Below are 108,827 nucleotides of genomic sequence, written 5' to 3' on the forward strand. Positions count from 1 at the left end.
AGTAGACAGAGGAGTGGTCCCGTCCTTCCCTAGAACGGAGTTAACACCTACAAATCTGCCACAGTCCTCGTGGGCATGGGCTAAACTTCTTGTTTTTTTTTTTTCAATCGTCATTTTTTAATTATAATATCCTACGTTATATTGATCTAAAGGGGAGACCCAAATGAATCTGAGGGACTAGTAGAAATTGAACTACCATCAAATCAGACGAATGCATAACCTTTCTGAATTTCTTTAAGAAACCACTTAATGTGACAATTGATGGGAGACAAGACTCCCATCCCATCAAGTCTTAAATGGCTTAGTGGTGGCCACCAACCCAAAGGCTGGTGGTTAAACTTATAAACCAACCCAAAGGCAATTGGTTGGAGCATAGGCTAAACTTATACATCAGTTTTATTGTCCATATCTATAATCTTGCATTTTCTATGAATTCACTTACCTTCCTAGTCAGGACTTTATTTGACTAATGTTTCCTCTCGTGTTGTTGTTCTTTTTAGTGCAAGATATTCCCTTCCTCTTCTTGGCTCTTTTAAGAGATCAAACTCATCCTCGTGAATGGAAAATCCGTCCAATTAAAAAGTCATGGTTTGCAAATCCAAGAGGCAATCTCACTCTCCTTTAGGTTCGCTTGTGCTCCAACAAAACAAGAAGATTGCCTCACCTCTCATGGGAGTGGCATAAAATGTTTTTAATTTAATTCTTGATTAGTAGCTCAAGGAATAACCTTGTGCAAATGTCCATATAAGGTGGAGGAGGAGTCCACACCCAAGAAAAAAAGCCCAGCTCACTTAACACTGGAGTTAAATTTTTCTTAGACTTGAGTTTGGCTAACAGCCTAATGGGGGGCTTGCCTTTAATATAGCTAGCCAGAAGGCTCTTAACTAGAAAAGGGCAATTAAAATATCCCCATTGTTTTTGGGAATTTGGGCTAATGGTTTGAGAGACAGGCTCACCTTACACTAGATCAGAGGTTAGAATCAATAACAAGATGACATTGCCTTTCTGGGGGCAAACTCATTATTTTTCATTTGTATAAGTGACCTCAACCTCCATCGAGGTAAACTCCACTCAAGCAAATGGCAGGCCTCCTCTCTAACCTTTTGCACATAGTGTTTCGTTAGTTTCTCGCCTTGAAATGAAATACTTTAGTCCTTCACATATTTAAATTGTTTTCGTTTGGTTCCAGAATCCATTTTAGATATATATATGTATTTTGCTTGAGAAGCGACAAATGCATTACATGATAGACTGACATTTTAAGGTAAAAAGAGAACCACATATAATAGAGCTTTGTTTACTCTCTCTCAACCATGCAGAACCTCTTTCCGTCCCTCTTTTGTACTCTATTTTTGTACCAAAAATGCTAGCTGGTCACGTTAAGTTTTAGGTGAAAAATGGACTACAAGTGAAGTTTAAGCCCAAAATACAATAGCTGTGAATCTGGTATATAAAATGCTTCATTTACATTTTGATAGAGCAAAGAGTCTTGCCTAGGGTGTGAGTTTGCACTTGATGTTGATAGACACAATCCTAGCTGATGAGAAAGTACACCACCAAAGCATTAAAGCTTGGTAGGGTGGAAAATCAAGAGTTCAAACCTTGTCTCCCACCAATGGCCATATTAAGTGGCTCTGCTTAAAAAATTTAGACGGATGCGTAGTGCATCCGTCTGGTTCTCTCCCTTCCCTTAGTATAAGATAGAATAGGTTATGCAACAGTTATCGTCTATGTTGCACACATTTCTTGCAAAAAAAAGAGAGAGAGAGAAAGTAGGCTATCCAAGTTGATGTGAGCATCACATTTCTTGCAGGCAATTACAGTTAAGAGGAGGTGTTGCACATTTGAAATTTTTATATTAATCAAAACAATAAAACAACAAGGATCAAAAAGATCATCTATGTTTTCGTCTTTGTTGTAATCTACATATATTACATGCACAATTGTATCCATGTTTTTATTAACAGTCTCTATTTTTTAATCTCCTCTCACTTGTTGTTGATATTGATGCTTTTGGAATTGTTGTTTAAAAGACATGACTTGGAGTTTAAGATTGTAGCTCTTGAAAGATATCTTGTATGTAACATATATTTGGATTTATTCCTCCCATGACGACGTAATAGCGCAAGATGCACCTCGCTGCCACCATATCTCTTTAGAGAGTTTACAACCTCATAATATATCATTATCCACCACACAAAAGTATATTCTGAAAACACCATATGTAGCTAGAAAAGTGCGGTGAGAAAGATTGAAATCTATTCTCATTTTGAGAGGGTTGTTCAAATATCATATTCTTCAAGATGAGATGGAACTCCATGACATAAAAGGGATGAGTGCATTGCTAATGGTATAACCTGCATTTACTAGACAACACAAATCTACAATTTAAATGAAAAAGTTACTTTAATAAAAAATTCGTATTTCTTTTCTCAAAGATTAAGAAGTTTCATACTATACAAAGGAATCATTTGATAGATAGAGTATTCTGCCTCATAATAACTCTTGAATGCAAACCAATTCCAAAAAGACTGTGGATTAATCTTTTCATTTTCTAATCATGCCAATTTGTACTCTTTAAAATGGATTTCTTGAATGATTACTTTAGACTTAAAACTCCATTGCTTTCTTTAAGAATGTGAGATCCATTTCATTGTTAAATTTCAAGCCTAATTTTAGAACCTTTCCTGAGGTTTATAATAATATCACTTAGTATCTTCTAAATTTGAAAAATATCATTTTAACTCCTTTGCTTTCATTATTTGTCCATTAAAATGTTAAAAATAGCATAAGTTTTAAATGCAGATCCTAAACCATGCCCTTTCTCTTTTGGGTTTTTTTTTTTTTTTTGAAAAAGAAAAAACAAAGATAGACATATGCCATTTTTTTACTACTAAACCACCATTATTTCAAGTACCACTATCACAACCACAATGTTGCAATCTCTCCTTTCCCAAGCATTAGAAAACCTTACTTATAGAGAAATAAACTAGCATCAAGCCAAATCAATCTATACAAAACCAACTCCTTTTGAATTCTCCTTCTTCCAATCTTCTTTTCAATCCATGATCCAAGTCTTAAAGTTGAACAAAATCACTAAAGAAATCAAATCAAAATCACTTGAGCAATTGTAAATGAAGTTCACCACAATCACAAAAAGTAAATTAATACATAAATCTGCTACAACTATTAAAAATATTATATAATCATCTAAAAATGTATCGTGAGAGAACATTGGTGAAAGAGAATGACCCAAGAGAACATTTGGGGAAGGAACAAGAGAATATGGTGAATTATCTTTCTTTTCTCTTTAATTTTTCGAGATCCATTCATTTGATTCATGGGATAATTTCAAAAACCCCCCTTGAGGTTTTTGACAGTCTCACTCCCCTCCCCTGAAGTTTTCAAAATATCATAAACTTCCCCTAAAACTAGATAGGCAGTCCCAAATCCAACCCAATTCAAAATAAAAACAATAAAAAATTGGAAGCTGGAGAGAGAAAACAACTTGATACCATAAATGCCCTCATTGTCTTGCATTATTGAAGTTATAGGTAAATAAATGACAAATAATAACTTTCAAGAGCAAATTAGCATATTTGTAGCCTCTCACACATTTACAAAGCATACATAAATGAGCTAAACGTACTGATTTGGCATCTTACTATATGAAGCAGTCCAAGTCATACAAGAAACATAAAATCAACTAAGCATAATTTTGTAGAGGCTTAGCAAATAAAGTCATACGAGAAATAGAAAATTAGCTAAATATAGTCTACCATACACAAACAACAAGTATATCAATATAGCCTGTCAAGGAATATTGAAAAATTCCAAAATTCTTAAAGGCTAAACTGGTAGAGGTTTAAAGAACACTTCAACTTTTCAACAAATGTGAGAATCTAGAACTTTCTATGCCATGTATCAAGGTTTCTTTGCCATATATCAACAATGGTTTAAAGAGATTAATTGAAGTGACTTGTTATACTTGGAGCTTTCAAGGCCGTATATCAATCACCATGTGCTGCCTGATTTTGGTGCCAATTTTTTCATGACATTTTAGATATTAATTAAAGGAATCTAAATTATAACCGTATTTATAACTAACATAACTAAATTTGTCCATATAATTGATTTCGCAACTTGTCTGGGTATTTAAGTCTTTTCGCCCATGATGATGTAAGAAATGGGACCCAATATTTTGTCAGGGGAGATCTCTGATATTTTGGAAACCTCGAGGGAGGGGAGTGAGACTGTTAGAAACCTCAGGGGAGATTTCTAAAATTATTCCTTGATTCATTTGGTATGTGAAATTGTGAATTGATTTATCCTAAATTTAAAAAACCATTTTTTTTAAATCTTACTCTATTACAAGGAGAGGTTTCGTTAAAGGGGAAATCCTATTCCGTTGCAAAGGGATGCCTCCTACTGCTCCTGTACTACACCTGCTTGCTATTTATCAAGTTGTGATAAAATTTGCAATCCTACTACACTTGTCTGCTACTTATCAAGTTGCAATAAAACACTGTATGCTACTTATCTGGTTGCCACAAAATTTACAATCGTAACAAATAAAATATGTAACTAGTGATGAGGAGAGAATTTTTGTCATTGCTTAAGTGTTGGGATACACTTATGTAAAGCTGATTGAGCCGTTGCTCAAATGTTATACGGTTTTGAATATTAACTAAAAACTTCTATAGTTTCGAAAAAAAAAAGACAAACAAAATATGCAATCTTGGCAGAGGTAGGCATCCGTTCCCGAACCACTGGAAAAGAGCCACAGGTTCACTCGGTCCGCTATTTGTTCCTAAGAACCAATTTGTAAATCCGTTTGCCAAAATGGCATCCCAAAGTTAAAAAGTCAAAAACAAAAAAAAAGAAAGCATAAAGTAAAATAAAATTCTCAAAGTCAAACATCAACTGTATTATCACAGTCCACAGAGCTTTCAGTTGACAAGCAGTCCTCTCTTCCCCACGACCAAACAACCAAAACCCCCACCCGACACGTCAACACACACTCACACACTCATTTCAGTCTCTCCGTCCCTCTCGTCAAAGAGAGGAAGAAAGAGCAAGGTGACAACCAGATAACCACCATGGTAACCGCCACCACCACCTTCTCCAACCTCACCTACAGCTCTCTCCTCTCCCTCTCCTCATTCCACAGCCACCATAACCACCTAAATACTCACCTCACTTTCACCTCACTAACTCATAAAACCACCACAACCTCCTCCGCACCATTTTCCTCAATTAAACTAACTTCCTTCCGCACCCCACTAAAATCCCGTCCTTCCCTCTTCTTCTGCACCCTTAAAGATTACCAGAGCACAGACACCGGCAACAGCAGTGGTGACGCCGGTGACATTGGTGGAGCAGGTGCAGGTGGAGGTGGTGGTGGTGGAGGTAGTGGAGGAGGAGGAGGGGAAGACAGTGGAGATGCAGGAGCAAAGAACAAGGTCGAAGCCTTGATGGCGTTGGCTGAGGTTGGGAGATCATTGGATAGCATTCCTAGGGACTTGGCTGCTGCTATAGAAGCTGGGAGGATTCCGGGCTCTATTGTTTCGACGTATTTTGAGTTGGAGGAGTGGCAGCTACTGCGGTGGTTGCTTAAGTTTGGAGGGTTCAAGGAAAGGTTACTAGCTGATGATCTTTTCTTGACAAAAGTTGGCATTGAATGTGGTGTTGGGATATTCACCAAGGTTTAGCTTATTTCTGATTCAATCTTGTGTTTTACTTCTTTTTCTTGCTATCTTTACAATTGTTGTCAACAAAATTTGAGAGGTAAACTTCTTTGTGAAAAGGGCTCGATTGGATGTTTAGTTCATAAGGAACAAATTTAGTAGTATGTTTATCAACAAAAATCAGTACAATCCCCTCTCTGATCGATAGTCTAATAATTGTTCCCTCTATGTGAATCACCTATTCAAGCGGGCTTTTCATTAATTTTTCATTTCCTGAATGCCATCTTTACTGTCGAGCCAAGGTAATAGTTTGTGGTACCTTTTGTTGTAGTAGAATGGTTATATTGAACCGCTGAGGACAGAGCATGTGCTTGTTTATTACCTGTTTTTGGAGGAGAGGGAGATGTTGATTTAGAAATGCTTTTACCAGAATTTATATTTGATTAAGTTCAGTTTGGTGATTGTTTACATAAACTTAGAGGTTAATTTCTGGTATGTTTACGAGATTTTATGTCATCTAAATGGATTAACTGGTTTGGAAGATAATGCGTTGAAGTTCCATCGTAATTTTTTGAAATAGGCTGAGACATCTAACTGAAATGCAATAAGTAACCCGTAGAGCAGCCCAAGATTGTTATTGGTGGCATTCGGGTACTTTCGAAATTAGGTGGAGTTTTCTTCAGCAATGAAGGCTCTTATGCATGTCAACCACGTCAAAAGAATTATGCTTTTGGCCCCCATCCACCTTTAGTCTTTGCCATTTTGATCTCCTTTCATCAGTTTTGATAAATAAGAATGTGCTTTGTAACTCAAATGGCCAGTTAATTCTCATTTTGGATAAATCACTCATTCTATCTTTATTACGTGGCTTGTCACTACGTGAAATCTGAATTATGTATCTTTTTCTGCCTTTTTTCCCCTTATTGTTTCATTGATGCTTCGAAAAGCAGTTATTCTGCATATGTAGAGATTGATTTCTATAGTTTGCACTTCTAGACTGCTGCAGAGTTGAAAAAACGGAGAGAGAAGTTTAGCAAGGAGCTAGATTTTGTCTTTGCTGACGTGGTATGTTTATCTCTTCTAGATTCTCATCTCTAACCTATATGTTCACCAGCTCGGCATAATTAGTTTAGGGCATAACCTTATTGATATTCCTCCTGGATATGAATTCTACCACTTGGTTCAATTTTGAAGTGGTAAAGTAACATTAGAAATGGAAAAAGATACTCTATAAATTGAATTGGCATCTTATGATGAATTATTCCTCTCTTATTTCCTTTAGCAACGATGTGATTTGAGAATAGACAATTGATGCCTTGTAGTGCCTGTGTTGTAATCTGATAATTGGCTTACAGTTGAAAATCAGTGTTGTAGTGGAGCTTTACCATGGTACAATTTGAAAAAAAATACTCTATGAAAATTGACTGCACCAAGTGCGGAAATTCATTCTTTGCTTATTCATTTTAGAGTAATTTGATGCTATTCCAATGAGAAGGATTTTGAAAATGATATGAGAAAAGCAAAATGGTTTGGCATCATATGATTAAGAAAAAATAGAATATCGAGAATTATGAAAAGAAAGGCATGGGTATGCTAAGAACTGCTATAATTCTGTAGATACACTTTGAGTTGACTGACATCCATATTGAACTGTATACATAAGTATATGGAAGATTTTATTAGACTTGAACTATAAAAGCTTTTGGTTTCTTACTTAACATAACTTTCAGCATACAAATGCTTGAGACTTCACTTTCTGAGAACTGCAGAATATGTCTGAAAAGAGGAACAAAACATGCATATTACATGGCTAATGAACTTCAAAGTGGACTAGGGATCAATAACTGCATAAGGATTGCTAGGAACCTCTCTAAAGCTTTCTCTGCTTCTTTTCTATTAGGACTTTTATCATAGTAAAGATGGTTTCTAAAAAACTTTTTGGCTTGCTTTTACTATTGAAAGAAAACTTTTGTTGCACACTCCATTGTAAGTGAAATTTTGTCTGTTAACTTCTTCAAGTTGTTCTTTTAAATTAACCTTTGTCGAGGATCATAACTTTCCAAGAACTGGAAAATTAAGCTTGAAATATTTGTGTGAAGAGATTTTCAATCAGATGAGAGCAAAATATGAGAGTTAAATGTACATATCTTTAAATTGTTCTCAGTTCTAGAAAGTAATCTATTGGATGCATAAGCAAATAGTTAAGACCTGTCTTTTATTCTTCACTGATGCTTCACTAGAAGCCTAATTGGAATAAACATTTCATTGTAGTCATTTTGCAAAATAATCTTCACTGTCCTACTGTTAGGACACATATTATTGAGTTGCTGGGCTTATCCCAATCTTCCCTATGAGTTTGACGTTGTTGGCAATGGTGAGCAATTGAATAGGTTCAGCACGTGGTGAAGTTTCTGAATTGAAATGTTAAGAAAGCTGGATTAATCCAGATTGTCTTATTTGAAGGTTTGACAACCAACAAACATATAGAGGGTCAAAATGGTGATGTTCATGAATGTTGTTTGCTTATTGATTTAGATGGAATTTCATGTTTATGTGAAAGGTTTAGATTGTGGCCCTGGTAATTTAAATGTAGCAATATTCCTTTGTCTGAAACCCTTTTGTTACTTCCCTGCCTTGCTCTCTGTTGTCTGGCAGAAATAAGAACATTCTCTTCTTGAAATTCCTGACTTTGTTATGATGATTATTTAGGTTATGGCCCTTGTTGCAGATTTCATGCTAGTCTGGCTTCCTGCTCCTACTGTTTCTCTGCGACCACCTCTTGCAGTTAGTGCTGGACGTATCAAAAAGTTCTTCTACGGCTGTCCAGATAATGCTTTTCAGGTGATGAGTTCAATAAATGACACTTTTGCTGCTAAGCTTTCAAATTATGCATTTTAACTTCAATTATCATGTTTGTTTTCTCCCCTTGTAATTAATGTTACAAATATTATTATTATTAGTCTTATTAATGTTGATGCAATGTCATTGTTATAGTTACTATTGTTACATATGTCTTCTGTCTGCAGGTTGCCTTGGCTGGCACATCCTATACAATATTACAAAGATTTGGTGCCATAGTGGTATATTTTCTAATGCATAATACATGACTCTCTAGGCCTGGCTTCTAAGAAAATAATTCAAATCAAAGTAACTTTACTCATGACTACCCTGCAGAGAAATGGAGCCGAGCTTTTCGGTGTTGGGACCAGTGCATCTCTGGTAAGTTAAGTTGACATGTACCATAGTTGGAGTTAGATGTTTCTTCTGATGTTCCATTTGCTGGACTAGAAGAAAAGCCCAATGTTGAAAATTTGTTGGCGCCCTCGGGTTGATTTGATTGTTACTTCTCAAGTTGGGGAATATGTACAATATACATATTGGGAGACAACATTGAATGTCTCAGCAACACATCTGCTCATGTATAATTTGGAATTCTACAGTATCCAAGATGCTACTGTGGTATACTAAAATTGCAACTTCAACTACTGATCATGGGTTTAGTGCACCTCCTACATAGGCATGTTACGCACACTTGAATATTGGTGTCAATCAGTATGGACAAGCATACTTCTGCTTGGTGCCACTGTGTAATGCAAAGTATCTGGTGAGGGCTCAAATGAGCAACATAAAGGGCATTTGAGGTCCTAGCTTGCTGAATGTCAGTTTACTCATTCTGGTATAGCAAGAGGATTTGGAAAAGTTGCGGTTTGTACTTAGGAATATGCCTGCAGTTAAAGAATGGGAATAATAGCAAAATTATGTTCATCTGGACAAGATATCCCTACTTCAATTACTCAAGAGTATAATAGAGATGAAATATGGCCCAAGTCTTTGTTCTGTGACATTTTTGAGAGGGTTGATTAATTTTGCTGTTCATATATCTTTTAGGCTTACTCAATTAGGTATGATCAACAAGGTAAAATTAAAGAATTCTTTTTCCTGTACCTGCTGCATTATACTGCCATCATCCATCGTATAGTATAAAATCCATTTTGCTCTGCAGCTTCTGCTTTTAATTGCAATACTTCCATGTTATTGAGACTTTAGAAGAGAAACTAATTTTACTGGAGTTCTTTGATGAAGTGTCTCTTAATGTTTCTGTTCAGAATCACTGGCAACTGCTTATTTATTAGTGTTTGTGCTCAGTTTTACATGCATGTGTATGTATTCTTGTAGCATACCATGTTGGTCCCGTGTTTCTTTAGGCTTATGAAGGTTTCTTGTAGCAAATTGTCAATACCGTGTTTGTTGATTTCATCTTGTTCTCAGATTGGTACAGGCATCACAAACTTACTAATAAATGCACGAAAGGCTGTTGATAAAAACTTTGCTGCTGAAGCCGAGGACCTGCCAATTTTGTCAACCTGCACTGCGTATGGTGTCTATATGGCTGTTTCTAGCAACCTTAGGTACATCAGTTTACTGCTTCCAGCTAATACATGGTTCTAAACTTGCCTTTTAGCCATTAAAACTGAATTTACCCTGTCATGACTGGGGATCCTCTGCTTTTCACTTATCTTCAATACTTTGAGGTTGTGTTAAGCCCTCCCTGTTGTGTGATTGTCAGTCATGATTTCCAACAAGTTTAGTTACTAGGTATATTCTAAGGTGCTTCTCTCTACAAATGTCATCAAGTACATTCAGCGGTCAGACATGCATCTAAATATGCAGTGCTGGAACTTGGTATTGATGCTCCTCTTGGTTCCCTAACCCAACCCGGGAACGGATGGAGTTAGAGATAGTAATTAGCCAGACTACCTATCATTTCATTACAAGAGTCAACTGTTAAGATGCTGCAAGCTGCTTTAGTCTTGAAAATCCCCACATGAATAGGCTACTAGGTAGTTTTAGAATGTACGATTACAAGATATACACAGTGAACACCTTCAAAGTGCCATTTAATCATTCTAACGCTGGGGTGCCTCAGAATCTACTCAATCTGGTATGACCCTTAAGAGTTGATGCAATCTCATAACTTCCGCAAAGACTACATGCAATCTTGGTAATTGTCTTATCACTAGCTTTAAAATAGGCCCATCCATTTTCGCCGTCTCTCACTTTATATTCTCCACTACATAACTGCAAAAGGAAGCTTATTAGAAGAACAACAAAAAATAAGGCCATTTGTGGGTGAAGGCAACGTGACACATCCTCTGAAAGTCCAGGAGATGACTCTCCTAATCTGATAAAGCGTTCAATTCCTGAACAACTTTGTAGGATGTTGTAGCTCATCTGCCTTGTTGCTTATGATAATTTGTTAATATGATAGGTACCAAATACTTGCTGGGATTATCGAGCAACGAATGTTGGAACCTTTGCTACACAACCGCAAGCTTGCTCTTAGTGCAACATGCTTTGTTGTGCGAACTGGCAACACCTTTTTAGGCTCTTTGATGTGAGGATCCTTGTGTCATCTCAATTCAATAGATATAATTTCCTTATCTTTTCAAGTATTCATCTCTTTCTTGACAGGTGGGTCGATTATGCTCGTTGGGTTGGCGTCCAGAGATCAAGATGATAATAAAATAGATAAGCATGGTGTACCATTTTCACGGACTAAATATATCTGTATAGGTCATTTTCTCCTATTTTTTTTTTGTATGTTTCTCTTTTACCGGAAAGAATAGCTTTCACTTATTAATTCATTCTGCTATTCATGGCATTTCCTATTATTTCATTCAATAAAGCAGATAAAACAGATAAAATTGTACTGTGTTCTGTACTGTTTTCATTCAGCTGCAGAGACATGCTTACCAATTATTTCTTCATCATTGGTTTAATTGAGAAGAAGGGAGAAATTTCAGGAGGAGGTTATTGTGGTAGGGTAAGGAACGGCTATCAATTGAGGCAGCAGAATGGGAGTTGCGAATAGAGTCTAGTGACCAAGCATTGATGATATCTATCTATTATCTATTCATCTATTACTGCTGTATAATATAATCATGTTTGTTCCTTATTTCTTTTGTAATGCATAATATACCTAAACTCCTAATTGAACACAATATAAGTGAAGTCACATTCTAATTCGATCTAACCTGCTACTTTTAGAGTAACTGGCCACCAAAAGAGTCTTAAAGTTCTACTTGGGTGTAAATCAAGGGATTGAATCCCTTGGCTTGTATTTTAAAAATTCAGGACTTTCTAGAATGTTTCGTTAGCAGATTCGTAGGCACCTATCTGGATCAGTAGTGGTTCAGTCCCATCGAATTTCCTCTTTGACCTCGTTGGGTCACCCCCTCCCGATAGTATAGAGTAGGACTAGGTCCATCGTATCGACAACTAACTTCTTACATTAGTCCTAAATTGGCTCTAAACTAGAACACTAATACGGGACCAATCTACAAAACCAGCAACACATATACCACAAAAGGGCATTGTCCTCAGCTCCATTGGTGAAAAGATTTGTTAATTCATTATTATTGCACGAGTACAGGGTGTATTTTTTGTATATTTATTAAGGGGAACAATTTATTCCTTTTCTCATCCATATAGTTGATTTGTTTTGATACATGAATGTACCATCAAATTCTAATGGTTTGTTTATTCAAAGAATTTTTCTTAAAGGATTGATGCTTTATTTCTGAAATATGCTATTTTCATGATTTGACTTTTGTCAATTCCCATCTTGAATTCGAATCTCATTGAACTTGGATTTATTTAGAATTGGAAGCTTTGGTTGCGTTAGAAACTCTGAATTATATGGGTAATCTCCTAGATCAACTGGTGTGACAGGGTAGTGATGTCTCACTCCGACTTATTGGTAAATCCTTCCTAATACCCAAGAATATCTTGTGATTTTATTCTTATCTTTGTTGTTGCAGCATAGGAAAGATAATCGTTAAAAGGATTCTTCAACTTTTTCAGAATCTCGAGTATCTATATATATGATGGACAAAAATACGCTTTTCTGAATATTTTCTTTTTAGAATCACTGAATATATAATGTACTTACTATTCTTATCAATGTCAATTATGGTATCCCTTTATGTAAAGACCGTGAGTAAATGAGTAAAATTATCCTCTTTCTGTTGTGAATTTTTTTTTTTTTTTTTTTTTGCATTTACTGTAAATGCTATGTCATTAGAATTGATTGAATCAAATCCTTCACGGTAATTTCATGCAGCTCTTCATATTATACAGTAAATTTCTCAATCATAGATTTAACTTATTAAGAAAGAAAAAAAAAAGGGAAAAAGAAGTAATATCATATGATTTGATTTGCTTAACTATCTATATAATATATATTGCCAAGTCAATGAATCAGTGAGGATTTGATTGTACTTATTCTCTGCACTGATGTGGCTAACTATCTAATTGTAATTTTGAGTTCACTTTCCATTATAGTGGACAAACATTATAAATACTTAGTTATGAGAATTTGAAGCACAATATTTTTTTTATTTGATTTGTTTTATACAAGGGTTAAAAGTTTCCTAGGTTTGGATATCAGGATCAACATAGTTAATAACTAATGCAATGGTCAAAAAGTTCCTTCCTTACTTACACTACATAACTTCCTGAGTTGTGTTCTTGAATGTGAACTCATGCTTGATTGCTTTGCTTAGCTAAAGATCCCTTTTCCTTTGCTTGATTGCATTATCACATATCAAAATTTCAGGGTGATCCTTTTACATACAAAGCTTGACAATAGACAGTGTTAAAATTTTAAAATACACACTATGAATAGAATTGCATATACATTTGAAAGTATAGTATAATTCATGTAGTAGGACTTTGAAATTAAAGAAAGATAGGTTCATTTGAGCAAAATTTATATTTGCCTTAATTAGCTTTCATGACATTTCAAAATCAAAATATAGAATGGTGACACTAAACAAAGCATTTAAAAACCATAAAAAAAAAGTAAAAAACAGTCTGAGAACTAAAGTGATAAAGCAAACAGCAAAATCTGGAGCAAGAGCCTTAATATCTTATTCTATATGGTGATTGGGGCATGCAATGATGCTGTTTTTTTTTTTTTTGGTTGAATTCCAGTATTCTATCCATTCATTCAATCTCTCACTTATTTTGCTGGAGATAAATAATATCATGAGAAGGGATATGCTGCATCATCCTCACCTATTCAAGAAGATAGCTTTGGAATTTTGAATTTTTAGTATGCAGCAGACATGATAAAATTTTGAGGTATGATATACATGGAGAAGTCCTGGATTAACTTCATATACTTTCACTTTTTTTTTTTTTTTTGGATTCTACATTTTCTCTCAAATTCTAAGCTAATCTTTGGAAATGACCTTAATTGTCTTGGTTAACAACTGTTTAGCTCTGTGCATAATCTGTTGTGTATACAAAATTAGATTTCCTAATGTACCTTTTACGTATATGCTCGATTAATTTAAAGATTAATCAGTTTTCTTCACCAACTTTCAGTTTTTATGATTCTTAGTAGTATGACGAGTTGTTGCTTTCAGTTTTTATGATTCTTAATAGTATGATGAGGTCTCAAATTAATAATAATATAGTATGAAAGACGAAGTTTATTTGGTTCTCTTCTAAAATGGAACCTTCTTCAGTAGGTACTATATTAGTATATCTTACTTGGTGTTGGTAAATTGTTTTATATGGTTTACACTTGACAAAAAGCAAAAAAGAATTGGAGAAAATTCTCAATGAATAAAACTAAAAAGTGGAGAAAATCCTCAGAAAATTATAATATTAGTTTTCCAAGGCCTATTTCAGTTTGTGATGGAACTATATTGAACTTTACAAGAGAAATTGTTGCAGGCTTGTCAGAAGCAGCATTAGTGTTCAAAGATCAGAAAGAATATACTAGCAAGTTAGTCCAATCAGCAGAAAATTTATATAAGTTGGCTAGAAATCTAGGCCCTCTGAAAGAAACTATAGACATGTACATAAATTGAAGATTGTGATGGACAGACTAGAGAGTTTTATGAGACAAGTTACAGTAATGAATTAGTTTGTAGAGCAACTTGGTTATTCTTTGCCGGTGGTAATAGTGGTTATCTTGATAATGTTAAACATTACTAGGCGGGAATGTCTGCACATCCCGTAGGTGTTTGGCTCATGTGGTTAAAGAAGATTTTTTAGGTGCCTGTGGTGAGCAAATAAATGAAGATAAAAATAAGATAACAACGCATATTAAGTAATACTAAGGAAATATAGCTTCTGCTGAAAACCATTATGAAATACTGAGGTGGCGTTTGGTTCGCACATTGGAATCGGATTCGGATTCGGAATCGGATATTCTGGATTTGGAATGAAGTCATTCATTCCAATACATCTGTTTGGTTCAAGTACCTGGAATGTGTACCATTACTATAGTTGATGTTTGATTCGTCGGCTCTTTCGGAATGGAATATAATAAATATATTATAAATCACATCATAAATGATAGTCATTGGCTCTTTGTAAATGGGATATAAGAAATTTTCACTAATTAAATATATTGGTATAAATGTATTAGTAAATTTAGTATAACTAATTAATAATTTCTATTAGTAAACATGTATAATTATTAGTATAATTGATAATATCAATTATATTACATAAATTAATATACATTATATAATACATATAACTAATAATATTATTATTATAAGTTTGTAACTAATTAAATTAAATATTATATATATAATTAAATATAAATATACAAATGTTATAATATAAATATATAATTATAATTATATAATATATACAAATATTTTATATAACTATAATATATATTACATATTGAATATAGTTATTATTATATATTATTATATTTAAAATAATAATTATAATTATATAACTTATTAATATTATATACATGTATATATTATAATTATATGCACATATAATATACATTTATAAATATACATATATATTATAAATATATTATTATATAATATTAATAAAATTATAATATATATTATATAAATATAATTATATTTAACTAAATAATTATAATATACAATTATATAATATAAAAATATCATTATTATAAATTTGTAACTAATTAAATTAAATATTATATATATAATTAATTATAATTATGCAAATGTTATAATATAAATATATAATTATAAATATATAATATATAAATATTAATTGTACTAATATTTTATAAATATAATGCATATTAGTATTAAATATAGTTATTAATATATATTATTATATTTAAAATAATAAATATAATTATAATTTATGAATATTATATACTTGTATATATTATAATTATATGCACATATAATATACATTTATAAATATACATATATATTATAAATATATTATTATATAATATTAATAAATTTATAATATACATTATATAAATATATATATTTAACTAAATAATTATAATATATATTTATCTAATATAGTAATATTATAATAAAATATTATAATTATAATATGTTATATATATATGTATATATTATAATATAAATATATAATATATAATATATATAAATATTAATTATACTAAATATTGTGTAATTATAAGATTTTGGAATCATACTTGGGTTTTGGACAAAACCCACCAACTTACCAAGGAATGGAGGATTGCCAAATTTGTAGACATCATTCCAAAGATTCAATTCCCATAGTAGTGAACCAAACATCAATTATGGAGTTTATTCCATAATCTCATTCCGATACCCTTTTACCAAACGCTCCCGAGTGTAAAGGCTAAAAAAAATAACACAGTCTTAAAAGTAGAAAGGGGGAAAACCGAAGAATGTGAATGAGAAAAAATTGAAAGAGCCATAATTGATGCTCAGACAATAACTCAGTAGTATACCCACGCTATTGGCCATTTAATTGGGATTTAAATGGTGTTTTATTATTGATAGAGAAGCTGTTTCAAACGGCTGAGTTTTAGATATAGGAAAACAGGTGTTGATATAATTATGAGTGTTTTAGACAATTGAAATGCAGTTATACTGCAATTATTGATGTTATCAGCAACATGGCTCTATTTTAATTACATAATAACCCCATTTCAATAATTGCACAAAAACACACGCTTATATGAATTTAGCCAAATGCACAAATGATTGCCAAATAAGCTCACATTCCACAAATACCCAGATGTGTCTACAAATACAAGTTTTAAATGTATAAACATGGGAGCTTTAATGTAAAAACACCCAAACACATGTTGCAATTAGTTGCACCAAAATGTTGAAAAAACTAACATATTTTCCAAATTTCCAAAATGCCTCCACCCATGCGGTTGAAATTCAACTCTCTGTTTGACCAAAACTCAATCTTATAAAGTATAAGGATTATATACGGTCTTCTTTCTTCCTATATTCTAACCGTTATTATGTTTTTTTCCGGATTCTTTTTGTCATTAAGTTAAGGTCTTTTAGTGTAAAATTTAGCTCCAATACTCTGACTTATAGAGTTTAGGTCTATGAATGAAGATGGTCAACTTGAAAAAAAAAAGAAGAAGAAGAAGAGAAATGATTTTTCAGGTCAATCTTATTATGCTTTTGAAGTTTATTTTAGAAGAGAGTGAAGGAAACGATCTTAAAGCATGCCTCTTCTTCAACCTAATTTTGTTGTAAGTTGACAATAAAAATGGAAATCATAACACCAAATGAAGAAGCCTGACCTATGGAATGAACACTTCTTCACATATCCAATTGTTTGGCAATAGTCACATTCCACACCATATCATATTATTTGCTCTTTAAGGAAAAGACCAAAACATGAACAAAACATGAACAACATAGCAGAAGCAACAGGAGAGATGGGAACCACCAAAGCCAAGGGTGGTTAACATTAACACAGATGCAGCCATCTCAAATCAATCTGTAAGAACAGGAAAGGGAATCATAGCATGGAACTGGACTGGAAAGCTAATACAAGCAAGGGGTATAACAAGAAATTTCTAATTTTGTGATGAATTTAAAAAAAATTCTACAAAAGGGGTGATTTTGGCATACCATTCCATCCGGGGGTCTTCGCATTTCATGAATGCGAGGTTAGAGAAGAGCTCGCATTCCGCGAATGCGAGCTCCTCTTTATTTTTTTTTCTTTATTTTTTTTATTATTTTTTGAGAGCTAGGGATTTATTTCCAGAAAGCTCGTAAATGTTTTTTTTAAAATGTTGCAAATATTTAAAATTTTGCAAATAGCTCGCATTTGTTAAATGTGACCTCCAAAAATTGTATTTAACTTTTTTGTTAGATTTCGCATTTATAAGTATGACTTTCAGAAAATTAAATTCAAAAATGTTAGGAAAAAAATTTAAAATGATATTTAAGAGCTCCATAAAAAATATAAAAGTAAATGTAAATATTGTTTGTTTTGTAGAATTTGTCTTTACTAAAATGGTGTCGGTAGTAAAATCTTATTTTAAAATCTCTACTAAAATCTTATTTTTCGGAGAAAGGTTAGAGAAATTTTGTTTAAAAATCTGTAATTAGCAGAGGAATAATGTTTTTTTTTTATTTTAAAACTTGCACGTGGCTAAAGTCATCAAATATGTGCTAAAACAAAATCAGATTAACAATAATCTTTTTAATATAATTTACTATACATGCATAATTCTTTTATAATAAAAAAAATTGGTAATTGTACGGTTGAAAATACGTTATTTTATTATAATACATTTAAATGGTGAAAAAAATACACATGCATAGTTCTTTCTATTTCATAGATCAACGTTCTTTCTATTTTATACATCAATGTAAAAATAGAATGAAATTGTTAACATGTAAGGTGTTGACTATTTGTTGTGAATAAAATATTAAGTGTTTTTCCTTTTGTATCAAATAAATTTTTTTGATCAAATTCTAATTTTCCTTTGTTATTAATGAATCGTATTTATTTGTTGACACCGATGAATATTAGTTATAAGAATATAATAATTAATAGTCATTAATATATGTTACAATTTCAACTGTAATTTTAGAAATTTCATAACGCAATGTTATTTAAAAAAAATTATATAAGTTATTTTTATGAAGTGCATGTTATTTGTTTGGTAGTTGAAAAGGAAAAGGAAAAAAATTAAAGCAAAGATCTAGCGATTAAATCTTGCGTGTTTTACCTAACTTACAATTATTTGGGCTGGATTACTATTTTGATTAAAAATATAAAGCGATAATGAAGACAAAGTTATACTGCAGCAAAAATCCTAAAACCCTAAGTGCTAAAGCCGTAAAACACTAAATCGTAAATCTTAGAAACCAAATCCTTGTAAACCCTAAAACATTAAATCAAGGTTGTTGGGTTTATTAATATCCATTAAAAAATAATTTTGCGGCACGATAGGATTACTATTTTTATTACAAATCTAAAGTCCTAATCAAGGCACACTATTGTCAAACTAAAATCCTACGGCGGTCAAACCCGAAAGTACTATTCTCGTAAAACACTATTTCTTGATCTCTGAAACCGTAAAATCCTGAATCCTAAAAGCCTCAAACCCTGAGTGGTATCTCTAATGTAGTCAGTAGCAGAATCAAAGATATGATATTTTCTTTTGTCTACAACTCAATTGGTCTTCTGTTTTGTTGCAGAAGCATGTGCCACCGATTTCTGTCCCTCAAAATAGCTGGAAAAGTTGTGAGAAAGGTAAAGGAAAACAGGTGTGACACTTGCTGTAGAGAGAGACAGATCCGAGCCTCGGATCGGAAGGTTGAATATAAATCCAAGCTCGGATCATTAGGATCCGAGAACTTCCCATGATGGATCCGAGGTCGGATCTTCTGTCCTCGGATACACTCCTACAGAAGTACAGACGAGGGATCGGATCTGTCCTAGCTCTGACGGATCTGGGCTCGGATCGGTTCCATTAAATTTCCAGTTTTTTCGCTTCTTTCGTTTTTCCTTCATTTTTGCTCCTAATTTCTTGTGCACTTTATCCTCTGGACTATCTTGACATTGATTTCAGCTCGTGCATGAACTTCATATGGAATGTCCATCACAATCTCACAAAAATAATGCATTTATCCACTCATTTAAGCAATTCAAAAAAATGGGCAAAATTGAACATTTTGGCCATTAACTTGAAAGTTTTGACAATATTTTATACAATTTTTGACAGAATTTTCCCTAAAAAATGGACAAAACTCCCTGTCAACAACCTCAAATTCAAGAAAATTAACCTTATGACAATATTTCCAAATACAAAACCAATATTTTCAAGCCATAGACAACTAAAATTATGCATTTAAAAATACAATGAGAGCCACTCAAATAGGTGGTGATGCAATTTGAAGCCCTTAATCATCACAATCATCCAATTTCTGTCCAAAATGAGACAACAAGGGTACCAAACACCATAGGTAGCACAAGATGATTCAACTAAAAGAAAAATAAAATCTACAAAGTTTGTCTTAACAAAAGAAAAGAAAAATAAAGAAATAAAAGATCCAATCCGCTAAAGAGCATCATGGCTGCTGGGAACGAGGGTCTACTGCCTCCTCGGCTCCATGAGGACCCTGTGAGGTACCAATATGGCCCTCCTCCTGATGAGGTGTAGGAGTAGGGGACCGGCGGATATGGAAATGATCCTCAATCGCACGAAGACGGCGATCATGTCGGTCGAGTCGCTCGGTCATCATCCGCTCCGTCTGGTCAATGCACTCGACAACTCGCGTCTCCATACAACAAATGGCATTTAGGAGCTCTTGCCACTTGGAGCGCGGTTGAGGAGGTAGTCGCGGAATCGGAGGAGGAAGAGTCTGTTGTGCCTCCGTCCCTTGAGTTTCCGCTTGTGGTTCAGTGTGAGGCGGAGGCTGAGTGGAAGTCGATGCTTCTCCTGTGTCCCGGACCAAAGCAGCTCCAAAATCCGTAGAAATACCCAAGGATTTGAGTATTGTAGCATTCACTTCCTCGGCCGACCTAGTTACCACCGCTCTCTCGGTTCCAAGAGGAACCTTGAACTTCTCAAAAACAAGTGATAGCAGTCGAGGAAATCCGAAACAAGTGTCGCCGGCCCTCATGCGAGCTGTGGTCCGCATATAACTGATGATAATGCTGGGTAGAGGAATTCCGGTCAACTGCCTACCCACTCCATGTATCATCTTATCCAGAAAATAGAGATCGCTATTTCGGATCTCCCGTTTGCCACTCTTTTTCGGCACCACATTAAAGGCAAAAAGATAGAAGATCAGGTGGAACCGATGATCGAAGGAGTCGGCATATACCGTGAGTTTTTTCGAACTCCTCGCTCACGGTACTGCCCCTTTAGACGTCCCACAGCCTCTCCCACTTGCCAAGGATCTCTAGCTTTGAACTCCTTGGTCAATTTGACGTCGTCGCCTTCGTCTTTGAGTTGGACGAAGCGTCTCAGTGCATCTCGATTGAGAGCCACTCTCGTGCCTCTAACCCATGAGACAATGAGGTTGCCACTGTGGCTCTACTTGTTTTCTATATTAGCATAGAACTCCCGGACAAGGTTGGGATAGTAGTGCTTGGGCAACTGAAGAATGTTCTCCCATCCAAGTCTCTTGAATGCTGTAGAAATGTGATAGTGCGCGTCCACCTCCGGTGCCAAGTGTTTCTCAATGATGATCTCCTTGTCCAGTCCGGCTTCATACCACTCTTGGTTTTCGAGCGATGTGAATCGTGTGGTATCGTAGTCTGGCGGTGGCTCGTCACGGCTAGTAGATGCGGTCTTCCGGCGAGAACGCGGTGGCGGCTCAGGTGAGGAAGATTCTTCCTCAGGTGACTCCTCATGCAAAGAGGGTGTGTGTTCCTCACTTGAGAAAGGAGTAGGAGTACGAATGCGAGCCCTCCTTGTGCGAGCCATAATACCTATACCAAAACAAGATGAACGTACATTAGAAAACGTATAAACTTGCTCACACATGTTAAATAAGAATTTAAGAAAATTTCGGCAGAGTTTCCCCTTGTAAAAGGGCTAAACTCCCTGCCAACATGTACCAAAAAAAACACAACCAAAGATCCTATTTTACGCATTTCAAGCTCAATTGCATATTTTCAAGTAAAATCGTCCTCAAAGAAATGAATCATTTGAATCTTAACCATCATTTTAACAATGTATATGCCAATATAATCATAATTTTAACCAAGAATCACAGAACAATTGACTATAGCATTCTTAATAAAGTGCATACAAATGAGCCGTAAGTTTGCCAAAAGGTTTGAACGTACTTAACTAAATTATAAACACGCTCTTTTACCCAATGGAATGTGATCTAGTTGGCATATCATTTTCATTTGGTACAACAATAACTTATACTCCTAAGAACAAATTCATTCATTCAATGAAAACGAACATTCACAAGTCTAAATCACTAAAATGTTCATGCCCAAAAATTGAGAAAAAATCTTTAAAATATCACCAAATCCACAGTTTTCTCAAAAATAAGCATGAAAATAGCTGTAACAATCTCTTTAAGCACAATGTGGCACAATTATATCAAGAAATCCCAACAAATATGCATTTATCATAATATTCCCAAAAACTAGAAAAACCCGAATAAGAAATTATAAAATGTCAAAGAAATTCGCAAATTGTTACCTCAAATGTGTAGATTGATAATGGAGGATGAAAAAGATGTAAAATTTTACACAGAAACACGCCAAAATACCCCCCAAGTTGAGGAAATCAGGTGCGGCCTGAATTGAGGTTTTGCAGATCAAAACCCTTGTTTGATGTTGTTTCTTGGTAAAATAGATTGGGGTTACTGATCAGAAGAGGTTTGGGGAGGTTTTTATGAAGGAAGATTGGAGATTTGATGGTTAAAATGGAAGATTGGAAGAAAGGGGTGGGGTTTCGGTGAGAAGAGGGAAGAAAATTTTTGAAAAGTGCAGAAACGAAGCCTCGTTTCTGCTATATCCGCGAACCGATCCGAGCTCGGATCGGTTCATGAAGGCCTCGGATCAGTCTCAACAGAAACACAGGCGATCCCTCGGATCTATCTGGGTTGAAATGGATCCGGGCTCGGATTTATAGATCCGCGGTCGGATCTTTCTGGGCTTCCTAGGATCCGAGCTCGGATCCGTGTTTCTCTGCAATAATTGCAGAAACTGCAATTTTTCAAACTTTTTTCCCCTTTTTCGGCCAATTTCAATTCACACATTGGACAAACATTTTATCAATTCTAACCTCCTACGCACATGTAATATACCATAAACACAATATCCATCCTCTCAAAACACAACAAACACATTTACATTGGAAATCGAGGGGTGAGGTTCTTTGGTCATTTTTGCACTTTTACACTAAAATGGCATTTTTTGGCCTTAAATACATATCAAATGAGTCCATGAGATTTTATAACCATGATATCACCAAAAACTCACTTGAAATGCACAATGCATGTATATGCATGGGAATTTTAAGCACTTAAAACACAATTTGGTTAGAAAAACTCCCTTAAACCACGTGTTCTTGAATTGCACCTTCAAGATGGAAGTTCCGACATGTAACTAATTTACCGTGTATAAAATAGAGGTGTAGAGCTGTATAATGCATAAGAATACTCATATAACCTACATTTTTTTGTAGTGTTTAAAAGAGTACTCATATAAAGTGAGAACTAAGATACGCGCGATCGCGTTGTTCCACTCATATTCCTGAAATTTTAGAATATATACAAAATGTCACAAACAAAAGTATGTAATCCATAAGTTAGGTTATTTATATAATAACAATACAAGTAGCGTGCAATCAATGCTGCCCAAGTTTCCCATGAGTACCACATGTTGTTGGTTTGGGTATTCTTTGGCTTCGACGTGGTTGGTTTGGCACTACTGTATGGACTTGAGTAATATGTGTCAACAGTGTAGCATCTTGAATTTCAGTGCTTGTGCCTTCACCTCCTTCACATTGCTCAGAAACATCGCGATGTGAGTCCCTATCGGGCGTAAACTCTGTGTACGTCACAGGGGACCTGTGATAATGGCCAATCGATACACCTCCCTCATGCATGACTTCGATCTGAGGTGTGACAAAAGTAGATGCCCCAGCTTGGTCTTCAGTTGCCATCGAACCTCCATGGAATCCAGTTTGTATGGCGGGTTCTGGTGATCGGAGTCTACGACGTCGCCCACCGCCATGCTGACTTCCGTGGGTATTTCTAGGAGCTCGCTGAATACGACATGGATCAGGGTATAGTGGAATCTCATGTGGTACGTGTGGAGGACGAAATGCAAGTCGGCGGGACTCTCCTACATGATGCAAAGATATGGATGCAAAGTCCCTCAACTCTTGAAAATATCCACTGTGTTATTCATCACTAACTACAAGAGAGTCATGTGCCATGAAATACATGCGAGACATGGCATCGCTCTGGAAAAACAAATATAAGAATTAGAAGGACATACAGTGGTAAAAAATAGTTTAAAAGGTCAGCAAACTATTTATGATTATTAAAAGTGGGTTGGAAATAAACTATACAAGGTATTGTGCCCTAGCGCTATCACCCTGAAAGCCCTCAGGGAAAGCGGGAAATCGACTCGGATTTGAAATATAAATCACCGTGCGCTCCCGATACCACTGAACATACTCATCCGATGGATATGTAGTATCTTCAATTACTGTGCCATCTTGTACATGCACACGTCGATCAGTCCAAATATCAATATATTGTCTATGCGTGGTGCTCCAGTCTTGATTCGCCCTACCACGACGATCTAGAGAATGTAGAGCTGCCTGATTATCCGTCAACCTCATATCAGGCAGGGACTGATGAAACCCAAACTGCCGCATAACCCGATGAGGGAGGTGCGGCTCAACTACATCCCACCAAATAAAATACGTTACGGACCTCCAAATGTCCTGACCTGCAGTACAATACGCAGGAAGAGAAGCGAGAACGTCCTCCGAATATGGCTGCCATATGAACTGAAAAAAATATAAAATGAAAGTTGTTTCATTTTTTGTATTAAGAAATAATAAAACTTCCGAATGTTCAATTCTAACAAAGGGAACCGATCCGAGCTCGGATCGAAACTGAATGAGTGCCGATCCGGCAGGGTTCGGATGTAGGCCTGCGGAAGCACAAACGATCCCTCGGATATCTTAGAAGAATTTTTGGATCCGAGCTCGGATCAATGGATCCGCGGTCGGATCCGTCTGGGCACTTAGGATCCGAGCTCGGATCTGTAGTTGTCTGCACTAATTGCAGAAACTGCAATTTACCAAACTTTTTCGAATATTTTCCAAAAAATTCCAAAAAACGCGGGTGAAAACCGATTTATGAAATCTAACCTCCCACGCACATGTAATATACCAAAAATACAATACCCAATCTCTTAAAACACATCAAACACATCTACATTGCAAATCGAAGGGTGAGGTTCTTTGCTCATTTTTTCATTTTTACACAAAAAAGCCACTTTTGGCCATTACATGCACATCATACGCTAGTCAATACCTCTTCAACCCGCAGGCCTGTCAACTGATCTCGGAATGCGGGCACAACATGCCTAACAACTCTGTGTACGTCCAAGTCATTATTCCACCTAAAAATATAAAAAGTAGGAACCTGTTTAGAACAAATTAAAGTTGGTTCGATATCAAATGTCACGGAAACACCCGAAATAAGGGCGAAACGACGCACCTAGCTCAATATGGACCAGGGTAATGCTCCAACGGTGCGATTCGGTCCGGACGCATGGTTGGTATATATTCCCAAATCCAGAGCTGTTAGAAAATTAGAATTAATGTTAAAATTGCAAAATGATAAAATGCAAAAAATCGAAGATAAATGTCCCTATTGAGTGCAATGTACCTGTAGCAAAACTAATAGACCGGCAATAGCCGATTTGGCAGGATGCGTGACATCACAAAATGACCGATAGAGAGTTGCCAAACACGCACTACCCCAACTATATTGCCCAACAGTTTCCAAGTCCCGCAGTAATGGAAGATACAACAAAGGGACTTTGTTGCCGGACTTATCGGACAATAAATGTCCACCTAATATCAGTAAGAGGTAGATGCGCGCACGCTGCCTACATTCCGCATCTGAAGCATCGGGTGGCAACTCTGTATCCAAAACTCTTGCTAAACATCCCAACTTTAGCCTCTGTCCATCAAAGTATCCAACTGCAGGAGAAAATCCAAGGAGCTCCTCACAAATGGCTCCCCACTCCTGAATGCTGCGGTATGTGTCTACCCCTATAACCGGTGGACCATCGATGTGCAACCCCCACAACACCTCTACATCCTGTAATGTCACGGTAGCCTCTCCAACCGGTAAATGGAATGTATGCGTCTCGGGCCGCCATCTCTCGACTAAACTTGTGATCAAAGAATGATCAATCATCTGATATCCACTCTCAAGCACTCCCTCAAATCTAGCCAAGGCAATATAACGAAAAATCCGATCAGGAATAGGCGTATGCTCCCAAAATCCTCTGTCACACCGTCTGATATCTAACTGATTGCCCTCAATATGTCCGTGAAAAATGGAATGCGCCCGGTGTGCAGTTCCCTCGGATATAATGTCGTGCACGTATGGTCCTGGATGTAGGCCTGCAGGGATAGGAGTGTCGGCCATAATCCCAAGCAAATATCTACATCAATTAAAGACCATGAGTTATGCATAAGTAAAACCCTAAAAGTGGGCAGTATCCAATTTTGACCTATAAATCGCGGGCACGGCTTTTTTTTTTAGCAAATTTTGACCATAGAACTAAGATACATCGAGTGAGAACTCCATTTCTATCAGTTATTTTTTTTTTAGAAACATTTGTTATCACTCTATGTATTTATATACTGCAGCAATGTATTTGTAGTCATATTTTAAAACTTGGTTTGACAAAAAATTTGGCAGAGTCTCCCCTATAAAGCGGCTATAACTCCCTGCCAATAGCTCCTCAAAAATACTTTGGGGCTGCAGGTGTAAACTGGAAATTCAATACTTATCAAAGTACATAACGAGGGATGCATTTGACAAATGATCAATGAAAGTCACTAATGTAGTTATTTAAAATAAATTCAGAATCGAACACAAATGAACTAGCTCGAACCCCACGTTCAAAAAAATTGAACTGGCATGAAACTCAAATTTCTAGGGAGTCGATCAAATCAAGGCCTATAATTCAGACAATTTCTCCTATTGTGACCCGTCTGATGACAATTTCGACATCTTCTTGGTTCGTCTGGATCCCTTTCATCCATCTCATTCCGAATTCTGCTAGCTCGAACCCGCCCTGCCCGATGTGTAATAAATTTGCTCTTGTCTGCCTGCAGCTCCCACCCAGGATGGAGCCAAGTATCTTGATGCGGCAATGGGTTAAACATGCCTGAATACTGGACCGTCCACCTTTTTTTGGTAAACTGCTGGTCCACAAGCAATTCCGGATTGTCACCTCTATTCCTGCACATCGCCAAAGCATGTGAACAAGGAAACCTGTATATCTGCCACTTTCCACAAGAGCATGTCTTATCAAAAAACCTGATGGTTTGCGTATTGCCTCCTTTACCATCGACACGCCGCCCTGTGATAACCTTATATACGCCCGATGGGCCATCGAACTCAATGACTCTGTGGGCGCCTGCCTTCCGCTCAGCATTTTTAAAACGCCACCATATCTTTGGGGGAAAAGGATTGCGACAATGTGAAGCATCTTCCCTTCTCGTCTTAAATAACGCAACTGTCCGATGAAATGTTATGTCAATGCATGCACAAATTGGCAAATGCCGTGCCCCGTGCAAGACATTATTATAGCTTTCGGATATGTTGGTAGTTAGAATACCCCAACGACGGCCATCGTCGTGTGTTAGGCACCACTTTTCTGAACTAATGGCTGACAGATAATTCCAAGCATCTAGGAACATGCTCCGTAGTTCTCTTCTGAACATCCGCCACTTGCGTAATTGTCTTGCCCTTCCCATTGCCCAACACAACTTGCGAAGGTGTAAACCTTTGAAGTGTGTCATCAAATTGCTCCTAACATGTCGCAGACAAAATCTATGGTAGGCTAAAGATTCCTCCCAATAGTCAAAGTGTGTCATGGTATAGATGACACCAGTGTGGCGATCGGAAATGACACAGATAGGATGTCGATCAAGTGCCACATTATATCTTAATTGTTCCATAAACCACGACCAACTGGAAATCGTCTCCTCATCAACTATGGCATAAGCAATTGGCAGAATCTGGTTGTTCGCATCTTGCGTGACTGCAACAAGGAGTTTGCCCTTGTATTCGCCACGCAAATGAGTGCCATCAACGCATATAACCGGCCTGCATATGTGGAATGCTTCAATAGCCGGTCCAAATGCCCAAAATACATACTTAAAGGTCTTAACTCGATCCGAACTATCCGAATGATGCGACCACTCCACCACGGTGCCTGGATTGGATTGCACCAGGGCATCGAGATACTGTGATAGTTCGGCAAAATTCGCTTCCCAAGATCCAAACACAACCCAATTGCTTTACGTTTGGCATACCAGGCTTTTTTGTAAGACACATCAACCTTCAAGTTTTCTTTAACGGAACTTAGTATGTTCTTGACCTTTAATCCAGGGTCATCTTCAATGCTACGGAGGATGTGCCTTGAAATAAAGGAAGCCGTCAGGCTTGTATTATTATTTCTAATCATGTCGCCCAAGCAGTTATGGTCATTGACCCACTTTGTAATTTGCCACATTCCATGAGTCTTTTTCTTTACGGCTCTAACACACCAGTCGCATGGTGGATACGATGGGCGCGGTTGAAGTGGAAGGAGTTCTTTCAATTGATGACTTGCATTTAACAAACCACGTGTTACTCTTACTCTCAATAACTCTGAACTCCCTATTGTGATTGATGGACCACATCCTAACTGCTCGGCTGAGCTGCTGCTTACTCTCAAATCTCATATGAAGACGTATATTATTATTCTCCTCACTGAATATTACAATACGCTCCAATCCATCCTCCTCTTCTATATCATCATCATCTATGTTCCCAAGATCGGAGAAAAATGCGATTCCTCTTGGCACATATGCAGAGCTGCCAGCTGTGCTATTGCGTCTGTCCAAGTGGAACATATCGAGGTTTACTCTTAAACCCCCACCTTCATGCTCATCATCCGAGTCACTACCAGACACATCTTGCGACTCCGACTCTTCAACCTCTTCCGCATCAACTTCCGGGTCATCTTCTTCCAGATCATCTTCAAGAGAGCCAAGGAGCCTATCATGTATACTAGCATATACATCATCTTCAGCTGAACTGCGACAACCTTGCCCAGGGTTAGACTCGATCCCATTTGGAGAAATATGGCATGATGGACCTGGATCTCCAAAACTTGGAATCGAATCCAGGCCATGAAAATATTCCTGGGCACCCATGGACCCTGATGTGAGCCTTGGTTCTAATGAATCCATAGATCGATCATCATGCATATAGTGACATGCCGATGAAGTCTCTGGAACGACTGAACTAGAACCGAAGTTAAACTTTGTTGGATCCATGAATGCATGTACAAGCGACATCATTGGACCAACATTACCTATTGGTCCAGTGAATACGCTATTAACTACAGGCATTTGGACGATTTCTTCCTTCTCGATATAAATCTCCGCCATGTATGAAACTCTTTCGATCCAAAGATCGTACATTACATCAAGAGTTTCATCATCCACCACTGCGGAAACAGTATATTTGGAACTCTCCAACGGTTGACGAAGAAACAATTTCAGCTTGAACATCCCTTTATCGACCCCAATATAGTGGTAAATCCTGTCAACCAACTCCCCGTATCCAATTCTATACCTCAAAGTGAATGTCCGATTGGAAGTACGAGGCAAATAACAAACAAAGTCACCCTCGTAATGTATTTGTCCTCCCCAGTATAGGTTTACCCGCAGAGGTCTTTCTACAGACATGTTTGTAAAATGAATCCCTATTTTGGGGACAATATATTAGAATTAGTAGTCCAAGGGTCCAAACAAATGAAAGAGAATGGACTGTAGGTCGAAATTGAAACTATTATATAGACTAATTTCGATCCAGATGTTTATGAAAAAATTGAAAACAGGTATGAAATATGCTATAAATAACGATAGCAATAGCCTAAAACTCCGAACGCAATTTTTAGAAAATTTGGACAGAGTCTCCCCAAAAAATAGACGTCAACTCCCTGCCAACCAATCCGAAAAGGGAACCCGATGAAGTAGTAATCACATTTGCCACACTACATATTGTCAAGAGACCATATAATTTTCAAAGTACAAGCGTAAGAAATGTATTTAGAAGTTATATATATTTGGGCTCCACATTCACACCGCATAACAAGATCCACATTCACAATGATGTGATATTCTAGCTATGAATCTTACAAAATTAATGTTGTTTTTCCCTGTAGCAGATTTTGCCACTTTTGTAGCATTATAGATTTTGCCAACTACAAAAAATAAATCCGTCAATTGACTTTCAAGGTTGGTCATTGACTTTCAATCCATCAATTAGCCTTAAAATAAATCCGTATTTCATATTCTAACGCCCTTTTCTACAAAAACAAAATTTAACAAACTATACTATTTCAACTTGTCGGCAAACATCCAATAGTTGTAATATAACATAAATTAGCTAATGGCTTGTATCAAATCCGAATTAAGCCTTATGCATAAGAAACGGTAGTTGTAATATAAAATAAATAACCTAATAGTGAGTTACCCTCACAAAGAAAGATCTACAAAAATTTTGACATAGTCTCCCCTATAAATGGCCTCAAACTCCCTATCAAACAATCCAAATATCCATGAAATTCAAAAGCTCCAATCTATAAACTACATAATGCCAATAAAGTCTCAAAGCTCCAATTGCAAAACATACAATATCCAATGTACATAGTGTTTCGACCAAAAGTAATAGGGTCGATAAATAGATTTTAAAAAAAAAATCTGATGAATTTTAAAAGAATTCTACAAATGGGGCATTTTGAGCATGGGATTACATCCAAAGGGTCTTCGCATTCAGCAAATGCGAACTCACGGAGCTCGAATTTTCGCACGACGAAATCCACAAAAAATTTTAACAAAAAATAAAACCACACCTCGCATTTATTATTATGAAATGCGAGGATCCGAGCTCGGATTATTTATGGCATCCCTCAGATCCAACAGGGTTCGGATCCTTCTCAACAGATGATCAGACGAGCCCTCGGATCTGAGTTAACAACTATGGATCCGACCTCGTATCATAAGGATCCGAGGTCGGATCCTTCTGCCTTTAGTCGTATCCGAGCTCGGATCATGCTTTTTCTGCACTAATTGCAGAAACTGCAAATAAACTGCAACAAATTGGAAACAGAAGAATTGCCCGAATTCGAAAAATATAACGTATTTCCTCAAATCCACCACAAAAATTACAAAAATAAGCACAACCCACATCACATTTACACCCAAATTTCACAACAAATCTGAACCTGCTCTTGGATGAAAGTATTCAAGTATTCATTAAACTTAAAATGCTATACGTGAGGCATTGCAAGTGCAAAAGCCTAACCTTTATGCTGTTTGACAGTAGCAATGGGACGGCAATGCTGGCAAATTTTGGGAAGCGGCAAACGCGAAACCAGTCTTTGGATGCTCCGGTCTGCTCCGGTCTTTGGATGCTTCGATGTGCAGAAACCAGCTCTGCTTTCTTTGTTTTGCTATTCAACAATTCCGAATTCTTTGTTTGGCTGTTCGACAGCTATTCAACCAGCTCTTTCTTTGTTCTGCTTCTCCCACTCACTTTTGTCTTTTTTTTTTCGAAATGGGGTCTTGGCGCTGGATAGTGCGAGCTCGATGAGCTCGCATTATGAAAATGTGAGCTCACTGAGCTCGCATTCCCGGAATGCAAGCTCGCATTTTCAAAATGCGAAGACCCCCATTTGTAGAAACAACTCCAAAAACCGCCCTCGTTGTAAAATTCTTTTTTTTTTCCATCACAAACTAAGAATTCACCCGGGGTATAACGGAATGCAAGACTAGAACAGCTATTGAGGAAGAAGCTCTAGCAATAAGAGCTGCACTTATGATGGCCAAGGATGTAGGATGGACTAAGATAGAAGTCCAATCAGACTACAAATTGGTGGTCAACCAAATCAATGCAAGTCAAGACATTAGCATTGCAACAGTCCTAGAGGATATTGAGAAGATGAAGGAAGGTTTTGAACAGTGTAACTTCTCTTTTGTGTATAGAGTAGGGAATATGTGTAGCACTAGCTCAACATGCAATCAAACCGGTTCATGATATAAAATGGGACGATGAGTTCCCAGTATGGCTAATGGATATAGCAAGAAAAGATATGTGGGCAGTTGTCCCTTTTTGTAACCAACTCTTGTACTATCAAGTGTTAATATGTAAAAGTACTATTTCCATTTGTTGGAAAAAAAATATTATTTCTTTTTTAAGAAAGCTTATGTTTATCAATTTTGAATTGCGTTTCCAGCCAACATGTATAGAACAAATTTGAAAGTTTTATAATTGATAATAGGACTAGCTAGCAAGGTTAGAGTTTCTGCTAATATCGATAAAATGATACTTAAAAAAAAAAGAAAAAAGTTTACGTTTAAGTAAAAACTTATAACTTTCAAATTGAAAGAACAAAATACTCACATAGATATATCCTTGTATGTTTGTTACAGAATTTTCGTATAAGATCATATCATTTCTCACTACTTTTTTTTTTATAATAATGAACTTTTTGAGTTACTGAAATACAGAAAGGTGTGTGTGTGTATATATATATTATGGATATTAATATATATTTGAAAAAAAAAAGAATCTCAATTAGCAAGTCTTTGCTATCTTTTCTCCTTTTAAAGTACGTCACTAAATAGGCTTGCAACTTCTTGTTGTTGTTGTTGTTGTTGTTGTTGTTGTTGTTGTTATGTACTCCTTTCCATTTGTCCTTGCAGCAATTATGATTTATTGGACTTTAATTTACACCATTAGTTTTGGAGTTTCAGGCAGTGTCCCTAAAGGCCTATCCTATTAGTGCCATCATAGTGGTTGGTTTTGTATCAGTTGGCACGCTTTTAGTGTCAATTTTGCGAAAGAAAAGTAGCTTATAACTTAAAAGTTACACACACTTTTGGTTAACTAGCTCCCGATTGAGACAGACCTCACGTTTTAATTATTTGTGAAAGTGAGTTAATTTGGAAAAATATCTACATGTAGGGACAATATGTATGGGTATATATATTTATATAATAAATTAGATGTAATTTAGATACAATAAGTATTATCAAGTTTGTATGCACATCCATTAGAAAAATTCTATATATGACTGTGTCTATGGATGAGGTGAAAATAAACAAAAAAAAAAATTGAACTAAATTGGTTTGAGGGGAAATTTTGACTAATGGCCTTGGTAAACAAGAGAGGTGAGAATTGTTGATGGCAACTCTTGGTTTGAGGGGAAATCTTGACTAATCCACTTGATAAACAAAGAGAGGTAAGAAATATTAATGGCAACTTTTAGTCCATGGGGCACATGAAGACATAGGGTTTGAGATGGCACCAAAATATTAATCATGCAATAAATACCACTCTATGGAACTTAACTACTCTGATTACTCATAGCCATAAAGGTAAATTCTTGCTGGGCTAGGCTTCTTTATATATAGTTAAGTGGAAACTTATGTTTTGGAAATCAATATTGTTCATAAAATAGTTCATTGCTTATGTTAACTATACACCAATTTTTTTATCATTTGATTAATCATTCCAATTTTTTCTCTAATTTTGACCAATTTTTTACTATTAAAATGTAAATTGAATGTCACAATACTCTCAAATAAATGTCATTTTTTTTATTATGTTGCTCTATTCATTAAAATAATAACATAACCAAATGATTTTACAAAATTATACTATTTCATATATAAATAAATAGAGAGAAATTTAATCGAGAGGATTCTAGCCAGTTTTTTGCCCAGTCTTATAGGCTGCTAGTTAGGGCATATGGAACGCTAAGACTAAGGACAAGGAATTGATTTAGTTGGCTAGACTAGCTGCTGTATAGCCTTATAGTCCCATCAAAATGGCCTTGTCTGAAACAGCGTTTGTTAGTTGATTTTTTTTTTTTTTTGGTTCGAGTTTGTTATCGATGCATATACGGAACTTGCTTGTATGTATAACACAGACCGCAGGCAGGAACGGTTGCAGGTCCTAGTGATTTTGTGCATTTTACACACCGCGTAACTTTCTTTGCACATTGTGTAACTTTGTTTGCACAACATGTAACTTTTGAACAAATTTTTGTGGCTCCCACACACGTTGTGAAAATCGAGGTACACGAAGTGATCTGAGTTGTATAAATTTTTTGGGTCAAATCATAGCCGTGAACTTCCTGCCCCTCCTCCGTATAACTCTTCCAATAACCTGACAAAACACTGACTTTCACAAGTATCCGGTTAAGTAAGGTTTAGTTTCTTATCTCTAGGATCTAGGCAAATTTGATCATTTATGTATTATTATTTACCAATTTAGTCCGTTATCTATATGAAACAAATCCAATATAGGATTTGTAACGGAAAATTAGAAAATCGTATCAAAATTTAAAAAAAAAATTGTTCCCTTTATCTTTGTGGTCGTATCCAATTTAGTTTTTTATGTTTCACTATGTACCAATTTAAACCCTTATATTTACAAAATAAAGTCAATGTAGGACCTTTAATAGAAAATTGGTGAACACTAATGAGTTAAAAAAAAAAGGAGCAGAATACACAAAAAAAAAAAAAAAATCCTTGGGATAGAAATTGATGGAATTGCGAATGGGGTTTGTATAATTTTCTTTATAACATGCTCAATTTTGTTTCAATGGTACATGTACTGTGCAAAGCAACACCACCATTAGGGTTGCCTAATTTTTCATTGAAATTCTTTTATTGGTTTTGCTTTAAGGAAATAATGGTTTAATTTGTTAGATGGTGACGTGTAATCGACCAAATTAGTAGGCGGTTTAATTTGGTAAGGGACCATAATGGTCACTTTCAATGGTGCACATGACGTGCACACTACCAAATCCCTTAACGTTTTTTCAATTTTCTATTACATTGCTGTCATTTTGTAAAGTATTGGCAGATAGTTATACATAAAGAACCAAATTGGTCAAAACTTGCAAAATAAGAGACCAAAATAATTATTTTTCCCTACGAGATTGGTTCAAAAATTAGAGTTTTTGGGTTCAAATCTCACTAAATATAAATGCAGTTCTTATTAATCCCACCATTATGGTAACTTTTAAGGCTTAGTCATGTATAGCCCATTGTAATTAGCATCAAGCAGTAAATTAGCCCATGTATTAAAAAAAAAACTTACAAATTGCCCCCTACTAAGTACTAATCAAATGTATGTGTCTAGCAAAAAGACAATGATGCCTTTATTATTAGCCATTGTTAGATGAGTAAATGGCAAGAATGTCCATTGAACTATCTAAAATGGCATGGTCTGGTTACCGAATTTTTTTCACTAAAAAAGTCACACAACTCCTTTAAATGGACCATTTGGGTTACTCTCCGCTAAATCAATTGGAAATGACCTACAATTTAAGACATTTTTGCCACTGAAAACCTTCAATAGGAAGTCAAGTTTGCTTCTTTCTAGTTGGTTTACCAACTAAATTGGACATATGATCCAAAAGATTTGTTTTAAGGAATTGAGTGATCTTTTTGCCAAAAAAAAAAAAGTTCGGTAACCAAAATGTACCATTTTAAATAGTATAGTGACCAAATTCACTATTTACTCTTGTTAAATCTCTTTTCCCTTCTCTTTCATTTTTATCTTTTTTTTCTATTACGTATAGTTCTCTTTTTACTCCTCTGTATCAACTGTGATGTACAAATTTTGAGAATAATGTACTAAAGAAATTTTTTTCGTGGTTTAACATATACTATTTTTTTAAATAAATTTTTTGATACATAAATATATCTATCATTATTTAGTTATGTAAAGCATTTAAATATCGTAAATTATTATAGAAAATAAGAAATCATGCATTTTGTAAAAATAATTTAAGTTGTTTCTATTGTTGTTTAACAATTTTTTGTCGTGCATTAATTGCTGATAAAATGTTAATAATGCCCTAGTATGCATTAATTGTTAATAAGATGTTTATGATGCACTATTCATTAAAAAAATTAGAAACTACATAAAATAATATTAATAAATTTACACTTTTTAGTTTCTTATAATAATTTAAAATAGTTAAATATTCTAAAGAAGAATAACTATAGTTGAAGTGTCAAATAAATTGTTAATAAGCATAAAGAAGAAAAGAAAATGAAGAAAGAGAGAAAATATAAATAAAATATTTATACTAAATATTTAATTTTTATTTCTAGTAATAATTAATGTATAACAAGAATTTGTTAAGATCCATCCTTTAAAAGAGATTTTGTTGTTATGAGATTTTGAGATAACTCACTTACTTTTGAAAGACACGGGACTTAAGCTGACTTTTAAACAATTTGTACGTTGAACTTAAACTGCTTCTTCTCCAACCTGTCCTACCATCAAAGGCAAATGGCCTTCCTGTTACAATTGGAGGTACAACTTTTTTCCACTCGCTGGGGGAGAGTTAAAATAGAAATTACTTAGAATAAATATGTATTTTATAATTTTTTTATGATAATTAATTTTTTTTAATATGAAATTCTTAGCACATTACTATCAAAATTTATATTTCATAGTAGAAATTAAGGAGGAGGAATACAAAATTTAAACAATAATAAGAAAAACAACAAGAACAAAGAGAAACGCACAAATGATCATTTGACAATTAATATTCTAACAATGAGAGCATAATTATCTTTTTGCTACCCAAATACATCAGACTAGTGTCATCAGGGAGAATTTATAGGTTTCATGAACTCATGGGACTATTTGCTACTGACACCTAATTACAAAGGGGGCAATATTTCGCTTGCATTATAAACACATTTTTCAATTCACATTTTTATATTTTCAACCACCTTTTTATCTCACATACATCAAATCACAAAAAAGTGTTACAGTAATTATTCCAAATAATATTTCAAATAATACTCTAAACATTTACGCTAAACATTTTTACCTGGGCAAAAATCCTTTGTCTCAAAATTATGTTCTTCAAGCATCAATTGCACCTCGAACTAGCTTTTGTTTCAATTTCTGTAGTACTCTCAATCGATTTTCGATGATTCTATACTTAAAAAATCGTACCTGCGCCACAAATTGTAGTACGTACAGCCTGCTGCTAGCATTTAAGATTCAATCACTTAGGAGGTTACAATTTCTAATTAAAATTCAAAGTCGGTTGGCAGCCTAACTACCTCTAAATTAGGGCTAGCTTATCGTGGCCCCAAAGCTAGCACATTAAAGTTCTCCTAAAATTAAGTAGTAGGCTTGGGAAAAAAAATGCAAACTTTTAATGATGAATGATCTCTACCACGCTGAGAAGGCCTAAGTCTAATGATCAAGGTTGAAACTCCAAATTTATAGGTTTTGGATTCAAATCCTCCTTCCTCTTTTCCGCTTCCTAAATTTCATATTCCTCCTTTGCTAGCTAAAAAAAAAAAAAAATTTTTGTTTTTTGATATCTACTTCAAATATGATTCTAAGGTGAAAAATAGCACTCATTCATCAAATCATAGTCGTAAGATTTTCTTGCAAATAGTGGTGGATAATTTGGATTGAGTTCATTTCATAGCATAAAATGTATAAGTTGTCAGGAATAAGAGATTCTGAATATAAATCCCACTATCCCTTCCTCGTTTCTTAAATCCTATCATTTCCTTACTGAAAAAAAAAAAAAACAGACGTAGTTGGGCAGGTGGCAAACCTGTTCGTTTTGTTTCATTAATATGAAATTCTTTGACATAATATTCTTTGGAGTTAGCTTTAGAAAATCCTCTAGTGCATTAGCAAAGTACAGTTAGCAGCCTCTATTCTCTTCTTTCTGTAGCTCACAAAAGTGAAGCAATAGCTAGAGTTTCCTTTCAAGCGCCGAATGTTCTGAAACAGGAGAAATCCCTCTCTTGCCTATGCAATTAATTCTGGTGACTGTATATTAGCAGTAAAATCACACGGGATTCAGGGCAGAATTTGCGTGATTCAGCCAGCAAACATCGCTATGAAACATTGTACCGCACTTTGCCAATTCTTCATATCGCAATTTCCCTGTGGCGACGCCTATATAAATGCATCCTCCTCCAGCACATTCTAAGAAATCAATAGGTGCACTGAGCACGCATATAACCTTAGAAAAAGTGGCATAGGCAGTGAAACTATGAATCCTCCAACCATCCCTTTTTGGCTGCTAGTAGTACTGTTTTCTCTTATTGGCTATTGTATTCACGTTGTCATAACGAATTTCAGCAAGCACAGGGCCAAGAAACTCCCTCCAGGACCTTCCCAATTTCAAACCATCGGTATGTTCCGAACCAGTGAACCTTTCCACGCATCACTTGCGAAAGTCTCTCAAACTTATGGACCTCTATTGTCACTTAAGCTGGGAAGCAAAACAATGATAGTTGTTTCATCACCGAAAATTGCCAAGAAATTTCTTCATGAGCATGATCTTGAGTTCTCTGGCAGATTACCTGTTGATGCCGCCACAGTATTTGACCACCATAAACTGTCTATTGTCTGGTCACCACCACAAAGGCCCTGGCGCATTCTTCGCAAAGTATGCAAAGAACATATATTTTCATCAGAAAGACTCAAAGCTGGTCAAGGGCTCCGCCAAGAAAAGGTGCAGCATCTGTGCAACTATGTACAAGAATGTTGTATCAACGGGCAAGCTATAAATATTGGTGAAGCTGTCTTCTCAACATCTCTTAGCTTGATGTGGAACACCTTCTTCTCGGTTGATTTTGGACAATCAGATTCTATCTCGTCCGAAGAAATTAAAGAAATTGTATGGTGTATGCAGAAAACTCTTAGCAGTCCCAATCTTGCGGACTTCTTTCCCATCCTCAAAGCGGTAGATCCCCAGCGTCTAAAGGGTCGAGCCAAGTTTTATATGGGAAAGCTACTTGATATTATTGATGGTATCATACGCCGAAGAGTACAAGAAAGAGACGCATCTCTCGCTTATACAAGGAAAAATGACTTCTTGGAAACCCTCCTTGATCTTAATCAGCAAAATGAAGCTGTATTAAGCTACCGTAGCTTGAAACATTTCCTTCTGGTGAGTAAATGCTCCTGAATTAGCAACACAAACTTTAACTGGGTACTTATAACTCGTGAATTATGCAAAATCAAGGTAGTTTTTCTGACCTGATGACCATAATATGATGCAAATAGCTATTGCTTAGCATTGCTAAGAATTTAGAAGCAATTCCAATTTGTTCTGGCCGTTATTTTGGAAACCGATAATCTTCAATTGAACTCAATCAACGTGCTTAAGTCTGAATCAATCTTCAGTGATTAATCAATAGTTAAATGATTTGATATTGTCATGTATGTCAAGACTCAAGAGGCCTGAAATAATAACTCGTGTGTAAATACTCATTAGCTGTGAATCAGAATATCAACTGAAACAAAAAATGATTGGCTGATCAAATCACTTCTCTATTTCAGGATTTAGTCATTGCAGGGTCAGAAACAAGTTCAAGCACCGTGGAATGGGTGATGGCAGAGTTACTACGAAGCCCTGAAATAAAATCAAAAGCTAGAGATGAGATCATGGAAATTGTTGGAAAAAGTGAGCTCGTTCAAGAATCAGACATCTCAAATCTCCCTTACTTGCAATCATTAGTTAAAGAGACCTTTCGGCTTCACCCCGCTGCCCCCCTACTGGGTCGCAAAGCTGAGAGTGATACAGAAATCCACGGCTACATGGTGCCACAAAATGCTGAAGTTATGGTTAACTTGTGGGCTATGGGCAGGGATCCATGCTTGTGGCCAAATCCAAATTTGTTCCTACCTGAACGATTCATGGACAGAGACATTGATGTGAAAGGCAATCATTTTGAGCTCCTTCCCTTTGGCACGGGAAGGAGAATTTGTCCTGGACTGCCACTGGCTCATAGGGTGGTGCACGTCATGGTGGCTTCCTTGCTTCATAAATTTGATTGGAAGCTTGAAGAAGAAATCAAACCAGAGCAACTTGACATGAGCGAAGAGTCCGCACTAACATTACACAAGGCAGTGCCCCTTAGGGCCATTCCTGTTAGAACCACAGTTTAATGATTGGTATTTGATAGGTTGGCATCCTATCTAGTTTAAATTTGAGGAAAGGAATGTAATTTTTATCATTAGAGTACCAAGAAAACACAATAACAGTGGGACTAGACCACTTAAAGTACGTATGCCTATAATATGTGTACTTGATATAAAAATGTGTTAGATATTTAGGTTTTGGTGTTTCTATCATTTAACAATTCCTATCAAGCATGCAAAATAGATACATTATATGCCTATCAATTATGTGTCAGCTGGACTTAAGTGGGGCAGATTTGAGAAGTTAGGATTCAAAATGTTTAAAAATTAAAATTTAAGATCCAAAGAAAAAATAAAATTCAAGGATGTAAAATGGAATTAGTCCGTGTATAAAATACATGTGTATCATTCGACAGAAGCACCGGGACTTTGCTTGAGAAAACGTTAGGTATATCATTTCGTAGAACCACCGGTGCTTTTTTGCCTTGTCAGAAATGTCAATGAGCATCAATGCATGAAACAGTTGATTCGAATCACAAAATCAATATGAAAAGTTGAAAAAAAAAAGCTCTATAAATAGGTAAATAAGACTATCGTCTTTAGCACAAATACATCGAATAGTCAAAAAAGACAATTTTACTATGATCATTTTACTACAACCATTAAATAATGGCACCCCCTAAATATTTAAAAGGCCAAGTTTCCGGTCGAGTAGGGTTGTGGTGTAAATAAAATGACCATTTTGCCCTTAATTAAACTGAAATGGAACTTGTGAGGCCTGTGATCCAGCTATGACAATGCTACTTCTCTTGAAGAGTGAAATGCTGAATGAAATCGGTGTTGCGCGTTGCCTTGAATAGTATCCTGCATCAAAGACTAATACTATAAAACAAAAAGAATCAGCAGCGGAATTGTTCAAAAGTGGTATTCCCAACAGCATCCTTGAATCAGTTCAGTTTTCTCTAGCAGCAGAAAGTGCTGGTACTTTGCTTTCAACAGATGTTTAATCAAACCCTATCAGGTCTTTGCAGGGCTTGTGATCAGAGCAGTATTAATCGAGTTGGTTGATGAGTCAAACCTGTAATGAACTCTCTAGCTTTAGAAAATAGTAATCAAACTTTACTTGATGTCTTGATAATTATGCCCAGGGCCTCGATCCTCAAGCACCGCATGAGGTGAACCGCCTAGTGCATAGATAATGCACAGAAAGAAAGCTGGAACATGAGAATGGACGAATTGCTTCAAACGGCATTACTGTTTAAAATAGTGTTTCATATAGCAAAGTTACTCGATTTGCAAACCAAAAACTACAAATCGTGATTCGCTAATACTCTGTAAACACAAGAAGGATTCTTGATAGGGATTCTTAATAAATTCAAGGGTAAATGGCAGCGAACCCCCTAAAGTTTGGTCTCAAAGTTACTTTGCTTAGAGTTAATTTTTGAGCACTTAGTCCCCTTTGGTCAATAAAAACATATTTGAGCGTCAAAAAAATTCCCACTGAACTTCCAAAAGTGCTCATAGTTCTACTTACTGTGGCTAATTAGAAAAATATAGAAGACACTTGCAACTTGCAAGGGACAAGAAACAGACAATTAACAAGCCAAGGGGGCCTAAGTTTTGAAAATTTTAATTTATAGTATGTAAATATATATTAAAATAAAATTATTATTTATTTTTTATTGTGCTAAGTGTTTAACTTTAAAAAAAGTAAACATATAATTTGATGATCCATAGTAAATTGATCTAATTTGATATATTATAATAAAAAACTCAATTCATAATTATTAATGGGGTAAAACAAAAATAATTATTTTATTTCTCCATATACAAATACACAACTTAACCCATTTGATTAAATTTGTTTGCACTCTTTCTGTATCAATTGCAACTATAGAATGGACATTTTCAATTATGACGATAACCAAGACAAAGTTCCGAAACAAGATGGAATATAATCTGTTAAATGATTGCATAACTATGTACATAGAAAGGTAAGTTGCTAGAAAATTTAGCACTACTTCAATTATAGATGAATTAGTTCTATGAAAGAACAAAAAGTTCAATTTACTTTTAAGAAAAGAGGTTGAAATTTCAAAATATGTTAACATAATTTTTTATCTTTTTTTAATCGAAAATAGTTATATATACATATATATTTGCACAGGTGACGTATTGAAGCATCTTCTCATCATGTGCAACTTGAATAGTTTGTAATAGTATAAGATATTTGATCAAAGGTTATTTTTTGTTTTAATTTTCATTATGACTATGTTGCATATTTATGAAATAGACGTACCTTTATAATTAAAGTTAATATTTGATATTTTTAGATGACATATATTTAAATATATGAAAATTATTTTGAACATAATATATTAACATAATTTTGCTAGGAAAAATTTTGATCCCCAGAAAAAAAAAATGTTGACTCTGTCACTTTCCAGATTCTCTAATGAGTTTGGAATTGATACAAAGATGCCCGAAAGAAAGCCTGCATTATAATCGATCTCATAGATCAACAAGGCTCTGAAAAACACATGGGAGTGCAAGCTGCAGCATCAATGGAGAGAAGGCAACGCCGCTGCAGATCATCTAAAGCCAAGACTAGCATGAAATTGAGGCAAGGAGAGGAACAGCACTATGTTGGATCACCAGTGTCAATTAGGAGTTTACTGACTTTTGATGATGTGGTTGGCATTACTACGCCAAGATTTTGTCTCGATGTAACCAGTGACGGAGCCAGAAAAATTTTTTAGTGGGGAAAAAATAAATTCTAAAATTTTTTACTTATTTTTTTAAGGAAAAAAATATTCATCAACAACTACAAATGATGCATATATTTCATGAAAAATATCAAAAGACAAACTCAAAATTATTAATGTAATAATAATTTTATTTAAAAAGCAAACTAAATCATTTACAATTGCTCATGACGAGTTTTCATATTTTGATAACGATTTACAAACTTTTCATTTTGAACTTTACGAAGTATATTTTTCTCAATATAAGTAACTAAACAATTATTCATTCAAGTATCTTTCATTCTACTTTGTAATCGATTCTTCACTATATTTATCATTGAAAAAACCCTTTCTACGGTAGTTGTAACAACAGGTAAAATCAAAGATAACTTTAAAAACATATAAATCATTAGATACATAAAACTTCAGGGGACATACTTGAAATTACATCAAATTTTTATAGGTATTATAGAAATTTAAGAGGGGCAATGGGGGCTTATAAACCAATATATACACAAAACTCCAGAGGCACCGTTGAAATTATATCAATTTTTTATAAATATCATAGAGATTTAAGGGGACAGTGGAGACCCGTGCCCTAGTGCTCCCAGTGTAAATCCACCACTAGATGTAACGGGTTTCCATCCTCCTAAGCACCAAGAAAAGAAAAAGGTTTTAGCATTAAACATTAAGCGGGTTTATTACCATTTATCCTAAGTTGAAAAGCAAAGGGAGATAGGGAAGAGAAACTATCAAATGCTCATAAGAAAATGTAATGTTATAGAAAACTACAAAAGATGCAACATGCAAGATCAAGTATTTGAAATAAAAACTGCAAACTGTTCTGCATGGGGATATATTCAGGGGAAAAAAAAAGGGGTTAATTCCACTTTGTCCCCCCAAACTTTGGACGATTATCTACTTAAGTCCCTAAACTTCAAAATGGGACACTTAAGTCTCTAAACTTATAAATACCTCTCACTTAAGTCCCTGAACTTATAAAATGGGATACTTAAATCCCTAAACCCTTATAAAATTGGACACTTCGACCACCAACGGCATTCAGGATTTGTTAACAATTTTCCTTAAGTGAGAGGTATTTATAAGTTTAGGGACTTAAGTGTCCCATTTTGAAGTTTAGGGACTTAAGTGGGTAATCGTCCAAAGTTTGGGGGGACAAAGTGGAATTAACCCAAAAAAAAGGGTCCACTAGTAATGAAACTGTTTTGGCTACCTATGGTGAAAAGTAACACAGAAAAATTAGCTAAAATTTGATTTTAATGTCCCTTAACAGTTATAATTTACAGTCTGCGAAACGAAGTAAAATGAGTTTTCTTCTTTTGGTTTTTGACTTCACTAACGAAAACATGAATTAACAATTAATAATTATTCTACCACATCAATTAATTAGAAACTGAAAAGTAGCCCATTTTAAATCTGTTCCGGATCCAAACCCATAATCTCGTTCGGTTAGACTCTGGTTTTCCACTCCGACCCCACAATGCCGCTGAAAACAATCTCCGGCACCGGCAGAACATGCTCGATTTCGTCCCTTTTCATCACCTTCTCCCTTCTCTGCATCCTCCCACTCTCTTTTTTCTTCTTCCTTTCCAATCCCAGATCGACCCCTCCTCAGAATCTTCTAAACAAGCTTCAAATCTCCGAAAATTCCATCAAAGTCTACATCCCAGAGCTTCCCAGATCACTCAACTACGGCCTGTTGGAAACATACTGGGCTTTAACCTCAGATTCAAGGCTTGGAAGTGAAGTAGATAATGAAATCCGAAAGACCCTTTTGTCCAAAACTTCTAAGAAGTTCCCTCCGTACCCTGAGAATCCATTAATTAAGCAGTACAATGCGGAGTACTGGATAATGGGGGATCTGTTGACGCCTGAAGAGCTCAAGAAAGAATCTTTAGCCAAAAGGGTTTTTGATTTTAGGGAAGCTGATGTGGTTTTTGTGCCTTTTTTTGCTACCCTTAGTGCTGAAATGCAGCTGGGAGTGAATAAAGGGGTGTTCAGGAAGAAAGTCGTGGAGAATGAGGATTATCAGAGGCAAAAGATGGTGGTGGATCTTGTGAAAAAGTCTGAGGCTTGGCTGCGGTCCGGTGGTCGTGATCATGTCTTTGTTCTTACCGGTAATTTGCGAATTTAGGACCATATTTATGTGTTTTCTTTATAATTGATTTGAATTTTGGTGATGATTACTAGTGATGGCTGATTTCTTCCTAGTGTAAATATACTTGTGTGAATGGCAATGCTGGTTGCTTTGGTTATCTGTATATAGATGTATGCCTACGGAAAAATGCTACATTTATTTGATCTATTGGCGGCAGCAAAACTTTTGACTCGCAATGTGCCCTTAAACAAACTGAGAAGGTAAAAGATCTGTACTTGAATTAACGACATTATCTCTGTTATGCCACTAGGCAAATGGGAGTAGATGGTCAGGCTGTTGTTTGTGTATTCGCTATTTGAATCACTACAATGTTTTCATGTTTAGTCTAGTCTTGGTTGGAGTTTGATTCATGTCTGATTTTATTGGACTGTGCATATCATTTTTTTTGAATGGTGAGTAGATTGCTTTGATAATGTACCAATGAAAGGATTAGCATAAACAGGCTTCAGTTAGCTTTGGAGCAGGAAATTATGACTTGAACTTTCTAATGTGTTTCGTGCATTTGCTAGTCCACAATAAAATTGTAGGGCGGTTTTTTCTTTTATCTTGTACCATATGAATATTTTGCAAGAGAGGAAACTGTATTGCATGCTGTTGCAGCTTATAATTTAGTCTTTGGATTGTCAGGTTATGTTAAAACTTGAAGCATTCTTTGGCAGACCCTGTTGCAATGTGGCATGTAAGAGAGGAGATAGCCCCTGCAGTTCTACTTGTGGTGGATTTTGGTGGGTGGTACAGGGTTGACTCAAAAGGTTCAAATGATAACTCATCAGATACGATTCATCATACTCAGGTTTCTTTACTGAAAGATGTAATCGTTCCCTATACCCATCTTCTGCCAAGGTTGCAAATATCAGAAAACAAGAAACGACATACTCTTCTTTATTTCAAAGGAGCTAAGCGTCGGCATCGGGTTAGTATTCTTTTTTTTTTTTTTTTTTTTTTTTTTTTTTTAACCAAACGAGAACATTTTATAGATATTAACGCTTGATAATACAAGAGTTAATTACAAAAGGGGTAACTACCCCCATATCTTTCCTAGCTAAATCTGTTAACCATGTTGGGAAAGAAGTTTCCCATTCAATATTCCTAACCAACTTGACAGCGAGTTGTGCCATTGCATGACTACAACCATTCGTAGTCCTGGGAGCAAAGAGAACTAAGCAACTGTCAAAGCTATCCTTGAGGGCCACAATGTCTTCTAGGATTGTTTGTATCTTACAATCCTGAACATTATCCGTATTAATAGAGCTCACAACATTTTTGCAGTCTGACTGGACTTCTACTTTGGTCCATCCTGCAGCTTGAGCCATTTCCAGCGCACTCCTGATCGCTAACGCTTCCTCCGTGGTAGCCTCCCCTCTTCTTCTTCCAACAATTCCTCGGACTTTCACTAATTCCCCACGCCAGTTCCTTGCAACTATCCCTTGACCAGTTCTGACCATTTTTGCTGAAACTGCTGCATCCGTGTTAATCCTCATGATTCCCTCCTTGGGTGGCTCCCAAGTGTGCTGAGCCAGTCTTCCCCTCTTGGATGATGCAGGTGCCCGGGGATCTGTTCCATTTGCCTCATCGTATTCGATCCACTCCTGTTGAGCTTTGTCGATGATCCCTTTTGCGTCCACACTTTCCAGCTGAAATGCCATCTTGTTCCTCGCTTTCCAGAGCTGCCAAAGGATATTCACTGTGAGTTTTATTCGATCCATTCCTTGTGCTTCCTTAGCTGATTCCAACACCGCATCCCACCATCTCCACACGTTGCATTGTAGTTCAACTAGCCCTTCCCATCTCACAGGAGCTAACCTCCACACCATTTGAGCTTTTGGGCAAAAGAAAAATATGTGTTCAATGGTTTCGGTAGCCTCTCCACAGCAATAACAAATGTTGCTTCCTTTTCCAACTCTCTGATGTAGTGCTTCATTAGTGGCCAGCCCATTCTGTAAACACCTCCATAAAAAATGCTTCAGCTTCATCTTAATATTTAAACTCCACACTTTTTTCCACACCGTGTGCTTCCTTACTTCCCAGCTAGTCTCTGAATCAGGTTCTAATCTACGGTTTATGGTGTCCCTTCCCCCTTTTGCAAAAACATAACCTGATTTCACTGTATAGACCCCAGCCTTAGTATGGTTCCAATATAGTCTGTCCTTCCTATCATAAAGGCTTAGAGGGATACTAGTAATATGCTCTACATCAGCTGCATCAAACCAGCGCTGCAAGAGATCAGTCTTCCACCTCCCTCCCTCAATTAACTCATGAACAAACTCTATCTGGCATCCCACTTGTCTTGCCGTGGCTACTTTCCCAGTAGTTGATCCAGGTAACCATCTATCTTTCCAGATTTTTATCGCCCTTCCATCTCCCACCCTCTTGTATAACCCTTGTTGAAGGAGCTCTCCCCCCTTGTGCAAGCTTTTCCAGCACCAGGAAGCTGTGTGCGGGGGCTTTTGGTCTAACCAGTCCTCATCCTTCATGTACTTAGCTTTCAGGACCTTGCTTACTAACAAATTAGGATTGGTGACAACTCTCCAAATTTGTTTTGCAAGCAAGGCCACGTTGAGAGCTTCCAAGTCTCTAAAGCCCAAACCCCCTTTCCCTTTAACCTCCGACAGCTTACTCCATCTAACCCAATGAATTTTATTTTCTGCAACCCCACCACCCCACCAGAATCTAGCTATGGTTGCACTAATGGCCTTACACAAGCCTTTAGGGAGCTTGAAGCAAGACATAATATATGTAGGCATGGCCATAATGACTGATTTGATTAAAACCTCCTTACCCCCTGGACTAAGCAACTTATGTTTCCACCCTTGAAGTTTACTTGTGATTACACTTTTCAGGTACCCAAAAATCTGATTCTTAGCTCTCCCAATAGTCATAGGTAAGCCTAAGTATTTACCACTAGAGGCTTCTCTCATGTTGTCCAAGACCTCACTAATTTCCCTTCTAATCAAGTTGGGAGTATTTTTAGAGAAAAACATAGCTGACTTATCAAAATTTACTACCTGTCCTGTGGCTTGACCATATATCTGAATGATCTCCTTGACCTTTTGTGCCTCCTCCTTGCTTGCTTTGCAACACAATAATGAGTCATCTGCAAAAAATAGATGTGAAACCATAGGGCTGTCCTTGCAGACTTTGATGCCAGTTAGTTGCTTTTTTTCCACAGCTTTCTTGATTAAATTAGACAGCCCTTCCGTACATATAATGAACAGGTAGGGAGATAGGGGGTCTCCTTGTCGGATTCCTCTGGAAGGTTTGACGTTGCCCACCTTTTGTCCATTTAAATTAAAGGAGTAGTGGACTGTGGAAGTACACGTCATGATCCAGCGAACAAAAATAGGGCAAAATCCCATTTGCAACATAATTCTGCCTAGGAATTTCCACTCCACTCTGTCATAGGCTTTAGACATATCAAGCTTTAAGGTCATGAAGCCTACTCTACCTCTCCTCTTGTTTTTCAAAAAATGCAACATTTCATGAGCTATGATCACATTGTCTAGAATTTGTCGCCCTGGTACAAAGGCAGATTGTGATGGGCTAATACAATGCTTGAGGACTTTTTTCAGTCTATTGGCCAAGATCTTAGATATAATTTTATAAATCACCGTGCAAAGACTAATAGGTCTGAAGTTAGTAAGCACTACAGGATTTTCAACTTTAGGGATTAAGGAGATAATGGTCTCATTGATGGCTGTTAAGATTTTGCTAGAATGAAAAAAGCTAGTCACAGCATTAACAACATCATTTTTGATAATATGCTAGTATGTTTGGAAGAATAAAGGGGGCATACCATCAACTCCAGGAGCTTTATTAGGGAACATGGAAAAAATGGCTTGTTGAATCTCCAACTCAGTCACAGGTTTAATCAACTGTGTGTTCATGAGACTGGAAATAGTGCGAGGTATGCCTAGCAACACTTCTTCAAATTCGGTAGGATCATTAGACTTGAAGAGCTCCGCATAGTGTTTGCTAATTTCAGCTTCAATTTCCTCTTCACTTGCACACCACACCCCATTTGTCTTCTGGAGTATGCTGATATTGTTCCGTTTCCTATTAGCCATGATACTTAGGTGAAAGTAAGCTGTATTCTTATCCCCCTCCTTGAGCCACCTGCTTCTTGATTTCTGGCTCCAATATAGCTCTTCATCCTTGTATGCTTTACTCAGTTGTAGCTTCAAGTTTGCAATAGTTCCTTTCTTATCCAGCTCACTCCCCTCACGTGCTACCCTTAGTTGCTCCTTTAGCTCCTCAATTTTTGCCTTTGTATTGCCTTTATTTGCCTTGTGCCATTCAATCAAAGCTACTCTACATTCCTTGATTCGTCTCACCACTCTAAACATTCTAGACCCATGTTGCTCCAGCCCCCAAGCTCTTTGGATAACAGCCACAGACTCCTCATCCTTTGCCCATCTCTGATCAAAACAAAACCTTCTTTTTATACCCCTTTGCTTCGGTTTAGTATCCACCATTAGCAGGCAGTGATCTGATGCTTCTTTCTCAATGTGTTCAACTGTAGTATTCTCATACACTTGCACCCATCCAACACTCCCTAAACATCGATCTAGCCTCTCTTTTATCTCTCCCTCCCCTTCCCATGTGTTGCTTCATGTCCAAGGAACCCCTTTATACCCTATATCCACCAATTCGTTCCCAGAGACAAAACTATTGAACTCCCTAAAACTACCCTCTGATCTCTCTTTCCCTCCCCATTTCTCCCCATTTGAGCAGATATCATTGAAGTCTCCCACTATTATCCACTTTTCCCCCCATTCCCTTTTCTTTTCCTTTATAGTCTCCCATTGTTGTACTCTTACTCTTTCCTCAGTACTTGCATATATTCCTGCCAGCCACCAGTGATCATTTAACTCCTTATCTACCACCATTGCTGCAATGTACCACTCAGTGCTGTGTACATCAAGCGGTTGCACCCCCTCCTTCCAAAACAAAGCTAATCCCCCTGCTCTACCCTTGGGATTCACGACAAGGCTATGTTCAAATTTAATCCTTTTTTGTACCTGCTTCATGTACCATTCTTTGTTTTTTGTTTCACACAAAAATACTATACTAGGAGAGTGGAGGTGGAGTACCTCCTTAAGTTGGGGAATTGTCAAGGGGCCTCCTGCACCTCGACAATTCCACACCGCTACCTTCATTGTGTTGGTGGAGGCATTGCGGGGCTAGCCTCCAATTCCCCTCCATGTTGTGCATCATCTTGATCCCTTTTTAAGCACTTGTGGTGTGGACCTTGTAATGTGTCCTCTTCCATTAGATCCAAGTCATGGCATTCTTCCTGTGTTTTTCTTTTCTCTCCAATGTTGCTCTCTGTCCCCCTGTCCGTGATATCTTTCAATGGTACCCTTTTGGTGCGCAAGCTCCTCCTCCACTGATTTTTCCTTCCTGGTTTGCTTTCACTTACTTGGATTCGGCTCATGGCATCTATTGTGTTACCGTCTTTGCTATTCAAACTCCCCTTTCCTGACTTGTCTATCCCCTCTCTAACAACACAGTCATCTAACACCATATTCTCGGGGATCTGATTTTCTTTTCTAATCAAGTCTACTTCCAGGTCCACTACCACCTTATGGGCTTCAATATTTCCCTGCACTGTAGTTCCACTCCCCTCCTTTTGTTTTCCCTCACCCTCACCCTATTTCTCTACTCGTCCTTTCAGTCCTGCACTTTCCCTCAGAATCTCTCCCCATTTTTCCTCCATTGCCAGTTTTTCCTGATCATTTCCCTTAGTCTCCTTGTCACCCCCCCTGCTACTTATACCACCCATGACTCCAGATCCTCCCTCAAGTATCCCCCCTATCCTGCTATTGGATCCTTTGTCTACCATTGTCAACTTTTTAGGTTTCTGACTCGCCTCTGTGTTAGACGTGAAGCATGCTTTCAAGGGGGAGGCCATTATATTTCCTGCCCTCATCCAAGCACCATACTGGCCTTCCCTACAAGACAGTCCTTCCCTTTTGTCCCCTGTACATGACTTGTCCCCATGCCCAATGATCCCACAATTGTAGCAAAAATCGGGGCATCTCTCATACTTAAATTCCACCCATGTGTTCACTCCCTCAAGCTTTACCAACGTACCTCTCGGGAGAGGTTGTAGCATATCCACTTCAGCCATAATCTTCAGATGTCTCCCAGACTTTCCCCCCCTGGTGGAACCAGTACCTCTCTCACCGACCTAAAAATCTTTCCTAGCTTAAAGCCCACTGACTTACACAACCAATGGACTGGAAGATTCCAGATTTGTACCCAAATGTGTGCAAATCTAAAATGGTGGAGCTTCCTTTCACACCCAACCTCCCATTCCTTAATCACTAGAATCTGATTATCCATAATCCACGGTCCTCCCAACAGGATTTTTTCACGGTCCTCTCCCCTTTCTAACTGGAATTGAAAAAGATTTGGACCCAGCTCAGTAACAGTTAAGTTCCTGGGATATCCCCATGCATGATTAGTAAAATTCTTAATACCCGTGAAATGTGCAACCTTTTCGCCAATCAACCTTCCCACCAGACTCTGCCTACAGTCTTGGATCCCCTCACTTATATCGTCAGAGGAGAGATCTACGCCTTCTAGCTCCGACTTAGACAGATCGAACTTTCTAAAAGCTCTTGTTAGATCTTCCTCCATCCTCCAGATTCTAGTTGTAGAGGTGCTACCTTGCACTATTTCCAATCGCAGAAGATCCAGTTGAGTACCCCTGCAAAAACAGAGTAGGAGGGCACCAAAAAACAGCAAAAAACCTAATCTATACTACCAAAAAAGACAACTTCGAATTCACGCACATCAGCTCATCGAAAGTTCAAGTCACCTTTTCTGGGTTGCATCCTTCAAATGTTCCTAGGATCATGACCATTTCCACACAAGAAACAGAGTTGCAGCTCGGAGAAGAGTTTATGGACGTGGGTTTGGGTGTCTCGGTTGTACGGAAGCTGAACAGTCACTATTGGAAGTAAAGCTAGCTCTGTGTAACTTTCTATTTTGGGTTGGCGCTGTTTTTTCAATTTTGAAACCTCCTACGATTGAGAAGAAAAGCTCTCAAACTAGAGAGAGATGCTCTCAAACAAGAGAGAGAAACAAAAGCTATTGTTTCCTCCTTGCAACTGCCCTCGGCATCGGGTTAGTATTCACTATGTAGAATATTTGGCTGCTTAAGTATTGGTTTGTGACCAATGCCCAAGGTGTATCTATCATTACCAAAATGTAGATTAAACATTTATACTGAGTTTTCTTATTAGAGTAAATCAAGTTAGTGGTGTTGCATTAGTTTCATGCTCATTCACAAAATTGTCTTTTCCTAGTTGCCGCTTACATATTTTTAAACCATGAACAGTATCTTTTATGAAGTTCATTTGTCTCTTTTTGAAAATTTTCTTCAGGTATGGAAATGAATTTCTTTTTCATCTTGTCGGCCTCTCCAGTAGATTTTCTTGATCCAAATAATTTTCTGCCATTGCCTCCTTTCAAAATTGGAATTTCTGTAACTTTACATTATTGGTTTGTCAATAATTAAATTGGATACTTGAAGCAAATGTTTCTGCAACAATTAATATGCACTGGTTAAATCATGAGTATCTTTGTAAGTTTACAGCAATTGCTCAGTTCAATACCCAGTATTCTTTTTTATATCCCCTGATTGTCAGAAAGGTTTTCAAATTGGTCTCTCAAGTTTCTATTTCAATCAGGGAGTAAGTGCTGTATTCAGTGCTGCTGGATATTGAACTCTCACAATTATATGCAAACTCTTTAGCCTGACGGCAAACCAATATTACCTTTATTTTGTTTTTTTCTTTTTTAATAAAAAACTTAGCTTCTCTGCCCCTTGATGACTCTAAGTCAGATAATATTTGAAATCTGCATTTCCATTGTACAAAATGTAAAAACTAATAACACTTGTTTTTATTACGGATTCGTAAAATTCTAATTCGCAGGGTGGTCTAGTTCGGGAAAAATTGTGGGATTTCCTAGTAAATGAACCTGGAGTTGTAATGGAAGAAGGCTTTCCTAATGCCACTGGCAAGGAGCAGTCAGTACGGGGTATGAGGACATCAGAGTTCTGTTTGCATCCAGCTGGGGACACGCCAACCTCGTGTAGACTTTTTGATGCCATTCAAAGCCTCTGTATACCTGTAATTGTCAGTGACGACATTGAGCTACCATTTGAAGGAATTGTGGATTATGCAAAATTTTCAGTATTTGTTGCTGTTAGTGATGCATTAAGACCAAATTGGCTTGTCAGCCATCTCAGAAGCTACTCTGATGAACAGAAGAACAGGTTCCGTAGAAATATGGCCCAGGTTCAGCCTGTATTTGATTATGATAATGGTCATCCTGGTGGTATTGGTCCTTTGCCTCCCAATGGGGCGGTAAATCACATATGGAAAAAGGTTCTGCAAAAACTGCCCCTTATAAAAGAAGCCATAGTGCGAGAGAGGAGAAAACCTTCTGGTGTTTCAGTTCCACTCCGTTGCCATTGTACATGAATTATTCAATTGAATGGTATTTTTATTAATTTGTTGTAACAATTCCCTCATTCCCCTCAAATTTTATCAAAAATAGTTTTCTTTTCCTTTTGATGAGTTGATTCTTTATTGAGATATGGTTCATTAGGACCACAGACCTTTTCCTCTCTTTGCTCTTGAATTTCCAGAGCATGAATCTCTTGATCAATTTAAATCATATAGAATGGATATCTCTTTCTAATTGCCTACTGGAGAGGGATATAGTGGTAGTGACCAAATTGCTTGTACTAAACTTTAAAGGCAGAAAAAGAACAGTTTTATGACCTTGTTATTCAAGGCAATTTCTCGTGGAGATAGGTTTTATGATTCTTTCCATCTGAAGATGCTAGCAAATATGCTGCTACTTGATGCAGCACCCCTTTCCAAGCCAAATCTTGTAGGCATTATAATAAATGTTTCTTTTGGTTTCATCCAAGGAAGGCAGCAGGTGGGCGAAAAAAAAAAAAAAAAAAAAAAAATCTTTTGGTTTGAATGGAATGTCCATCTATTTGTTGTATAGCTTCCGAAAAAGTTGTATTACTATCTATTTCTTTTCTGTTTTATGAGTCCATTCCTCGTTGAAAAAGCTCATCATTGTTGCTCCAGAAATCATCTTTCATCAGTTATTATTTTCAAGATAACCATAGTCTAGATTGATGAATTTTCACACTTGATGGACAGATAAGCCAATGCGTTCTGGAAAGGAATCTGAGAATGAAATGTGCTTTAACGTTTTATGGTCTCTCAAGACATTGTCATTTTAGGTATTAGCTTTGGATTTGTCTAACGTGTTTCTAATGGGCACTCGTTAGTACACATAAATTGCATTTAACTTATAATGTGAATGGACTATTGCAATTATTACACTCCCTGCATTTAGACAATTTTTTAAAAATAGTTACATTTTTTCAAAAAAAAAAAAAAATTTAACACCTCTATTAATGAGTGTGCATTTTTCAATGAGCACTTGTTAGCCAAATCGATTAACTTTAAGAGATGTAATGAGTTAAGAAGTCCTTTTGATGAGTTGATTCTTTATTGAGATATGGTGCATTTTTCTTGGCATCCTTAAGAAGTCCATATGGTAAGGACTGTTTGAAACGGTTTCGAATTAGGGGTGGCAATGGGGCTGGGCCGGGGGAAATTTCCCCCGCAGGGCATCTTTGGGGTTAAAAAAATTTTATTATATAATTTCATTATAATTATATTTGAGCAAATAATCAAGTACTAAAATATCAACACATCACCAAATTATTATTCATTGTAACTTCAAAATTGAAACTCATAAAAATAATTAAACAAAGATTATTTGAATACAATCTAATATGATAAACAAATATAACTAAAATAATCAAATTTTTTCTTTTAATACAAATACAGTCACTAAATTATTATTGTATTTTTTTTAGAAAAAAGTGTTATTGTATTAAGTGTAATTACGAATTTAACATAAATGTATTAATAAATTTAATATAAATAATTAATAATTTTTATTAATAGATATGTATAATTAGTAGTATAATTGATAATATCATTATATATATATAATTATGTACACATGTATATATACATATTTTTTTTCAAACGGGTGGCGGGGCAGGGGCGTTTCTACATGGGAGAAAAAATTCCCCCCCCGCCCCACCCCCGGCCCCAATGGCCCCCGCTGGACGGGTGCCCGGTGCGTTGCCATCCTTATTTTGAAATACCTTTGCTTGTTATCAGCAACTACAGTAGTCCGCTTATTCAAATGATTGAAAAGAGAAGAAAGTAGGCTAGAAGTCTGTGATTCTTTCCTTCCTGAGTCAAAGATACATGGATTGTACTTGGCAGTGAGCAAAGGGGTGCTTTCATTTGCGAAAAGTAAATGAAGAGCCCGTCATGTTGTTTAGTACAAAGCATCCATCTGCAACACTCTTCTCCTGGGAAGGGAGACTACATATAGCAAGCAACCACAAGTGGCATTGTATTGATAACCTTTCTTATAGGAGCCCATGACAGTACTTCATTTCTGTTTGTGCTAAAAAATGAGAAGCAGGCAAATGAGCGTTTGGAAGAGCTCAACCAAACTTGTGTTCAGTGCCATTTTACCGCTTCCTAATAGAAAGAAAAGATTTGCCACATTTTACTAACTTTTGGGGGTTTGTAGACTAAAGTTCTCATGGCATTCTAATGCCAATCTCAGGCTAAAATTTCACAACGTTGCCCCATCCTCCCCATGACAAAGATGCTCACATGAAAAAGAAAAAGAAAGCCCTCCTTCTGAAATGGAAGACTACCATTTTTCATATGGATAATATCTTGTGCTCCGCCCTGAAATTTCAAAACTAATTGCAGAAACCTACTAAGATGCATACTAGAGCACAAAGTATGCGACTACTAGCATCTTCACTGAATAACAGGTAAAAGTAATAAAGGTCAACTTCGTTGTTGTGATTTGTAGACTTCATCTCTGGATGCAGTGTGAGATAACTACTTTTTTTTTTTACTTCATTTTTTTTTTCCGCTTTGTAATTTCTTTTCTAGGTTTATCAAATGAAATTGCGTTAGCATCTCAACTCTTTATAAGCTGTCACACAAAGTTATACACAATAAAACATCCTAATGCTTCACTTTTTTTTTTTAAAAAAAAAAATTCTTAGAGTGAAGATCTTTGATCTGATACATGTGGACCACTTCCTTTGGTTTCTTTTGTTATCTAGAATGTCTAAGAGGTCCGTGATGTTTTACCTAAGCTCAGAAACCTAAACCTGGTACCAAACCTAGTGATGCAATTGTTAACTGGCTTTTATTAGCATAATGCTTCCCTACAAAGCTAAACAGACCCTAAATTGTGAAGCATCAGAAACACTTGAAGCAAAATAAGACAAAAAAGGAGCAAATACCTAGCCTTACTACTTTTCTAAGGAGCTAATGTCCATGTTAGCTTTGTCCAGTTCTATAGCTAGTTATTAACACACTAGCTAGCAACTGATATCACCTCCCCGTGGAAAAGGAGAATAAGTCTCCATTCCAAGAATCCACAATCACTAACAATGAGAAAAGCCAATCTGGATGACAATGTGGAGCTTCACCTGGAAATCTCATTTATAGATGCAGAAGTAAGAGAAAATAAGTTGAAGAAAAATCATAAAGAAACACAGTGGCTGAAGATATTGGTTGCCAAATTGTGAGTAGTTTAAAAAAAAAAAAAACTTCATCAGATGATTGGCACAATAATTATTTATAATCCTGTGCTATTGCAGTTTAGCAAATCTGGAATACTCAGAGAGAGAGAGAGAGAGAGAGAGAGAGAGAGAGAGAGTCTTAGAAGGTGCAGCTAACAAAATCTTATTCTCAAGAAGCAGATTTTTGACAATCAAAACACAGAACAGATACTATCCATAAATGTCTAGCTAGACACCATTGTAGAATAAGACTTGTCTCCAATTACTAGAAACCAACTCCATTGTCTGAAATTGGCATTATACTGTATCTTTCTTTGGAAGTACATTAGAATGAATAGAGGGACTGTAAATTGGTGCCATTGGTGCCACAGTGCAGAAATAAAGATTAAAAAAAAACAGGTGATTCTATTGACGCCCAAAAAAAGCTAGATGCATTTCATGGCAATGGCCAATGATTAAACACTTCAGTTACAGTAGGATACAAAACAATGAGAAGGTGCACTATGTGCTCTCTACTGATGATTTCCAAGCACAATTCTTTTACCCATCAAATATTACTACTATTTTACATGTATAGCAGAAAATAGAGCTGCAATGGAAAAGGCTATAAAATAGACCTGAGAAGCCCATTATTAGCAATGGAAATTTATGATGCCAGGAATTTGATCATTCAGGGTTCTGTTTGTAGACGTAAGAGCCATCTATCTCCACACAGGGAATGTCAGCAATCCTTTGCCAATGCTCACCTTTTTCCCTCAAACACCGATCTCTCAGATGTGGACAGCCACTAATTTCAAGATGCCAAAGCCTGTCAAGTAGTTTATGACAAGGCAAGACCTGAAGTTTGGGGCAGTTCATAAGAGATAGATGTTGCAGGGAGGTCAAGCTATTAAGGCCCTTAAAGACAGATTTCAGACTTGGAAATCTTGCGATAGAAAATTTAGTTAATGATGAAGGAAAGAGATGTTCAGCATCACCAAATGAAACCAGCTTTGGAAATCCACCACAGATGGAGAATTCTTGAAGAGAGGCGAGTCTGTCAAGGTGCCATTCTGCCAGGGGTCTGAGTTTCCTAGAATCCCAGACCCGAAGTGAAGTTAAGCTCGATGGCAACTCTCCTTTGGGAAAAGTCTCAAGCTTTGGGCAACTACGTACTTCCAATGATACGAGGGATGAGATTCTGTTAATCTCTGCTGGTATGGAGTTCAGGTTTGAACAATATTCAATGGAGAGGATCCTTAGCTTTGGTGTGGGCAAGCCTTGATCAGGAAATGACTCCAAAGTATCACAATTAGATATGTAGAGTTCAACAAGACGTGAAAAATTGTGCATGTACTGAATTAAAGTCCCAATATTTTGCCAGTTCAAGACACTGAGGTCCTCCAGAGACATGCTGCTGTTCTGGTGAAACATTTCTTGTGAAACTGGTTGTAGATGCTCGCAGTTTTTTATGACAAATTTCTTAAAGCTAGTTGGGAAGTTACCTGCTGGCCAGGCCCTCAGAGATGAGCAATCCTTGAGCTCCAACCTTTCAAGACCAGAGATGCCATTGGGAAGGGCATTCAGTGCATTACAAGCCTGTATCTCGAGGCGTCTAAGCATAGGCGGGAGACCAAGCTCTGGAAAGGTCAGAAGTTTTGGGCAATTTTTGATGATCAACTCCCTCAAAGACATAAGGCTGCTCAGATCAGGAGGCAGGAAACATAGAGTTGCACAACGGAATAGTTCCAAGACTTCGAGATTGCTTGGCAACTGTTGATCATTGTCCACCAAGCAGACGAGACTTTCACAGTCTGCAATGACAAGGCGTCTTATGCATGTCAGAGTTTGTAGTCCAATTCCACTTTCCCACAATTTGAGGAAATCATTGCAGTTACATATCTCAAGGACTTCAAGTTTAGATGAGCACAGTGTAAGTTCTCTCGGAAGACATGATAACCCTGTAATTGACTCAAGCTTCAGGTATGTTAGCGAATTCAGATCCATGAAACTGTCTAGTACCTCTCTGGTGCACTCTTCAAGATCTAACTCGTGAAGAAGGGGAAGCTGCAAAGGTGATATTTTGGTTAGTTTGGGACACTTAAACATGGTAAGCTGATGAAGGTGAGGGAATTGCATTTCACCATCATTCCAAGACCATTCCTCCCAGTCAGGCATGCACTCAAACCTCAGAGTCTCCAGAGATGGAAATGCATGTTCAAGAGGATAATTACCCATGAAAAACTCAATGCCAATGCGTTTAATACCAAGCATGCCTCCTATGCGCAGGTGTTTGAGCTCGTGCAGCTGTCCGAGATGTGGTAGAGATGTGCAATTAACACAATTGCTGAGGCTGATGCTCTCCAATTTATCAAATAATGGATCACCAATCCAAGTTGGAAATTTCCTGCCTCCATAGAAATCAATCTTAAGCTTTTTAAAGTGTCTGTGAGGTTGTAGCATATCGAGCACATCTGCATCACAAGAATTATCAGTTTTGTTGCTCCAGATCAGCTGCAACTCCTCTAGGTCTGGCTTGTTCTTTAAATAAGCCTCCTGTGCTTCTTGAATATCCACTACATTTTGCAGTCCTTCAATGCTCAGCGTCCCTCGCAAAAGCGAAAGATTCTTCAGCTCACTTAGTCCCAATCCACAAGCTTTGCCCAAAACAATCTTAGGTAAAGTCTGCAGGCTTGTCAATTTACCAATTCCCTTGGGCATTTCTTTCAGTTGCTCTGTATTAGCATTGTCCAGATGCCGAAGGTTTATCAAATCTCCCAGAGTTTCTGGCAGCTTAGAGATAAAGCGGCAGTTTCGCAAGGATAACGTCTGTAAATTGTAAAGGTTGCTCAGAGACTCAGGCAATGATGTAACTGAAGTACCAGACAGATTAAGATATCTCAGATGTATCAAGCTGCATATGGGGCTTGGTAGCTCACTTATTGAATAGCCGCTCAAAGATAAAACTCTTAAGCTGTGTAACTCAGGCAATAAGTGGAGTAAAATTCTATTTGATATATAGAAAGGTGGCCAGACATGCACATTTTGAACTGGCATTGGTATGAACGTTCTTAAGCCTCGAACTTTGTACAAAGCCTGGAATTTGTTGAAGACTTCATATTCATGACGAAGAAATGAAGCATGGCGAGTATGTTCAGAAACTTTGTGCCACTCATATATCTCAACTTTATCATCTAGCCTATGGCAAGTTCCCCCAGCAACAAACTGTGCCAAATCATTGATGAGATCATGCATGACAAAACTTGATTGAGAGCCGCTTAACCGTTGGAAGAATGATCTAGACACTAGCTCATTGAAACAGTCGAACCCCTGCTCTTCCATTCTTTTCGTCCCCTTTGGTTGCTGCAGAAAACCTTCCCCCATCCACAGCAAAACCAGTTCGAGCTTGTCAAACTCATAGTCTTTTGGAAATACAGAACAATATGCAAACAATTGCTTCAGATGGGGAGGAAGATGATAGTAACTTAATCTGAGCACCGGAAGAATGTTGCCTTCATTAGGTAAATCCCATATCTTGCTATCCAATACCTCTCTCCACTCTCCAGGACTTATTTTAGAGCGCAAGATACCTCCAAGTGCCTTTGCTGCCAAAGGCAAGCCTCCACACTTTTTTGCCAAATCCTCGCCAAATCCTTTCAGTTCTGGGTGTTTTTCAAAATCTCTTCGTGCATGTTGAGCTAGCAGAGAAACACAATCATCATTAGTCAACCGCCCCACATGGTAACCTGGAACAGATCCCACCATCGATGCGACATTATTGTTGCGCGTTGTGACAATGACTCTACTGCCAGGAAGTCCAACTTGAAAAGGGCGACTCAAAAGATCCCAACTTTCATAAACCTCATTCCAAACATCATCCAAAACAATAAGGAATTTTTCCTTAGAAAGTTTGTCATGCAAACGCACCTGAAGCATATTCAAGTTCTTCGATTCGCTGCCCACTTTTGTCACAGACTCGAAAATTGTCTGAGTTATAGCAAGCACATCAAACTCTTCAGAAACACACACCCAAGCCTTAAGATCAAAGAAATCGTTGACTCTCTCATCATTATAAACAAGCTGAGAAAGAGTTGTCTTGCCAATTCCACCCATACCAACAATTGGAATCACACAAACATCATCTTTACACGTCTCATTGGTCATTAGCAACATATTTAAGATTTCTTCTCTTTCTCTTTCCCTACCATAAACATGGGATTCATTCAAAGAAGTAGTTGGATGTCTTACCACAGATCTACCCGATATCCCTCCATTGTCAGCATGCTGAACTAAGTTCAAGTCATTCTTTTGCTTCGCAAGTTCATCTAACTGAGCAGATATGGTTTTTATTCTTGATTGAATTCTTGCATTGAACTTGATAGCATGAGGAGTGAAGTTCTGACAAGTAGGAATAAGTTTCAAGATCTTACTTCTTCTAGAGTGATCTGGCTCCATCAACTTCTGGCGAAAAGCTTCAGTAGTAATCTCATCAACGATGTCATCCAAGTCATAAGCCAAATCCCGTAAAGATTCCAGCCAGTCCTTTATTCGTCGATCAGTTATCTGCTTATCCTCAGCATCAAGGATCACATTTTGAATCAGCTCCAGTGTTTTGCTCCATTTCTTGAGCTGAGCCCGGATTCCTTGTTGCCTGGCAAAGCTCTGCAACACGGGATAGGCCAGCTTGTCAAACAGTACCTGTAAAAGTGGTGACAGAAAAAGCTCCGCCACAGGCATTTTTCCTCCTTGTTGATGGTGGAAAATAAGGAAATCCAGAGGGAAAAGTTTGATCAAAAGAAGAATTCAATGAAAGCTGAAAATGGAACTCAAAATCAAAATCGGCCCCCAGAATCAAATTATGGTTGCAAGATGGATGATTGGTATTTTCAGTCTCAATGATTGCAAAGCAGAAATGATACTCTGATTTGGGTTCAGGAAAAAAGAGCTGAGATCGTTGACTTCGAGGAATTTCTCGCATTAGTCTTGCAGAAATTAGAAAAATTGCTCAATTGCCCCTTTTGTCTTTAAATTGTTTTAATATAGCCCCTACAGTTCAAACTGAAGAAATTTTGTTTGTGGAGCAAATGATGTAAAATATTACTAAACTAGCATTTGTTGTTCTTTGTTTTAGCCACCCAACTCTTTAATTTAGCCAAAATTGTCATTCAAATGATTAAAACATACTTCTTATGACCAAAAAGTGTAAATGTTTGATAACTTAAAATCAGAGAATTTTTTTTTTCTTTCTTTCTTCTCATTGTAAGGTTTGGTGTCTCCCTTTAGACCAAAAATTAATAGTCTAGTGACTCTTTATGCCATTTTCTCTATTTTGTGAGCTTATTATATAAGTCTTGAATTACATTCAACTTAGGAAACAAAAAAAAAAAGCTTTTAAGAATTCATTTGTTAATAAAGTGAAGTATATACATAAGTGCTATGGAAAATGGACTGAATTACTAGTAATTTCTAGTATAAAGATGATAATTAAAATTCTAATCTTACTTTAGAAGTGGTTTTTGTAGCAATTTGTTGTATAATCAATCAAAAATAAACTGATACAACATTAGGGATGTACTAATGTACATTCATACCAAGTTTTAAGACTTGTTTGTGATAGAAAAGATCATTTTATTTAATAAATTTGTACTAATAACAAAAAATAAATCATACAAGCATGACACACAAGAATATAAATTTAAAATTAATAGATACAACACATCTAAAAAACCAATACAAAATGATAATTCTACAACATTATTTGAGTCAAACGTACCCAATTTCCTCGAAAAATATGTTACCAACCAGCTGTAACCTTCGAATAGAATACTAGTTTATTGGCACACGGCAATGCTAGCTGGAATCTTCTCTCTGGTTGCTGGCTCTCTTCCAGGAAGTAGTAGCTGCCACCACATGTATTGACCAAAATTTTTTAAGGGGCAGTGGCCGTCCTGCAATAATATTGAACGTGAAAAACAACGGGCAAGTTGCTTGATGCCTTTGACAAGAACTTCTATACAGTTCATAGAGGGCATGATTTTTATTGTTCTTTTCAAGCTAAAGGTTGCAAAAGGAAGGATGAATTCTGATCAATTGTCTCCTAAACCAGACTTTTCAAGATCCAAGCGTACAAGATCCTAGAAGAGGGGTGATATAAATTGATCCTAGAAGAACTAACACTGCTCTAGCTACTGTGTATTATTCTCTTCTTTCTTTCTTTCTTTTTTTCAAGCATTTCGGTTGGTTCAATTATAAGTGATATAACAATATGTCTCTGTGAGAGTATACCATTTGGATGGTAATATTTTGTGTGTTTTTAGAAAAATTTATTGTTTCACTTTTTTTTTTTGGATAGATTTATCTGTGACATATAAGGTAATTAGAACACATGTTACACATTTCCAAAAACATGCTTTTGGAATATGCACATTCAAAAAGAGAATTTTCACCATTTTTATTTTGAAATTTAGGACCAATAAACAAATGAATGGTAGCATCAGTAGTGAATACGCCTGCCTTTTCCTTTTCAGTTATTTTTCCTAATATTCTATTGGAAAATCCTGTGAAATACAAACTAAATAATGATGCTCCATCTCCTTAATTTTAGAGACTTCCATGTTTGTATCTATCACTTAGCTATATTTTAGTCACTTTTTATAGGTGAACCCTATTCTAATACCACTAAGTTTCAAAATTTTTTTCATCCCTTATAGGTGAACTCTATTCTAATACCACTAACTTTCATTTTTTATTTTAAGGATTTTTCTACTCGTTAACACACCTACATTTCACTCAACCTACCATGTATACACACACTAACAATTACTACTTTCTCTTGCATTTATACAATTTCTCTAATTAATTCCCTTGTATTTATATGCTTTTCTTAATTAATCTTATGTTCTAAAAATCCAACACTTGAAATATATATTAACCTGTTAGACAGACTTTTTTTTTTAAATCTATTACATTTGCACTTCTTTTTTTTGTTGGGGGGGGGGGAGGGAGTGGGGTGGGGGCGTGGGTTTCAATATCGATTCGAAATAACTTTCATGTTTATCTTGAATCATACAGCTCCCAAGTAGGAAACTATTTAAGTTGTTAAAAGTATTTCCATAGAAACTTGAATAAGGGAAAAAATGTCCTACAAAAGGTAAATGGTAGCTTTAAACTGACACCAAAGAGTTACACCAATTAAGCTGTTCTTGCTTTATTGACAGGAAGATATATTTAATCCTCAATTCAAAATAATCCATTGTGTTTAATTTTTGTTCTTTTGTACTTCTTTTCGTTTAGGGGATCTCTAGCTTGAACATGCACCTAATATTGAATAAAAATAAAAAAGGCATAGTTCTTGCTGAATTGATCGAACAGTTTGGCTAACAAATACTCAAAAGGTACTTATTAAGACTTAAGAGGAATTTCAAATGTTAGGGATTTCAAGTGTTATATATATATATATATATATATATATATATATATATATATATATATATATATATATATATATATATATGAAAGTAAATATATATTGGTATTTGTATAAATTCACAATAAATAAAAAGTTTTTAAAAATTAGTAAATAATTGAACATTTAAAATACATTAATTTTTTAAAATTAATATGAATGAACATGTAGAAATGTTGTTAATTTTTATATTTAAATTATTCATATTTGTATAAATTCACAATAAATAAAAAAAAGACCGTGCGGGCAAAATTCTAATTAAGTTGAAAAAAATCAAAATGCGGGAGGTGCAATAATTGTGATGTGCGTATTCCTGGAAGGTGCAATAATTGTGATGTGTGTATTTCTATAATAAACTAAGTGTAATTTACTTATTTAATAACGAATACTCAATTACTGCAAAGTGTAATACGAAGCTCACATATTAGTTTTTGACCATTATACTTGTATCCTTATCTCGGTTAATGCGCTTTTTACACATTTTCCTTTACCGCTTTTGTATCTATCGTACATCTTGCATATTAATTATTGCTATTATTTTTAATAAAGAACTGTAATTTAAAGCTTTTATTTGAGAAGATATATATATATATATATATGTAACGAAATGATTTCCAGATTCAAAAGCTATAGAAATTTTTTTTTCTTTTTTTTTCTTGAATTATACTTTTCTGTGTGTCGCGCCCCATTTTTTTAAAAATAGAAAAATAATGAGTTTAGAAAAATGGATTTTTGATTTTTGGAAAAATGAGTTTTGTTTTTAGAAAATGAATAAAGGAAAAGGGCCTAAATGGGGTTTGTAATGCGACGATTTGGGCCCAAATTATAGTTTAAAAAGGGTTTTTGAAATAAAAATCGGAGTCACTACTTGGTATTGAGTTAAGGTGTACCAAATCACCTAAAAATGAATTTTTTAAAGAAAAAATAGAAAAACCCTTTTTAAACGACTCCAAGTCTACGAAAATCAGAGAAAAAGATTCGGGAGTCACATTTGAAGAAAGGGAAGGCAAGGATAAAAATCCAAGGCACCCTTTCAACCTAACCAAGGCTAGTTGCGTGATTTAGTCAAAGATTTTATTAATTTAACCTAAAAATTTATCACATTTGGATGTACTATATGAATGCAAACCCTAGACCTAGGAGGGTGTTGATGGGTCGAAATGTCTCTTCAAAACTTATTTGGCACCGATCACATTAATTGTGATGCCCAATGAAGACTCTTCGAAGAAGCCACGAATAATGCAAAAATATGAGACTCTAAGAAAAGAAAAGGAATAAAATAATTATACAAATATACATGTCTTAAAGGAGTGCATCATGTCGGGTACAGGGGACTAATGTTCGTGACTCAATTTTCCCTTTTAATAGAGGGAATACGAGCGTGCTAAGGCTAGAAAAGCCAAACTCGTCCATATCCCATATCCAAGAGGTTTTCCTATCTAAACAAGCAAATGATCTAACCTAGTTTCTAATTTTCCCCTAAATGACATGCAAATCTAATATCATGTTTCATGCAAAGGGGTAAGTAATATACCTATATAAGGGGAAATGCGGAACAGGGGATATAAATAGAAAGGAATATGGGATAAAGGATGTACATATATAAGAAAAGTGTCATGCAACATGGAAAAGACCCTAAAAAGTGAAAACATGCATGAGCTGAAGTGATTTTATCACACAATCATGATCTAACACTTGAAGGGCTCCTAAGGGTCTAGCGTTGGACTAACCCATATCTACAAATTCTCACTAGCGTTGGACTAGTGAAAAATCGGAACAAAGAGCCACAACTAGCATTAGACTAGTGTGGATTCAGGAAAGGGGGCCACAACTAGCGTTGGACTAGTGTGATAACACGTCACATATCAATTATAACTAAATTAATCATGTAAAGCTCAATAAAAGCATGTAAAGACATATATCACATAAGCACATAACACATAATCATGATATCTAGATGCCAAGCCCTAAGAAAGCGGTAACACATAGCAGGTAAGCAGGCAAATCACACAAAGCAATTAAAGCCCTAACTATTACATTTGGGGGGGAGGCCTACTACAATCTAAAAGGGGAAGACTTAGAAAAGTAAATCCTAACTATTACATTGGCTAGCTAAGACATGTCTTCAAGAGTGGCGCCAAAACCTAACTATTACAAATTGGGGTTCAAATGCCCTCAAATGACTTGCCAATTAAAGAAGGCGAAATAAAAAGAAAGCAAAACAGGCAATTAAACATTAATAAAATGAAAAGCGAATTAAAGTATGCATATTCACACAAAACACGTAGGAGCACGTAGGAGAAATGAAATCAAGGAGATAGAGGTTACCTCCCTTGCAATGGTAATGAGATGAAGGAAATATTAGCTCCAAAACAATAAAAGGGTCAAGGCACCAATTAAATAGTAAAGTATAAACAAAATCATCAGATCCCTCCCAATTGCAGCTTAAATGAAATCAAATAATGTATAGTTGCAAAGAAGGTAAATTATCCATCAAATTTCTAAAATAGCAAACTACTAAAGACCCAATAGCAACCCTTAACCAATCCTTCAAGTCCAATTGAAACATTTTGGGAATTTCAAAGGCCCATAAGTAATGAAAAGGTCAAGTAATCACAAATAATCACATAAATGTTAAAGCATTTAAATAAATTAAACAGCCCATGTTCGCAAAACTGGGGCTTAATTGAAAGGAAAAAAGAAGTTTGAGGGGTCAATTTAGTTGATTTTCATGTTGTTTGGGCCATAGTAGAACAAAAAAAGACTTGGGGGGTTAAGAGGCAAAATTTTTTTGAACATTTTCCATGCAAGAATGCATGCATCGCCTGCAACAAGAAGCATTCTTGGTGAAGCTTTCTGCAACCAAAACATTACCGCGACTTCCATTTTTGTAAGCAACTATCAATCCCAACACAATTTTTGATCAAAACTTTTCAACCCAAACATCCAAAACTTAATCTAAGCAACATGACACAATTTCAACATCCGAACAAACCAAAACATAAAGGGGAAATCATGCAAGCGCTGGAGAATTTTATGCAAAAGGTTCGGCAATTCTAACTTATTCATTTTCCAGCAAAATGTTTGATCATAGTTCAAGTGTTTGAGACCCAAATACGCAAACTCAGCACCAAACTTTCCATTTCTTCCCTTCAACATAAGATTAAGCATGCAACTTAAGTGTAAAGATTCATTGAGCAGCCATGGAAAAGAAAACAACAAGAAAAATGCAGCAACTTTTTACTTCTTTCACTTCAGCTTAGATATAGTCATACCACATAACCCAAGAAACCAAACATACTTGATTTATGTAACTTTGGATCATTAACATGTAACCCCAACACCACTCTTTCGATTTTCCCTCAAAGCATCAGATCAAAAAAAATAGGTAGTGAAACATTCAAATCAAATTTTCAGTGTCATCAACCCAACTTTAATGCGTGAACCTGGGACAGGGAGAGAGAGAAATAAAATGCAGCTACATGATATGAGCATCTGCTTCTAACTCAACACTTTCGAGAAAGCATTTAAAGATCCAACCAAACAGTAAACCAAATTCTTTCAACAAGATTTCACTCATTTTTATTATCAGATGTATAGATCCGAAGAATCAATTTCCAAGCAGACAACCGAAACTGACCATTTACTTCATTTAACATTGAAACCCAAAATCAAACATTACAGAAACAACTAGAAACGGATAAACAACAAATAAGGAAAACATCAAAACAGACTTGTTCAAAGTTTTATGCCATTTTCCTGGATTTGCTGGTTCATCATACGAACAGAAGCCATAAACTTAAACAATAATCGATGACACAAGCTTACAGAGAAAAAAAAAACTAGACTTCTACCTCAAAACTCAATCTAAACCAAACCCCACTATAGATCTGTGCCCGCCGGAAAAAGAAATTTTTTTTTTTTTTTGGATAAAGATCAATCAAAGTTGAAACTTTCCGCAATTTCCTTTCAGCCAAGACACAATCATGCAAGATACCGACTCATTACCCTAACTCTAGATTTTTCATCACCTAAATAAAAACCATCAGTCGTATTGAAGCCGAAACAGAACCAGTAAACAGCAAGGGAATGCAAGCAAACAACTAAAGAAAGCAGCTTTCAAATACCTTAATCAAGGAATGGAGCGTGGGATGACCAAGAAAAAGCTCAAATGATTCTTTCAGATATTCGAAGGAAACGTCAAACGATGATGAATGAAGACCCAGTCGCTTCCCTCCTGCAACCTCCAGCCGAAAATCCTTCTTGCTCTTCTTGTTTTCTCAGTTTCCTTCCTCTAGCCGAAACTTCACTTTACCTTGCCTTCCCTCAGTTTTCCTCGCTTGGTTCTTCCTCTTGTTCAGCCGAACGCCACCCTCAATCTCCTATCTCTCTCGCTCTTTCCCCCGCCGCTGTTCACTCTCTATTTTCCTTCCTTTGCTGTTTTCTTTTTGCTCTGACCCACACTTCCCTTAGCTTTCTTTCTCAGCCCGTTTACTCCCTATCCCTTTTCAGTTTTCTCAACCTCCGCCGCAACTCCAGCTCTCTGGTTTCTTCCTTACCTCGCCGTCAAAATCTCCCTCCTGTCACTCCAAAAAACCCCCTCCTTTTATAACAAACAAAAACACTAAACCCTCCTCTAAAGGGTTCTGATGGAAGTCAAGTCATTCGCTTTGTGGATCATCCGATGGTGAATAAAAAACAAGGAGTTGCGGTGCCTTCCTGATCCTTTTTCCGTTTCTCATTTTCTGCTTGAAACGTTATATGAAGAAATGGGCACGGATCTTGTGTAGCTCGGGTGCATGAGCTCTTCTTTTTTTCTCTTTTTTTTTCTTTTTTTTTCATGAATCATTTAATTAAACAACAATAACCAAAAATAACATTTTAAATAAAAAACTTGAGTAAAATGAACAAAAACTAGGAACAAAAGATAAAACAAAAGGCTGAGATTTTTTCTATGTTTGCTTAATGATTTTCCCTCTCTTTTTTCTTTTTTTTTCAATTAATAAACAGTAAAAAAAGAAATAAAACATATTTCATATTTTTTTTTGTGAATAATTTTCTCTTTTGACAAATTTTATGCTAAAAGTCTTAACAATAAAAATAAACAGCTAAAAGGGCAAAAAACGAATACAAAAATAAAAATAAAAACTAACATAAAATAATAGATAATAATAATAATCTAAAATGCTATACAAATGCTAAAAAAAAGTCTAAAACCAAAAACATGAAATTAACAAATAAAAATAGATAAGAATTATCACTAAAAACCAAAATAAAATAGAATAAAAATTATTTAAAAATTTGGTGTCTACAGTTTGCCCCTCTTTGTCTGAGTTTTGGAAAAACTTGAGACAAAAAAATAGACACCAAATTCTTACCTGTGGTTATCCGGCTGCAAACTAGTCAAACGACTGACGCTTTTGGAATAAGGACTGACCCGAGACAGGAATTTAAAAATCGGGACTGACCCGAGACAGGAATTTGAAATCGGGACTGACCCGAGATAGGAATTTAAAATCGGGGAAATTCCAGTATACTTACCCGAAAATAGCCCAATTAAAATTTTTTTTTCAAGGTTAAGTTTTTGCTTCTGAGCCAAAGGCTGATTCTACATTACCATTTTGTTGTGCCTTTGATCAAACCTGCTTGCAACTTTTCCGATCCGCCTTTGTTTGCTGGAAAACTTTCCGATACCGACTCCAGTGCGAGATGTGATTGTTTTCATTCATGCATGAAATTTTTCTACAAAAGAGAAAGAATAAGGAAGTTGCCACCATCATTTGATCCGGTTCCCTTTGAGAATCGTGTAAACATGAGTCTTTTGATGCCTTTGTCAACTTTTGTTGTGGCATCTGATTCAATTGGATTTATTACTTCAAAGACTTTCTGATTTTTCCCAGACTGACCAGATATGCATTTAGCCATATTATGATATCTGTGTAACGGGCCCCGCTGAATCACGACCATTTTCAAAAGATGATTGAATCCAACGTATGCTTTGCACAAATCACGGGGATTGTCATTTATTAAAATTCAATGATTTAAAAAAAATGATGTATGTAAGATAAATTCACATGTCATGCAGGATGAATATGCAAAAGGATGCAGACACAACCAATCATGCTTAATACCCATAAAAATGTCATGAATACAAATAATTGAGGAAAAATGAATTTCATAAGAATGTATTTGCAAAAGAATATCTATTCAAAGTGAGACATAGCTTTTGGCCAACAGATGTCATATTCGAATCTCTGTATATCTTTGTTCCGGAATTCAATATTGACAGAAGTATTACAAAACGAAGAGAAATCCAAATGAACCAAGTCACCAGCTATTTTTTCTCGTGCTTGCTTGTTGCGACCCTACCTCGGCGCCCTTTTAGGTTTTCACTAAGGTTGCCCCCACCCTTTTTGCTCTTGTTTTGTTTTTCTTTTCTTTTTTCCTTTTTTTTTCCTTTTTTTTTTCTTTCCAAGGTGCCCTTTCGGATTTTCACCTATAGAACAAAGGAAAATCTCGACCATAATCGACTCAGGAATATAAGTTGAAGATTGCTGGTATCAGTAAAATGCGCTTCCCTTATAAGTTTAGGCGAAGACATTATGGACATCACTTGCCAGTTGATTAGCAACTTCTTAATAGAAATACAGCAAGTGACGAAAGCCAGGACTTTGGGCTTTTATAATGAGACCAGGTGGGGTGTTTTCAAGAAAAGTTGAGACTTGAAAGTAGATTTGATGAAGTGTGAAATAACCTGAGATTGCAATAATTTTGAAATGATTTTCAATTTTGAAGAAAACTGAGGAAAATTTGCCCCAGTTTGATTGGATTTTCTCTCTTTGCATTTTTCATTGCATTTTCCTTACTTTTGTATTTTTCTTTAGAAAACTAAATTTGCCCCAGTGTGGGGTTTTTTCTTTTTTTTTTTTCTGATCATCTCTTTTTCACAATAAATTTGCCTCAGTGCGGGGTTTGCAATCCTCAGGGGTTGCCAAACGAAAATTATTAGTCTGATAGCTCAAAAGGGACGACTAGGGATTGAATGTTTCAAGTGGAAAAGAAGATGGCCTGACTTGCATTTCATCATTTGCACAAATTTCTAAAAAAAATTTTGCATAATCAAATGAAGAATTTCTTGCACATGTCTGAGTTGATAGGTTGAGAAAATGTTTGTCCATCCATTTCTGCTAAAATGAGTGCTCCGCCAGGTAATACCTTTTGAACAATGAATGGCCCTTGCCAATTCGGAGCAAATTTGCCTTTGGTCTCATCTTGCACTGGCAAAATCCGTTTCAGCACTTTGTCGCCTTCCTCAAACGTACGCCGATGGACTTTCTTATTGTAGGCTCGGGCCATGCGATTTTGATAACATTGACCGTGACAAATAGCATTAAACCGTTTTTCATCAATCAAAGATAGTTTTTCATGACGCTGCTTTATCCAATCAGCTTCTTCCAGCTTAGTTTCCATAAGAATACGCAGTGAGGGTATTTCAACTTCGGCTGGTAGCACGGCCTCCATCCCATACATGAGTGAGTACGGGGTTGCCCCAGTCGATGTTCGGATAGAAGTCCGATATGCCATTAATGCATAAGGAAGTTTTTCATGCCAATCACGGTGCTTTTCAATCATTTTGCGGATGATTTTCTTCAAGTTTTTGTTTGCGGCCTCCACAGCTCCATTCATCTGCGGCCTATAGATGATAGAGTTGCGATGTCTGATTTTGAATTGTTCGCATAACCCGTCCACCATGTCATTGTTGAGATTCTTGGCATTGTCTGTAATCAATGTTTCTGGCACCCCAAATCGGCATATGATATGATCTCTCAAGAAACTTGCCACCACCTTCTTGGTCACATGCTTGAATGATTCCGCTTCGACCCACTTGGTAAAGTATTCAATTGCCACCAATATAAATCGATGCCCATTTGAAGTAGGAGGGTCAATTGTGCCGATCACATCCATGCCCCACATTGAGCAAGGCCACGGGGCAATCATATTGTGCAATTCGGTGGGAGGAGCGCGTATAACGTCGCCATGCACTTGACATTTAATACATCTCCGGACAAAGTCTATGCAATCGTGTTCCATAGAAAAACAGAAGTACCCGATTCTCATAATTTTCTTTGCTAGCAAATGTCCATTCATGTGAGGTCCGCAAACACCGCTATGCACTTCTTTCATCAGGTATTGAGCTTCATCTTCATTGATACACCTTAAGAGGTTCAAATCTGAGGTCCTTTTATATAATACCTCTCCATTTAAGAAAAACTTCGAGGCCATTCTGCGCAGGAAACCCTTGTCATTTGCACTAGCTCCTGGGGGGTAAGACTCGATTTTGATGAATTCCTTAATATCATTGTACCAAGGGCTATTGCCAGAAGATTTGTCTATGACCCAACAATGAGCAGGCTTATCTTGGAGTTGAATCCGGATAGGCTCGATTCCTAATTCGTCCGGATATTGTATCATAGAAGATAGGGTGGCCAAGGCATCTGCAAATGCATTTCGGGCTCGTGGGAGATGTCTGAACTCCAAACTTTGAAATTGTCTAGCCAAATTGAGCAAATTACAGTGGTATGGCAGGATCTTTGAATCTTTAGTTATCCATTGTTTCAATGTTTGGTGCATGAGTAAATCTGAATCACTGAAGGCTATTAACTCTTTAACTTCCATTTCCAAAGCCATTTTAAGACCAAAAATACATGCTTCATACTCGGCCATATTATTTGTGCAAGCAAATTGCAATTTAGCGGCTCCAGGATAATGCTTCCCTTCCGGGGATACAAGGACGGCTCCGATTCCAACTCCAAAAGAATTAGCTGGACCATCGAAAACCAATCTCTATTCAGGGCACCGCTCGCTCATATTTTCTACGGTACCAACAAATAAAACCTTTTCATCAGGGAAATAGGTATGGAGCGGTTGATAATCATTGTCCTTTGGATTTTCTGCCAAATGATCGGCTATAGCTTGTCCCTTGACTGCCTTTTGCGAAGTGAAAACAATATCAAACTCTGAAAGAATCATCTGCCATTTGGCCAGACGCTCAGTTGGCATCGGCTTCTCCAAGAGGTATTTCAGAGGATCGGAGCGGGAGATGAGATAGGTGGTGTGACTTAGCAGGTAGTGCCTTAATTTTTGAGCCGCCTAGGCCAAAGCACAGCAGCTTTTCTCAATAAATAAATAATTAGCCTCATACTGCGTGAATTTCTTGCTAAGATAGTAGATGGCTTGCTCTTTCTTTCCCGAGTCATCGTGCTGCCCCAGAACACACCCTACTGCTCCGTCGAGCACAGATAAGTACATGATCAAAGGCCGGTCCGATTTGGGTGGCACTAGAACCGGAGGCTGCAGCAAATAATCTTTAATCTTGTCAAAAGCTTGTTGGCACTCCTCATTCCAATGCAACGGCACATTCTTTTTTAACAACTTGAACAGTGGCTCGCACGTAGCGGTTAATTGGGCAATGAATCTTCCAATGAAATTAATTTTCGCCAAAAAACTTTTCACATCTTTCTGCGTCTTTGGCACTGGCATGTCTCGAATTGCCTTGATCTTTACCGGGTCTATCTCTATGCCTTTTTTGCTGACAATGAAGCCGAACAATTTACCAGCTGGTGCTCCAAAGGCGCATTTCGCAGGATTTAACTTCAAATTGTACTTTCGCAACCTTTCAAACAACTTTCTTAAATCAATCAAATGGTTCTCGGCTTTCTTGGATTTGATTATAATGTCATCCACGTAGACCTCCATCTCCTTGTGGATCATATCATGAAACAAAGTAGTCATGGTCCTTTGATAAGTAGCTTCGGCATTCTTTAAACCAAACGGCATTACTCGATAGCAAAAGGTGCCCCAAGGGGTGATAAAAGCAGTCTTTTCTCTATCCTTCTCAGCCATTAAGATCTGATGATATCCAGCAAAATAATCACAAAAAGATTCAATTTCATGTCCGGCAGTGTTGTCTAGAATGATATGGATATTTGGCAAAGGAAAGTCATCTTTAGGGCTGGCCTTATTAAGGTCCCTATAATCGACAAAGACTCGCACTTCTCCATTTTTCTTTGGAACAGGGACTGGATTCGAAAGCCAAACAGGGTAATGGGATACAATGATAATATTAGTCTTAAGCTGCTTTTCAATTTGCTCTTTTATTTTGAGGTTCATATCTGGTTTGAATTTACGGGGTTTTTACTTCACTGGTGGAAAAGTTGGGTTTGTGGGTAATCTGTGCACCATTACATCAGTCGAAATGCCAGTCATATCGTCATAAGACCATGCAAACACATCTTGAAACATAGACAAAAATTCGATCATCTCCTCTTTCTGCTTTTTGTTCAAATGAATGCTGATTTGTATCTCCTTAACCTCAGTCTCAGTGCCAATGTTAACAACTTCTGTTTCTTCTAGGTTCGGTTTAGATTTCTCCTCATATTGTTCAAGATCTTTTGAAAAAGAATCAAATACTTTCTCACTATCACTCTCGCCTTGAAATTTGAATTCCATAACTTCCAAGTCGTGAGTGATATAGAGATTGTCATCATCAGATTCCAGAACAGTGATATCAAAAGGGTCAAATAATTTTATTTTTGGCCATCTGAAAGAATTAAGAAATTCGAAACAATAAGCAAATAAATACATAAATGAACAACATGATAAAAACAAACTATGCACTTCCATAAAACTTCAAATCAAAGCGGAAACAAGCTAAGAGTATAAGTGCAAAAGATGCTTTCATTGAACTATTTACATATGCAAGAAAAAGTTTTCATGAACTTTAGTAAACGACAACCCCCTTTAGATTTACCGAAACTCCTTTCGTACGGGGAAGTATTCGACAGTCCAGTTGTGTATAGCTCTTAGGGGAATGTCTGGGAATTCGGCATCATCTGATGGACCATTTTCGAATATTGCTCCCACAAACAAATGAGTCAGACTTGTCTCCACTTCATCAATTGGACTAAACTCAGATGTAATCACTTCAGTTGGCCTTGGAAAGGTATAGCGTAGTGGCGGAATGTCTAAAACACCTTGCTTGCCTTCTTTTTCTGCCCTTTTGCGTGCTTTCATCTCTTGTATATCTCTGGCAGTTGGACGGAATCCCAAACCAAATAGGTCCTTCTTTTTGATGAGTTCCACGGGCTTCAGAATGCCTTATAGATTGCGTCCCAATCCCTTATCAAATTCATATCCTCCGTGAATCATCTCCTTGGCCATCATAACACTGGCCGCTGGCAAAACCATTTCGTATTTTGAATCCTCACTTGTTATCCAACTCACGGAGGCAATATCAGCTGTACGGTAAGAAGACACTGAAGCATTTCGGTTACCATCCTCCTCAGGCTCGGAATCGGCAATTACAATGCAATCTTCTTCAGCAAAAATGGTTATCAGCTGGTCATTCACTACAAATTTCAATACTTGATGCAAGGAAGAGGGCACAGCGCCAGAACTATGAATCCACGGCTGCCCGAGTAAAACATTATAGACACTAGGAAAGTACATAACTTGGCAGGCTATCTGAAATTGAGCGGGCCCCATTTCCACCACCAAATTTACTTATCCTATGGATTCCCTCTGGGCTCCATCGAATCCTCGTACTACGGTCTCTAAGGGTTTAATTTAGCATCTTGCAGCCCTAACTTCACCAAAGTGCTCTAGGGACAAATATTGAGGGCGGACCTATTATCAATCGGTACTTTAGGCAACATTTTCCCATTGCACCTCACGGCTACATATAAGGCTTTGTTATGACCAGTTCCTTCCGCAGGCAGCTCTTCATCGAAAAAAGTGATTTGCTTAGCAGTCAATACATTTCCAACTATGTGCGAGAAATTGTCGACCGAAATATCTTTGGGAACCTGAGCCTTAGTCAAAACTTCCAGTAGTGCATCCCTATGCAAGTCTGAGGAGAAAAGCAAGTCCAGTATGGAAATTTGGGCAGACATTTTGTTCAACTGTTTGACCACATTATACTCGCTTCTCTTAAGCCTTTTAAGAAAATCCCATGCTTCTTCTTCGGTAACTGCGGGTTTGGTAGTCGGCTCACGATTGCTTACTTGAACTGGGGCGCTAGCAGTGGATGAACTTGCAATCCTTCCTGACCTCGTAACAACAGACACTTCTTCATTCAAAACTCGTTTACCCCCAATTTGCAAAACGGGTTCATTATAATTTCACGGCACTTGCCGTAAACTTAAAATCGGCACTTGTTCCGGGAATTCAATTACCACAGGTTCTAAAGTCGCACTTTCGGATGGAGTTAGATCTAAAATGAAGGGTTTTTTTGTCTTCATCATACGATACTTCCTCTATCACAAAAGATTGATCCATTATCCCAAACACTTCTGTCTCATTTGACATGCTTCGGACAAGCTCTTCGAATTCCTCATCATCCATAATAACTCCGACAGTATCAGTGTGCTACGGCAAGGGGTTCTTGCTCACATTCGGTCCTTGCTCTTCTCTTTTCCTAATCACGATTTCCCCTGCTTCTAACATGTCTTGAATCTTATGTTTGAGGAGTCGACAATTGGCTGTAGAGTGACCAGGTGCTCCTGAATGATAAGCATAAGTAGCCTGTGGATTATACCCAACCGGCATGCCATAAGAGTAAGTTGGAGGGGGAATCACACCTATTTTATCGGCAGCCTTTAATTGCTCATACAACTGATCCAAAGGCCTGCCTAGGTTGATGAACGTTCGGGTACGATTTTGATTGTAGGTTTTAGTAGGTTGGGGATAGTTGTAGGTGGGTCTGTTTGGTGGGGAAAATCTTTGGTGGTAAGGAGGTCGAGGACGAGTTTGTTGAAAGTTAGGTTGAGATATTTGAAAAGGAGCTGTAGGCGGGTTCGCGTAACTTGGGCGAGATCGGAGGTAAGAGATATTGGTATTGTAGACAGGGTGAGGATTTGGATAGTAGGGATAAGGTGGTGAATATGTTGGTTTATGTTGAAATCTGGGTCTTGGTGTAGGGTTTTGATCCCAGATGAAAGCAGCTTCCCCCTCTTTCTTTTTAAATTGCGGCTTTTTCCCACTACTTCCTTGTCCTTGCAGAGCATCCAACTGCGATTTGAGGGCAGAGACATTAACAATCTTCCCAACTCTTACGAAGTCGTCGTACTCTTCAAGTTTATTGACAATAGCTGCAAACGAGCATCCACTCATGCGAAAATATTTTTCAAAGTACGGCGGATCATGTGCTTTAATGAAAGTGCGGATAATTTCATCATCAGTCATTGGTGGCTCGACCTTTGCAGTTATTTTTCTCCATCTCTTGGCATAAGTCTTGTGATCCTCAGAGGGTTTTCTCTTCGTTCCTTCCAACGTGGTTCGTGTCGGAGCCAACTCGCAGTTATACTCGTACTGCCTCACAAAAGCATTGGACAAGTCAAGCCAGGTCTTTACTTCTTCGGGTTTCAGATTGAAATACTAGTCGAGTGCATCCCCCTCCAGACTTTCCAGGAACAGCCTTAGAGGCAGAATCTCATCATCTATGGGCCTTCCTAACTTGTTAGCAAACAGACGGAGGTGCGTTTTGGGATTACCCGTTCCATCGTACTTGTTAAATTTTGGGGTCTTGAACCCCACAGGCAATTGCACATTTGGGAAGAGATAAAGTTCATCATAGTCCAGCACTCTTTGCTTGTTTAACCCTTGACTTTTTCTCATAAATTCATCGAAACGGTCTAGGCGCTTGAGCAGCTTCATATCAACGGGAGCAGAAGATTCTCCTATCTCTGGTTTAGCTTGGACAGTATAGTCTGGCAGGAAGGGCTCAGCAGCACTGTGATAAAAGGTATGTGTGACTCAGGTGGTATATTTGAAGTGACTTGGGGTTGTGGACCTCGCATGTGAGTAGGAAAAATGAAGGATTAGGAGGGTAAGTGTATGGCAAATTTGTGGGGGCATAGGTGAAAGTTTCTTCGGGTGGAATAGGGAATGATGGAGTAAAGGTAACTTGAGTCGAAGATATGACAAATGGTTCTTGCTCAGGTTGTCTGACGGGTATGGGCTCGGGTTGAACTCCGCTGCTGATAAGCTCATCAATCAATTTCCTTTGGGCCGCCATCTCGGTAGCCATTTCACCAAACTTAGTAAGTATCTCGATTAGCTGAACCCCTAAACTCGTAGTCTCAGGTTGAGCGGTAGTAGCAGACCTATCCGCTGGTTCCGATTGTGAACTCATGTTTACATGACTCCTCTGGGCTTGACTACGGGATCGTGTTATGATGGGGTTTCGACGAGAAGCTATGTTTAAATATTACCTGAAAATTTTGAAAGGAATCGCCTTTAGATTTAGCCCTTGCTTAGCTTTTCCAACAAAAAAATACAAAGAAAAGGAAAAAGACAAGAGTTAGTAGATATCTAAAAAGAATTCGGATGCATGTCCTATTGGGGGGCCCTTTATGTGCCAAGGATAGGCCTATATGATGCAACACCTTCAAAATGGGACCCGTGACACAAACCTGTTTTTGACAACAATCCTGTATGAATGCAAAGAAAGATCGATTTCACTGATAAACTTGCCAACATGTTTACATCATGTCACGAAGATGATTTCGTACAAGATTGTCAAAATTTCTGACCCTATCTAATACAGAATCCCTAGTTTCTCTAGCATATGGAATTCTAATACGTTCGGTTTGATCATACAATTCTCCGCATTTCCTTTTCATCTCTTGACGCTTCTCTCGCTCATCCTCGTACAATTGCTTGTTTTGCTCCGCTATTCCCTTGTGTGTCTCGACAGACTTACTTAACTGCAGAATTTCCTTGTCCCTTGCTTCGATGATGGCTTTCAACTTTTTCACCTCCTCGGCTGGTTCATCTTGTTTTCCTAGTGCAGCGGATCTTCTTACCCAATTTTTGTATTGTGGAGTCGTCAAACCCTTCTGCTTGAGTTCCGGGATGTATTTAAAACACTCGTCATCAGATAGCGTCACCCATGCCTCAATAATCTGGTCTTTCATATGGAGCTCGTTTGGGCACATTCTTCTATTGAAAACGATGGTAAGTTTACTCACATCAACCACAGGCGGCACTCCTTGGGTACGTCCTAACTGTCTGAGGAAACTCTTTGGGGTGTATGCTGTGATCCCTTGGATACCCAGTAGGAGAACAAATTCTGACACTTTAGTGCGAAGTATTGGCCTAAAACAAATTGTCCAGTCTAACACCCACCTAATGTCTTGATCCGACAGCATCTCTAAGTATTCGACACATTCAAACGCATCGCTCGGCAGACCCTCTCCGTTGACTCGCTTATGATGCGTGATTACCCAGTTGTACCCAACCACTGACAAACTTTCAGGAACGGATGCTCGTCTCTTAAAATGTTCTAGGGCCTAGATATGCAAAACTACATTAGCCCCATAAAAGAACTTTTCCCCTTTCTGGCAGTTGGTACAAGCTAGAAAAATATTCGCAAGGATGGTCGGGATTATGGTGCATTGTTTACTTCGGATTCCTGAAAAGAGGTCCTGTATAACCTTTGCTACCTTGAAAGCTATTTTCTGATCTTTTCTTGGGAAGAAATAAACTCCAGCCATAACTATTCCATACACCAATGGCCTTCTGCGCTCCCATACATCCTTGGATGTGAATGAAAAATTCTCCCTATATCTCTCGAATCCGTTTCGTAGTGCAAAATGCTCAAACAAAATGTTCACGGCAATGCCCTGGTCTGACCCTCGCAATACCGACTCTTTCAATCCTATGATCTTGCAAAATTCTATCTTGTCTGAAATGGACGGGAAAACCAAGGCGGTTCCATGCAAAGGTAAATTGAAGAGGCCAGTTATTTCCTCAAGTGTCACTGTTATGTGTTTATTGCCTACCCTAAAGGCCGAACATTCTGGATCCCAAAGATGTACTAATGCCTCTACTAGATAGCCATTGGGTTTGATCTCCTTAAGGTCTCCAATCGATCCTAAATGTTGAGCTACTTGATGCAATTCACTGGGTAGCATAAGGGCAGGCCATCTTTGAATTTCGATCGATGGTATTAACAACTGATACGGGGCAATCCATCTAAAAATTGGAAGAGGCGGGTTGTCAATTACCTTACCTACGAGTCCCATTCTCCGGTTGGCAAGAATTTAAACATGCAATCCCTTGGAGGGTTATGTACCCACGAAAAAATCAAGGTGAGTTTAATCCTAACAACGGGATTCCCTAAATGGCATTCCCTCTATGGCTTATGCATGATGCCAATTTATCAAGGCGAATAAATATGCAGTACACAAAACGTGACCTAAAGGGACCCCTTTTGTATGCCGCGGTGAGCCTAGAATGAAATGTATTTATGGTGTCAATGCGAAGTATTGAATTTAAACGTGTCATATCAAATAGGGTAGGCTCCTAGAGAGTACCATGCCAGAACTCTTATTTCCTAGGGCTTATGAGTGCAATGGAAACAAAAACCAATAAAAGTTAGTTCAATTAGATAAATACACATAACACATTGTAACAAAGCAATACAAAGAGATAAAACAATAAAGGAATAGAGGGGTTGGATCCCTCCCCTCGTGAATAGTGTCCCTAATATGGTAAGACAGACTCTACCCTAGGTAAACTATCATGGATGCATGAGGCTGGGGCTCACTAATGCATCTAGACTCGATAGGTTTTAGGTCCCCGAGCCTTCAGACTTGGAAACCAAGGGTCATCAATCCCAAGGTTCTTTGTCGGTGGCTCGAGCAATTCCCCAGACATTGCTACGCACACATCGTGTCACGACTATATGTCATGAGTGAATCTATCGAAAATCCTCAACCTTCAACTAAAAGCTAAAGGCTATGAACCCAAAGCTTAAAATGGAAGATTGAATGACTCCTCGGATTCATGCTACGCACACATCGTGCCGCGATCACAAGTCCAAGTGAATCGCCTAAAATCCTAACAGGGTGGAGTGGCATGACAAGCCACTAAAAGAAAAATAAATGAGGTGTAAAAAATTAAAGCGTATGCACGTATGCTAGTGCTCGTTTGGAGGGGAGGGATCGAGAACCAACGCGAGGCTCTAGGGTAATGTCCCCCCATCCCAATGCAATGCAAAGCGCGGGATAACATAAACTATCCATCCATCAAATCAATCGTAGGCGAATGGGTGAGGAAGTGAGTTGATGCGCGCGAAATGTAAAAATCCTAAAAAAGAAAAAAATGCAATCTTAAACATCCAAATGTAATATATAAGAAGGTTAAAAGAAGGAAAGAATCGACTAAATCAAATTTGCTCGGACTCTCTAAAGTCCCTAGTGGAGTCGCCAGCTGTCGCACCCCATTTTTTTAAAAATAGAAAAATAATGAGTTTAGAAAAATGGATTTTTGATTTTTGGAAAAATAAGTTTTGTTTTTAGAAAATGAATAAAGGAAAAGGGCCTAAATGGGGTTTGTAATGTGACGATTTGGGCCCAAATTATAGTTTAAAAAGGGTTTTTGAAATAAAAATCGGAGTCGCCATTTGGTATTGAGTTAAGGTGTACCAAGTCACCTAAAAATGAATGTTTTAAGGAAAAAATAGAAAAACCCTTTTTAAACGGCTCCAAGTCTACGAAAATCAGAGAAAAATATTCGGGAGTCACATTTGAAGAAAGGGAAGGCAAAGATAAAAATCCAAGGCACCCTTTCAACCTAACCAAGGCTAGTTGCGTGATTTAGTCAAACATTTTATTAATTTAACCTAAAATTTATCAAATTTGGATGTACTATATGAATACAAACCCTAGACCTAAGAAGTTGTCGATGGGTCGAAATGTATCTTCAAAGCTTATTTGGCACCAATCACATTAATTGTGATGCCCAATGAAGACTCTTCGAAGAAGCCACGAATAATGCAAAAATATGAGACTCTAAGAAAAGAAAATGAATAAAATAATTATACAAATATACATGTCTTAAAGGAGTGCATCATGTCGGGTACGGGGGACTAATGTTCGTGACTCAATTTTCCCTTTTAATAGAGGGAATACGAGCGTGCTAAGGTTAGAAAAGCCAAACTCGTCCATATCCCATATCCAAGGGGCTTTCCTATCTAAACAAACAAATGATCTAACCTAGTTTCTAATTTTTCCCTAAATGACATGCAAATCTAATATCATGTTTCATGCAAAGGGGTAAGTAATATACGTATATAAGGAGAAATGCGGAACAGGGGATATAAATAGAAAGGAATATGTGATAAAGGATGTACATATATAAGAAAAGTGTCATGCAACATGGAAAAGACCCTAAAAAATGAAAACATGCATGAGATGAAGTGATTTTATCACACAATCATGATCTAACGCTTGAAGGGCTCCTAAAGGTCTAGCGTTGGACTAGCCCATATCTACAAATTCTCACTAACGTTGGACTAGTGAAAAATCGAAACAAAGAGCCATAACTAGCATTGGACTAGTGTGGATTTGGGAAAGGGAGCCACAACTAGCGTTGGACTAGTGTGATAACACGTCACATGTCAATTATAACTAAATTAATCATGTAAAGCTTAATAAAAGCATGTAAACACATATATCACATAAGCACATAACACATAATCATGATATCTAGATGCCAGACCCTAAGAAAGCGGTAACACATAGCAGGTAAGCAGGCAAATCACACAAAGCAATTAAATCCTTAACTATTACATTTGGGGGGGTGGCCTACTACAATCTAAAAGAGGAAGACTTAGAAAAGTAAATCTTAACTATTACATTGGCTAACTAAGACATGTCTTCAAGAGAGGCGCCAAAACCTAACTATTACAAATTGGGGTTCAAATGCCCTCAAATGACTTGCCAATTAAAGAAGGCGAAATAAAAAGAAAGCGAAACAGGCAGTTAAACATTAATAAAATGAAAAGCGAATTAAAGCATGCATATTCACACAAAACACGTAGGAGCACGTAGGAGAAATGAAATCAAGGAGATAGAGGTTACCTCCCTTGCAATGGTAATGAGATGAAGGAAATATTAGTTTCAAAACAATAAAAGGGTCAAAGCACTAATTAAATAGTAAAGTATAAACAAAATCATCAGATCCCTCCCAATTGCAGCTTAAATGAAATCAAATAATGTATAGTTGCAAAGAAGGTAAATTATCCATCAAATTTCTAAAATAGCAACTACTAAAGACCCAATGGCAACCCTTAACCAATCCTTCAAGTCCAATTGAAACATTTTGGGAATTTCAAAGGCCCATAAGTAATGAAAAGGTCAAGTAATCACAAATAATCACATAAATGTTAAAGCATTTAAATAAATTAAACAGCCCATGTTCGCAAAACTGAGGCCTAATTGAAAGGAAAAAAGAAGTTTGAGGGGTCAATTTGGTTGATTTTCATGTTGTTTGGGCCATAGTAGAACAAAAAAAGACTTGGGGGGTTAAGAGGCAAAATTTCTTTGAACATTTTCCATGCAAGAATGCATGCATCGCCTGCAACAAGAAGCATTCTTGGTGAAGCTTTCTGCAACCAAAACATTACCGCGACTTCCATTTTTGTAAGCAACTATCAATCCCAACACAATTTTTGATCAAAACTTTTCAACCCAAACATCCAAAACTTAATCTAAGCAACATGACACACAATTTCAACATCCGAACAAACCAAAACATAAAGGGGAAATCATGCAAGCGCTGGAGAATTTTATGCAAAAGGTTCGGCAATTCTAACTTATTCATTTTCTAGCAAAATGTTTGATCATAGTTCAAGTGTTTGAGACCCAAATATGCAAACTCAGCACCAAACTTTCCATTTCTTCCCTTCAACATAAGATTAAGCATGCAACTTAAGTGTAAAGATTCATTGAGCAGCCATGGAAAAGAAAACAGCAAGAAAAATGCAGCAGCTTTTTACTTCTTTCACTTCAACTTAGATATATTCATACCACATAACCCAAGAAACCAAACATACTTGATTTATGTAACTTTGGATCATTAACATGTAACCCCAACACCACTCTTTCGATTTTCCCTCAAAGCATCAGATCAAAAAAAATAGTGATGTGAAACCCCGATCTAGACAACCAAAACACCATGGCTTACGCAGCGAAAATTTGACCCAACTAATCCCTAAAAGTCACGAATAATTTTGATATTATCTCAACCCGTAACTACTCGAATTAACGAACCAAATTGGAGGTAGTAGAACGCCACAATCAAGGAGATACTCGATTGTTAAGTTTGGGTGAATAACTTGAGAAGATTCTCAAGTATTCAAAAGAAACTCTCTTGCCAAAGAGAAAGTGAAAACTCACTAATTGTATTTAATAGCCAAAAATTGATCCCAAAACAAAGAGGAAGTGGGGCTATTTATAACCCTTACAAGCATTAACTCTAATCCAAAAATTGACCAAACTACCCTACATACTTAAGGAAGATTTTGGGCCTCACTTACTAGCAAATGGGCCGCAATTAAACTAGCTTAATTACCTAGACTTTCTAAAGCGAGAAATAACCAAAATCAATGAGGAAAATCAAATAATCCTACTAAACTCAAATATTCGTGCAATCAACTGGTCTTCACTTGAATCTTCCAATTTTCCATGTGCTTGAATGGGTCTTGATCTTTATATTCTCATCATTCCCCTCCTCTTAAAGGCGATTTGTCCCTAAATTATGACTCTCTTACAAAACAAAAGTGATGAGAGCATGTGTATAGTCACCAAGCAGCCTGCATGTCGCCTTCTTAAGCGAAGAATGATCATGACATCCGTGTGTGGAACAAAGACAACTCGTGGTGGTGGTAGATACATGTTGCGGACAGCAAGATTTCCATGACAATGGTCACACAAGCGACGTCTCAACCCTATGGGTGGATCGTGAGTGGACGCCCGGTGAACCAAGGTTTGGTTGGGCTGCGAGTTGTACGCATCAAGACGTGCAAACACTGCATCAAAGGCCAATGTAACTCGACTAGTGTTGGTTGAAATTACTTGACCAGCACTCTCTTCGCAGATCTCTATGGTTGCTGGTATTGCACACTGCAAGATGAAGGATATCTGACCACGAACAACCTGTACAAATGAAAACACGTTAAACACCACCAAGATGGAACGATCCAGCTCCCAGTGCCCAATGTTGTCCTCAGGCTTAGCGAGCAGGATCAATGTTCGCCCTTTCTTTTCCTTGCCTTCTAATCGATCCAACTCCCATTCCCTCTGTAAAACATTTTGGTCCTCTCGAACTTGTGTAGGTGAGAGTGGAACAAGTATGATCCTTATCCCTTTATGCATGAACGAGTATTTGTTGGAATGACCTTCATAAGTAACCTCGCGATCAAATTGCCAAGGTCTTCCAAGAATAAGATGGGCAGCTTGCATAGGAACCACGTCACACACCAACTCATCCTCATATCTCCCAATGTTAAACTTCACAGAAACCTGCTTGGACACTCGCACTTCGCCGTAATCACTAAACCATTGAAGTTTATATGGTGTAGGGTGATCTTGGACAGGTAGGTGTAACTTCTTGACAAATAAGGCACTGGCGACATTGGTACAACTTCCTCCGTCGATAATCAAGCTACACACTTTCCCATTAACTAGACATCGGGTATAGAAGATGTTGGTACGCTGCTCTTCTTCATTTGTGCGTTGAGCACTCAATACCAACCTTGTAACAAGGCCTAGTCCAACTGGTTGGTCAAGGGCAATTATTTCTTCTTCCTCAACCAATGGTGGCATGCCTTCATACTCATTCTCCTCATCCGTTAGCACTTCACCACTTGGAAGCATGAGCATGGTCCTTCAATTTAGGCATTGGGACGCGATGTGACCGAAACCTTGACACTTAAAGCACTTAGTGTCGCGGTTTCTAGGTTTAGATGCCCCTAGATCAGCCTTAAATTCTGCCCTTTGGGTCGGTGTTGAAGATGACGAACCGGGCACCCATGCTCCATTCGAAACCCCACTTGCCTTAGCGGACTTTTGCTCGCTCGTGTGGGTAATCTCGCCTTTATACTGCGTAGTTCTCCAATTTTCAGATTGGGCGTTGGAGCTTTGGTGGGGGATACCCCTCCTCTTGAGCCTCCTTTCCACCTTGATAGCTTTGTCCAATAATTCATCCATGTCAAGATAATGTTGGAGCTCCACAACATCTGCAATTTCAGCGTGTAGTCATCTCAAGAAACGTGCCATGGTTGCTTCTCTATCCTCCCGAACATCAGCCCGCAGCATGGCCATCTCCATCTCCTTGAAGTAATCCTCAACCGTCATATTACCTTGGGTGAGAGTTTGCAATTTATGGTGCAAATCCCTGTGGTAATACGCTGGTATGAAGCGCTTCCTCAGGATCCTTTTGAGTTCTTCCCAAGTGCGAATGAGTGGTTCTTCATGTCTCCTTTGTCTGGTGCGAATCTGATCCCACCAAACGGCTGCGTATTCAGTGAACTCAATGGTTGCCAACTTCACTTTTTGGGACTCTGAGTAGTGGTTGCAGTCAAAGAGCATCTCAATCTTCCTCTCCCATTCCAAATATGCTTCAGGGTCCGACTTGCTTGGGAAGGTAGGAATTTTGAGCTTGATTCCCTTTAGTTCATCATCCCCTTGATTAAGGGATGCGTTTATAATTCCGGAATCAGTTTCCATCTGTCATGTCCTCCTCATTGTTCGAATCACCCAACTCCTCCACGTATGGTTGTCTCTTGGAGGCATTCTTGCCTAGGGTTGATTGCTCCACCTTATCCTCCAGTGTATCAATTCTCTGAGCCATGCGATCAATGGCGCCTGTTAATGCTTCAAGAACATGTTTCATGTTATAAGGGTCACTTGTCGCATGAGTTTGAGACATGTTTATAGAGTACCTGCAAGGCTCAACAAACAGTTAGTAGAAACTGCCTCACTCACTCCCTTAGTGTATCACTCACCCTCGTGTATGTCACTCAAAGCGCTCCAATGGACTTACCAAACACTTTTACCTGTTGGGTTAGGTAGTTTGAGAAATGCTGCTCAAGCCCAAATAATTGTCACCAACTTCTTCCTCAAGAGTAATCACGGAGATGTAGGAGAAAGTGTAGGAAAGTGTTCCTAAAAACTAGGAGAAAATAGAGGAGAAAATATAGGAGAAAATATAGGAGAAAGTGTAGGAGAGTGTTCCTAAAATCTAGGAAAAGAATATAGGAGAGTTTGCTAAAGTAAATGAGAGAATATAGGAGAGTTTCCTAAAGTGGATGAGAGAATATAGGAAAGTTCCTAAAAATGTACGAGAGAATTTAGGAAAGTTTCCTAAAAATAGATGGGAGACTTTAGGAAAGTTTTCAAAAGAAATGGATAAGAGAGTTTAGGAAAGTTTCCTAAAAAAATGGATGAGAGAATTTAGGAAAGTTTTCAAAAAAAAATGGATGAGAGAGTTTGGGAAAGTTTCCTAAAAAGGTAGGAGAGAGAGTGTCCAAGTGAGTACAAAGAGTTATCCAAGTGCTTTACTTAGTTTCCTAATTGATTTTGGAAACAAGTTAGTTTTTGGAAACCCTTTGAAAATCCTTTTCCTCTTGAACAACTTTTGGTAACCTTCTTGAAACAACTTTTGGTAATTTTCTTGAAACAACTTTTGGTAACTTCCAAATTCTACTCCAAGAAAGATTGCACAAATCAGATTTGGTTCACTATTCAAAAAAATTCGGTTGCCACTTTCTTTCCTTTCCTTTTTTTTTTTTGCCAACCGATTCCTCTTTTCTTTCTTTTTCTTTTCGTTTTTGTTTTCTATTTTTTTTCTTGACTACAACTATCAACCACGACACAAAACAAGGAAGTCCACAAATAATAACTACCAAGAACTCCAAGATCTTTCAAGAACTTTCAAGAAAGTTGTTAGGAACTTCAGAAATTTTAAGATTGTGATCAAGAATGCAAGAAGCTCAAGATTATTGTAAGTTCTCTTCAAGATTCACAAAATTTCAACAAGTTTTGCCAAAATCCAGATTTGAAAACCAAGTAAACAAGTTGGATAACACAAACAACAAGGCTGGACAGATTTGTATTCGGATGAACAGTAACTATGAACAGTGTCGGTGAACAGTACGATGAACAGTGTTGGTGTGAACAGTACCGGTGAACAGTGACTCTTTTTTTTTTTTTTTTGGTTCTAAACAAACGAACAGATTGGGATAAACATATATGACTCGAAACAAACGAAAGAAAAAAAATATATATAACCTGGTGGTTGTCGACTAGCTCTGGTACAAACTGATGTGAAACCCCGATCTAGACAACCAAAACACCATGGCTTAGGCAGCGAAAATTTGACGCAACTAATCCCTAGAAGTCACGAACAATTTTGATATTATCTCAACTCGTAACTACTCGAATTAACGAACCAAATTGGAGGTAGTAGAACGCCACAATTAAGGAGATACTCGATTGATAAGTTCGGGTGAATAACTTGAGAAGATTCTCAAGTATTCAAAAGAAACTCTCTTGCCAAAGAGAAAGTGAAAACTCACTAATTGTATTTAATAGCCAAAAACTGATCCCAAAACAAAGAGGAAGTGGGGCTATTTATAGCCCTTACAAGCATTAACCATAATCCAAAAATTGACCAAACTACCCTACATACTTAAGGAAGATTTTGGGCCTCACTTACTAACAAATGAGCCGCAATTAAACTAGCTTAATTACCTAGACTTTCTAAAGCGAGAAATAACCAAAATCAATGAGAAAAATCAAATAATCCTTCTAAACTCAAGTATTCGTGCAATCAACTAGTCTTCACTTGAATCTTCCAATTTTCCATGTGCTTGAATGGGCCTTGATCTTTATATTCTCATCAAACAGGTAGTGAAACATTCAAATCAAATTTTCAGTGTCATCAACCCAACTCGAATGCGTGAACCTGGGACAGGGAGAGAGAGAAATAAAATACAGCTACATGATATGAGCATCTGCTTCTAACTCAACACTTTCGAGAAAGCATTTAAAGATCCAACCAAACAGTAAACCAAATTCTTTCAACAAGATTTCACTCATTTTTATTATCAGATGTATAGATCCGAAGAATCAATTTCCAAGCAGACAACCGAAACTGACCATTTACTTCATTTAACATTGAAACCCAAAATCAAACATTACAGAAACAACTAGAAACGGATAAACAACAAATAAGGAAAACATCAAAACAGACTTGTTCAAAGTTTTATGCCATTTTCCTGGATTTGCTGGTTCATCATACGAACAGAAGCCATAAACTTAAACAATAATCGATGACACAAGCTTACAGAGAAAAAAAAAACTAGACTTCTACCTCAAAACTCAATCTAAACCAAACCCCACTATAGATCTGTGCCCGCCGGAAAAAGAAATTTTTTTTTTTTTTTGGATAAAGATCAATCAAAGTTGAAACTTTCCGCAATTTCCTTTCAGCCAAGACACAATCATGCAAGATACCGACTCATTACCCTAACTCCAGATTTTTCATCACCTAAATAAAAACCATCAGTCGTATTGAAGCCGAAACAGAACCAGTAAACAGCAAAGGAATGCAAGCAAACAACTAAAGAAAGCAGCTTTCAAATACCTTAATCAAGGAATGGAGCGTAGGATGACCAAGAAAAAGCTCAAATGATTCTTTCAGATATTCGAAGGAAACGTCAAACGATGATGAATGAAGACCCAGTCGCTTCCCTCCTGCAACCTCCAGCCGAAGATCCTTCTTGCTCTTCTTGTTTTCTCAGTTTCCTTCCTCTAGCCGAAACTTCACTTTACCTTGCCTTCCCTCAGTTTTCCTCGCTTGGTTCTTCCTCTTGTTCAGCCGAACGCCACCCTCAATCTCCTATCTCTCTTGCACTTTCCCCCGCTGCTGTTCTGTGACGCCCCCACTTCTCCCTAAGGCGAACCAAAGGGTATCCGCGGGACGCCTACCTAACTCTCGCCAGGACTCAAGTAATTTCATTCAAGCTTATTATTGCTCTACCCAACACACGTAAATAACTTAAATACAGAAAATGCGAAAGCGTTCAACCTTAACAATAGTCATCCATTTCCAGCCCGCACGTCGGGTGTTCAAAGTACAACATAATTCTCAAATATACCTCACGCCCCAAAAGTTACATTTCAATTCCAAAAGTACAACCCAAAATCAAGGGCATAGCCAAAATATAATAGAAATCCTAAACAAAAGCTCATCAGGAGGTTTTTTTTCCAGTACGCCTCCGAGTTCAAATCTGTTAAGGAAAATAAATCTATATGGTGAGCAAAACGCTCGTGAGGCCAAGAACACACATGCAGGCACATAGTTCAGGTAACAAGCCCAAGTAACAGTTCAAGTGATAACTTGCAAGTAATTAACAATGCTAACAAAATGTAAACAGAAACGATTCAAGGATATGGTAGCTCTCAAGAGCTAAGTTCCACTTGCTTTGCCAGTTCATTCGTATATCTTCCCGTGATGACTCTCCGTCAACCGGGTTGATTTTTTCAAACCGTAGATCACCACTTACTTCTCATCCGTCCACCATACACCGCTTCGGTCCCGCACGACATTTATGAGGCGATACTCCACGAGTATGCCAAGCAAGATCTCTCCAATAGATCAAGCTTATCATGTGAATCTCATGGCTCACCGAGGTTCCCAACCAAGCCCATGCCGGCTCGAGTTCCAAGGTCGGCCTATGAGTTTGGGCGTCCCCCATGTGTCATGTAAGTATCGAGGAGATTCACTCCAACGACGTATGCAGCCATAGCATACCGTATCATGTATTCAAGCATTTGACAGGTCTAAGCATGTATTTCAGGTCATGTAAATCAGGCAAACCATGTTAAGCATGAGTCATTTGTTTCAAATGAGAACGAGTGCGATAAAGTACACACTCGACTCCATTTTTCAAAACCAAGTAGGCTAAGCATGTAATCAGGTAAGCCAAGCATGAATCAAGTCCATAGAGTTCAAGTAGTCATACACTTGACACTCACCGAGCAAATCAAGAAGAAATATTTTCTGGAAGTTCAAGTGTGCACGGTAGGATCCTCTTGAAGGTCCTCGTGTGCGCTTGAGCAAATAATAACGTATTATCATTCATATATCCCAATTATCAAGGAAGATTGTACACTAGTACAATCTAAGGAAATTCCACGAAATCGAACCTCAATTACTCGTAAATCGAGCTTCAATTAGAGTTTCTTAAAGTACAGGAGCATTTGGGTTTTTATCTTGGAAATCGAGGTTAAAATGTTTGCATAATGTCGAAAGAATAAAAAGTTCTTGGAAATCTCTATTTCCTTGAAAGTTGGAAAATTTCAGTTTTGATATGGATCTTTGAAAAATCGTATCTCACTCGATACAAGTCTAAAATTGGAAACATTTATACCGTTGGAAACCTCTTGGAAATTACTAAAAGTTCTTAGAAGACACTGTTCCACGAATCTAAATGGAAGGTATTCAAAAATGAGTTTAAAGTTGCTGTCCTAGATCACCCAGGATTGAGCCGGGGTTGGTTTTTCGCTAACTTTGGAAATTCGACAGAATTCACTCGTTGTAAACCAGCCCTTGAAATTTATAGCTCAATTATAGGTGCAAGTAAGGTTTAGGGCAGAACAAACGGATCGAGAATCGGAGTTTCGAGCACCAAGATATGGTAGCTCAAAGTTGGGAAACATTCAAGACTGTTACAAAATTTCCAGATTTGGTTCCGACTTTGGACCTTTTGTTAAGTGTCGAAACGGACTTGAATTGACACCAAATTTTGCAGTATGGTACTCCTATATGAAGAGTATTTCGCTATCAAATTTCGTGGAAAAATACCTTCGGGAAGGTGGTTAACCAATCAACCAAAGTTTGGAAAAATTCTCAAGGCAATCTGCCCTTAATCCTTTTCTTCCCAAATCCAATCGTTTGGCTAAGAAAATCCTCCAATCATGGTTCATATGTGAAAGAAAAGTTTAAGAAACATTCATGGTACATTTGGTAGGTGTTTAGTACCAAGAAATTCATTTAGTAAGACCACCACAAATGTCACGTCAAATCTGTCCAAATCCAAGGCTTTCAAGAACAAAACAGTCACCGTATCTTGATCATAACTCACTCAATTTAACTCGGATTTCAGCATGGTTGATAGTGTTAGAAAATACATGCATAGGGCTATAATTTCACAGAAGAAATCGTTTTAAGTTTCAGCATGCAACTAGCTCGAAATTAAGCCTAAAGTTGCAGCATCATCAAATCATTTCGGCAGAAGGGCGAAACAGCGCAGCTGAATTCAGATGAGTGGTGCGGTTCACACACATAGAACCAGAATGTACATTATATACCGTTGGAAAGATGGGAACGTCTAGTTTCAAATGCCGCTAACGGCACTTGATTTCGACGTCAGAGTACGGAGTTATGGATGAAATACGAACACTGGTTTGGATTACGACGAAACCGTTTTCCAGATTACTAGCTTTGGGAATAAATTCGTTTGACCAACCAAAACTCAGTATTTTTCAATGAAAATTTTTACACAACTACTACAACATATAAACAACACAATCAAGCCATTAAATCCTCAAATTTTTGCATTAAAGTGACCGAACAGAGCAGGGGTAAAATGGAAATTTTTTGCTTCAAGAGCTCAATGAAGTTTCTGGCGATAATGCACCTTTAATCTACTCCCTTAAGCACTAATTCAACAATAAAACCATCATCAAACATCATCACAGCCATCAACTCAAAGTGGGAGTTCATAGAGCCCACATTTAACAATTTCTAACAATAATAAGCTACCCATAAGCATAATCAAGCTCTTAAGTGTGAGTTGGCCTTCAATGAACAAGATTTGAAGTGTGGATCATGGTTACCTTACTTGTGTGCTAAAAGGTCAGATTTTGGTGTCCAAAAGCCCCAAGAAAAACCGTGAATGTGCAGCTCCTTCTTTGTCCAAGTGATTGTCTAAGTGAAGAGCTAAGTGTGTGTGAAGTTTTGGTTGAATTTGGTGGAGTTTGTAGAGGAAATGGTGGAAGTTTTCGGTTGCTCTTTGCTGCAGTTTGCTAGCCGTCCATGAAGCTTGCAGATATGAATGTTAGTCTGATTCCTTTTTGCGTACAAAGAACGCCGACCGTCTAATATTTTAAGTACGAAAAATTTAATTGCAACTAGTGCCCTACTCGCGCGTTTTGTGTTCAATTTCCCTTAAGTTTGTTGCACTAGTGCACTAAACCTCTAGGGCACTTACATTCATATAAATATTATTCATTCTTTATTGTCCCAAAATAATTGTCCAAAGTCTCTCAATTAAGCGCGCACGTGAAAACACGTATTTCCAATTTAGGCGCAATAAAATGAAACCTTCGAGAAATTCTTATAACGATCGTACCACTAGCTATCACTTGTGTGCTTAAACCTAAAATTGTCTATTTTAGGACCATTGTATATGTCTCAAATTTTTGAACTTATTTTATTCCCAATTGGCTAAAGTGTTTGGACACGTTTTCACCTTTTCACTAAACAAGCTTATAAGAAAATAATTTTTGAAACGAGACACTTTAAAAATATAACGAAACTATAAAACCATGTACTTAGGTCTAATAAGGCTAGAAAATATTATTCGTGGCAAAAATCTAAATAAATAATTAATTTAGCCAAAATTAGGGATTTTAAAATAATAATTTTACGAGTCCTCACGTGAATTGAGTATTAATTCCTCCATTAATCTTTCTTAATCTATTATTGATCGTTCTAAATTCTCCAATAAATAATACACTCCCGATTCAAGTATGGCCTAGAAAACGTGCACCCGTCGTTCCGGACTAAACAAATTTTCGAAAAGCGAATTTTTCAACAAAACGCTTTAAAAATATAAAGAGACGTCATTCCATATAAATGGATTTAAAATGGTCGAAATAAATAATTCGAAGAAAATGAGTGAATAATCATTTAAATATTCCAGTAATATTCTATAAAAATAAGAAAATTTTCGGGTTCTCACATGTTCACTCTCTGTTTTCCTTCCTTTGCTGTTTTCTTTTTGCTCTGACCCACACTTCCCTTAGCTTTCTTTCTCAGCCCGTTTACTCCCTATCCCTCTTCAGTTTTCTCAACCTCCGCCGCAACTCCAGCTCTCTGATTTCTTCCTTACCTCGTCGTCAAAATCTCCCTCCTGTCACTCCAAAAAAACCCCCTCCTTTTATAACAAACAAAAACACTAAATCCTCCTCTAAAGGGTTCTGATGGAAGCCAAGTCATTCGCTTTGTGGATCATCCGATGGTGAATAAAAAACAAGGAGTTGCGGTGCCTTCCTGATCCTTTTTTCCGTTTCTCATTTTCTGCTTGAAACGTTATATGAAGAAATGGGCACAGATCCTGTGTAGCTCGGATGCATGAGCTCTTCTTTTTTTCTCTTTTTTTTCATGAATCATTTAATTAAACAACAATAACCAAAAATAACATTTTAAATAAAAAACTTGAATAAAATGAACAAAAACTAGGAACAAAAGATAAAAGAAAAGGCTGAGATTTTTTCTATGTTTGCTTAATGATTTTCCCTCTCTTTTTTCTTTTTTTTTTTCAATTAATAAACAGTAAAAAAAGAAATAAAACATATTTCATATTTTTTTTTGTGAATAATTTTCTCTTTTGACAAATTTTATGCTAAAAGTCTTAACAATAAAAATAAACAGCTAAAAGGGCAAAAACGAATACAAAAATAAAAATAAAAAATAACATAAAATAATAGATAATAATAATAATCTAAAATGTTATACAAATGCTAAAAAAAAGTCTAAAACCAAAAACATGAAATTAACAAATAAAAATAGATAAGAATTATCACTAAAAACCAAAATAAAATAGAATAAAAATTATTTAAAAATTTGGTGTCTACACTGTGCAAGTCTTATCGCGCGACTTCAATGTGAAAGAGTACTGAATTACCAAATGACCTCTTCCTTTTAACGCTTTCTTCCTCCCTCTCAATTAATCAAACGTGACTTCATGTCCCCTCCATCTTCCGCCATTCTTCTAACCTCTCCTGAATTTTAGGCCTTTCCTATTTCCTTTCCCGACTACCATTTCCTGACTCTTCGACTCCATTGTGATTGCATTGGTGATGTGTTTGATGAATTTGGACAGAATTGAATCTCAGTCAACTAAGTTGTCTTTGAATCTGTTGTACTATACAAATTTGGGCAGAAGACTGAATCTGTCCAAATTTGTATCGTTATCAGTTTTTAGGAGTTAATGAAAACATGTTGTAGTCAAATGTGGTCCCCCATCTCACATATAATGAATTATTTATTCTGGATCTGTTGTATTATGTTCGCTTGTTGTATAATTGTGAAAGATAAATTACTGAAAAATGAGTATTTTATTGTTTGTCATGCAACAGCAGAGGAGAACAACAAGGATAAAGTAGACATAAAGATGTACTTTGGTGAAAAATTCAAAGAAAAACCAAGTCTCCACTACACGGGAACCCACATGGCCATTTTAAAAGAAAGAGTTGAAGATAAGGTAGACATGGTAAGTTTGTGCAGAATGTTTAAGAAAGTAGATGAAGGAGCAACGAGAACAACGTTTTGGTTTTGTGCCCCCTTTGTTGATTTGGATGGTGGCCTACATCCAATTAGAAACAATGATGATATTAAATTGATGAATTTAGCATATGAGGGGACACCAGAAAGACTAATTTATGCTTGCAGTAGGGATGAGCCATTTGAGAAAGAGCCTGAAGATGGTGGGGTCAATGATAGTACATCTACAAAGGAAACATCCAGCGACACAACAATAAAAAAGAAAGGCAGTGATACAAAGGATGGTGGGGTATCTGTAGTTACTACAGGGACAAATACAAGTGTTGATGATGATGAAGAGCCAGAATGGTTAAAAGAGGGGTTGGAAACAATAGAAGATGAGGACATATTTGCACCCAAGAAAGATGCCGCAGGAGACAACAACCAGACCAATATAACTAGTGGATGCAACAACTAAAAAGCTGATGGAGACAAGGACAAAGCAGATGGGGCCACTGTTTTAGCAAGACTACCTCTGCACGTATTCTCATTTGCTGAGAATAAAGATGAAAAAAGTGCTGCTAAAAGTGTGGATGCAAGGAAGAAAAAGACAAGTAAAACCAAGCAATCAAAAAGGCCTGACGTGATTCAGAAAATTCCACCAACTATTTCAACTCAAATACCATCACAAATTCCATCAGAAGATGAAGCTGTTAGAACTGAAAAAGACCCTTCAACAGTTGGAGATCCAGATTTGAGAGCAGACACACAATAGCAAGTAAATGATGATGTCATTGAAGAGAATTGGCAGGAACCAGTGATTGAGGATGAGGAGTTGCTGGATGCAAGAAGATGTGATGGTAGAGAAGATGATGATTGCCTTGACTTTAATCCTGAAGTTAAGTTTAAGAAGCCAAACTTTGAGTTGAAAGTGGGGCAGAAGTTTACTAATTTCAGAGTGTTTAGATTTGTGTTGCGTGAATGGCTAGTCAGAGAAGGATATGAAGTTACTTGGGTGAAAAACTACTCCAAGAAAATTATTGCCAAGTCTGCAAAAAGCTGTACATGGAGGACTCGTGCAACACCAATTCAAAATGAATCAACCTTTCAAATAAAGTCATTGAAGGGCGAGCATGTGTGTGCTCGAGAGTATAAAAACAAGCATGCAACAGCTGCATATTTGAGCATCAAGTATCAAGATAAGTTCAGGGATAATCGAAGAGGTGATTTGATGGGGCTGAAGAATGACATCAGGAGAGACTTAATGATCAATGTTTCAATTGCTAAGGTCGGCAGAGCTAAGCGTAAGACAAAGGATATGATGCTTGGCACGGACATGGAGCAGTATCAGAAACTTTGGAGTTATGCAGCGACAGTCCGAGACACAAATCCTGGAAGTACTGTCAAGATTCAGATGGACAGACCAACTGAAGGTTCAAATGGGACATTTGAAAGATTATATTATTGCTTGCATGCATGCAAGCAGGGTTTTCTTGATGGTTGTAGACCAATAATTGGTCTAGATGGCTGTTTTCTTAAGACAGCATTTGGTGGCCAATTACTGTCTGTACTTGGGAGAGATGGCAACGACAACATGGTGCCAATAGCAGTTGCAGTGGTTGAGGTAGAGAGGTATGACTCCTGGAAATGGTTTTGGAGTTGTTAATGACTGATTTGGGCATGGGAAAGGATAACATTCCTTAGACATTTATCTCAGATAGACAGAAAGGGCTAGTACATGCTATGAATGAACTTTTTTCAGATTCAGAACATAGATTCTGCTTGAGACATATGTACCAAAATTTCAACCAAAAGTTCAAAGGAAAAGAAATGAAAGACATGTTCTGGGCTGCTGCAAGTGTTGGCAATGAAAAGGAATGGAAGGTGACAATGAATGACTTGGAAAAGGCAAACAAAGAAGCTGCTGAATGGCTGAACCGGATTCCACCAACTCTGTGGAGTAGATCACATTTTAGAGGAAGTAGTAAGTGTGACATTCTAGTGAACAACCTAAATGAGTCATTCAACAATTATATATTAGAAGCAAGAGAGTTACCAATCATTGGGATTCTTGAATGGATAAGGAGAAAGCTGATGCATAGAATTCAAAAAAAAAGATCTGGAATGCAAAAGTTTCATGGACAAATTTGTCCAAATATAGCAGAAAAGATTGATAAGAATCAAAGGTTGAGCCGGACATTTGTTGCGACATGGGACGGACATCACAAATATGAGATAGATTGTGGTCCGAGAAAATGTGTGGTTGTTGATTTGCATGAATGGACTTGTACCTGTGGTTATTTTCAACTAACAGGTTATCCTTGTGCCCATGCATGTGCTGCAATAGGAGTGTGTAGATTACCTATTCACGATTATGTTCATGCTTGCTACACTAGAGTAGAATATCTGAAGACATATGCACACACTATCACACTTGTTCCAAGTGATACCTACTGGATAACATGTGAACAAGAGGGCTTAAACCCCCATGCAGTTAGGAGAATGCCTGGCAGACCAAAGAAGATGCGTCAAAGAGCACAAGATGAGCCTAAGAAGGGTCAAATATCAACTAGAAAGGGTCTATCTGTGCATTGCAAGAGATGTTTTCAGCCAAACCATAACTCACGGACGTGCAAGAATCCCATTCACCCTAACTCCAAATTTTACAAGGTAATCTTTCATTGTATACTTAAATGGCATTGTTACAGCATCTGTATTTATTATTACTAATGTTAAATGCTCTTTGTAGGCACCTGAAGCAAGTGTTACAACTTCCATTCAATCACCGCCAATTGTTGAGTCATCTACTGAACCATAGTCATTTACTGAAGAGGCTGCTGCAACCGGAACTACTACAAAGACAAGCACTAAGGCTCGGAAGGTGTACACTCCTTCCATAACATTCACTAGTTGAAAGACTTATTAGTTCAGTGGGACATTTCTAAATTGTCTTTTTGTTTTAATTATAGTCTGTAGCTGGTACAAACCAAGGGTGTAACAGGGCTGATGACACCACTGCACCAACAAAAAGAGCTCTGGCTCGTACTGTTACTGATGTCCTGCAGAAGTTAAGGCCAAAGAGAGCAAAAGCTATCCAGCCTTAATTACTTGCCTAATATTTGCCTATCTGTATTTAGACTTTCATTTTGGAATATTACGTCTGGTTGTAATGATGCCTGAAGAATGATTGGTTGCCTGTAGAACGTCTGGAAATCTTTTGTCTAATTTTTTGTACACTTGACTTGGCAGTAGTTGCCATTATTTGGTTGTACCTTTTGAATGAAGTTCTCTGTGTAGCCAGGTTCTTTTACAGAAATTTTCCACCAAGTGCTAAACCTTTTGTCTGTAATGGCACTTCGTGCCTCTTTGATCACTAGTTATTTTACAGGTTATTGAACGTCTGGAAATATTTTGTCTGTAATGGCACTTCGTGCCTCTTTTATTTTTTCTGTTCATTTTTCTAAAACATTTGCTTATGAGTATTCTATTCAAAGTTTTAAACTACAGCATTTTGAAAGCAGTTGAAACAGTCGAATTATACTTCATCAAGAAAGCATAGCATTACAAGGTTCTAGCTGAAACAGCCAAATGATCAGCTTTAGCAACTTCATACAACTAGCTACCAAATTCCACAGTCTTATTTGGTAGATATCAACAACAGTAAAACAGCAAAAGCAAATACCATAACACAACCTCGGACTAGAAATTTTAAGTTCTTCAACTCATTATCCAAATCCAGTTTTGAGAGCACGCCATCCACATAGGAATGTTCTTCAACTAGTTGGCTCACAAACTGATTTTCCCGATCTGGTTCATCTCTGTAAATGGGATTACACCAAGAAAAGAACCTACATTCATCTTTTTTACACACAAAATATAACATTCCCTTTGATGGCTTTTCCGACTCAACAATCTTTAGTTTCACCTTCCTTCGACAATTACACATCTTGTACTTGTATCGAAGATCTCTAGCTCCGTTTCCCCCACTGCCTGGTCGAGAGCTTGAGGAAGACATCATCGTACGGTTTCTTAATTATTCCCTTCACTATTTACACAAAGAAAAATATAGAGTTTATTATAAGAATTTATTGATATTCCAAATGGTTAAAGGTTTTACCTCTTGAAACTTGCACTTAAGGAGGCACGAGCCTGCAGATTTTCTTCCTCAATCTTAAGGAGGCACGAGAGCTTGAGCAATTCTTCGGTCAAAGAAGCTGGGTTGCTGCAAAATGCCGAAGAAGCTGATTGGCTTGAAGTTTTAATAAGTTGTCAAGGGCACAAGAGGTATATCAGCTCAAACTTTGAGTTAAAAAACCATTTTTCGAAGCAACCACGCTCCTTTTCAGTACGTGGTTGATAATCGCGTTTCCTTTAACGATTTCCGTCGAAAATACACTTTCTTTCAAATCATGGGGTACCGATAGGTATGATTTGAAACCACAATGGATTTTTATGTATAATAGCTATACCACAGGGGATTTTTATGTTTTTAACCCTTATATATAATATGTAATTTAATTAGTTATAAACTTATGATAATGATATTATTAGTTAGATGTATTATATAATGTATATTAGTGTATGTAATATAATTGATATTATCAATTATATGAATAATTAGACATGTCTACTAATAGAATTTATTAATTAGTTATAGTAAATTTACTAATACATTTATACTAAATTTCTAATTACACTTAATAGAATAACAATTTTTTCTCAAAAAAAAGCACAAACACAATAATGAATTAGTGATTGTATTTGTACCAAAAGTGAAAACTTGACTATTTTAGTTGTATTTATTTCATCATGTTGGATTGTATTCAAATAACTTTTGTTTGATTGTTTTTATGAGTTTCAATTGTAAAATTACAATGAATAATAACTTGATGATGTGTTGATATTTTGGTACTTGATTATTTATTAAAAGTTAACTATAATAAAATTTTATTAACCCCACGAGGAAAATTTTATTAACCCCACAGGGGAAGCGGGGCGGGGCGGGGGGAGTGAGAGGCGGGGGTCGGGGGGAATTAATAGGCAACGGGGCGGGGGGCGAGGGAGGCCTTCCCCGTCCCAACCCCGCCCCGTTGCCATCCCTAGTTACACTTGCTGAAAAGCATATATGTGTCTGTGTATATAGCAACAACGATCATAGGCAAATGAGTGGTGACATAATAGTTGAGTACATTATCCCCCACATAATGAATGGGCCAGTATATAGGATCAAAGAAATACAAACGACAGTAAAAAAAGAATTTCACTTTGACATTTCATACAAGAAAGCATGGTATGGCAGGCGTGGGGCTATAGATATTGTCTATGGCTATTAGCCTACGTCCATTGCACAGCTTCCAATGTATGTTCAGGAATTACAATATACCAATTCGAGTACAGTGGTTGTGTGGGATCATCATCCACTGAGTATTCCGACCAATCCGATATTTGACTACATCTTTTGAGAATTTGCTCTTGCCATTTAAGGGTTTCGTCATTTAAAACCCATCATTTGTATAGATGATACATTTCTTATATCGTGGAAAGCTACTAAGTGCTGCTACTTTCGATGCTGAAAATTATTTATTTCCTTTGGCTTTCGCATTAGTAGATGAGGAGAATAATCGCAGTTGAAATTGGTTCATGAGACTATTGCGTATTCACATGTGTGTTGATATTCACAATATATGCGTAATTTTAGATCGCTACCATGGAATAATCAACGCAATGAGGACGCTCCCAAAATAAAAATAACCACTAGCAGTTCATCGATTTTGCTTGGTTCATGTGTGGAGCAATTTTACGCAGAAATTCAAGAATCAAAGGTAACATTGGATACATTTGGATTGGCCAAATTTACATAATTTACCTCAGATTTTTTACTTGCATGATTTAGTTTATTGGAACATAAGGGACTCATTTATTGTGAAATGACATGCATTTATGATTACAAAAAGCTGGCAGAAAGGAGTAAGTGGCGGATGGTGCTATTTTGATGGACACATGCGAGACCCATTCAAGGCTAAAGTACTTCATTCCCCCAATTTGCTTACCTGGTCAAACGAGTGGGGCCTTCACTTTGAAAATTAGTTAGGATTTCGATTTGAAATCCTGATTTACGCACAGAACATAGAACAAATAATAAAGCAACGCGGTGGTAGTAGTAAACAAGCATGCGCATGTTTTCTTCTTTGTGCTTCCGTTTGCATGATGAAAATACAGGTTTGAAGGTATACCTGCCAAGTGCTTACAGGAGGTTACAACTATATAAGTAGGTGAAAAATAACTCAAAACGAAAGGATTATGGGAATCAAACGATATTAAATGTTCATAATAGTCAGGCACAACATACCCCTTTCTCCAAAGGTAGCATAAACCGACGCTACTAAAAAGAGGTTTTTTTTAACTTAGCAGCTAAAAAAAATTAATATAAATTCACCCATAATTGAATTAACGCTGGCGTGTATTTCTATAGGTATTGAACATATGATTGGCCATTGCATCTCTCATACCGATCCATTGGTTAATCACTTCGGGAGGGGAATGTAGTGGTTGTATCTCCGAATAGGGAGGAATTGCACCATTTGTGTCTAGATCTCCTATATCGGGATTGGCGAAATAATAGTCATTCGGTTGTTGATCTCTAATGAAATTGTGCACAGCACAGCAGGCAATAACAACGTTTATCTGAGTAGTCATCATGTAGTAGGGTATGGCGCCCCGCAAGATAGCAAATCTCCTTTTAAGAACACCAACTGTTCGCTCAATGACATTGAGGAGCATAGAATGTCTGTAATTAAAAAGTTCCTTGGCCGTGGCAAATCTCCCCCTTCTATGACCACTAACATCCGCTTGGCGTCCTCTATAGGGTGGTAAGAAACCGGGTAAGTTTCGGTACGCGGAATCAACCAAGTAGTATTTGCCTATACCAAACATATTGTCAAAAATGATAGCCATTAGTAGTGTGAAATTATTGCTAAATAGAAAGAACAATGGTTTAACTCGCATACTTGGGGGGGGGCATTGGGAAATGATTTGGGCCCGTTAGAGCCCCATCTAAAACACGAGCATCATGGGCACTTCCCTCCCAACCTGCATACACGTATACGAATCTCATATCATGATCACATACAGCCAACACATTTTGTGATTGCACTCCGTGTCTATTTGTGTATGCCACCTGCTGTCCACTCGGAACAGAAGCGGGTATATGTGTCCCGTCAATGGCCCCAACTGCGTCCTTTACAAAAAAGCAAAAAAGTTAAGGTGGAAATTTTGACGAATTTAATGAATTAAGGCAATTACCCACAAAATTAGTGTATTATTAGTTTTTTCCCACAAACTAAATTTGCTTAAAAAACATATTAGGTAAACAGGTTAATTAATGAGCAAACAAGATGACGAACTATGATTACAATAATATTAAAATATATTACTTAATGAGCGAAGTATTTCATCTTGTTGATTAGTGGGGGTTTTAATTAAACAGATGTATACAACAATAAATTAAAACCCTCAATATATTTCATCATCGGGTTTAATTAAAACCCCCATATATTAATTAATTAAAAAATTGTAATGATGAAATCACTACAATAAAACCCCCATTAATTGCTCATCCAAAGCAACTGATGAAATAGTTCATTAATCACTTCAGGACCAGGTGATTACTTCATCAATTTTGAGGCCTGCGATGTTTCTTTTATACGTCTTTGCTTCATTGGCTCAAGCTTTTGTATTTGCCTATTTCATGATGTCACAGAAGCCCATTACTATCTCTTTCCTCTAATGGACTTCCAAAAATATTGAGGCCGTTTCTAAACCAAGAAGGGGTTTTGCGAATAATGGGCACGGACCGGGTTTATAGCTTCTAGTTTGGATCTGCCACTTCCATTTTTCTCATTTGCTCTACAAATCCTGTTATTATCAATTACTATACAAACTAATATAAATATGAATTAAGGTTTCATATATATATATATATAGAATAATTGTGATGTTAATTGGTACGTTAGTAGAAAATCATTTAAATTATATAGGTGTTACTTGGATTTTTAATTTCATCCTGAAATAATCTTGTTTTGATTTTTTTCTTTAACAAGTTCATATAACAATTCCATTAATACCAATTTTCTTATTTTACTTGATGTTATATGGATAAGTTCAATATAAGTCAACTCATACACACAAGATATAAGTAATGCGCATACACGCAATTAGTGAATTAGTCTAGCATTTTTAATTAGCTAAAGACTTAAAGTGGCACTAATGCCTTTAAATAACAATAGCACGAGTCAGCAAACAAAAACTCAGGTGTAATTTAGGCTACACAGATACATTCCACCTCAAACCAACCAATTAGAAGTTTACAAGATGAATCAGTTACAGGATTAGGTTTAGCCAAGCATACCTCAAACCATGGATAAAATCTGGGATCATTCATAATTTTTGGATGGACTTCATCCTGCCGCCTTGGAGTGATGATGAATTGCGCAAATGTACATAGACCCTTGATAACTTCGTGAATATTCCGATGCACTGTCTCAAGCGAGTGGTTGAATCGGTCCGCAATCATGCGCATCCGCATATTGTGACTCATTATAACTAAAGTCATCGCCAGTGCCTCCTCTATCATCACCCTTTTTTGATGATGCTGGGGAACAAATCCACAGTCAGCCAATATATTACACAATCTCATAAATGAATCAACGGTTAACCATGTTGCGTCCATAATTCGGGTGTGGTGCCCTGACATCACCTCTTCAACCCATTGTCTGCCAGTTAAAGCTGACGTCCTGCATGGAACCTTTTGGATAGGACCTCCGAATGGTTCTGCATCTGGACCGAATAACAGGGCCGCACCGGCGGCAAATAGAATATCGTCTTCGTCTGAGGACGAACTGGTTGCACCTCCATACATGTTGAAGTTATGCACGTAAAAGGGAGTACTATATAAAATGAGGGAAAAGTAAAAGCAAGTTATAGGCTGTGGGAAGCAATTCTCTAGAAATTTTGAATTTGATGGGTAGGAACGATTGGTATATATTGCCAGTGCATGCTTATAAAAGCATTCGGTTGTGAGAATTGAGGCCATAATTATTTGAAGCTATGTCAGTTCGCCTGTCCAACTAGGACATCCGTGAAGATGTGTAGTCTGCAAAAAAACAAAAAAGTGAGAAAGCAAAACTCATGTGGAAGTATCTAGGTACGTGAAGTCCCTTCATATCAGCCCGTGCAGTCCCCACACACGCTAGTAGCCACACTAAAAATCTTATATGAGATCACATAGTAGGAAAATTTCTTGACCAATTTGTTGACCAATGATACCTCATAGACAGAGTACTTGACCAATTTCTTAATATAATATTAGGATACATTTTTGCGAGGACAGCAAGCTGCTCACCCCATGTTCCATTTGCAGTACTATAGGACAAATACTTGGTACTTTGGAGAAAAAACTCGTATTTGCTGGACCCGTGTGTATCATTCCTATTTGAACGAATGATGCATTTGGGAAGAAAAGTTTAGTAGCATTCAAAAGTAAGTAATTTGAAGTTTGTTTGAAATTTGTTAGTTCAATATAACTTTTACTAATGTGTGGTTTTCAATTTCGGACGGCCTTGACAACTTTGTTGTTTTTATTGGACCAATTTCATATGAAAATTTACCGATGATACTCCGATTTCATTCTTGTCAAGGTTTGAAGTGAAAATTTACCAATTAGACTTTTAGATATAAAGTTAAAATTTGTATACGTAAGTAGTAATCTTTCCCACCAAAATGGTATTTTGGGTACTTATGTTTTCAATGGACAATAAAAGGGTCATTTCATAAAGTTACTTGTCAGGAAATTAAAATATAAGCATACAATTTATAAAAAAGGCCGTTGGTTTTCAAACAGAACTTTTAATAAGTACAACCATGGCCGCAAGCAATTGGTGTTTGCCATTTGAAGTAGTTAGTTTCCGTGGTGTATACATCTTATTTGTCACCCTAATCTCATGTTGTCTATGCACTAATATAAGTTCAGTTCATAATATAACATGGCAACCCGAGCACAAGCAAGTGCCGAAGATCATTCCTATCATATAGGTATAACAACAAAAATTCGCCACTGTCCAACGACCTCTATAATATAACAACAGTCAAGCACCATGTTGCACCACTAATACAATATAACAATAGAAATTCAGCCCGTGCACCACAATCCGCAAGTAATTCATTCAAAGTACTTTGGAAATTAAAGTAGCAATTAATCAACTAATCTTTTTTGAAACTGCCAACTAATCATTTTTTAAACTGCCAACTAATCTTCATCTGGCCCCTTCTCATTGGGAACCTGCAGTTTGTTAATCCAGTACTCCTGAAGATCGCGTGACATAGTCAGAAAAGTTTTACGCCATTTGTCATCCTGGAGTTGTAAAAGAGCCGTGACTCTCCTTCCTTTGGACAGGCCTTCGAACGGCTCGATAACCTGAGTTGCCATTGTGACATCATATTTCTCAAAGTCATTGGCGCGGCGATCCTTAATTTGCAGTTTCGCTGAGGCTAGGTTGTTGAGGGAGTTGGCACACTCAACGAATGGATTATCAAAACTTTTGCTCGACTTGCTCTGGCGAGATCCGAAGCCCGAGTTTGTAGCCCCTACGCTGGCCAATCCTCTCTTTCTTCCAACGTTAGGAGCTGTATCGTAGCATGTGATATCTGGGTCACCGGTGAGCAATTCATCGCCAAAATGCGAACTTGATTGCCCTCCCAAATGAGTAGCCGGCATTTGTCGAGGCACACGCGAAGATGGAGGTGCAAAGGAGGAAGTTACTTGGCTTCCAGTTGCAGTTTCTCCTTCAAAGACCTCGGATAGTATCGTATATTTGTCGACGCATTGGAAGTATCTGAACTGGTTATAGTCTTTATTCTCCTGTCCAATAAAAAAAATTATCCTTTAAGTCTCAAATAGAAATCATTTAATAAAGCCAAGACACACCTATTTGTTAGCACACGAGTACTTATTCATCATATTCTACCATGGTAGCCAAGAACTAATCGAGTCTTAAAATTATTACATTGCCGGTAAGGTAACAAGTCACAACTCAGCCCGGCAGTTACGAATTAAGCATCAAAGGAAAAAATTGTAAACATGAAATTCTGTTGCCAAAATTTTAACTTAATTTGGATGGTAGATTACCATTTGCAGATTCCTCCACTGAGATTCATCGGCCATAAAGCATCTCCTATTCTCGTCCCACCCAATTCCAGTTTCGGTCGAGAGTCGCAGACCTTTTAATTTGGCAAATGCACGCCAAATCCTCCTCAAACGCGTGTACTTCGAATGTTAGACAGTCCACATATACTGCTTTCCCCAATTGGAATTAAGATGGGCAGCCAGTTTCATCTAGTTTTCCTCGGTGGAGATGTTTGGATTCCACTCCCCACTTTTTTTCCACTCAACGTATGTCATACAGAAGTGCATCTCCATGTTTTCATCCCAATGAGCTTTTGCGGTGGTATGGTCACGAGGCATCTAGAGATTAAAGACCAAAGGAAGTGTATATCAGTTTGTAGTACTGGCAAACGAATATTAAACTGTCAAACAATTACAGATTTTAGATAAATATATCTTTGTGACTCAAAACTTAGCTACTAATTTCCAATTCCAATGCAGCAGTGGCAACCTTATGGCTGACTCAATATGTGGAAGAACTCCAATAAGTATTGTCCTCATTTCTAGAAATACTTATTTGTTTGAACCCAAGTTGTACCTCAAACAATCAAGTGATTTGCAGGTGCTAGCATAAAAATTGAATGGAGTAAACAGGCACACAATCAATAATTGATTAGCCAAGTTCAACAAGTACACCAAAGAATGTTAATTAATTGGATGTGTGAAGGTGGCTAAACAGGGCAGCAGCATGAAAATCCATATCGCAAGTCTTGTTTTTGGACAATGTATTATATTTTAGGATGGCCTTACCTTGAAGTAGTTAACTAAGGACTCGATGTAGTCGTTTGAGGCTGTGAATGAGTGGACGGAAGAAGCCTCGGATGCACGGGCGGGGGTTGCTGGACCGGACAATGATAGCCTGCGCTTGTTGGACATTTACTCCATGTAAGGGTGTGTTAATAGGATGCAGCTCATGAGCAACATCCACTTGAATGAAGTAGTTTAAAAAACGCTTTGGTTCCAAGTTATCTTCTATTCTCAATCATCGTTACTGGATGGGGGAGGGAGATGGACGACCGTCTGGGGAACTTGCCTATGGTCTTTATTTGTAAAAATAGCCAGCATTCACTTCGTTTTCATTTTTTACCCAGTTCTTCAAAAAGCAACACTAAAATAGCATTACAACATAGACTTATAATAAGTTAATGGACTTAGACGTGTATATCAGTTAATGGACTTAGACTTGTACATCTTTTTCAAACAAGAGCAGGCATGTGTTTATACTTCACCGGAGAGGGAAATAACAGGTTTGAATCCTATTTCAGCATACTTAGATATTTATAAACTTCAACATGCAAACAAGTTATGCCTACTTCATCATATTTCTAAACCTCAGAAATTCGGTTATCTTTTTGAAATAGCAGCTATACTTCAGCAACATACAAATTCCGTTTATGGCCTTTCGATGCAAAACAGACCTAAAAAAATAGAAGATCTCCGACAGTCAAGATTACTCTACCAATCAGTCCAATTAAGTTTCAGCAGGCATTATTAACTTTCAGGCCAGTCCTAATCATGCCTTAACACGATTTAAAATAAACATCGAATTTCATCCTAACTCACAAATATCGTGTCTATAGGTGCTTGTATGCGGCAATTACGCCCAACTCTGAAGTATATTACGCCGGCAGCAACATTGCAATTTTAGAATACGTAAAATTTATGATTCAATCGTTCCTATTCGAATTAGGGCTGACTCATAAATTGGGGAAATGTGTGAAAAAACTTATATATAAAAAAAAAACCGCACCTGAACTGGTTCTCAAATTCGTTGCAAATTGTTTCAGATGACAACTTTCAATTTCCTTCTCACAAGCTCCAATTAGAAAGCTCAAGCTCTTTACCCTTGATAACCCGAAAAGTAAAGCTGGTATTCAGCTGCGAACTTGCAAGTTAATTACCCCAGATCTGGATCTTTATTTGTGCCTCGACTGGTGCCAAGCGCGGCACTGTAATTGACGTCAACAGGGGAAAGAAAGCACGAATAGCGGATGTCGTTTTGGATGAAACCTTTTTCTTGAAAAAAGGGGTATAGAAATTGCAAAGAAGTGGCTTGAGTTTATCTCTGAAGCAAAAACGGAAGCTCCTACAATCCTCAATGCTCTCTGGACTGTTCTCTTTTTCCACTACCCCTTTCTTACAACGGATACATTTTAGCAAAATGTACGAAGGTAGTAAAGGTGTTGGGTGAGAATTGAATAAAACATGGTGGGCCCTTGCACCACGTGAACCCTGACTCCAAGACCCCTTTTGTCTGTTAGTTTGGTGGTATAACTTAGCATCTCCTTGTGGAAAACATTTGCAAAAAATTACGTGTCCAAACAAAGATTTCAAATTAAAATTTGCACACTAAATTAAGCAAAACAAATTATGCAGTCCAAACGTGTCCATTATTTCTCAGCTTGTTTAGGGTTTAATTTTGTTCATAGGAAATGAAACACTCTTAACGTCT

General features: G+C 37.2%; 6 protein-coding genes and 1 long non-coding RNA gene across 8 annotated transcripts; 4 read left to right on the forward strand and 3 right to left on the reverse strand.

The window, feature by feature from the left end:
* Nucleotides 1–4,938: 4,938 nt before the first annotated feature.
* LOC113732340 (protein RETICULATA-RELATED 4, chloroplastic) lies at nucleotides 4,939–11,405 on the forward strand. Of its 2 annotated transcripts, XM_027258044.2 has the most exons (8): nucleotides 4,939–5,705; nucleotides 6,684–6,752; nucleotides 8,397–8,528; nucleotides 8,714–8,767; nucleotides 8,862–8,906; nucleotides 9,957–10,096; nucleotides 10,957–11,082; nucleotides 11,160–11,405. In XM_027258044.2, the coding sequence occupies exons 1-8, from the start codon at nucleotides 5,100–5,102 to the stop codon at nucleotides 11,203–11,205; spliced, it is 1,218 nt and encodes a 405-aa protein (XP_027113845.1). In that variant the 5' UTR covers nucleotides 4,939–5,099; the 3' UTR covers nucleotides 11,206–11,405. The 2 variants fall into 2 exon arrangements, with proteins under 2 accessions (XP_027113845.1, XP_027113846.1); XM_027258045.2 differs by lacking the exon at nucleotides 6,684–6,752 and having other exon boundaries at nucleotides 4,962–5,705.
* Nucleotides 11,406–26,667: 15,262 nt separating this feature from the next.
* Nucleotides 26,668–28,190, reverse strand: LOC140036213 (uncharacterized). Its single transcript, XM_072077532.1, has 2 exons — nucleotides 28,039–28,190; nucleotides 26,668–27,829 (listed from the first exon to the last, which is right to left on the reverse strand). The coding sequence occupies exons 1-2, from the start codon at nucleotides 28,188–28,190 to the stop codon at nucleotides 26,668–26,670; spliced, it is 1,314 nt and encodes a 437-aa protein (XP_071933633.1).
* Nucleotides 28,191–37,835: 9,645 nt separating this feature from the next.
* Nucleotides 37,836–39,739, forward strand: LOC113729716 (cytochrome P450 76T24-like). Its single transcript, XM_027253968.2, has 2 exons — nucleotides 37,836–38,738; nucleotides 39,131–39,739. Exons 1-2 carry the CDS (start codon nucleotides 37,836–37,838, stop codon nucleotides 39,737–39,739), a joined length of 1,512 nt encoding a protein of 503 aa, XP_027109769.2.
* Nucleotides 39,740–43,876: 4,137 nt separating this feature from the next.
* On the forward strand, nucleotides 43,877–53,217 carry LOC113732342 (probable arabinosyltransferase ARAD1). Its single transcript, XM_027258046.2, has 3 exons — nucleotides 43,877–44,594; nucleotides 45,295–45,548; nucleotides 52,579–53,217. The coding sequence occupies exons 1-3, from the start codon at nucleotides 43,958–43,960 to the stop codon at nucleotides 53,128–53,130; spliced, it is 1,443 nt and encodes a 480-aa protein (XP_027113847.2). The 5' UTR covers nucleotides 43,877–43,957; the 3' UTR covers nucleotides 53,131–53,217.
* A 3,480-nt stretch (nucleotides 53,218–56,697) lies between these two features.
* On the reverse strand, nucleotides 56,698–61,423 carry LOC113732343 (putative disease resistance RPP13-like protein 1). Its single transcript, XM_027258047.2, has one exon. It carries the CDS (start codon nucleotides 61,026–61,028, stop codon nucleotides 56,979–56,981), a length of 4,050 nt encoding a protein of 1,349 aa, XP_027113848.1. The 5' UTR covers nucleotides 61,029–61,423; the 3' UTR covers nucleotides 56,698–56,978.
* A 26,848-nt stretch (nucleotides 61,424–88,271) lies between these two features.
* Nucleotides 88,272–92,711, reverse strand: LOC140037258 (uncharacterized). The gene is made up of 3 exons (XR_011841175.1): nucleotides 92,508–92,711; nucleotides 89,251–89,896; nucleotides 88,272–88,569 (listed from the first exon to the last, which is right to left on the reverse strand). It is a non-coding gene; the product is annotated as an uncharacterized lncRNA (long non-coding RNA).
* Nucleotides 92,712–96,996: 4,285 nt separating this feature from the next.
* On the forward strand, nucleotides 96,997–98,261 carry LOC113728920 (uncharacterized). The gene is made up of 2 exons (XM_027253269.1): nucleotides 96,997–97,743; nucleotides 98,127–98,261. The coding sequence occupies exons 1-2, from the start codon at nucleotides 96,997–96,999 to the stop codon at nucleotides 98,259–98,261; spliced, it is 882 nt and encodes a 293-aa protein (XP_027109070.1).
* Nucleotides 98,262–108,827: the final 10,566 nt, after the last annotated feature.

This window comes from Coffea arabica, chromosome 2e, assembly GCF_036785885.1.
Source record: "Coffea arabica cultivar ET-39 chromosome 2e, Coffea Arabica ET-39 HiFi, whole genome shotgun sequence".
NCBI classification, from domain to species: Eukaryota; Viridiplantae; Streptophyta; class Magnoliopsida; order Gentianales; family Rubiaceae; genus Coffea; species Coffea arabica.

What these genes read in the sequence shown, in the direction of transcription:
- LOC113732340 (XM_027258044.2), top strand. Translation starts at nt 5,100, where the DNA reads ATGGTAACCGCCACCACCACCTTCTCCAACCTCACCTACAGCTCTCTC. An exon ending in ATTTTGTCTTTGCTGACGTG is followed by an intron (nt 6,753 to 8,396) that starts GTATGTTTATCT and finishes ATGATTATTTAG; the next exon opens with GTTATGGCCCTTGTTGCAGA. An exon ending in GCTGTTTCTAGCAACCTTAG is followed by an intron (nt 10,097 to 10,956) that starts GTACATCAGTTT and finishes TTAATATGATAG; the next exon opens with GTACCAAATACTTGCTGGGA.
- LOC140036213 (XM_072077532.1), bottom strand. Translation starts at nt 28,190, where the DNA reads ATGATTAGAAATAATAATACAAGCCTGACGGCTTCCTTTATTTCAAGG. An exon ending in GTGTCTTACAAAAAAGCCTG is followed by an intron (nt 27,830 to 28,038) that starts GTATGCCAAACG and finishes CCACATATGCAG; the next exon opens with GCCGGTTATATGCGTTGATG.
- LOC113729716 (XM_027253968.2), top strand. Translation starts at nt 37,836, where the DNA reads ATGAATCCTCCAACCATCCCTTTTTGGCTGCTAGTAGTACTGTTTTCT. An exon ending in GCTTGAAACATTTCCTTCTG is followed by an intron (nt 38,739 to 39,130) that starts GTGAGTAAATGC and finishes TCTCTATTTCAG; the next exon opens with GATTTAGTCATTGCAGGGTC.
- LOC113732342 (XM_027258046.2), top strand. Translation starts at nt 43,958, where the DNA reads ATGCCGCTGAAAACAATCTCCGGCACCGGCAGAACATGCTCGATTTCG. An exon ending in TCATGTCTTTGTTCTTACCG is followed by an intron (nt 44,595 to 45,294) that starts GTAATTTGCGAA and finishes ATTCTTTGGCAG; the next exon opens with ACCCTGTTGCAATGTGGCAT. An exon ending in GAGCTAAGCGTCGGCATCGG is followed by an intron (nt 45,549 to 52,578) that starts GTTAGTATTCTT and finishes TCTAATTCGCAG; the next exon opens with GGTGGTCTAGTTCGGGAAAA.
- LOC113732343 (XM_027258047.2), bottom strand. Translation starts at nt 61,028, where the DNA reads ATGCCTGTGGCGGAGCTTTTTCTGTCACCACTTTTACAGGTACTGTTT.
- LOC113728920 (XM_027253269.1), top strand. Translation starts at nt 96,997, where the DNA reads ATGTTCTGGGCTGCTGCAAGTGTTGGCAATGAAAAGGAATGGAAGGTG. An exon ending in CAACTAGAAAGGGTCTATCT is followed by an intron (nt 97,744 to 98,126) that starts GTGCATTGCAAG and finishes TTTTAATTATAG; the next exon opens with TCTGTAGCTGGTACAAACCA.